The sequence below is a fragment of the Sorex araneus genome, chromosome 2 (genome assembly GCF_027595985.1).
Source record: "Sorex araneus isolate mSorAra2 chromosome 2, mSorAra2.pri, whole genome shotgun sequence".
NCBI classification, from domain to species: domain Eukaryota; kingdom Metazoa; phylum Chordata; class Mammalia; order Eulipotyphla; family Soricidae; genus Sorex; species Sorex araneus.
Window position 1 is genome coordinate 277,364,796 of NC_073303.1, and position 121,896 is coordinate 277,486,691.

General features: G+C 46.8%; 2 protein-coding genes across 4 annotated transcripts; one reads left to right on the top strand and one right to left on the bottom strand.

The window, feature by feature from the left end:
- Positions 1-5,103: 5,103 nt before the first annotated feature.
- On the top strand, positions 5,104-23,278 carry NME9 (NME/NM23 family member 9). The gene is made up of 12 exons (XM_004603219.2): positions 5,104-5,189; positions 5,487-5,577; positions 12,216-12,273; positions 12,710-12,813; positions 14,760-14,831; positions 15,326-15,442; positions 16,923-16,998; positions 18,461-18,543; positions 19,009-19,101; positions 20,182-20,336; positions 21,870-21,982; positions 23,085-23,278. Exons 2-12 carry the CDS (start codon positions 5,545-5,547, stop codon positions 23,147-23,149), a joined length of 969 nt encoding a protein of 322 aa, XP_004603276.2. The 5' UTR covers positions 5,104-5,189; positions 5,487-5,544; the 3' UTR covers positions 23,150-23,278.
- Positions 23,279-24,790: 1,512 nt separating this feature from the next.
- ARMC8 (armadillo repeat containing 8) lies at positions 24,791-119,804 on the bottom strand. 3 transcript variants are annotated; one of them, XM_055125186.1, is made up of 22 exons: positions 119,524-119,801; positions 94,961-95,037; positions 88,101-88,172; positions 86,328-86,470; positions 85,940-86,037; positions 82,354-82,446; positions 78,469-78,549; positions 76,795-76,870; positions 76,602-76,692; positions 74,504-74,564; positions 71,627-71,827; positions 68,933-69,028; positions 52,998-53,080; positions 52,609-52,690; positions 48,936-49,022; positions 45,334-45,426; positions 43,018-43,167; positions 42,030-42,125; positions 36,353-36,448; positions 32,331-32,403; positions 30,883-30,976; positions 24,791-27,143 (listed from the first exon to the last, which is right to left on the bottom strand). In XM_055125186.1, exons 1-22 carry the CDS (start codon positions 119,566-119,568, stop codon positions 27,110-27,112), a joined length of 2,022 nt encoding a protein of 673 aa, XP_054981161.1. In that variant the 5' UTR covers positions 119,569-119,801; the 3' UTR covers positions 24,791-27,109. The 3 variants fall into 3 exon arrangements, with proteins under 3 accessions (XP_054981161.1, XP_054981162.1, XP_054981163.1); XM_055125187.1 differs by lacking the exon at positions 88,101-88,172 and having other exon boundaries at positions 119,524-119,804; XM_055125188.1 differs by lacking the exon at positions 94,961-95,037 and having other exon boundaries at positions 119,524-119,609.
- Between the last annotated feature and the right edge of the window lie 2,092 nt (positions 119,805-121,896).

Below are 121,896 nucleotides of genomic sequence, written 5' to 3' on the forward strand. Positions count from 1 at the left end.
TTGGACTAGGGAGAGAGTTGGGAGGGCAGGGAAGCACTGAAGCTCAGGCCTTGCATGTTTGAGGCCTTGAGTTTGGTCCCTACCTTGGATGCTTGAACAACATCCAAGCACAACCAGATACTGTCCTGAGCACTGCCTGGTGTGAGCCTGGAGGCTCCCAGCATACCAGATCTGAGTAGTAGCAGCATCCATCAGTCCAAGCACAGCACACCGACACCAAGAACTACCTGGAGTGGCCCCCAGGTCCCCGAGCACCGCTAGGAAGACCCGTCACAGTCAGTCAGTCATAGTCATCCCATTGCTCATTGATTTGCTCGAGCAGGCACCAGTAACATTTCATTGTGAGACTTATTGTTACTGTTTTTGGCATATCGAATACACCACGGGTAGCTTGCCAGGCTCTGCCGTGTGGGCGCGATACTCTCGGTAGCTTGCCGGGCTCTCTGAGAGGGATGGAGGAATTGAACACGGGTCAGCTGCATGCAAGGCGAATGCCCTGCTGCTGTGCTATCGCTCCAGCCCAGGAAGACCTGTATTCAAAAGTATGTATAAGAATATATACGGTCACTTTTATTAACAGCCAAAAACAGGAGACCACCCAAATCTTTGGAGAACAAAGAGCTTGTGTTTTATTCATACAATGGAATATAATATTATAATACGTATAAATGAAATGCTAATACATAAACAACTCAAATGAATATCCAAGACACTATATTAAGTGAAAGGTCTCAGTTGCTAAAACAATATATATGAAGTCCGTAAAGAGAAAAATCAATTCACAGTAATAGATTTCAGGACAGTACAAATCTCCCGAGGAAAGTGATGTGATAACTGAACAAGAAAGAAATAGAAATGGTGTGTATCATGCTCTGGGTGCATGATATTAGTTATAGATATGAACTAATGTGGAAATTCATTATGCTGTGAAGTAATGTTCAGACATGTTACACATTTCATTCTATAAACAGTATACTTAAAAATTCAGAATATTACCACTTAAGAGTCATATGTTGAGGGGGCTGGAGCGATAGCACAGCGGGTAGGGCGTTTGCCTTGCACTCGGCCGACCCGGGTTCAAATCCCAGCATCCCATATGGTCCCCTGAGCACTGCGAGGAGTAATTCCTGAGTGTAGAGCCAGGAGTAACCCCTGTGCATCGCCGGGTGTGACCCAAAAAGCAAAAAAAAAAAAAGGGTCATATGTTGAGTAAAAATGAAGAAAAGGTTGATAAAAATATATAAAAGGGAAGAAAATGTCATCAGGTAACTAAGATTTCAGAAAAGATGATAAAATTAACGTTCTAGAACCTGTAAAGTATAACAACTGAAATCAGGAACTCATTGCTGGGGCCAGGAGAGATAGTTCAGGCGGTTAAAGCATTTGCCTTGCATTTGGCCATCCCACAGGGTCCCCAGAACGTTGCTAGGAGTTTGACCTGCAGCAACAGGCTGCTGAGAAAATGATGAACTCAGGGATGGGATTAGCCGAGATTTAATTTCTGCTACCAAGTGAAATTGTTATGGCAGAAGGAGAGGGAGCAAAAGGGAGTTTCAAACAATCTAGTCTAGTCAGTGGTCATTTTAAATTCTCATGTAGGGTCAACAGTGAGCTACACTCTTTTTTAGAGGGAGCACACCCTGTGACACTCAGGGGTTAGTCCTGGCTCTGCACTCAGGAATGACTCCTGGCAGTGCTCCGGATTCCAACGCGGGCCAGCTGTGTGTAAGGCAAGCTCCTATCTCTCCAGCTGCAGTTACTTTCTTTTAGATCCAAACCCAACAAACTTGCTGTCCACAGAGCTCCCCTGCCCCAGCTAGTCATGGCAGAGATGTGGTGACAATGGCCCTCCCTCGCTGCCGCCCCCCAGTGCGGCTCCATAACTGTAATGTGACATTCTACGAAATTAAGGGAAAATCAAGTGAAGAGCTAAGTTTTAAATAAATGTAGTACCATGGGTAGGGTGGTCACCTTGCATGCAGCCTACCTAAATTCAATCCCAGCATTCCATATGGTCCCCGAACCCGGCTAGGAGTGATCCCTGAGCGCAGGGCCAGAAGTAAGTCCTGAGTACCATCGAGCACCATGGAGTTTGGTCCAAAAACAGCAACAAATATACCTATGACGTCGAGAATTCCATGTGACAGGCCTTGGTTGGACCCTCTGCAACATAATTGTCCCTGGGAACTAGCAGAAATAATCCCTGGGAACCTCCAGCTGTGGCCCAAACACCCCCCAACCCTGAGCACAAAGCCCGAAGTAGCCCCCAAACACATCCATTGACTGTGGCTCAAAACCAAGCAATAAAGTAGCATAAATATGTCAAAACAGAAAAAAAGGGGGTGCTGGAGATACAGTGCTTGACTGACATGTGGCTGACCTGGGTTTGATCACCAGCATCCCATATCTTCCCCTGAGCAATGCCAGGAATAAGCCCTGATCACAGTGGGATGTGGCCCAGAACCAAAAATAAGCAAACAAAACCCACAAAAGTTACTCAGGGAGGAAAATAATCTGGAGGCAGAGAGATGCCGGGCTAGATGTATGCATGCATTCATTTCATCTGAGAACTATGGGGGAAGTCAGGTCCTGCTTTGGTGTGTGTTTCGATTTGCTCTTAAAGGGACAGGTTCATTCATGTTTGCAGCTGCCTCACATATCTGCAGTTATCACCTGAAGAAAATTCCTCATTTCCAATTTGGGTCACAAAAGGCTTTCTCTTGAGTAAACCACCACCTTGTGGCAATGGACATGACTTGCAGGAAAAACAATACATTGTTTTGGTTTTGCATCTTTCAGACTTTGAAATCTGGCAGGAACCCTTAAAGTTAGAAGTGTTTGCATTAAACAGAGCAAAAGTGAACCCCCCTCAAAGTAGCTTTCTTATGGTTTGTCTAATTAGATGACTCTGAAAAAGACATGTCACTAACTCATATCATGTCATAAAATATGAACAAGATGGAAGTTTCATTAAAACAAGAAATCAGAAGCTGAATGACCCAAAGTGATCCATTTGCAGGAAAACTGAGGAGTCTCCTGTTGACCAAACTACATGTATGAAAGTGAAAAGAATTGATATGAACAATGTATAATTTCACAAGACAGCAGGTCTAAAGTTGGAGTGTCCCAGGCAAACTGAGACATGTGATTCCTCTAAATTTGTTTCTGAGTTTCAGCTGGCCAAACCATGCAGAAAGCATTGGAGAAGAATCGAACCCTAAATGCTGACCCGTGTGCTGGCAGGAAACCTTTTGCATCGAACTTAAGTTTTACTTGGGAAAGTAAGTGCTCAGAGATTTCAAACGAGTCAAGAGCTGGAGTAACCACACTCAGGGCAACAAACACCACTTGTCTCTTGTAGTTCCAGCACGCCAGGCTGTGCTATAGGGACACCCCATGTATGAATGTGCCCATCTATTTATTCATTCTTCTGTTCAAGAGTTGTCTGGTTGCTTCCAACTTTTAGTGATTAGGAATAAAGCTTCTCTAAACATGTACATCCGTCTTCAAATCACTGGGTAAATGTAGATACTATTGTTGGATCAAAAGGTAAAAGTGTGCTTTGTAAGAAATGCTAAACTATCTTCCCCAGGGGTTGGACTATTTTGTATTCCCCAAGAGCATTCTATAGGCATGCCTGTTGCCTTGTATCTTTACTAACATTTTATATAGCCAGCCTTTTTGGACTTTAGCCATTCTAACAGGTATGTAGATATATCTCACGATAGTTTTACTTATGTCACTAGTGAAAAGGTAGAATATATTTTTATTTGACTTTTTTTCCATCCATGAATACAGATGAAGTCTTTAGTACAGGTTTTTGGTTCAGATCTTTTTTGTTTACTTGGTTTGGTTGTGGGGCCTCACATGTTTGGTGCTCAGGGCACCAAGTTGAATGCTGAAGATTCAACTTGTGGGGTCCTATATGCAAAAGAAATATTCTGCCCCTTTGAGGTATTTCCCTAGCCTGTATGCTCAGATATTGTCAAATTTTAGAAAATTATTTATTTTCTTATTAAATTTTGTAGTTTAGATAAAAATTCATTCATCAGGTATTTTTTACAAATATTTTCCTCCAATTCTGTAACTTGTCTTTTTTATTCTTTTAATAGTGTCCTGCAGGGCACACATTTTCATTTTGATAAGTTTCAACATAAAGCTTCTTTTGTGGATTATGTTTTTGGTATTGTGTCTAAAAGCACCTACCAAACCAGAAGTCAATTAGATTTTCTCTGTTTTCTTCTAGACGTTTCATAATTTGAATTTATATCTGAGATCTATTATGAGTTAATTTTTCTGCAAGATTTAAGTTCTGTGTCTAGATTCCTTTTTGTTGTTGTTGTTGTTGTTTTTTTGTTGTTTGCTCTTTGGGTCACACCTAGCGATGCACAGGGGTTACTCCTGGCTCTGCACTCAGGAATTATTCCTGGCGGTGCTCAGGGGACCATATGGGATGTTGGGAATGGAACCCGGGTTGGCCGGGTGCAAGGCAAATACCCTACCCGCTGTGCTATCGCTCCAGCCCCTAGATTCCTTTTTTATGGAGAGGAGAGACTGGCAAATGGACATCCGGTTATTCCAGTACCACTCATCTCTGTAACTTTTCTTTGCCACGTTGTCAACTGTCAGTTGTCTAAATTCATATAGATAAATTTCTGGATTCTCGATTCTGGTTCCTCCCTTCCTATCTTCCTTCCATCTCCTAACTCCTATAATTTTGTATTACTTGTCTTAAAATAATTTGACTTCAGATCTCTCAAAACTTGCAGCCCCTGCTGCGAAAATAGAAAAGCTTTTGCCCATTGGCTTCGCCAGGCAGAAAATTTGCCAGAATCCAAGGATGCAACAGTACAGGACAGAAATACACAGAATCTTCGCAGAGTGAATCCAAATTCTCCTACCCTCCTACACTGACAGAGGCTCCAGCCCACGAGAGCATTTCTATGGTCCAAATCAGAATTTAAAAGGCGGAACTGCTTGCCCTTGGTGTGGGAATCAGGACCTTCTCAAAAAGAACAGAGCGGCGTTGAGTGGGCGTGGCTTACGTGTATCCCCGCTTATTATTGGCCGGTTGGAAGCGGCGCTGTGTTGCCATGACGACGGTGTCCGGGTCGCTGCAAACTCAGCAGGAAACTCTCCCCGCGCGCCTGTAGAGTTCTCAGAGGCGAGAATTTTTCTGGACTACACTGGTACAGTAGGAATAATGGTTCTTTTCGCCCTAATGCCTCGGTGAACGTTCTGATGTCTCTTGCGGGGCATCGCCTGGGCCTGCTTTTAAGTGGGGGGTCTTTGCTCGCTCCTGGGCTGGAAAGGGGTTCGAAGATTTGCAGAAAACTATACCGGTGAACCACATACATGCAGGCTATCGGGTCCACTTCCCGATGGGGTGTTCATGTTGCAATTGTGCGTTTCTTTGCATCATCTGAAAGGGACGGGGGGGCTTGGTTTGAGGAGGCTAACTGATCCAAGCAGAGTTCTGTCCCCAGGCTGCACGCCAGCAAGGCGGGAGCCCGCAGCAAGGAGACTTGTAGCCTTTGCAGAACCATGGGCAGCAAGAAGAAGGAAACTGCCCTGCAGGTAAGACTTGAGGGACGCTTCTTTCAGCAGTTGTGGGAGCTGCGGCTCTAGGGGGTGGCATGGATAGTGTCAAAGTGATATTCTGTTTGACCAGTGTCCTCAAATTTGAACATCATACGCTTCCATGTTAAGGAGAGAAGACCTTAAAGTATGATAAGTATGATCATTCTTTCCTGCACTGAAATATAAATAAACATTACTGGGTATATGGTTTCTTTGTGCTTCTACAATAACAATATCCAAACGGATGCATACTAACCCACCACCGCACCTCTTGGCAGCCTATACTTTATCACTGGAAAAGTTTCTCTTTTTTTCTTTTTGGGTCACACCCGGCGATGCACAGGCGTTACTCCTGGCTTTGCACTCAGGAATTACTCCTGGCGGTGCTCAGAGGACCCTATGGGATGCTGGGAATCAAACCTGGGTGGCCACGTGCAAATGCCCCACCCGCTGTGCTATTGCTCTAGCCCCTGAAAAATCTCTTTTTGAGTGCATCAAGTTATTTTCTTCTCTTGTTCCTTTGTTTGTTTTAATCAACATTTATCTTTCATCCTCTTTCTTCTTTTATCTTGCTCTACTTATGTCTTAGGCTCTTTTATGTGTGTTTGTTTTAATTTTGGGGGCCATGCTCGAAGGTGCTCAGGGCTTACTCATGTCTCTGCACTCAGGAATCACTCCAGGAGGGCTCAGGGGACCATATAGGGTATAGAGAATTGAACCACGATTGGCGATTGGCCGCAGTCAAGGCAAACAAACACTGCCCGCTGTACTATTGTTCTAGTCCTTTTGTCTTAGTTTTAACATCCCCTGTTGTAGAAAGCTTTATGTACCACCCAGGATGATGTTACCTGAATATGAGCTCTATTTGTATCCTACTTTATTATCAACTTTTAAAAACATCTTATTATTTTTTAGCGTGGTTGGGGCAACATGGCTATAATAGTGTTAAAGTGTAAGGTATAGATGCACAAGGTTATTGCAACCCAGCACCACTAAAGCACCTTACACCTGAATTATCCCTGTGGAACCTCTTCATTCCATTTTCTTTAGGTAAGTGCTGGCTACTTGCACACTTATCTCTCAGATTGAAAGTCCCTGACTGCTTGTCAGAGGGTTAGTATGCATACTTAGCATGTGGGGGAACTGAGTTTGTTCTCTGGCACCACATGGTTCCCTGAGCACTTCCAGAACCCCAAGCATCAAGTCAGGAGGGATCCCCTGGGCACCGCTTGTGGTGCCCCCTCCAAAGTCGCTGACTTTAGACATCAGTATTTCATTGTTCATTACTTCTTGTTTAGTATCTAACTTCAATTTAGAAATATCAACCATCATAGTTAATAGTTTAACTGAAAAATCCTACAAATCCAAGAAAATATGAACCAGTGTAATTACAGACAATTTTTGCTGTTGAAATTGAGTGGTAGAGTTTGAGAGAACAGGCTCTGTGAGTTTGGGCCTGTGACTAACTCTGCCCTGTGAGATCCACTTCCCTACTGTACTCTTCAGTCATTCACTCTTGCAACTAATACATAGATATGTGACAAAATGTAGGGGAACAGAAACAACTTTAACTATCAATTACTCTTGATGATTGGGAGTTTGCATATTAATAACAGGTGTGCCAAATGTTAAGAGCTACAAAACATTACTAAAAAAAGAGAAGATGTAATTAATTATAAGAAACATCATGTTCATAGACTAGAAAACTCAATGTTAGTAAAATATCATTTCCCCATGCCATGCAAAATGATCCATAGATTTATTGCAATCCTAGTTAAAATATTTGCAACTGCCAGAGACTTAACTCAGCAGTAGAGTTGCATTGGCAACTCTACTTGCATTGGCATGTGTGAGGCCCTGGGTTCAATCCGTGGTACTGCAAACTAAATAGATGATGATGATGATGATAATAATAATAATAATAATAATAATAATAATAATCTCTGCAGAGGTTTTGCAGAATCTGGCAAACTTACAGGGAAGTATCTCAGGAAATGCAACAGAGTTAGAATAATCAAAACAATCTTGAAAAGGTAAATATGGAAACTCACAATATCAGATTCACTTCACTTACTACCTTGTCTACTGTTGGGTTCCCTCATCTTATTTTTTAGTTCCATTATTATTCTCTTTAGTTTTATGATTTCAACTATTATTCTCTTTAGTTTTATGATTTCTGTCTGGGACTTTCTCATATTTTTTGTAGCTCTCATTTTATTCATCCAATTTTCTCCTCAAATTTCAGTGAACATCATGACTTGTTTTGGGTAGTTTATGTAATTCTGTTGCATTAGGATACATACATACACATGCTTTTTTTCAAATCAGGGGTATATTCCTCCACTCATTTTGTTTGGCCCTCTTTACTTCTCCAAGTTGGGCTAAATACTGTTTAGCCCAACTCTCCTTCCCAACACTCTGGACTTGAGTTAGAATTGAAGACGCAGGTCATCGGCCTGGAGTGCTGGCCCGGATGGAGGCCTTTCCATTATACAGGCTGAGCGTCTTTATCCATCAGGATGATTGATGGTGTTCCAGAGCCAAGGCCCGGTGGCAGCCAAGAACCTAGCTCAGAGGGCCATGGGGCCAGAGGACAGGAAGCACACAAGTAACAGCAGCGGGAACGTGTCCAAGGCACCAGTTACTCCCTGGGGACAGGAGCTACTGGAGCTTGACTGGTTGCTCCAGGCTGAAACTCGCCCTTGCACTGCATGCAGCCTCTGCAGCCGGCTGTGGTCTGCAGATCCTATGCACTTCCCTCCGCTCCCCGCCCCACCCCCAACACCCCCTAGTCCGGAGGACAGTTTGAAAGCACCGGAGCCTCTGAAGCGAAGGTGGAGAGACTTTTGAATTGATTTCAGTCTGTAAAGCATGAGGGTCACCAGACACCAGAGCCTAGAGATGGCGCCTCCAGGAGAAGCTGTCCCAACGCCTTACTCCACCTTCTGAGCTTTCAGCGCCGGGGAACGTGAATCTTCCAGTTGGGTCCGTACCGTCTCCATCTCTCGGCTCCTCTGCGCTTCGTCCTGGATGTCTGGTCTCCAGATGCCTCCCACTCTGCAAAGGAGATCTGTGCGTCCCCTCGCCCTGCCGTCCCAGCTGCTGGGGCACCACACACAGCAGTCAGTCCCCTTCCCGGGGGAGACTCAGTGCAGTCGATGTCCCTCCCCAACGTCAGGTCACAGAGCCCTGCAAGCGTTTCCCGTGAGACTGTCCCCTCGGTGAGACTGTCCTCTTTCTATCACTTTTGGTCGTGGATTCGTGGATTCTCCAATCTTCGGCCACTCCCGGTCTTTTAACAAAGACGGCGGCTCCTGGGTAGACCAGGTTTGGGGAGGAGGAGAGATCAAGCCCTCCAGCATCCAGGACCCTGGTCCCCACTTCCTCGGCTGGGGACGGGCTGCCGCTTCGCTGCGTCGCTGGTGCCCCGTGCGCGTGCGCGGGTCGTGGCTTGACATGACCACGCCCCTCCCGGCCACGCCCCGTTCTGGAAAAGCGCTGGGAGAAGGAGCATCAGCATCCCGCTTCCTCTCATGCCCGCCTCGTCCGTCGTCTTCCTCATCGCTCGCCTCCCTAGTCGTCCCCTCCCCACCATCCCTCAGTGCTTAGGCTCCTCCCTTCCTCCCTCCTCCTTCCCAAAGCTCTCACGGCCGGAAAGGGAAAGTGGGCGAGCGTGCCCGCGCCCAGCCCTGCCACTCTTCCCTAGGAGGAAGGACCTGGAGCATCAGCGAGGCATCGGCGAGGCCGGCAGCGCGTAGGAGGGAGTCCGGACCCTGTTTGTCAGTGGTTTCCCCCTCGATATCCAACCGGGGGTGGGGGATGGGGGTGCTCGAGACCCGGCGAGCTAAGGCTGCGCGGCCCAGCTGCCGGTTCTATTTTTGACAGTCGCGCACAGGCAAGAACTACGAAGTAAGCTTTGAGTGGCAGCCCTGGGGATCCCAAAATCAGCCAACACTGCGACCAGAGCTTGCTAAGGCAAACACGAAGGTGGCCAAGAATTGCCTAGAATCGGGGCTGGAGAGATAGCACAGCGGGTAGGGAGTTTGCCTTGCACGCGGCCAACCCAAGTTCGATTCCCAGCATCCCATACGGTCACCCAAGCACCGCCAGGAGTAATTCCTGAGTGCATGAGCCAGAAGTAACCCCTGTGCATCGCTGGATGTGACCCAAAAAGGAAAAAAGAAATTGTCTAGAAGGGACTCTGCCCATCAGTATAGCTCAGTGCCCGCACCTTCTCTGATGACCAGAATGTGGGCGCCTGTTCTGTGACCCCTTAACCTTCACCTATCTGCGTCCAAGAAAACTGCGTGCCCGATTGCTCTCGGGAGGTTCAAGTCCAACTTCACTCTTTTGTTCACTTCTCCAGAGAAATTCAACTTATCTCTATCTGAGAATGTCAACCCACTGCAGAACCGGGGAAAATTACTTGTTAACCACTTTCCTCCTCTTTGCCAAAACCATTTCTTTGAAAAAGTAGTATTTGAGATATTTCCAAAGAATTCTGTAAAGCAAAACAAGAAAAACTTACATAAAGCTACAGTAATTATTCCCTCTTACATTGTCCATTGGCTTTCAAGATTGGTGCCAAAGCATTATGATAAGGAAATAAATTTTGTCACATTTTTTGCAACAACAACAATTGCAATCAACGCAGCCCTTACTATACAGTATAGAGAAAAATCAACTCCAGATGGATCACAGACTTAAAAGTAAGAGCTTAAATTATAGCATTTCTTGAAGGAGAAAAAGAGGATCTTTGTGACTCTAAGGAAATATTTCTTAGAACACACAAAATACTAACCATAACCTAACATTTGTTAATTAGACTTCAATATTAAAAACTTCTGCTCAACAGAAGACATTGTTAAGGAAATAGACAAAACCAGAGTTGGCAAAAATATTTACAATACATATTACAAAGACTCTTTCATTAGATTTTAGAGGAGGTATATCTTCACATACCCTTTACAGTCTAATAATAAAAGGCCAATCCAGCCAGGGGATGTAGCTCAGTGGGAGAGTGCGTGCTTGGTATGTTGAGGCCTTGGATTTAATTCCTACCACTGGATTTAATTCCTGCCAAGTGCACATGTGTCCACAGAGGCTAGCAATCCAACAACAACAAAATGGACAGGAGCTAGAGCCACAGTACAGTAAGTAGGGCATTTGCCTTGCATGCAGCTGATACTGTTTTTGATCCCTGGCATCCCATATGGTTTCCTGAGCACTACCAGGAGTGGTTCCTGAATGCAGAGCCAGGAGTAAGGTCCGACCTTGCTGGGTGTGGCTCCTCAAAACAAAAAAAAGTTTTTAAAAGAAAATGACCAGTTTGAGGGGCATGTCTCAAAGACACACTACCAACAGGTAAGCACATTAAATAAAGGAGCTAGCTAGAAACCATCAATTAGAAGTGGAATAAAATTAATGCTCAAAGAAATTTACCACACTATTTCCATTAGTTGGTTAGTAGTTAAAAGACTGACATCACCGAAGTTTGGTGACACTGTGCAAACTAACTTCCATTTGTTGAGGGACAGTTTAGACTGTCCCACACATTAAGAGAAGGACTGGCCATTTCCTACTCAATGAAGCATGCTCAAGCCCTGAGTTCCAGTAGCATCACTCCTCGTGATTTATTTACCAATGAAACACAAAAGCAAAAGGGTTCAAGTGTGATCACAGTCGTTATTCATAACCCCAAACTGGAAATAACTTGGGTACCTGTTAAGCCAATGGGATGGAATAGTTCACATTGGAATCTGATGAGGAATAAACATGAATACACCACTGACATCTAACTATACAGACAAATCCTGGGAATGAAGCCGGCACAGAATAAAGAGCAGATGTGATGTTGTAGATCAGACAGAATGAATCTGTGTGACAGAAAGCACAGAAGTGTTTTACTTCAGGTGAGAAGCAGGAAGTAACTGAAAAGAGATACAAGGGACTTTCTGGGGTGGCACTGCATTCTGTCCTGCACCAGTGATGCGGTACATACTGTATCCACGCATCTGTCCAACCCTATTGAACATAAAGAACTTTAGTGTATTTAAGAACTTTAATTTTAACAAATATCTTTCATTAAAGTATCAGTAATACTAAAACTTAATGTTGAGTGGAAATGCAAATTGCAAAAGAACATCAAAGCATGATAATATTTGGGCACGTTTTATAGGACACAAAATCATTCTATAAGTTGTTTTTGGATAAGCAACAGTTGCTTGTAAAAATATTTGTGATGTTAGGGTGATTTCTTCTGGGAATGAAGAAAGGAAGAGAAAGAAAGACAATAAGAGATCAGGGGCTGAGGTGTGACTAGAAGTCAGGCACTTCCCGTCCTGTGAGTTCTTGGATTCTCTCTCTGGTGCCAAAGGAGGGAGGGAAAAAGATGGGGAAGGAGGAAAGTATGAGCTTAGTCATTCCAGAGAGAGAGAGAGAGAGACAGAGCAGTGAGGAAGAGAGAGAGAGAGAGAGAGAGAGAGAGAGAGAGAGAGAGAGAGAGAGAGATCTGAGCTGTATCTGTAACCATTCCAGCATCAGATGGAATAGAGAGAAAGCTAGAAAGACCTGGTGCAAACACATCAAACTGCTTCCCCATCCGCATCCTTGGTAACACTGCTTCATTCTTTTAGGTCAACATCAGCACCCAGGAGCTGTGGGAAGAGATGCTCAGTTCCAAAGGACTAACTGGTGATTCATGTTAATTAAGGCTGACATCCACTAATTTATTTTTAATTTTATTTAAAAGTTTTTATGGGTTTATTTTTCGGTTTGGGGGCCACACCCAGTATTCAGAGATTACTCCTGGTTCTGCACTTAGGAATCACTTCTGGTGGTGGGCTCAGGGGACCATATGGGGATAATCCTGGGTGGTAAGTACCCTGCCCACTGACTGATCACTCTAGTTCCAAGATCCATCATTTTAAACCGTACTAAATGCTGCACAGAACCAACAAAGAGAAGGGTGATGGTGGGCCCCAGATGCTATAATCTGAGCTTCATCAGCACCTGGCCAGGCCCTGCTGGGCTCAGAAATGCGTTTCATGCTCCCCCTCCCAGAAGCACCTGGTGCCTGGCAGGTTGGGAGTGGGTACCACCCGCGGTGCCTCTTCTCCGTTCCATGCAGTGGTTGACGTCTACCAAGGCTGGTGTGGCCCCTGCAAACCTGTCGTGAGCCTGTTCCAGAAGCTGAGGCTCGAGCTGGGCATGGACCTCCTGCATTTTGCGCTAGTAAGAACCTCTCACGGCATGGGGGAGGTGTTGAACCCGGGCCAGAGCTGGGGGCTGCCTTAAAGATCGGGGAAGTCTGGGAGTTGGTTGGACCCTTTTTCATTCGATAGAGATGTAGACTGACATTTACCTCACCCCGTGCCAAGAGCCCCTCTCTGGGCTCCCCTAGGCCTTGTGCCCACTGACCAGGATTTCCAGGCCTCTGCTCCACAGAGGGGACACCTTATATGGGTGAGGACATGGAAAGAGCGTCAGTTTCAGGCACGTGTTCGAGAACTGCATGCTGCCACCTGGGTGTGAGATTCACAGGCAGAGAACACGGGAGAAAGTTCTGGAAGCTTTTCTCTCATGCACTCTGGCCTTGGGGGCTGCACTTCCTCCTTGGAGTGGGCCAGGGGTGTCCTGGTGCCCACTGCAGGGCTCTCAGAAAGGGAAGGGGGCCCTTGAGGGTGTTTCAGGCTGTCGCTGTGGTGACGGGTCCCTATGCCCGAGCAGCCACTGGAAAACGGTCTCTCGTTTTATTCTTCAAACTCTGTTTCTCAGCCGGGCCCCCAGCACATTCCAAGCAAAGGTCACATAAATGGGGGCCAGGGATGAGACTAGGGGGCGCACTGTTAGGTCAGAGGCCAGAGGCAGAAAGTGAGGTTTGAAGGTGGCCCAGAAGAGAAGCCGAGATAGGCTGCTGTGAAGACCTGCACTGTCGGCGGCGAGACCACTTTGTTCCCAGGACCAAGTTAAGATTCTGCGGAGATGGGGCTGGAGAGATAGCACAGTTGGTAGGGCGTTTGCCTTGCATGCGGTCGACCCAGGTTCAATTCCCAGCATCCCATTTGGTCCCCTGAGCATTGCCAGGGGTAATTTTTGAGTGCAGAGCCAGGAGTAACCCCTGTGCATCACCGGGTGTGACCCAAAAAGAAAAAGAAAAGATTCAGTGGAGAGAATGAGGAGGGGGGTAGGGAAGGGCTGGGTATAGGTGTGTATGCGGGGGCGGTGGCTGGGTGCGTGTGTGATTGTGGGGGATGTGAAGATGGGTGCATGTGGATGGTGTGTGTGAGGGTGTGTGTAGTAGAGTATGGGTAGTAGGTGGTATGTGTGTGTGTGGTAGTGTGTATACAGTGGGTGGTGTGGTGTGCGAGTGTGTGGTGGTAAGTAGTTACGTGGTATGTAGTGATAGATGGTGTTTGTGTGGTATGTGAATGTGGGTAGGTGATGTGGGAATGTGTGTGTGAGTGTGGTGGTAGGTGGTGTGTAGGTGGCATGTGTGTTGTGTGACCTTTATATTTTGTGTGTGGTAGGTGGTGTGGAATAAGTGGTAGGTGATGTGGGAGTGTGTGTGGGAGTGTGATATAGATGGTATGGCTGTGTGTGTATGTTGTACGTAGTATGTGTTGGATGAGTGTGTGAGGTATGGTAGATGGTGTGTGTGTGAGGTGTGAGGGTGTGATTGTGTGGCATGTGAGGTGTGTGTGAGTGTGAGGGTGTGATTGTGTGGTATGTGGGGGGTGTGTGAGTGTGAGGGTGTGATTGTGAGGTATGTGAGGTGTGTGTGAGTGTGAGGGTGTGATTGTGAGGTATGTGGGGTGTGGGGTGTGTGTGAGTGTGAGGGTGTGATTGTGAGGTATGTGAGGTGTGTGTGAGTGTGAGGGTGTGATTGTGAGGTATGTGAGGTGTGTGTGAGTGTGAGGGTGTGATTGTGAGGTATGTGGGGTGTGGGGTGTGTATGTGAGTGTGAGGGTGTGATTGTGAGGTATGTGAGGTGTGTGAGTGTGAGGGTGTAATTGGTATGCGAGCTGTGTGTGAGTGTGAGGGTGTGATTGTTGGTCTGTGGGGTATGAGGGTATGATTGTTGGTCTGTGGGGTGTGTGGGTGTGTGGAGGTCTGGCTGTGGACTATCCCTGTGACCCTGCCCCTGCCCCCCAAGCCCCGCCTATGGCTTGTTTCCTCAGGCTGAGGCCGACTGTCTCGATGTCCTTGAGCGGTACCGAGGGAGGTGTGAGCCCACCTTCCTGTTTTACGCGGTAAGCCCGTCTTCAGAGAGGCGTGTCCCTACCCTGAGTTCTCACTGGGTCCCCCAGAGGCCTCCCTGACCCTCAGATAGCTGCCAGGTTCTCGGGGGCTCTGCCCTTCATTTAGGGTGACCCTTCCCCTGCCTGAACGGGCAGCGGTGGGGAGGGGTGCTCCCTTCCGCGGGGTGCGTCTGGGTCTCATCACTTGGGGTGCCCCTTCCCCACTGTGCAGCCGTCCTGGCATCTGGGCCTTTCTCTGACAGAGCAGTGAAGGGCCGACAAACTGGGCTCCTGTCGCTGGCCACCACGGTGCTCAGAGTTCTTGGGAATAAGGCCCCAGAGGCCACTCCCCCCGCCCCCCCAGGAGACCATCTTCCTGTGCTGCCCGGGACCCCCGAGGGAACCTCTGGCACGGGTGGGACAGACCCCTGAGCCCGCTGGGGGGCAAAGCTCCAGAGACTTCTGCCCCGGGTCCGTGTCCTCTGACTCACCACCCCGCATTGCAGGGGGGCGAGCTGGTGGCTGTGGTGCGGGGAGCCAACGCCCCCCTCCTGGAGAAAACCATCCTGGACCAGCTGGAGGCCGAGAAGAAGGTTCTGGCTGAAGGCGGGGAGCGGCGAGCGGTGAGAGGGCCGAGGAGGTGGGGTCCCCCCAAACAGGCCCCCGAGAGCTCCAGGCCTGAGTGCCTTCCGGTGCCAGTCACACCTGGAGCCGCCCCTGCGGCTCCATAACCCCCCGCCCCCCAAAGCACCCACTCAGCAGGGACAACTGGTCACACTTCATGGAGTGGGTGACCAGCTCTCTGCATCTCCGGAAGGGTTTTGGGGGTGCCGGAGGTCTCCCTCCTTTCCAGCAGAAGTTGAGCTCCATGCATGCATTGGAGCACTTTCCTACAGAACCGGCCGCCTTTGGCAGGGGCTGGCCTGGACAAGGCTCTATCGGCCCGGCACCTGCCAATGAAGCGCACGCTGCCGCCCGCTGTTCACCTGTTCTCCTTCAACCCCAGACAACAAAGCCGTCCTCTGGGGTTGCGTACAGTGGGTGGACCATGCCCCGTGGTGTTTGGGGGTCGTCAGGGCTACTCCCCTCAGCTTGGTCATGCTCTGGCCCTGCTCTCCTCCAAGGTGCTCCAGGGGAAACCTTCACCCCTCCCCTAGCCCTCCCCGGCAGCCACGCCTCCCCGGCTTTTGGCCTTTCCTTCTCCATCCCTCTTCCTTTTACCTTTCTGGAAAGCAGGCAGAACTGCACTAAGAGATCAACCTGATTTCCCCACCCACATAACGGTTCCAGCCTGATTATCTTTTTATTATTTTTTTTTATGTAGGAGTACAGTTATTTATGCAGCCATTGATTAAGCTGATTGAATTGGGCATGAACTCCACATTACATTTTTTTATTCAGAATGTTAATTTTATTTTATTGTTTTAAAAAGTATTATTAGTTTTAATCACTGTGAGAGACAGTTACAAAGCTTTCCTATTTGAGCTTCAGTCATACAATGATCGATCACCCAACCCTCCACCAGTGCACATCTTCCACCACCAAGAACCCCAGTATCCCTCCCATCCCACCCCTCCCCCTGCCTCTATGGCAGACAATCTCCCCCATACTCTCTTTTGCATTGCTTGTTATGAATAGCATAAGATGTCACATGGCTGCAAGAGCAGCCGTGTGTTTCTGGAACTCCAAAATTCCAGATAATTAGGGTCCGGAGAAATCTCTGCAGTGAGCTGCTCGGTTTGGAGATTCTTTTCAGCATGATCATCTTAAAATGGCCCCATCGTGGGTTTGGAGAGAGAGAGAGCACAGTGGGGAGGGGGTTTGCCTGGCACACGGCCAACCCAGGTTTAATCTCCGGCATCCTGTGTGGTTCTCCAAGCACCACCAGGAATAATTCCTGAGCCCAGAAGCAGGAGTAACCCCTGAGCACTGCCAGGTGTGATCCTAAAATCCAAACAAACCAAAAACCTGTCCCATGCAGTGTTCCCTCTCCCCTCACCCCTTCCTCTATTAGGATTTGGCCTTTGTTTATTTTTCTGGAGGTTTGCAGGTCTTGGTGGTAATGTTAAGTAGCTAACTACTTTCTGTTCCTACTTGCTCCAGATTAAAGACGAAGTGCTCTGTGGGGCAGGGGGACGTTCTTCCCATGAGCAGGACGACGGTGACCCTGAGGATGTGGGTGAGTGAATGCAGGAGCAGCGTGCAGGAAAAGGCAAAGAAACATGTGGGGGTCCCATCACTAAGTTTTTCGGGGCGGCCTGGGGGTCCCTCCTGAGGATTCTCAGCCAACCAGGCCGGTGCTTCAAGGTAATGGTCAGAGGCCGCGGCCACTCAGGCTTGTGGTGCTGGGGAGTGCCGGCACTCTGGTGGCAGTGCTCAGGAGACTGTGTGATGCTGAGATGGAGCCTGGTTGACACACTAGACACACGCCTTAGCCCCTGTGATATCCCACAGGCCCCTTTCATTTTTGTTTCTGGGGCCACATCCCACAGTTCTCGGGGACTTACTCCTGGCTCTGTGCTCAGGGATCACTCCTGGTGGTGTCTGTGGGACCACATGGGGTGCTGAGGCTCAAACCAGAGTCAGCTGTGTGCAAGGCTAGGGCCTTAATCCCTGTACTAGCTCTCTGACCCAAGACGTGCTTTTAAAACATACTCCAGACATACTGAGCAACCTGAAATTAGGGACAGCCCATTGGATGCTTTGTCATGCCCGACCACAAGCCCGCAGTGTGCAGTGACCCGTCTGCCCCTGAGGAACATCTCAGCACCACTCGCAGTTCTGGCTACCCTCGGAGGTGTCTGGTGTCTGGTCATGTGTGTGTGAATGTCCTGTGCATTCCCGTGGCTCCGGGCCAGGGAGATGGCTCAAAGGCTGCGATGCTGAGAATGCAGGACACCCGGCCCACCCCTGGCACTGCAGGGTCTCCCAGCACTGGCAGAAGCAACCCCTGAGCACAGAGCTGGGAGTAGCTCCCAGCGGATCAAGACCCGAAACAGAAAGCACCAATGGAGCACGATGATGCAGCCATACAAAGTGGGGATGCTGCAGGGTCCTGACTCGACCCAGCCAAGAGCTCAGATCTCTTTCATTCCAAAGGACAGGAAGCTGCCCTGACCCCTCCCTGCCCCAAGGATCAGCCGAGCCGTCCTGGGCCCCGCTGCTTCCCAGCCACTCCTGGGAAACAGGACACTTGGGGTGTTGTGTGTGTATATTTGCATGCTCACATATGTGTACGTGTGTGCGTGCGTGTGTATGCATGTGTGTATGTGCATGTGTGTGTGTGTGTTCCCTGGGATGTGTGTTCTCATGGGCAGCTGTCGTCTTCCACACGGGGTTCTGGAACTGAACGTGGGGGGCACGAGGTGGGGTGTGAATTATTCAGCAACAGTTTGAACTTCTCAGCGTGCCAGGACCAAGAGTGGCATAAGGAGTTGGCTCCTGGGTGCTCACTGGGCGGTCTGTCTGCTCAGGTTCTTTTTGGCCATCAAGGGGTCATGAGTGGGAAAAGGTTAAGAAGACCGGACCTGGAGCCAGAAGAGGCCGGGCCACAGGGTGGGGGTGGGGTGGGCTGGGGGGCTCTGAGGGGCTGGGAGCCTGTGCAGAGGCTGGTGGTCTCGGCACCTGCTGGCTTCCTGCAGCCTCCTCAGGGAAGTCCTACACGGTGGCCATCATCAAGCCTGAGGCAGTGGCCCACGGCAAGACGGAGGAGATCATGATGAAGGTGAGCGCCCTGTTCCGGCCACTGCGGGTCCCAACTCCTCCTGCCATCGCTGGCACTGAACTAGGGGCGTGGGGGAGCACCGTACACTGAGCTTTTGACAGCCCCTTGCCCGGGGAGTGGAGAATGTTTTGTTCTTGTTTGGGAGCCATCCCCAGCATTGCTCAGAACTCTGCCCTCCGGGATCACTCCCAGTGGGGCTCAGGGGACCACACGGGATGCCAGGAACTGAACCGGGGTCAGCCACATGCAAGGCAAGTGCTGTATCCACTGTACTATTGCTCCACTCCCCCGTGGAAGGCGAAATCTAAGGCGGCTTCACTGCCATACATGGACTCAGTGAAGAACTGACTGAGGGTCCAGACAGCTGCCGTGGGGATGCGTGTCCGCGGTCTTGCAGTGGCGACATTCCCTGTGGCTCAGGCTGGCTTTGCCCTTCCCCGTCGTGTGTGTGCTTGTGACCTCCAGATCCAGGAGGCCGGCTTCAACATCGTCACACACGAGGAGAGAACCATGACGGAGGCGGAAGTGCGGCTTTTCTACCAACACCGAGCTGGCGAGGTTGGGCCCCCGCGTCCCAGGGCTGGCCCCTGCCCTGTCCTTCCCGCAGCCTTACAGTCCGGACAGGCTGGTTCCTAGGTGGGAGGAAACAGCGTGAGACGCACCAGCAGCCCTGATTTGCCTTCGGAATCACGGCTGCTGCTCGCAGTTTAAGGTCCCTTCATTGGAGGAGGAGGTTTTGACTTGGCTTTAGGCAAGGGAATAAAGAAGAGGTTGGAAGGACCCTCCCTAACTCCCAGAACTGAAGGAAGAGGAGGACAAGGGGGTCTTGGGGAAAAGGATCTCGGGAGCAAAAGGACACAGCTGGGGCTGGCGGTGGGATCAGGGAACCCGGCCGCTGTGCCCTCGGTGAGAGGGAGGCTCTGGTGTGGAGCAGCATCCTGGCTGTCAACCAGCCCAGGACAAGTGACATGGGAAGAGGTGTCCCCTAGGAAGACCAGAGTGCAGTTACTAGACGCAGGAAGAAGCCCCCACCCAATGCCACCTCCATTCCTCTCCGTGCCCCCAGCATCTCTGACCTCACAGTCTCTTTGGTGCCTTTACTATTGTAGCACTTTGGCACTGTCATCCCGTTGTTCATCAATTTGCTCGAGTGGGCCCCAGTAACGTCTCCATTGTGAGGCTTGTTGTTACTGTTTTTGGCATATCGAATATGCCACAGGTAGCTTGCCAGGTTCTGTCGTGCGGGTGGGATACTCTTGGTAGCTTGCTGGGCTCTCCGAGTGGGGCAGAGGAATCGAACCCGGGTCAGCCTCGTGCAAGGCAAACAAACACCCTACCCGCTATGCTATCGCTCCAGTCCTTTACTATTAAAAATTTATTTCTTTTGTTTGAGGTGGGGGGCACACCTGGTGGTGCTCAGGACTTAGTCCTGGCTCTGTGCTCAGGGATCATTCCCCTTGGGGGACCATCTGGGGTATCAAAAATGGAACCTGGGTCAGCTGCACGATCGCTCCAGCCTGACCCGGCAGCCCGGCCTCTCCTCTCTCAGCCTTTCACTTGCACCCGGGTCTCTGGGGGCGGCTGGCCCTCACCCCCCCGCCCTCCCCTCCTGGGCGCTGTCTCCCCTCCCCGTGCCAGGAGGCCTTTGAGAAGCTGGTGCATCACATGTCCGCCGGACGCAGCCACCTCCTGATCCTCACCAGCACCGAGGGCACCAAGGACGTGGTCAGCGCCTGGCGGACCCTCATGGGGCCCTGTGACCCTAACATGGCCAGGAGGGAGCAGCCTGACAGGTGACCTTGCCTCCTTTCATCCACCTTAAAAACTCACATCCAGGGGCGTGGTGAGCCCTGAATGGTCTCTGCTGGGCAGGCAGCCCTGGCTTTGTTATGGATTTGGGGAGACACTGACCCCCTCCAGCCCTGGCTGAGTGCCTCCTGCTGCCCCCTCCCCTCCCCCGCCTGATCCAGGCTGTCCCCCCAAACATTCTGCCCAATCCAGTCCTCTCTGCCTCGAGGGGCTCCCCTGGCTCCTGCGAGACTCACCCTGGAAACAGATCCAGACCCCAGACACTATGTGGGTGGGTGGGGCCTCCAGCCCCCAGTCCCTCCACGACAGCCCCTCCCGGCCCCCCAGCCCGTCTCTGCACACCGGATGCATGAGGTGGTCTGCTCCTCGGCTCCGGGCACCCAGCCTGGCACTGCCAAGGCAAGCCCACCATTTGGCCTCTGGAGCTGAGAGGCCCAGCAGACAGATAGATTGACCAGGGCCTTGGCTAACAGCTGCTCTTTTTTTTTTTTTTTTTGCTTTTTGGGTCACACCCGGCAATGCTCAGTGGTTATTCCTGGCCCTGCACTCAGGAATTACTCCTGGTGGTGCTCGGGGGACCATATGGGATGCTGGGATTCGAACCCGGGTTGGCCGTTACCCGCTGTGCTATGGCTCCAGCCCCGCAGCTCTTACTTTACCCGAGGTCATACTCTGGAATGGATGGGGCTGGGAGCACCTACGTGACACCTGAGTTAGCAGGGCAGTTAGGGGTCACCGCACCCCCTTAGGTCCATCCTAAGGGTCACCCTGCCTGGTGATGCGGGGTAAGCTCTGCCCTGAACACCCTGGGATGAGCACACACTGCAGCCTCCCTCTTTTGTGTGTCTTTATTTTGCTACACCCGGAGGTGCTTGGGGTTGCTTGCGGCAGGGCTTGGGGATGCCTGGTGCCAGGGATTGGACCTGGGGCTCCTTGTTGGATTTACTTGTTTTGGGGCCACACCTGGCTATGCTCAGAGCTTACTCCTGGCTCTGTGCTCAGGGGTCCCTCCCCTAGTGGGGCTCAGGGAACCATATGCGCTGCTAGTGACTGAACCCAGTTTGGCTGCATGAAGGGCAAGCGCCCCGCCCACTGTACTATCTCCCAGCCCCTAGGGCTCTGGCGTCTCCCTAGCCAAGAATCCCTCTCCTTATTGAGTGCAGCAGGGCCAGGCTTCAACTTCTCTGTGCTTCAACTTCCATATCTGAAAAATGGGAACTCCACCAAGACCCGCCCTTGGTTTTGAGAGAGCAGTGCCCGGCACCCAGCAAACCCAAGCAGTGTGGTGGTGGTGGGGGGGGGGGCGGGGCTGGGCCAGTGTGAGGTCCCCAGGTGCCAAGGAGGGAATGGGCTGTGAACAGCTGCCCCCGCTCAGAGCTGGTGCCCACCTGCCTCGCTGCCTTGCCGGCTGCTGTGAGGAGAGTGGGGCTGGTGGGTAGCAGGACCCCCAGGGCCAGCTGGCAACGCTTCACCTTTCCCTGACGCCGCTGTTCCCTGCCTTTATGCCTCACTCCCAGTCTGCGGGCGCAGTACGGCACCGAGCTGCCCTTCAATGCCGTCCACGGCAGCCAGGATAGCGAGGCTGCCCGACGGGAGCTGGGCCTGCTCTTCCCCGGCCAGCGGGAGTCGGGTGAGTGGGCAAGGGTGGGCAGTCTTCTGGAAACCGGAGCAGTGTTTGTGGGGCGTGTGTGTGTGTGTGTGTGTGTGTGTGTGTGTGTGTGAGTACACAAACCTTCAGCGAATCAGCCACCACCTTAGCGGCAGTCCCAGCTGGTTCTTCCCTCGTGTTGCCTTCTTGGCTCGCTGCCTGCTGCATTCTAACTTCGGGGTCACGTTCCCAGAGGTTTGGGGAACACTTAACCTTCTGCTTCTAAGGTCGAACCCCACTGCTCCCTCGTTAGGACCTTGGCTGGGGCCCGTTTCTTCTACCTCCCCGTGACAGGTCCGGCTCCCCAGGGGCGTAAAAGAAGGGGCAGAGGAGGCTTCCCTGAGGATGGCGTCTATGCCTCCCCCTCTACCTCAGGGTAGTGAACACCACCCTGGGTCCCATGTGCTCTGCCCGGTGACGCCGTCTGGCCTGTTCTGAGGCCTTCTCAGCCGTCAGGAGCGGGCACTCAGCCGGCCCAGGGCTGTCCACCAAGGGTAGAGGTCTACGACGTGGGTTTGAACTGTGGCTCCACTGTTCATCAGTTCAATAGGCCTGGGAAAGTTGCTTTTTTATTTTATTTTTTTGAGAGAGGTGCAAACTGCTTCATGTGTAAAAAAGGAGTTGTCGGCCCCTCATAATAACCCATTAATGATAATCCTCCCCATGGAGCTGAGGTGAAGATGGAAAGCAATGAGGCTCTCTGCCCATCCGGACACACAGACACAGACACAGAGAGACAGACACACCACACCCCTGCTGTCTCTCACTGACCCCGAGATCCCCTTTCCTCTACACACACACAGACACACAGACACACAGAGACACACACACACACACACACACACATACAGAGTCTCTCACTGACCCCAAGACCCCCTTTCCTCTACACACACACAGACACAGACACAGACACAGACACAGACACAGACACACACACACACACACACACACACACACACACACACACACACAGACTCTCTCACTGACCCCAGGACCCCCATTCCTCTACTCTCTGGGCTCCATGTGGGACAAACTGGGACAGGGCTGTGCCTCTGAGTCCCAGAGAGCCCCTGTCACCCCACAGGCCACACGGCTGAAGGAGCAGTGGCACCCCAGGAAGCGCCCGGCTGCCCTGAAGACAAGGCCTAAGCGTGGGAGCCAGGGTGAGGCTGCACACACGGAAAATTCTAGAACTCAAACTTCAGCACCTTCCGGAGTTAGCTGTCTTCCACAGACCATGAGAATCACAGTAGACACTTGCCTTATTAAATATATGGAATATCAACTTTTCTGTGCATGTTTCTGGGATTTTACCGTCAACACGGGCATCCTGGCCTCTGGGATGGGGGCACTCCGGGGGACTGTGAGCACATGTACCTTAGGAATGGAAGAATTTTAGAGCTTACATCGGTGTGAACTTGAACCCAGGGCCATGAGACTGGCTGTGGTCGGTCCAGGCAGGCTGGCCAGGGACGGGGCTGCCAGCGCCTCCTCACTTACAGCTTGGGGACCAGCCTGTGCTGAGACAGTGTCACCCCAGGGGCCCATCGAGCCTCTCACCTCACTTACCCGCTCTGCTGATTCTGGCCACATACTCAGTGCCGCAGGCGTGCCCCGGGAGAAGCACGGGCCTCAGGGAGAACTACTAGGACACTCCCTCGGGTGGCTCTTCCCTCCAGCCCTGACAAGGCCAGCTGTCTTCACCTGAGAGTCACTTGCATGGGACACGCCAGGCTGTGGGGCAGCTGGGGGCCGAGGCCTGTGACCGAGGTGGGAGGTTTCCTGGGGCCTGGCCCTGCAGGCAGGAAACGTGCTGCCCACTGAGCTTACCAGCTCCTGCTGGGCTCCCTGGGGGCCTGAGGGGCTGCATGGAGGCGTCACGGACACACCCTGTCTGGAAAGTTGACCCTCGGGCTCCGGATCTCAGGTATGGTCCCTGCGGGGCTACACTCGCTCTTCTCTGTGAGGGGCTCACGGGCATGTGCCCACCGTGGGCTGCCCAGTGCCCCGGAGCCCTTCACAGGGCCTGTGCGGCTGAGTGGGCGATGCAGGGGTGGACCCAGAGGCCTGGGTGACCAGAGAGAGGAAGAAGCGGCGAGAGGGTGTCTGCAGGTCTCTGTTCTCCTGGGACAGCGCTGGGGGCGAGAGGATGGAAGGGCACCAGTGCCAGGGTGACACATGTGTCCTCCAGGACACGGGTGGGTGTCCCTGCGTGGACTTCTGAAGGTTCATGACAGGATGGGGGCTCCTTCCTTGGGCTGTCTCTGGCCCGCCCCCTCGGAGCGCAGACAGGAAGGAAGGGCCGCCTGGCGGGGACTGGGGGCTTCCCTCGGTGGGGGCTGGCGCTCACCTGAGCTTCCTTCGTGCCGGGGCACAATCGAGAGTCAGGGCAAGGAGTGTGGCTCCGTGGCTCCTCGTGGGGACCTGGGGGAGGCCTCACCTCCCCTCGCCCCAGTCTCCGGGCAGAAGTACCTGGGGCTCCTCCTGGGGGAGGGGGAGCGGCCGCTCTAGGGCGGGATGGGAGGAACAGGGAGAGGGGCCGAGTTCGGGGGGAGGCAGGGCATGGGTGGAGAGGAGGGAGGGATGACACATGAGGACCTGCCAGCTGGGCTAAGGGGCTTCAGGGTCCCCATGCTGCTGCAGACCCCCCAGGGCCCCCCCATCCCCCATCTGAAACGCGAAGTCCCTTCCAGGTGTCAGTCACCAAGCAGCACGGGTGCGGGAGGGCGGATGCATCACCCGCCGCGTTTTCTAGACCTCCAGAAAACAGACTCCTTTGGTAGAAGTTGCCACGGTTTTTCTTGGCTTTTATTAGCATGTGTTAAAATCATATTATCCAAACACTACCAGGAGAACATGAACCGTTCTGCATAAAGTGCTTAAGGGGGGGGAAAATGCAACTTAGGAAATCAGACATTCTTGGCTAGTTCATAAATTTGGGGTTACAATCAGGGCACAAAAGGAGGAACAGAATGCAGGAGCAGAGGGAGCGAGAAGCTTGGTTAGAAGTTGGTGAGACGCAAGACCCCGTCCCTGCCTCCCCCGTCCGTGCTCGCAAGACCGAGCTGCGTCACAGCAGCCGAGAGCCCCGTTTTCATAATAAATACATTTTCCTTCATTCAAATCAGAAACGTGAGTTAAAGCACTTTTTTTTTGTTTCCCTTGAACTCTGTTCACAGGCCACACAGACGCTCAGACTGTGCGCGTCCAAGTGTCCTCTCATTGGGTTTCAGCTTCCTACTGCTAGCTTGGGTTCAAGATTGTCTCAGCAATTCATTACTGGCTTCCTTCTAGGTACCGGGGGTTCTACCGTGTTCTGTCAACCCCAAACAGTCTCTCAGTACTAGAAGTGTCAGTGAGTGAGTCTGAGTTAAGGTGTATTTGGAAGAAAATGAGATTTTCTTGAAACGGCTTTCTCACATTAGCACTCTGCCTGCACAAGACCCAGGTCCCTATTGAAAACTTAAGTGGGTGATGCTCTGGGGTGGGGGGCGGGGACAGTCACTTGGAAATCTCTCGTGTTTGAGTATTGGGCGGTCATGTTGAGAACAGGGAGAATTGCATTCAATACAATGAAAAACATTCATCTGCAATCAAACGTATTTCAGATCTTCCAAGGAAGGTGCAGTGTGGGGACACCGGGCGGGGCAGGTGGCCGGCCAGGCTTCTCCCTGGCTGCCGAGGGAAGGAGGCGGCAGGCCGGAGCGCCCGAGAGCGGCCCGAGGAGTTCACCCATCGGGCCCCCAGCTCGTCCAGGCCCTGCACAATGGCCAAGTGGCTCTGGCTGTGAGGAACAGGCCTGCCCGTGGTCCTGGGCGGGTCCTGGTCCTCCCCCATCTGCCTGTCTAGGAGAGCGCGCAGAGTGGCGTCCTGAGTGCCCGGGGGAAGCTCCTACACTGGCCTGTCCTGCGCGTCTGTCGGCGGGACACTCCCGAGTTTCACAGTGATCGATGCTGTTTCAGGAGGTCAAGGCGACCCACAGGGAGGCTCAGGGAGGCGACGACCTACCTACCTTTGAGCCAAAGGTTCTGCGCCCCACCTGCCAGGCCCAGGAGCCAGCGGCCCGGAGGCGGTGGGCACCACTTCCTGCCCGGGGAGCCCACCCAGGCCCAGCAGGCCTTCCCTATCAGTAGTTGTATTTCCCTTTGCTGCTGCAGAATAGCCCTGGGAAACGGGCGTCTCCATCCTCTCCACCCTCTCCTGCCTCGAAGCCTGAGAGCGGGACAGGCCCCCGCCTGCAGGTTCTGACGGCAGGAAGGTGTTCGCTGACGGTTTGCACAGCACCAGGGAATGCACCTGCTTCATGGCCGGCTAGAGCCAAACCTTTCCTCTCTTCTCTCTCTCTCTCTTTTTTTTTTTTTGTTTTTTTTTGTTTTATATATAAAGAAAATCTATGTAAGTTGAGGTTCAGAAATGCATATATTCTTTACTTACAAATATTCATCTGACCAAAATTCAACATAACCTTTATGGAACACTTAACAATTGTTTTGCTTTTAAAATAACATTTCATTCAAACTGTATATAATTCAGTAAAGTTTTTTTTTGTTTTTGTTTTATGTTTTTTGTTTTTTTTGCTTTTTGTTTTTATACAGCAAGCAATGCTTAAACCCTGGAAAATCTGTAGAAAAGAGATTTTCACACAAAATAAGAAAAGAAAAACTTGAGGTATCCCACACACACACACCCACACATGCACACTCACACACACACTCACTCTGACCCACGGGTGGGCACACACACAAACACACACACACACACACACACATCCCACAAACACATGAACACACTCATGTGTACAGACACATTCATCCTCCCTCACAAAGTGGCTGCAGCATAGGCAAAAAATTGTAGGTCCAAAGGAAAATGATTGATTGTTCTAATAAAGAGTCCAGGTAGCTCGGAAACGAAACGCAACGAAACACAACAGCCACCTCGAGAGCAACGTCCTCCGGATAAGGTGAGATCTAAGCCTACCAAATTGCTTTTGCAAAACAGCTCCCTGCAGTCCAAGGTGACTTGTGCAAATAGAAGGAATCAAATGAGGCTAGTTCCTGTACTTCCTGAAACCAGGAGGCGGGGTGCACGCCGGTGCCCTCGGTGCGCCCGTCACGCCAGGTACTGCTGCAGCGCCGTCTTGGCCCTGAAATCACAAAGCTCCAGTTAGTGGTCATCCCCTGTGGAGGTGCGGAGGCCAGAGTCTGGGGTTCACAGTGGGCGGCCAGGAGTCTGGACAGGAACCGGGATGGGGGCAACGGGGCCTCCTCCAGGGGCCGACACCTGGGGCCAGGCTGGCGCTGCTCTCCTGAGGTTCTTATTAAGTGGGGCTCTGGCAGTAACATGCCGAGGCCCGGGGTAGGGGTGGGGTGGGAATGCTGTACCTCCACACCCACTCACTGCCCTAGGACACTGGACACTGGGCAGCATGGGTGGGGACACTGAGGTACCTATGGGAGCTTCTGGGAAGCAGAGCGGAGCTGCGGTCCCGGAAGAGGTGTGTTTACATGCTGCTTAGAAGGTGCACCAAGGCGCCACACTAAGAGACTTGCTGGGGTTCAGATGCCTCACTTGCCGGCACCCCATATGGTCCCCCGAGCACTGCCAGGAGTAAATACAGAGCTCAGAGTCAGGACTGACCCCTGAGCATCACCGGGTGTGCCCTGCTCCCCAAAGAAGCTGGGAAGTTAAGTTTCATCTCGTTTCATCAGCTTCTGTTTGCTGACCCCGATCACCTGGGCTGTGGCTTGGCCTGGGTGGCTGAGGAATGAGAGGAAGGACCCCCTGAATCTTGCTAAGGCCCAGCCCAGGCAGGCAGCAGTCTCCACCGGGCCCGAGAGCCTGCAGCTCTCTGAAGTCTGGGAATTCTTTCCCTCCGAGTCACTGGAAGAAAAGGCCCGGCTTTCCGCTGCTCTTGCCAAGGAGACCGGGCCTGCAAGCCTCGGGACTCAGGCCGGCTCCTCCGGGAGCGCCGTGGCTGTAATTATTCTGCAGGTTTAATGCCGAAGAGAGCAGGGATATTCTTGCAGAGATGACCTAAGACAGTCACGAAGAGGGCTGCGGGCAAACCCAGCCGTCAGAGCCAAAGCGCCATCTGACTCCCAGCCATGAGTCGGGCTCTCCACGCTGACTTCCGGACAGAAACTAGCTGACGAGTGGCCGGTGGCCCAGCTACCTCTGCGGGAACCACCCCCGCAATGATCCCGAATGATCAAGGCTGTGAGCAGAACCTCATCTCTAAGTGGTTAAAAGCAAAGGGCTACAAAACTTTATTTATTTATTTGTTTAGGCAGCAGAGGGGTGGGAGTGGGGGCATGGGGGACCCGAGCCGCACCCAGAGATGCTCAGGGGTTACTCCTGGCTCTGTGCTCAGGAATTACTCCTGGCAGCGCTCAGGAGACCCTATGGGATGCCGGGGATCGAACCCAAGTCCACCACGTGCAAGGCCAGCTCCTACTGTCGGTACTATGGCTCTGGCCTCAGAGCACCACAAAGCTTTCGAGACGGGCGAGGAGAGAGGGTTCTCCGGACAACACATCCCTGAGCCCGGGCTGGGGTGTCCAGGCAGGCCTTGACAGCAATTCTACATTATTTTTCCAAACTGCCGGACTCCTCGGGGAGTTCTCTCAGGGTCCGGTTATGACCCTGTTCCTGTCACTGTCTGGGTTACTCCAGATAGTTCTGAAGGCAAGATGGCCTCTCCCTTGACGGGACACAGGCAGGACACTCAGACCTTGATTCTTCAGGGGGCCCAAGGCTAAGAGCAGCTGAAATGTCCACATGACACACAAATTTGAAGAGTCAGCAGCAGGTGGTCTAAACACTGGGGGCCGGGGCTCAAATCTGAACCCCTTCCTGCGGGCCTCCCTCCCGTATCTCAGCGCATCCCTGGGATCACTGATCTGACTTGTGAAGGAGGCACAGCCTTTTGCTGGCCTCTCCCCTTGCTTCTAGAACCTTCCATCCCCAAATCTTGGTCTGCCTTTTTCTGGCTGTTCCTTCTGTTCCTCAGCGGAATCTTCCAGAACCTGGTTCTCAGCCTTCCCTCTTCTCTTCACTTCTCCCTGAGTGACTTAATCCGGCTCCAAGGCTTTGAAGGGGAATCCCAGTTTACATCGTCAGTGCCATGAGTCTTGGATCTCTAAAATTACCCCGGGCAGACATGGCTGACGGAGAGCCTTGAGCCATCTTCACCCGCTGCTCTTGTATTCCCACCACCGTGGCATAAAGCAACACGAATCCCGCAGCTCAGGCTGAAACTCGTAGACATTCTCCTCTCCTCCCTTTGAACATGCTCCCTGTGCCCCGGGAGCAAACCCTATTTCCACTACCTTTTGGTGAAATCCTAAATCCACCTGTCAACACGTCTACTCCCACCAGCCCATCCCTCCCCAGAAGCAGCAAAGGGCTCTGACTCTCCTCCCTGCTTCCCTCCTGCCCTCGTCCACACGAGTCTCAACACAGTCACCAAGATGGGCTTTTTTTTTTTGCTTTTTGGGTCACACCCGGCGATGCACAGGGGTTACTCCTGGTTCTACACTCAGGAATTACTCCTGGCGGTGCTCAGGGGACCATATGGGATGCTGGGATTCGAACCCGGGTTGGCCACGTGCAAGGCAAACGCTCTACCTGCTGTGCTGTCGCTCCAGCCCCCCAGGGTGGGCTTCTGAAGGTCTCTTTGGCTCAAAACTTCTCTACAACTTCCTGCTAAACTCTGAATACATTTGAATATAAGCTAGCCCTTACTATGGTCTAGCAGCCTCTCTGGCCTTGTTTCTCACTGCCTCCGTGTGTGTGTGTGTGTGTGTGTGTGTGTGTGTGTGTGTGTGTGTGTGTGTGTGTGTGTGTGTGTGTGTGTGTGTGTGTGTGTGTGTGTGTGTGTGTGAGAGAGAGAGAGAGAGAGAGAGAGAGCACGCTCAGGGACTGTGCAGTGCCAGGGATGGAACTCAGGACCTCAGCAGGGAAGAGGTTTTTTTTTTTTTTTTTTTGCCTTTTGGGTCACACCCGGTGATGCACAGGGGTTACTCCTGGCTCATGCACTCAGGAATTACTACTGGAGGTACACGGGGGAACCATATGGGATGCTGGGAATAGAACCTGGGTCGCCCGAGTGCAAGGCAAACACCCTCCCCGCTATGCTATTGCTCCAGCCCCTTTTAATCTATTTTTTCTTTTTTTTAAGAGGGGGAGTGTTTAAGGCATGATTCTAAGTGGTTCTCAAGGTTCTCAAGGGGACAGTGAGAGCACAGTGAAGGCTCCACGTCACACGTCAAGACAGCCATACTGATGTGAAGAGGGCAAGCCAGCTTCCCTGGCCTGGGGAGGCCTGCAGGGAGGTGCCGCGAGGGCCGTGCTGTGAAGCAGCGCACAGAGACACCTCGGGGCTACCCCGGGCTGAGCGGACTCTGCTCACAACTCCTCGCAGTGACTGCGGCCCTCCGTGGACGCATCAGCCCGGCCAGGTGGCACTGTGCGCCTGGGGCTGGGCGACGGCCTCCGTGGCGGGTTTCCTCTCCTCTTCTTTCTCTTTCACCAAACCCACACAGAGAACTCGTCGATTCACAAAGGGACTGGACTGACCCCTGAGCTGGCCTGGATTCATGTCAATCCAGAGTGAGTTCCCAGAAGGGGAGGGGAAGGCCGCGTTAGGCAAGAGGGCTCCGAGGGCACGTGGGGACGCACATCTCTGCTGGCTGATTCGGGGGCCCGGATGCCTGAGGCCCAGAAGGTTCTAAGCCCAAGTTACTCTGTATAAAAGATGAAGTTAAATGTAAGTCAAGAGCAGGTTTCTCAGCCTGGCCACGGGAATGACTCAGCAATCCAGAGCCTTCCGTGAAAGCAGCCAAAGGACCCTACCGCAAGGCCCACTTCGTTCTGCTACTCACTTGTCACAGAGGTTCGAATCCGGGGACTGACTCAGCTTGTGTAGGATATCCACGATGCCCATGTCTCGTAATTTGTCCTGGCGCTCTTGGGAACCTACACAGGAGGAGCACAGGTTAGTGGCAAGGCGGCCAGGCACTGTCCCCAGACACGTCCACGGCCAAGAGCCTGACCGGCATGCTAGCTGCCCCGCGCTTCCTCCCGCGGCTCCCGCAATCCCCACGGCTGCCAGTCCCAGGGTCGTGGCCCCACAAAGTCCCTCCTTCCTGCAGCCCACCCTGGGCTCCGCAGCCCACAGGCCTGGGGGCGGATTCTTCCCCGACCTCCAGCCCGACCTTCACTTCTTTCTGGACACAGCGGCCAAACAGGTCCTGCTGCCCCTTCTCTGCCTGGCCTCGAACTTCCCAGCACCTTTTGCTGCCTCTCGGTTAGCTCGTGGCAGTTCTGACCTCAGAGCCCTCCATCCCACTGTCCAGCGACACTAGGCTGAGTCTCCCTGGCCCTAGGCGCTGCTCGGTCTTCTGGGCTTGTCACTGGATGAGATTTCTCCTCTTCCCACTCAACTCTAGACAGCTGCTGGCCAGAGTCACCCTCTTGAGAGGGTCTCCCTCTCAAGAGCCTGCCATGATCACTCCTATGTCCCTCTAGATCCTTCTGGGCCCTTTGCACCAGAGCCGTTGGGCTGGAGGCCAGGATTGTGCATTTCAGTGTTCCCCCGAGACCCGCACTCTCCAGCCCCCGCTTGTTGCCTCCTGGGCTGTACCCGAGATCACCGGGTGAGCTGCAAAGCCAGCTGAGACTCTGATTTCACTGGCGTCGCATAGTCCCGATGGTCCTAAGATGCAACCCGAGGAGAACCTTCGCTTTAAGGCTCTGCACTGGCCCGGCCTCACCAGCGGTGCCCTCTCCTCCTTGCCCATATTGAGTCTATCTGGTGGTGGGAGCTCCCTCTGCCACAGTCGGGGAGCCAGGCCTCTCGCCATCCTCTCCTCAGCCCCTCCAGAGCAGGGCTGTCACACCCCTTCACTAGTCCCCTAACCTGTGGCTTGTGTGGGGGTGGGGGCTCAGTTCCCCTGCCCATGGACTCAGGCCCAGAAGTCTGTGTTTCAAGGGGGTTCTGTTGGGTGCTGGCAGTCCAGTAGGTGGTGCTTCTCCCGAGTTAAGGGCACCTACCGCCCACCTGTGTGAGGCCTTCTTCCAGAATTCTTCAGTGAAACCTCACTCATCTCTCTCTGGTTTTTTGCTTGGTTTCATTTTAGTAGGGGAAGGAGGGTTGGCCCACAACTGGCAGTGCACATGGCTTACTCCTTGCTCTGCACTCAGGGATCACTCCCGGTGGTGCTCGGGGGAACCTTATGAGACGCCAGGGATTGAACCTGGGTTGGCCCCATTCAAGGCAAGTGCCCTCCCCACTGTGCTATGGGTCTGGCCCCCCTCACCCATCTCCTACCTTCCTCTTCATTCCATATGAGGTTTGATATACAAAACATAGCGGCAAGTTGCAGCTTGACATGCGAGTGGCCCTATGTGAAGCAAAAGAGGAATAAAAATGAAACAGAGGTAATCTGCTGAATGCAGACACTCATAACAAAGCAATGGGGGTGGATGTGATTATTCTCATGCCAGAGCCATATGGCCAGTCCCGGGCTGGCCCCACGATATTCTAAGGGGGCCCTAGCATGGGTGAGAACTGTGGGGAGGGGAAATGGCGTGAAACTGTGGGGTGAACTGGCAGGATGGGCAACCACGAAAGGAAACAAGAAAAGAAAGAGCAATGACCACACAAGGGCCGAGAAACAGTTTGAACTATTGGTTTTCGATCTGGCTGTACCAGGCACACACCCGACATAGTTCAAAATCCTGATATCCCTGGGGCCGAGAGGCAGAATGAGGGCATCAGCATGCGTGCGGCCTAGTAAGCTTTGATGCCCACCACCACTTAATGCCTCTGGCATCACTGGGTGAGTCTACTGCAAGTGACACGAGATGGAAGAGAAGAAGCCAAGGAAACTTTGGATTTGCCATCTCGGGGGTGACAGTGAGCTGGACCAGAACAGTGTCAGCTGAGAGATGGGACAGAGGCTGGAGGGGCAGGTCGGAGCAGATGGACAGGCGAGAGGGTGGTAAAACATGCAGAGGTAGCTTCTAAGAAGCCTGGTTTTGCCACGACAGGAAATAGCCCAAGTGCCTGACAAGTGAGAAACTGCTTGACACACAGAGCAGGAAACGACTCAGCTGTCAGTGAGAGCTGCTGCTACTGTGCTGCAACAGAGATAAAAACTCGGTGCCGTCCTGCTGTAAAACTAGGAGTCAGTGATACCAAGTCAGTCAGTAGAAGGACGGCAACAGCGAGCTGATGGCACTCATGAGTGGTATGTCAAGAAACAGAGCGAAGGAATAGATCATGGTCACCAGGAAGAAAACCTTAGACCCTGGCCAGGAAACTGAGGTTACCGAGAGCTGCCTGTGGGCGGAGGCGAGAGAGGGGCATTGTGGCGGGTGTGATTGGTCAAAGTGTGTCCCTAACATAGAGAAAAATTTACAACCTTATAAACCAATGTTGCTTCAACTAAAATCATCATCATCATCATCATCATCACCATCACCATCATCATCTTCCTTGGTCTGAATAGCAGCAGAAAAACAGGTATATTTCAAACGGTACAGAAGTCACGAAAAATGAGGGTGGGGGTGAGGAGGAGTTGTAATGAGGAAGCCTCGTTCAACAAATATTTACTGAATAGGTGTTAACAGCCGGGCTGATAGGAGGTGCGGGACATGCACGTGGTCAAGAACATGTCTTGCCACATGGAGTTACTCTGGAGAGGAGATGGTCAGTAGCTTCACAAACAGCTAAGTATCACCACAGTTGAGCCAGTGCTCTGAGGGGACAGAGGCAATGATGGAGAGACCCCCACAGGTAACGAAAGGGCCAGCAGACGGTGCTGGCGCAGCTGAGTTGTGGGAGGTGAGAGGAGCACCCTGAGCTGAGGAGTGTCCGAGCACGCTGGGTATTAACGCTTCAGCAGTGAACTGCTCCTTTTCTTCGCCTGAGAAGCTTACAGTGCTCTTACAATCACCCCTAGTCCTCCCGAGTTTACCTTTAACCTTTCCTTTGTTCTTTCTATTAGCTCATTCTTTTTTTTTTTTTTTAATTTTTTATTGTGGAAAGTTACAAAGTTACAAAGTTTTCAGGTTTAGATCTCAGTTATACAATGCTCGAATACCCATCCCTTCACCAGTGCTCATATTCCACCACCAAGAATCCCAGTATATCTGTTAGCTCATTCTGTCAGCTACTAAATTCCCCAGGTCAGGCTTGGTTACTTATAAAGTCAAACCTTCTGGTGACTCTGAACTTTGTATCTATGGTGAATCAGTTGCTTTTCTCTTTCCCCTGTGACCTTTTCAAATTTAACTACAGAATAATGTTCTTTACTTAAACACAGAAAGACCGTTAATGCTATGCTCCTAATATTTGGGAGTTAATAAACTCTGAAATATATTTACTCCCGGGCATCCATCATAATTACTTGACTCAGGCTTCAGTCGCCATAGCTCCTAACACCTCAAAAAGCTGGTCCCACTGAGGGAATCTCTGGATGGAACCAGGGCAAGCAGCAAAGCTACTCTGGCTTAGATGTCGTACAGTTTAGAAATCATAAAGCATGGTCTTGATACAAGCCATAATTACCTAAAACACAGGACTCCATGGGGTAGGAAAAGCTAAACCAGCCTGAGGACTTAGTCTGGGATTTACGGTAAAAGTCCAGTTGGCTTTTAACTTTAGCCCCTGAAGCCCAGAGAACTAAGTTTTGGAATCTATGTTTCTTACTGTGTTTATCCAAATAACTGCAAACATTAATAAGAAGTAAACTTAATTGTCAAATATGTACTAGTTGCAAGGGAAAGTAAAAAAGCAACAGATGAATTTCTCAGTATAGCCTCTTGATAGAGCATCTCCTTGAGTTAATTCCCTCAAAAGAACTGCCTCCGTTGAGAGGCTTTGCCTCTGTAAATGATCAATCACACCACATACAGTCGTATACTTTGAACCCCCTCAGATGTTCTATAAGTATGCTATTCAGTTCTGATTAAATGGTCACTGACCCTCAAGTCTGTGGTCTCCATCTCTTACTTCCTCCAGGGAGGCAGCTCTTGCTCACCAAACATGTCACACCAAGGGAGACCCTGACTCACTTTTCCTCACACAAGCAGAAAGCACACTAGGTACTTTCCTGAGGTGAAAAGCAAATGGACTTCCTGAAGCAACAAGAAACGACAGCACAGTGGGTAAAGAGGCAAGGGAAGGAGCTGAGGTGGGGGCCGAGGTGAGGCAGGCGGTGAAGGGCTTCCCAGGCCACCAGGAGAGGGCCATCTCATACAAATACAGCAGGAAGCCACAGACAGAGTTTGTCACTAGTTTCTTAAAACAATAGGTGACTGCTGAGTGGGAGGGGAGAGAAGAGAGGTTTGAGCACTGAGAAGGTCAGAACCTGTTCCTGTGGAGATGGTGGTGCTGCAGGAGGGCTGTGGGTGTGGAGCCGGGGACAGGGACACCACAGGAGGGCAGTGGGTGTGGAGCCGGGGACAGGGACACCACAGGAGGGCAGTGGGTGGAGCTGAGGGTCCACCTGGGTATTGTGAGTGTGAATGTCACATGAAACCAGTCAGCCTAGTTTGGTGCCTTTCTCTGCAGTGGTTAACTCTTTCTGTTTTAATATTTTCTTTATTTAAATTTAAATTTTATTTTTTGCTTTTTGGGCCACACCCGGCGATGCTCAGGAGTTACTCCTGGCTCTGCACTCAGGAATTACTCCTGGTGGTGCTTGGGGGACCATATGGGAATGCTGGGGATTGAACCCGGGTTGGCCACGTACAAGGCAAACGCCCTGCCCGCTGTGCTATCTCTCTGGCCCTGTAGTGGTTAACTCTTGACATGCTAAGATCAAGAGAAGAAGATCAAACCCTCACCTCCTGTATGGCGAGAGTTTCGCTAGGAGATAAAGGGAGTGTGAGCGAGGTCTGAGATCCGGATTTGGCCAATGGAAAGTGTCTGGCAATGAGGACAAACGGCCCGGCGGTGGGCAGCTGGGAGCACACACTCTCAAGTGCACAGCCTAACAACAGGCATTAGAAGCCCGAGAAAGCCACTGATGCAGCATTAATGCCTACAGAGATGACAAGGACTGGGGTGGGGGATGCTAAAAGAAAGTCAAGAGCCCAAATCTTCACTGACTGAGCAGACGGCCACCAGGCAGGGAGAGACGGTAACTTTGGGTAACCTTGCCAAATGACACAACTTCCAAGACTTGGTGGTGTTCCTTTTCCTCCAGGATGGAGAAGAGGGCCTCGAACCCTTGAGTGCTTACGGGCTCGCATCTGCAGTCTGTTGAGCCAACAGAGCTGCTGTCCCTTCTAATGCACAGCCAGTGCGGGGGGGGGGGGGGGGCGAGAGGGGCAGAGGCCTACCATGTAGTATTTGATTTTCTGCAGGATGTCATCATTGGTCATAATTAGCTCCTTGGCGGTTGTCCCGTCCGCGATGTTGGCGAGGATGCAGAGTGTCTGGAAAAGAACAAGGCCCGCGGTCAGGAAGGCTCGGCTGTCCCCCACTCGAGGCTGCTACGAAGCGGGGCAGTTTCTACCCGGGCACCTAATCTCAGAGGCTTCCCTCAAATGCCTTGATTACTCCCCGCCCAGCCTCACTGCCGACAAAAGTAACTGCACCTGAGCAAAGTCTACCTCAGGCAAAAAAAATCCCCAAATTTCAGTTGTTTCTGGACATCAGCTACGGCTGAGCAAGGGCAGTCAAGACTCACAGCTCAGAATACCGTAAAAATCAAAGGAAACACGGATTGCTCTTCTCTTAAAAGTTTGTTCCTAAGAGAAGCTCCCATTAACTCATTCTTCAAGGGGTCTTCAAACACGTCTTCCCTTTGGTGGAAGTTCCTGCATGCAACTCCCCTCCCAATGTTCGTTCCCCTCCCAAAGTTCCCAGGCTCATAATCCTGTGTGGGCCTGATCTTTGGAATCCTGTCAGAGGACAAGAAAGGGAAGCAAAAGGCCCGAGGGGATCTGTTTCAGGGTGGCCGACTCTGGCGGCGGGAGGGAGCTCGGAGGACAATCACCAGACTGACCGCTCCGTTTCATTCTGGTGGTCAGTCCAGCAGGAAGCAAGGCCTGCGGTGGCTCCGGAAAGGGCGGGCTACTGAGCCACGGCCAGCCTCGGCGACGCACAGACATCTGCTGAGCACCTGTAAGGCACTGGGCACTCCTCAGGGCGTCAGGTGGGACAGAGACGATACAGTCCCTGGCTGAGGAGCTGTGACACTGCATTTCATATGACCCATCCCCGTGGCAGGGCGGGGTCAGCTCAGACCCGAGGACGCGGGAAGTGAGTGAGTGTGCTGGCTGGACGCGGCCAGTCTGGGAGGAGGGTTTGTCGCGGCGAGACTAGAGCACCAACAGGACTGGCTGGAGCGATGAGCAGGGGGTGAGGCTGCAGTCGCACACCTCCCCCGGCTCTGGCCTCAGCTGCCTCAGTCTGCTGTCTACAGCCGAGCACGGCGCTTCCTCAACTCAGCCGTCTGTCTCCGAGACTAACACACCTCAGCTGGGTTATCAGGGAGTGAGCCCCGAACTCCCGGAAGGGATACTGCAGAGCTGGAAAATGCAGGGCCTCAAGAGGCACCAGGGCAGTTTTATTCCAGGGCGCTCAAGTCATGAGCAAAGCATGAACAGCCCAGAGGTGGGACAGCACCTGTCAAAGATGGCAGGTTCCAGTGACGGGAAAGTCAGGGGCTGGTCACGAGCCCTGGCAGGCAAAGCACTCTCAGATTCCCAAGATGAAAAGGACAGGGGGAATAGGGTTAGACTATTTTCTCTTTTTACTATTAAAAATATTATTAATTGGGCCGGAGCGACAGTACAGTGGGGAGGGTGTTTGCCTTGCACAAGTTCAATCCCCGCCATCACATATGATCCCTCAAGCACCGCCAGGAGTGATTCTTGAGTGCAGAGCCAAGAGTGACCCCTGAGCACTGCCAGGTGTGACCCAAAAAGAAAAAAATAAATAAAATATGGAAGCAATTGCTCCTAATTCTGTTTTCTTCTTTTTTGTTAGTTTTGGGGGAAGCTACATCTGGCGATGCCCAGGGCTCACTCCTGGAGGTGCTCAGAGGGCCAGGTGTGATGGCGGAGATCAAGCCAGGGCCAGCTGCTTGCACGGCAAGTGCCTTAGCCCATACTCTCTCTCCAGTCCCTCCTCCTTCCTCTGATGGTTAGAAAACGAAGACTCAGAGGGCAAGCTTTACAATGACCCCGTCCTCCGGGTGAAGTCAGCAAGACAACGCTCCCAGTGAGTGAGTCGATCCTTACCAGCTAGGCTCTACCAGTGGGGAGTGGAAACTAAGGCCAGAAGGATTTTCTTTAATTCTTTCTCTTCCTTTAAGCTGCAGAAGAGTCAGGCCAACTGATGGGAAAAGATTTCAAAGCTGGCTGTATGGGGGTGGGGCGGGGTGGCGGAGGGGGCAGGGACAACAGAACATTCGGGGAAGTTCCGGGCACACTTTCTCTCTTCCTGATGCCCATCCCGCACCATTTCCCCAGGAATTCCTACTTCTAGCTGGCTGGTGCCGTGAAAGAAAAGTGAAAATGGGGGCTGGGGCAATAGCACAGCAGGTAGGGCGCTTGCCTTGCACACAGCTGACCCGGGTTCGATTCCCAATATCCCATATGGTCCCCTGAGCACAGCCAGGAGTAATTCCTGAGTGCACAGCCAGGAGTAGCCCCTGTGCATCGCCAGGTGTGACCCAAAAAGCAAAAAAAAAAAAAAAAAGTGAAAATCTTTTGCAACCTCACTGCAACCGGTGAGAAGTTAAAATGCTTTATCCTAGGCATTCTGGGCAGAGGAAACACTGAGCATCTTTGGCTCCCCTAGAGATGAACCACCCTTTACGACCCATTAAGAATGTGAGGGAGACCTGAGGAAATGGATGAGGCCAGGCGAGAGGTCCCGTCCAGGACGCTGCACACACCCACGCATTCCCGGGACTGCACAGCAGACAGAGCCCGGCAGCTCTGCTCGGCAGCCCACACACCCCCACGGGGCGGCATTCCTTGAGGAGCAAGTAATTCATGGGTCATGCCAATCTACCAGGAGCTGGCGGGCAGGGATAAAGCTCTTTTTCTCTCCCACTGAGACCAGTGGTGCAGAGTAGGGATTGGCAAACTGCGGTCTGTAGGCTGCATCCAGCCAGAATGCTGTTTTGGTCAAGTTTAACAGAAAGACCCCCAAGGCTTACAGGCTCACTGTGACTTTCAGGGGCTGAGCAGTTTCTTTAGAGGCTGCTAGGATAGTTCTCGTACACTACTGTGCACTCTGCCGCCCCTTGAAACACACGGAATAGAAAAATAAAAAGTCATCCGTGAAACCAAATATGGTTGATGACTGATAAAATCAATAAATTCAAATCGACAAGGATAAAGGAATTAGTAAGATAAAATAAAAAAGTGGGGACTGTGCTAAGAATGTTAGACTTTTCTTTGTTTGGTTTTTATTTTGGGGGGTGGCGAGAGGGGATGCCACACCTGGTGGTACTCAGAGCTTACTCCTGGTTCTGTGATCAGGGGTGACTCCAGGCAGGCTTCAGGGACCATATGTGGTGCCTGGGATTGAACTTGGATCAGCTGCAAGGCATGCACAGGTCCACTGTGCTGTCACTCGTTCCCAGAATGTTAGTCATTTTGAAAATTATTTTTGTTTGTTTAGAAGTCACACCCAGCTGTGCACAGGGCTTGCTCATGGCTCTGCACTCCAAGAAATGCTTGGGAGACCATATGGGGTGCTGGGGGCTGAACCTACTTTTTTTTGGGTCACACCCCCCAATGCACAGGGGTTACTCCTGGTTCATGCACTCAGGAATTACTCCTGGCTGTGCTGGGGGGGGGGCATATGGGAAGCTAGGATTCAACCCAGGTCGGCCATGTGCAAGGCAAACGCCCTACCCGCTGTGCTGTTGCTCCAGCCCCTGAACTTATTTTGGACACACGCATTTACCTGCTGTGCTATCTAGACTCCAGTCCCCCCAGATTGTTAGACTTTTAGACAGAATATCATGAATACTTCTGTGTAACGAAATTGAAATTATGGATGAATTGGCCAAATTCATCGAAAGAAACAATATCAGAGCTCACTCAAGAACACATGGATAACCTCCATATGCCAATTTCCCAGAAAATGAAATTCATGGTTAAATGCCTTTCTATGAAAAAAACACCAAGTCCAAGTGGCTTTACTAGTACATTCTTCCAAAATTTAATACAGATGATCAACTCAGTTCTTCACAAATTTTCAGAAAGCTGGGAGGGAATAGTACTTCATTACCTGCGACCATCTCTAAATTACCCCATACAAAGAACTAAAACATCACATAAAAACCATACCATCCTCATGAATGTAGATGTAACACTTTCTTTACTAAACTTTGTACATGAAGTACAACATATGTAAGTGATAACAATAAGTGGAGTATAAAAAAAAAAAGGTTAAAAAGAAAAAGACAATGAAGGGGCCGGAGGGATGGCAGTGAGTAGGGCATTTGCCTTGCATGTGGCTGACCCAGGTCCAATTCCCGCCACCCTTCAATTCCTGGGTCCCTCAAACCCCATCAGAAGTGATCTTGGCACAGAGCCCAGAGTAAGCCTTGAGCACTGCCAGGTGGGGCCCCAAAACAAACCAAAATAGATAATGACTAATAGCAGTGAGAAAGCGCAGGGCCAGAGGAGTAGCGAGGAGAACACATGCCTTCCACGTGGCTGGCCAGGGACCGATCCCTGGCAGCCCACACCTCAAGCATCACCAGAAGTGACCCTTTAGCACAGGTGGGGATTTTCCTGCACTGATGACTGTGAGAGGATAGTTTTTCTGGGCTAATGTTTTGTTTATTCACAACCCCCCCCCCAAAAAAAAAATTTGCTATAACTGAAGTTAAGAGAAATCTCACTTAAGTAAGATATTTAGGTTAAAACCACTTTTGAAATCTCTCCCCCTGTTTGCTCACAAATTCAGGCACAGTTCCCAAGTCCTACCACTCTGACTCCCTGGGGTGCTGTTTGGGGCCTGCTGGGGGCTGCAGGGAAGACCCCAGTGATGACGCTGTGCGCGTTTCTTCTCTAATTAGATGCACACAAGCGCAGCGAACTGTCTAAGTCAAATGCCACGTAGCCACGCCAGAGCCAAACTTTCCCACTGTCTCAGATGTTGGGTTAGAAATGAAAGTTGTGAGGTGAGCTCCTTATTTATTTATTTTTTAAATAACAACACACAAAACAAAATCCTTTAATAAACCCTAAGAAATACAGGAAAAGAACTCCCAAACTGTCCCTGAATGAATGCACAGTCTGTATTCTTATGAGTATTGTCAACTTGTCCTACCGTCAGCTCAACGGTCGAGTAAGGGGATGGGAGAAGACCAAGGGCTGGAGATGTGGGTCAGTGACAGCATGCGCTGGCTTGTAAGGCACGCGCGCGCGCGCACGCACACACACACACACACACACACACACACACACACACACACACAGAGTTTCTAGCACAAGAGACTATCTTATCAAGGAGCTGCAGACATCTGAGACCAGATCTCAGAACAAACTTGCTCCTAGGATGATTAAAAGTGACTGCCTTGTAGAAACAGGGACAATGCACACAGCATATGGCACAGAGGGTGGCCCTGGACTCTGACCCTTCCGTCCTGGGGGAGGAATTCCTGAGTGAGCGGGAAGGGGGAAGGTGTGTATGGGTCGGGAAGCACCCACCACTGCAGACTTTGTCTTTTGCAGATTAAAACATTCATGAGTCTCCAGACCACAATTTTCCTTAAATCACTTAGAAGATATTTCTCGAAAGAAAGAGGAAGGAAGGAAGGAAGGAAGGAAGGAAAGAAGGAAGGAAGGAAGGAAGGAAGGAAGGAAGGAAGGAAGGGAAGAACAGAAAAGAAGAGAAGAGAAAAGAAGAGAAGAGAAGAGAAAAGAAAAGAAAAGAAAAGAAAAGGAAAGAAAAGAAAAGAAAAGAAAAGAAAAGAAAAGAAAAGAAAAGAAAAGAAAAGAAAAGAAAAGGGGGTGGGAAGGGCGGCATAGGGCCACATACCTGCTCTTTGACCTCGATGTTATGCTCCCCTTCCAGAATAAGGGTGACGGCTTGCATGATTTGCTTTCCATGAGTACTCATTATTTTATCTATATGCTGCAAAACAATGGGAAGCCTACCATTACCATCTGGAGAACAAGGGAAAGACCGTAGGAAAGAGAAGCCTCTTCAAACCCTGCAGTTCATTATGGCACTGCTTCAGAGAAATGAGGGCACGTGGTACTACACTGGCAGCGTGCTCACGTCCTATCCATGGGCACAGAATCTATGCAGGGACCATCCAGGAGTGCACGGCCTGGCCATGGGGCTTCAAGGGGCAGTACTGGGAGTTGCGACGGTGCACCCAGAGCCACAGGTTGGAGTGGGGGCCCGGGGTAACAGGCTGGGGATCTACGTGGGCAGCTGACGATGTTTTTAAGTCCCCTTTCGCCTTCCGTTTTTGAGTGTTGTTCTAATGAAAGGGTTTTGATGACCTACGATGAAGAGAGCGTAGACTGGCTGACAGAATTCTGAGCTGTCATCTCGAGGGATCCTCAGGTTCAAAGTCATTTAAGAAAAGGGAAACAGAGAAGGTGGACGTGAGGCCTGGGGCACGGTGGGCGATGGCAGGAGCCGGAGCGTGGGAAACCCTGGCGTCTCGGGACACCGACACTACCTATCCTCGACGTTTGGGCGTACCCGGCCTGAAAATGTCAGTGCGCCCCACATTTCTGTCTACCTGAAGGCCACGGCCACTGCCGTTAGGGACCATGAAAGAGAGAGGGACAAGCCCACCAGCAAGGCTCGGTGTCTCCTGCCCCGTGGCTGACATCGAGAGAGGACACCCCGGCCAGGGGCGGTTTCGGGGGTGGGGGCGCCTGCAGAGGGGCAGGAGGGGGCTCTCTGGAGCGGGAGCAAAAGCCCCAGAGCGCCAGGATTTAGACCCAGAGGAAGCAGGCGGGAGAGAGGAGCCGGGCTGGGCGGAGCTGTCCCCCGCGGGCTCACTTACAGGCCGGGTGGAGAGGAGGTTCCGCAGCAGCCCCAAAGTCTTCATCAGCACATTCAAATCTGAATCTGATAACAACCGGAAGAGCTGTTCAGTACTCAAGCTTCGTAAAATATCTGCTTTTATTTTTTGTTCAGCCTGAAATGCCATATTCTGAAAGGATTAAAGAGGTTTCAAGAATCATGTCTCCATTTGTTTGAGGAAATCGATATTTTAACAGTCACTGGTCGTTTTTTTCAAAGTACACAGAAAACCTGCGGAAAAACCTCTAGGCACGTCACATTAATTTTTCGATCTGTTAATCACGTGTAATTCTGTTTGGAGAATGAGAACCACCTCGCCTGCATATGCTCCAAGATGAGGGACACAGACTTTCTGACATGGACCCTTGAGATCCTCAAACTTCTCAAGTAAACAGGAAGTTTGCTACTCTGGGAGGAATCTTGTGGTTGCGAGCTGCCTCTGTCCCTTTAGTAACCAAATGGCCATTGGCGGTTATATTGTGCCAAGGCTTTGCCAGCGACCTTAAGGTTCTCTCTTTTCAATGAGAATAACAGAGGGCCTTGTACACATACTGGCAGTAAACTCCGAGTGTGTTCAGAATCCGTGCTGGGCACGGATCTGGCAGGTCACACCCTCTCCACGGACAGGATGGACGCATCTGCACACACAGACAACCCCAGATGGCCAGGAGTTATTTTGCAAAAGAGAAACTTCTTGTAACACGTGGCTAATGGAACTGTTTTGGCTTCTTGTTCTTTTGGAGCACACCCAGCTGCATTCAGGGATCTCTCGGGTGTGGCTGGAGATACTAAACCCAGGCCAGCCGTGCGTGGCAAGTACTCTGCATCTTACCTGCTGTAGAATCGCTCACGACCCTGGTACTTCCTTTTTAACTGAGGTGCTAAGAGCATAGGAAAGATCAAATTTCCTAAAGCCGCAGGGCAACAGGGCAGAGAGAGGAGAAGGCTGGTGGGAAGTGACCCCCCGCCCACGGTGACTCCATTGTGGACACAGAACACAGCCACGGATGATATGGAGACTGACGAGGTCACTAACGAGGGTTTGAGAAGTGGGAAGGTTAAGTTCAATTTTCCACCTTCAGATGGTATGTGAGACTAGAACCTGGCAAATCTCCCATGGAAAAAGGGAGAAACTAGGTCGAAAGCAAGGTTTAAAAAGAAAAAAGGGATTATAAAGTCCCGGGAAAGAGACTTCAAGAAAGAGAAGTGTGAAAAGTTGGTGCAAGGTTAAGGAGAAAAAGCACTGCAGAAGTACTGGGCTCGTTTCCTGTAAGATGATGGCTGCCACCCCACAGCTGGTGGCACGGGAGTCCCTGACCGCCAACCAGCGAGTGGCGGGGAGGAACCATTTCCACCGCTCACTGGCCGGGTGAGTCATTTCTCCACCCGGCTTCAGCTTCCCAACTGTGAGGCTGGAAGAAGTAGAGGTGACAGGGGTAAGATGCCGAGCTTAGTGTCCAGCACAGAGTAACTAGTCTGTTACTCATAGTCGCATCGTGACTATGATTAGTATGCTTTAAAAACCATGCAGAACGACTTCGCTTTCCATTTCAATCACTTACTTTGAATAAACCTTAAGGAAAGAAACAGTTCTCTGGCTTTATGAAAAGCTTCAGAATTTAATTATCGTCAATACGAGAAGTGGGGAAGAAATGATTCAGTATGAAATGCAGCGAATCTGCTGCTTTGGACAAAGCATTTAGTCACTCTGAACCTTAGTGGGACTCTCATAAACTGTTACTGCTCCCTGGCCTAGTTCCGAGAGTTGCTCGGGAGAGCAAAGGAGACACAGCTCTGTAAAGCAGGCACCTCTGCACAGCATCATCACCAGGGTTATGAGGAGACGTTGCCCTTGCAGGCCAGTTTACTCAGTTTATTTCATAATACACAGGAGAACTGAGACATGTAGTGGCCAATCAGTTTGCTTAATTATTATTTTTTTTGGGGGTCACACCCGGCAATGCTCAGGGGTTACTCCTGACTCTGCACTCAGGAATTACTCCTGGTGATGCTCGGGGGACCCTATGGGATGCTGGGACTTGAACCCAGGTCAGCCGCATGCAAAGCAAACACCCTTCCCTCTGTGCAATCGCTCCAGTCCCAGTTTCCTTAAATTTGAACTGAAAAGGTGAACAACTGAGCCTTCGACCAAACAGATCATTGCAAAACTGTGCCCCGACAGCCACGTTCAGAAACCAGAAGACCCCATTCCTTTCAAATACCACCCTGTGGCCGCTCCCCCAGCGACAACATGCTCCCCTTTGTCAGCACTGTCACCGGTCCGCACAAGACGTACCATTAACGCCCAGATGCCATTCACTCGTAGCGCAGGGTTTTCACTTTGGGTTAGTCCACAAAGCAGCTCTACCGCTCCGGATTCTAAAATGGGCTGTGATGGTGAAATTAAAATAATAATAATAATAAACAAACAGCTTCAAAGTCAGGGTTGTAAATAAAGCGTGTGTGTTTCCTGCCACGGATTCCCACCACTTCAATTCTAGGCGGCTTTCACCAAGCGAGGGGTGAGGCAGCTGAGACAGCGTCTCTGGGCGGGCAAGACCAAGGACCCTGTGCTCCCACGAATCTGAGTCTCCCCAGTCCCTGGTCACTCCTCCTCTTGGTCCCAAGAGTCTCGGGATATGGCCTCATTCACGGCTCGTTCTCCCCAACACCTGCTCGGCAGGTGCGCACACCTGGGGTCTCAGCCCAGAGGGCCACGCAGGCTTCTCAGCGTGGAGAACCCAAGCAGCTTCCCCAGGGCCGGCCTGCGTGCAACCAACCGCAGTCTTCTCGCAGAGCCACTTTCAAAACGGACACACCAGCCACACGGTCCCAAAAGCCTCAGAGCTTTATGACTGTGTTTTGCCTACGCATGACACTGTAGCCTGGAGCACTTCACTTCGTGAGGCTTGGAAAAAAGTATTTTGGGGGGTAAATTGTAAACCACTCGAACATTAAGAGGATAGATTTTACCATCAAATGTTCAAAAGGTCATCTATTGAGTGGATTCTAGAAATGTCTTAAGCTATTTGGGAATATTTACTGGGGAAAAAGGCCAGAGCCTTTCTAGATGACGTTTTAAGGAAGGGCACACAATCCTTTATTTGCACAAATTGTGGGTACTTTCTTGTACTTTTTAAATAAAAGGTGGACATGGGGGAGGGGTCTCTCAAGTGGTACAGGAGACTCTCGTGATGTTAGGCCAACTGGGCACGCCCTAAGGTGCAGGGGGTAACCTGGGTCACCCTGGTGTGTAATGGAGGTGCTAGGGATTGAACCAAGGTCAGCTGTAGGCAACGCATGTGCCTTCATCCCTGTACTATCTCCCCATGCGCCTCACCCCTATACTGTGTCTCTTTGTGCCTTCATCCCTGTAATATCTTTTCTTCTTTTTTTAATTTTTTTTTTTTTTTGATTTTTGGGTCACACCTGGCAATACACAAGGGTTACTCCTAGCTTTGCACTCAGGAATTACTCCTGGGTGTAAAAAAAAAAAACCACTTGGTGGTGCTCGGGGGACCATATGGGATGCTGGGAATCGAACCCGGGTCGGCTGCGTGCAAAGCAAACGCCCTATTCTGTGCTATTGCTCCAGACCCCTGTTTTGTTGTTTTTAAAAATTATTTATTATTTTACTTGTTTAGGTTTCACTGACCCTGGCAGTGCTCAGGGGCTACTCCCAGCTCAGTGCTCAGGGAACCAAGCAAGCAACGCTGAGCACCAAGCCCAGGATTCCTGCGTGCAAAGCACGTGCTCTGCTCACAGAGCTCTCCCGTGCCCGGGCAGTGCTGCCTCTGCGAGCCGCCTCCTCAAGCAGAGGTCTTGCTATGCCACCAGCCCTCGGTGTAGGAAGGTTGAAAGATCACTGGTCAGCCACCTGGGTTCTAACTGCCCGTCTGCGGACCAGCAGGACAGGGCCAGTCAGCAGGGCTAAGATGGCCGAAGATTGAACCATTTAAGGCAAGACAGGTGAAATAGCAAAATGGACTCAATTCCCCCGCCCCACAAAAAAAATTTAAAAAGGGGCTGGAGTGATAGCACAGCAGGTAGGGCGTTTGCCTTGTATGTGGCTGATCCGGGTTCGATTCCCAGAATCCTATATGGTCCTTCAAGCACCGCCAGGAGTAATTCCTGAGTGCATGACCAGGAGTTACCCCTGTGCATTGCCAGGTGTGAACCCCCCCCCCAAAAAAAAAAAAGAAATTGAGTCCATTTTATCAAACTACTTCACAACTCAAAAAATATTAAAAAATCATATGAATGGTCTTCTACCTGAGTTCGTCTCCTCTACCCCGTGGATAGTGCACGGACCCCAACCTGATCATCATCAGGCTGAGGCCCCGCCGAGGCCTGACATCGAGTCTACACTCCCTCTGCCTACAGAAATACTCGTAGTCCCGGGACTGGAGAGAACGCTCAGGGCCTGAGGTGCTTGCTCTGCATGTGGCCAACACAGGTTCAATCCTCGGCACCGTAAGGTCTCCTGAGCAGGCCACGAGTGATGTCTGAGCACAAAGTCAGGAATACATCCTGAGCACCCCCAAACCAAACAAAAACCAAAACCACCCTCCTCAAAAACAACAAAACGACGGTCTCTCACTTGTGCCCCCAAATGTCTGCTTATGAGTAACCGTATCTGAGCGTGCACAAAGACATTCCAAGTTACCAAAACCTGCTGGTGTTTGGCCTCGGAGCGCGCATAAAGGGCCAGAGAGCAAGTGCCTGGCAAGGGAGGCACTGAGGACCTTCCCAGCACCACACCCCCCTGGACCACTGGGTGTGAGCCTGGTAGCCCGAAGCACCACTGGGTCCAAGCACTGACCCTTCCAGCCCCGGGCACCCCCTGGGAAACTTCCTCCCAAGCGCCAAGTGTTCTAACGCAGAAAAGAGTCTAGAGAAGCTGGACCACCTTAGCAGACACAAGGATTGTGCTGGAACATCAGCTCACTAGTAGGTGGAGCAGAGTTATTCTATCAGGAAAAATCCAACTCGGAAGGGCTCCCCCTTACTTTATTGAAGTTTATTTTTGCCCTCCTAATAAAGTAATTTATAAATAAAAGTAATTTACAAATAACTTATAAAACACACAAAAGGAGAAAGTATCACTATATAATCCCTCCCCAAACAACTGCCATTGTTATTTAAAAAGGGAAATTTTTTTTTAATGTCAAGAGTAATTGCCTTGAAATGACTTGTAATCCTGGCTTACAAAACTGAGTTTTAATTTATTCTTTAGTAAAAAGCGTCTAATAATAATTCTATCATTATCTCTTACACTGCAGCTGCAGGCGCTTTAGACTGAATTCAAGCTGCAGTGTTCTATTAAATAAGTTGGATATAAGGCTGGAGTGATAGTACAGCGGGTAGGGCATTTGCCTTGCACGCGGCCGACCTGGGTTCAATTCACAGCATCCCATATGGTTCCCTGAGCACTTCCAGGAGTTAATTCCTGAGTGCAGAACCAGGAGTAACCCCTGAGAATCACCGGGTGTGACCCAAAATGCAAAAAGTAAATAAATAAACAAATAAATAAAAATAACAGACGTTAAGTCTTTAAAAAAAAATAGTAAGTTGGATATGTGAGCGACCTAAGGTGAAAAACCTTCAATCTGTCCACTTTCCCCCAAACAATTACAAAGCAGGTTTTATTTATTGGGGGTAGGAGGGTTAGGTTACACACAGCGGTGCCAGGGATCAACCCGGGGCTGGTTGCATGCTAGGGAAACTCTTTAGAGCCTGGGCCATCTCCCTGATCCCTGCCCCCCTCCCCCCTAGACCCACACCAAGCATAGTCAAAGCCCAATTCTCAAACTTTGGTGTCAACTCCTATGAAAACTGTCCGCCTAAGCTCTAGGTAAAGCTCTGTGTAAAGTCTAGAAAGGGAAAAGCAATACTGACCTCTTTGCTTGGAGAAAATTCAAGGAGGAGATTGCATAGCATGGATGACGCTACTACTAGGATTTCATCTGGTGCATTTTGTAAAACCTATAGGACATTAAAGGAAAACAAAGAAAGGGATACTATTAATGACTCTGAGCCAGGGAGGGGAGACCCTAAGACTCTGTGAGAAGACACCAGTTCTCTTCCAGCTGGATTTCTATACTCACGAGAGTTAGGGAAGGTCCATGCGCTGCTACCAGCGTAACATGTACCCAGTGCTCTAACATTACTTAGGCCCCACACACATCCTGCCAGAGAAATTACAGTACTAGTGCCAACATGGGGGTTGTGGCCGGAAAAGGAATATAAGACAAGTCGGAAGTGTCTGATGTGCCATTTGAGGACCTTGGAAGAGAGCAAATGAGCTTACTTGACTTTCTCACATCAGGCTTCTTATGAAAAGACAGGCATGCCCGAGAGGTTCTGAGGCTTCCTGGGGTGTCTCTGGAAGGACTGGCTTGGCCAGCAGCACGGATGGCTCATTTCCTCCGGCTGCTAAGCAAGGCAACATGGGGCACTGGCTCTCGGGAGTGGAATCCCAGTCCTGGTTCCAAACCTCCTTCTTACTAGACGTGTGTGCTTAGGCAAATTTCTTAACGTCTTTGAACACTGGAGTTGAGGAACTGTGGAAACCACCAATCCCTGCCAGGTGGACGTGGGATTACGAGCCACGTGGTGGAGAGCAAGGAAAGCAGCGCGGCACGGCGGCTAGGCATGCAATTGCAGTTTCGGCTCAAACACAGAAGAGGAATGTGAACTCCTGGGCTGGGGAGTGGGGTTAAGAACAGCTCCTGTTTCGTGGGGCTGCTGTCGGAGCACATGGAAAGATTTCAGAACAGTAATGGCACACAGTAATGACCATGGAATTAGGAGTCTTAAAAAGTCATTTATTGCCATTGTTGTTATCAGGCACAGAGATAACAGGTACATAAAAAAAAAAAAACTCATTGCCATGCACACTTGCTCTAAAGACAACACGGCATTACGGTAAATGTTAGTCACCGTCACCAGAACCAGTTCTTTCTGGATTCTCAGAGAAGTCTCACAGATGCCACTTATCTGCAATGTGACCTTCAACTAGGCTAGACTGTTTGTATTTGAAATCAGACAAGATCAGGGGCTGGAGAGATAGCACAGCGGGTAGGGCGTTTGCCTTGCACGCGGCCGACCCAGGTTCAAATCCCAGCATCCCATATGGTCCCCTGAGCACAGCCAGGGGTAATTCCTGAGTGAAAAGCCAGGAGTAACCCCTGTGCATCGCCAGGTGTGACCCAAAAAGCAAAAAAAAAAAAAAAAAAAAAAAAAGAAATCAGACAAGATCAGACTCATGATCCCCAAAGGAATCCAAGGAGCTTTTAGAAATGGACGCACCACACACACACACACACTACACACACACCACACTACACACACACACACACACACACACACACACACACACACACACACACACACACACACACACTATGTTACTGGCCTTCTTCACTATCTTCACTAAATCAAGTCTTACGTTTCCAAGTTAAGAATAAGCAAGAATTACAGAACAGATGTTCTCTTACGTAATGTACTTAAGTCTTTTCTGAACTGTCGGCTAGCTGATGAGAACCATCAGCTGACCCATTCCAGAAGCAGCTCCCGGGAGCACTTCTGTCCGACATTCATTCTGTCCTTCTGAGAGTAACGGTGGCCACTATCTATGATCTCTCAAAGATCCTGACTACATTTTTAGGCTTTAAAGAAATCATCTAGGTACCTACAGTCTCAATGAAACCAAACTGCACTGCACAATATTCATGAAATGTCTGTGAATTAAGAAGAAGAATCATCTTCTAAAATTATACTGCTTAGTATCACTGGCTGACATGAAGAAATGCCTATCAAGACTTTAAAAAGCTGCTACACATGATAATATGGATTATAGAAAATCTGCTTTATAGATTAATATGCTTTTGCTGAGTTTTATTTTTGAATTAAGTAACATTTAATGAGCAACTAAAATAAGAGATTTTTTGACATATTTTAAGCATTTATTTACTCAAATGTGAGGAAAGATAGTATATGAAATTCAGTAGTTGACATCTAGCACTGATATGCCCTCAGATATTCACCAAGACAACAAAAAAAACTATAAGTAAAAATTTTAAATAAACCAACTGCCATTAACAGTTAAAACTATAAAAAATATTAAAATGGGGAAATGAGTAGTAGTCATGCCAACAGACTTTGAACGAAGAGGAAACCTAGACGTAACTGAAATAAATATTGATTTACTACTAAGCTTTTAAAACTAATATACTTTAAATCCTTTTCGATTTCTCCCCCAATTTTTCCTGGTAGAACTAGCTAGACACCACATACCACACTATTCCTGACTCCGACTCATAGGACACAGAATTGAAAATGGCTCCGAAAAAAACATCTGGAAATTTTGGGGTGGGGGGAATAAAGGAAAGCACATGAAAAATCATGCGTAGACAGAATTGATAAATCAAGATAAAATTGCTATGAAAAAGGTCCAAGCTCCGAATAAGCAAGAAAAGTGACAGTAAGATCGCTCAACTGAGAAAACTGTCCTGGGCTCGTCCCACGACCCCTGCTAGGATATGGTCCAGCTCTCCCTGGGCCATCCTCTGGCCCCCTCTAGGATATCGTCCAGCTCTCCCTGGGCCCATCCTCTGGCCCCCACTAGTACATGGTTCAGCTGTCCTCAGGCTCGTCCTGACACACAGCAGGAGCCTCTGTCACTTTTCCTGCCTTCCCCTGCCCCCAAATCCCACTTTTTATACTTCCTAGCAGAAGCCCCTCTGACTTTCTATCACATCACTGTGAACCTGCAGATGGCTGGGGCCAAGAGCTCTAGACTTGAAAAGGAAAAATATCCAGTAACTCTACTGTGCTCAGAGGTCTTCAGAGGAGATATGAGATACAGCAACAAAAAACATACTGGAAGTACTACTGATTAAATGACAGATTGAAGGTCACTTAAAGAAAAAGATGATCTGGTTTGGGGGGTAGAGCGACTGCCCAGAAGGGTGAGGTTCTGGGTTTGATCCCTGGCACTGCAAAGTGGGAGGGGGAGAATGGAAAAAAAAGAAAAGAAAAAGACCAGATTGACCTATAATCATGAAGTACATAGCATTACTAGCAGCAAACATGACACATTCCATATATATTCAGGCTAGATATACTCATACTATCTATATTGAGGTTTACTTCACCCGAGATCCCCACTCCTCTCGCCCAGCTGACCCTCAAGACCTAAGACCAAAGAAGATACTTTACAGTAGAGAAGCAGAAGGAAACAACTGTATTTTAAAATGCCCAGGGACTGATTGCCAAAGGGTTTAGAACAAGTTATGTCTACAAACGGTGGGTTCCTTTCCTTTCGGTAGCTAGAGTATTTATCTGTATCTAAGTCTAACGTGTAATACTAAACAGAGGGACTGGATGGTTGACGTTTTACTTAGTGAAAGAAATCACCCAGTACTTCCGGGTCCACCAGAGGTGCTGGGCTGGGCAGCGAATGACCCATGGACCGGACACCCTGGGAAGGGAGGGAGGGCTGTCGGGTCCTGGCCTCCCGCAGGGCTGAGCGCGGGGACGGGCGAGCCTAGAGACCATGTCCTCTTACCTTCATCAAAGGTTTCCACACAGCGTGATCCTGGAAACTGGTGCGGAGCTGCTGCACAGATCTAGATAAACTGTGCAAACATCTATAAAGAACAATCAAAATTAGCTTCACGGGAAGCCGACACGGCGACTTTTCAATGACACTGCTTGGCATTTCACAATGGCTAATCTACACTTCAGAAATATCGACAGACACGGTTAATGCAACAACTTCAGGGGGCTCTCGGGCTAGTGTCTGGGTAGATAATGTTACACACAGTATGAATTCCACCTGGGCGGATTTCCAAGGAACACTTGGGTTCTGCGCTTACTCAGAGAAGGTCCAGGAAGGCAAGAGGTTAAACACATGGCAAAGGATGTTTATTTATTCAGACCATTGAAGGCTCATACCTGACGGCTGCTAACCGCACCTTGACACTAGACTCAGACAAGCCAGTCACAATTCGGTCCATCATATTCTCAGTCTCAATGATCTGGAGAAAAAGGTTAATGCTGCATAAATAACAACACGAAGAAGACAAACTTCACTGCTTGTAAATGCAAGTATGTTAATGGCCATCAAAATTTTTAATGACTGTTTTTTGTTTTATTTTTAGCAAGCTTTCACTTCTGGACTCATTATTTTGTATAAGTGTGGGGCAATCATCAGAGAGACAGAGTCACCCCCCCATCCCCTACCTCAGAACCGGGCATCTCAACGACAGACACTGGAGATTATAGTTATATATTGTTTACTTAAAACAGTAATTACTGGTGTAAGTGTAGCATAGTCTTGAGAAAAAGTCAAAGCTCTAGCTGAGTTCTCTGTGGGCAGATACCAGAGGGTCCCAGTCCATTCCTCAGCCCTTGGGAAACGGCCTTCGGGTCGCTCACACAGCCAGCCTGTGGCGGCTTTCTTACCAAGCGAACTGAAAGGAATGCAAGTGTTTCACTGCTGCACCGTGGGGAAGTGGTGATGCATGAACCAGCAATACGAGTAACCAGGAGGCTTGAAGAACACTCAGAAAACAAGAGAGCCTTGAGTCAGGGATGGAAACCAAATAAACAGCGTGCAGGGGAAATTCAGTCCCGCCATCCTGGGGATAAGCAGTGCCCTGGAGTAACGCGTGGGGTGTCAGGATGGCAGAGCGGTGTAAGGTGCCAGACTCAAGCTCTCTGCCTTCTGCCGATGCAACTGCCACGTTATTCGCAAAAACAGTTCCGATCTGCCGAGTGACTTCCATGCGCCAGGCGCTGTGGTAGGCGTGTTACCATCTAATTCGACCCTCAGTCTTGCGCTCGTGTTACTCTTCTTCCCAGTGCCATACAAGGAAATTGAAGATTCCAAGGCTAGAACCACTTTGGGCCTGCTGGGGTCACGAACTGAACCAGGCATCTGACACTGGTGCCTAGCTCTTGGAGAAGCCCCCAAGCACTCGAGACGGTCAGTTCCTGCTACATGCGGGGCCAATGTCCTGACTGGGAGAATACTTGGGCTGGCGGGGGGGCGGAGGGGACATGTGGGGGGAACTTGAAAAACAAACCAAACTACAACACAGGAAACCCAGGCGCACGAAATGAAGGGTGTCTGGTGTCTGTATTTTCAGAAGGGCCATGGCTGGGTCAGTGTACAGCAGGCGAGGACCCGGACTCAGAACCGGCGGGGCTGGGCCATCTCAGGATGTTTACGCCAAACAGGGAGAGAAAAGAAACCAAAATTGACAGTGATGAGGAGGCGACTGAGGAAGAGTGTACAGCTGTGGCGGGCAGGGGTGCTAATTTGCAGGTTCGAAAGTGGCTGAAGAAAACTTCCAGTCTAATTCTTCCTCCCCGGGACCAAAGTTATTTTCGTGCTCACTTTTACAAACAACAACCCTATCTGCCTTCTCACCCCTCTCCTGTGCCCACCTACCCTTCTGACCGCCTATACCACGCTGGGAGACAGAGTCCCCTGCACCTTTTCACCACCTCTCATCCCTCCTTCCTGCTTCGGGTCTCCTGAGGTGTGCCCTCTGGCCTCAGTGGTACGCCACCCTCCCCCTCACTCCCCCAGTTTCTCCATGTCACTTTATTTTTGCAGGAACACTATTTGCTGTCTGGCAAAGGAGCAGCAGTTTCTTTTTTTTTTTTTCTTTTTGGGTCACACCCGGTGATGCACAGGGGTTATGACTGGCTTTGCACTCAGGAATTACTCCTGGCGGTGCTCAGGGGACCATATGGGATTCTGGGAATTGAACCCGGGTCGGCCACATGCAAGGCAAATGCCCTACCCGCTGTGCTATCACTCCAGCCCCTCCCCTCGCATCTTTCTAAATAAGTTTCAATAAAACTTTATTGCTTTACCAAAAACAAAACAAAACTACCTGATACAGGTAACTCCCTAAGCCCAAACCCTCAAATTCTTTCCTACTCTTAACCTAAAAACACAGGGAACTCCAACCTTACACTCATCAGTGTATCTTCCTCTTCAAAGTGCTTTCCTCCGAATCGTTTGACTGCACTGGGGAGGTCCTGGTAAGTCAGGTACTAAGTTTGTGTTAATTTTTCACTCCACTTCTTCCTCAGTCTCCAGTCATGTGATTTTGCATTATATTTGTTCCATTACCATGTTGATTCCATTAAATTAAAACATTACTGCTATTTCTTTGGGGCAACAGTAACGTGCTTTCCAAGTTATATAATCTTTTGTGCTAAAAACTCTTGTCATAGCCTGGCTGGTCGCTAATCAAACAGTCATTGTTCACCGAAGAACAGACAGGCCGAATCAAGATTGGCAGCAGGGAAGGAAAGAATTCTCAGGCACTTGATGGCCATGGCTCAATACTGGTATCAAAAAGCTCCTTTCGAGTGCGTGGGAAATTATTTTCACTTAGAACTGAGCAGAGATAACGGGAGAAACAACGGCTTATTGTGGATACAGTAGCTGCATTACTGGGGAATGAGGTGGCGGTGGCCGGGACAGGACACCGGATTTCTCTTCAAGAAGATCTGAGAAATATGATCGACTGGCTCCAGGAGCTTCAGAAACATGCTGTGGACAAGCGAGTGAAGAAGCTTCTAGAGACATTTATCGGCCACATTCAACTAGTGCAGCAAGTCTGCAGAGGGACAGGACGGCGCAGAGACCGCGCAGCACACGGACTTGCTCTGTAATCTTAAACAACTCACCTTATCTCCCCGGGTCTTCAGTGAAATGGGCGAGTTTTTTAATGAGTGAAAGGAAAACCTTTGCCATCAGTGGATGAGTCAGTCATGTTAGTACACCTGGGCAAGACTGTGACTTTCCAGAAAAGCGTGGGAAGCAAGGTATATCAGACAGTGGGGTCTGGGGGTGGGGGTATTGTCCAATCAGAAACCCAAGGAGAGGAGACGGGGAAGTAAACTGGTGGTCAGGGGCATGTGCTCTGCATGTTGCCAGGACCCGAGCTCAAATCCTGGCAACGCATGGACCCCTCACCTCCTCCCTGCACCGGTACCAGCAGATACAGCCCTGGATGCTCCCCGTGCCACGCTGGTGGTTCCGATGGTCCCTGGCACTGAGGCCCAGCAGCTGAGCATCCTCATGCCCGAGCCTCAAACCACCCAGCTCAGTTGGCCAAGTATCCCTGGGAACGGTCCCCGGGCCCCTTTAGCACTGCTTGGGAGACTCCCTCCACCAAACATCTGCCCCCCGTCCCAAAGAAAACTTGAGATGGAACCTGAGAGTTGCAGGGGCAGCCAGTGTCTGCGTGCCCACTTTTATGGACTCAGCCAGGATTTGGGTCCCTGCTGAGTACTGAGCTTGGTTTTACACCTGAAGACACAATGACGAGGGTTAGACAGCTCTTGCTCCCACTGAACTTCCAGTATCGACAACGGAAGTGTGATGAACAGAGGAAGGAGTGGGAGGCACAGACCCTGTGGGCGGGGACACTTCGGCAGGGACAGGGACAGGGTGTAACAAGAATTTGAGGAAGGCTAAGCAGGAAGAGCAGCCATTCTCAAGAACGGGATTTTTACCATCAAGTGGAAAGTGGTCACTGATGGTTTCAACAGAACATACTCGGGCTCAGGCTGTGTAGAAGCCCCTACTGGCCAAGTACTTCGAGAAACGTGCACATAGCCTTGGGCTTGCTTTCAGAAGATAGGTGTGCTATGTCCAGCCTTGGGGATGGACATAGCTATAAGGTGGCAGGCAAACCCTTTCCCTGAGTTAAATATAAAATAGATCCTTTTAGGGATCATTTTCAGACCTTCCCTTATGGCACAAGCTGACTTTTTGAGTTATAAAAATTCCGCAGTAGGAGGCCTGGTTTGCCATGGCACTTGTTAGGGTGGGATTCTAGCAATGACTGTGCCATTAAACCCAAGAAACAGAGAAGACTTGGAAATGAACTGTGCTCATCAAAAGAGGTGACCATCTAAGTTCTAAGTGGATGAGGCATGAAATCCTGAAAGGAGAGTTAAAGCAGCAGGGATGAGGGGGCTGAGCAGGGTGCGGTACCAGGATGCCAGGAAGAAAGGGCAGGTCTGGCCTGGAGAAAACATCTACAGCAGAGACTGATAGGCCCCTGTGGGATGTGGATGACAGTGAGGAAATCTTGTGTCAGTGCACACGGGTGCCATGCACACGCCTGGACTTTTCCTACTAGGAAGGAACCCATGAACACAAAGTCTGATGTCGATGAAATCAAGAGACTGGTTTTGGAGAAGGCTGAGGAAGAGAGGGTTTTCATGTAACAACGCATATACTAAAGTGAAAGAAGCAAATACGACCAGCGTAGCTGATGGAAGAAGTGGGATCAACAGCCTGGGAGTGAATCCATTCTAAAATACAGAAAACTAACTTCCCAGATTTTAGAATCAGTGACCACACTGATTTTGCCATGGAATCTTTTACAAAAGAAAAGCATGCCAACTAGATTGTGGGAATGCTTCTAAGGATACTTCTAATTTCTGAGCATATTCTTATACCCCTTCCCCTGAGTTAAAGGGACTAAAATGAAACGATCAATCAAAACCCCCAACTACTTGAATCCAGCAGAGTGGCTCCAGTGCTTGCTCCGTGCAGGATCAAGCGGGACCCCAGTTTTCTTACTACAATCTACGGAACGGCGTTAACGGCAGCAGGCGGAGACACTGGAGAAGAACTAAACTCATCTGCAGTGTTTGACTTCGACTGAACAATGGTGAAATCTGAGGGGGCCTTAGAAATAAATTCTCCTAACTTCTTTAGCTGATCAATGAGGCCCCTGCAGTTCAGAAAGATCGAGTCCAGGTTCTCTAGGTAAAGTGGGGCAGAGCTGGGGCTCCAGCATGTTTTGGTAACCCCATTTGTGGAGTCTTCTGTCTGTCTATACTCACTGTGCGTAAGGATGAAATCTGGGCTTACACTTACTAACTAAACTTTGAAAACAGGAGAAAAAGAGACTCTGAGAAAGTTACCTGACTCCATCTGGGTCCAAAAAAGGTCAGGGTAGAGCATGAGCTAAAGACCACTCATTAAGTGAACTGACAAGGCGAGGAGACAGAATTCACGTCTTGAGAGAGAAACCGAAGAACCAATTACTCTGAGGTGATGGGTGGGAGCACACAGATGCCAGAGGATGCAGATCAGTAAAGATATAGGTACGTCAAGAAAAAACTGAAGATACCACACCAGCAGGTTCTGCAGGTGTTCTCAATCACATGACCCGACTCCTGCGCCTGAGCAGAGACTCGGGTGGAGTGACATCTCACTGTCCTCGGCCACAAGTCCCATCCGCTCTGGAGAAGAAAGGCTGCTTCTCCGGTTCTCCGAGCCAGAGTGAATCGTACGTAATAGGCTACTAGTGCAAGGTTTTCTGGCACTTTCCTTTACTTTCAAAATACAGGACAATTTTTACCATGGGGGGTGGAGCTCTTCTTACTAAAATACAGTTTCTTCTAGAAACAGTCACTGATCAACAAATATCATATGCAGGAAGTCTCAGATACATTTTATGAAGTTTTTCTTTCCTTCTCTCATTCGACCATAGCTATCCCTGCTGACATTTGGACCAAATTCTCAACCTCACCACCCCGAGAGGCAGAGCTTGAAGGAAACAAATGTCAGAACAAAACATCACAGTTGATCTGCAAGGTCCCCCTCTGGTCCTGCCCCTTAGAGACTCCCACGCAGACTCAGCACCAACCTCTTCACAGCAGGGATGGAGGAGAAAAAAAAAAAGAGGGTTTCTGGGCAGGTCCCATCTCGAGCTTCTTTATCTAATTCTTGCTTTCATGCCTCTGTAAGTATTTTGTACTTTCTACCTCAGGATTCTTTTACCTTCTTGGAAAAGTTTTCACGAAAAACTTTCACTTCTGTTTAATGTTTAGAGGAAAACACTCAAAATTCTAAGCTTTTCTACATTTCGAGAAACAGGAATGTTTTTGTCTTGGCTCTCTTCTCCCCCTATAACCCAAGACTATCAACACTCAGAAATACTTACAATGTCTAAAAATAGAGCAACACTTCTGCTATTAAAAACATTTATCTGTCTAAAGGAATCAAATTTTTAAGTTAAAAGGGCGGAGTGGAGCATAAATGAAGAATGATTTTAACACAAAAATTAAAATTCTTATTTGTTACTATTCAGACAGCAGAACTAGGAACCGCACCACCGTTTTTTACTATTTTCCACTGTGGGAATCTAAACCAGGCAGTACCCAGGAATTTTGCAACCCAATAATTTTTGCAGCACTCTATAGACAAGGCGTGCCCACGAGTCTGAGCTGTCGGGTTGCCTGGCTGCATTTTAATGTCCAAACATAGAGTCCACCCAGTGAACATAAGCAGGGCATCTATTACTATATGCCAGATACCTCTTTTATAGAGCTTGCACTTAAGTTATGAATATTATAGCTTGATGAAAGAATAGCTGTTAAAAGACGATCCAAGCTTTTCAAACTGTTATTCAAGTTGAAATTGGTATCTTAGGGAAGCTGTCTACCAAAAAACATGCCAAATACACACCTCTATGATAGCATTACCTCTGGAGGTCTCCTTTCTAGAACGTTCATTTATCATACAATCCATGCTCTTAGAATAACATTTTCAGGGCTGGGAGACAGCAGAGCAGTTAAGATAAATGTTGATCCAGGTCTGATCGCTGGCACCACATGCCCTCCCAAGCTCAGTGGGTGTAACTCTGGAGTTCTTAAGAATCACTGGATGTGACCCTGGACCACTTTGCATTGCTGAGGTGGCCCTGGTGGTTCCATGGCACTACTGACCATGACTGCATCCATTGGCCCTAGTGTTGAAACCCCTGGCCAGTGGGCCAAGTATAGCCAGGAGTGGCCCCCGGACCCTTGAGCACTGCTTGGAACACACCTCCTCCAAATTTTTTTTTTTTCAAATGCAGAAGGAAGACAGTCTTGGAGACCCCTTATCCACGAACACTTCTGAAATGACTGATGTTAGTATTATGGAAGAAGGTGGAAAGCTTTCAAATACACATCATAGGAGATGGATTTTTCTAGACTCATCTACTTTCTAGACTCATCTAGGATATTTCAGATGCAGTCAAAAGTTAATCTTATGAGAGGGTACATAAATTATGGCAAACTGGTTTCCAATGTAAATCAACTTTCGTATTCACTTATGAGGTCCTGAAATAATTACATAGCAATGGATTGTCTCATCTTTATATTCCCTTTAAATTGTAAGCTCCCCGAAAGTACACAAGAGTCCTCTGCTTTTTTCCTGGACACACAGGACTAGATCATCAAAACCAATTAGAGTATCTCATTGCCCACTGTTCTGCCAACAACTATAAAGAAGCCCCCCCACCCCCTCTTTTTTGTTGTTGTTGTTGTTGTTTTGCTTTTTGGGCCACACTCAGCAATGCTCAAGGGTTACTCCTGGTTCTGCACTCAGGAATTACTCCTGGCGGTGCTTGGGGGACCATATGGGATGCTGGGGATTGAACAGTCGGCGAAGTGCAAGGCAAATGCCCTATCCGCTGTACTATCTCCCCAGCCCCAAGAAAAAACTCTTTTTTATCTGAATCTGATGCTCTGGAACTAATAAATACCAATGATTAAGTTCTATCAATTTATAACACTTCCCTCTGTAACCATTTCAGACTATAATAAAACTTCCTGTCATTCCAGATCAGAATCTGGCTCTAGCACTGAACTTTACCTAAGTTACTTGATAGTTAAGGGTATAGTCCTGAGTCAGAGAAGCTAGAAACGATTAGGTGCTGCCACTCACTAGGCTGAGAAGTTTTGCTTATTTCCTCACCTGCAACATCAGACTTCAAACTCAAGAGTCAACTAATGATTAGGACTGTTCCCTACACATAACAACTGCTAAATAAGTGGCAGCAGCTGGGTTAAATTCAGTTTCCCAAACAGATGATCATGTATTATATGCTTTTTGCATGCTTCTCTTCCAATATATGTGGCAAAAATGAATAAGTATTTGCTTGGTAAATAAACAATCTTCATTTTTCCTCTTTGGCATGGTGGAAGATTTATTCAAGAAACTCTGCTAAGCAATACACAGAGTCTAATAACATTTTCTACCATAACCAAAAACCACAGTTATTATCCAATTAGTGTCAGGCCTGTGACAAGTCCAAATCATTCCAGCAAAGGAACTGATGTGTAGGAAAATATCGAGCTGACAATGTTACAGTGTCACTTGGTAATGCTGCTCTTTTGGGAGGTGAGACATCTGGCTTTCTCTCTCCAAGCTTTACTATGATTCTATTTCTTTCTACAATCCAGTACAAAGCGGCAGATGGCAATGTAACTTTTCACCACACTAGTTTATAATAGCTTCTACTTAGTTATGCAGTATTAATACAGGGAGAACAAAATTCTCCTGGTAACGGTCAGCCAATAGATATTTTAGGCTTACTGCATCAAAATGAATGTCTGTCACCAACTAGTCATTCACTGTTAAGTGTTTTATTTCAACAAACCTTTATGGAGAGTTTGTCAATGAAACCTTAATAAAGCTGGCAAAAATGAGAAAAAAGAATCCGTAAGGACACAAATTTGAATTTAATTTACTTTTCAAATTTTAAAAAGCACTCTTTCTTTTTTGGCATTATTTCTTATTCCTAGCCAATTAATATGCAAAGTACATTCTTAGTTCACAGCATTACCATGTGGGTATTAAGTTCCCAGAAGAGGTATTTTCCAGCAGGAAAGAGCGCAGCAAAGGGTCTGCTTTTTCATCACAAAATATTTTTTCAGTTCCGCTTCTCAACAAAAACCCTGTCCTAAACATTTCATTATTCAATAAAAAATTCAACTAACTAATCTTAACTCTACAGATCTAATAAGTATTTTAGTTCATTTCTCTGCCTATATCTATCTTTATCAGATGATAAACTAACAAAATAGCCAACCTGTACACAGTACTTAAAACAATACAATTCGAACCATAGGAGCTGATTTTCACAAACACCCCCGTGATGTGCTGCGCTTTAGCACTCCCAAGTCTGCTTCTTTTGGAATGTGGAAGGGCAAAGGTCTCAGCCCTGTAGACAAGTGGAGGAACCTGGTCCTGTCATCATTAGCTCTTTGAAAATACTTACCATCATGAGCAGATGCTGCAGAGTTCACAAAAAATTCTTTGTAGCGTAGCTTATTGAGCTATAGATTAGGTCAAGGAATTCTTAGTTTTCAAGGAGTTTGTTCTTACTCAGTATCGGAGCCAAGTCCTAAAGACCACGCAAGTCCATTATAGACCTTGTAAATATTCAACGGCATCTGTTTCAACACGCAGGATAAGGCCTAGAAACAGTTCCTGCATCTGCCTGATTCTCTGGCAGAGACAAGTACAGAATTGCAAACACTTTGCCTTTTAAAATGTCCACTTAGAATGAATGAACTTTGGAAAGTACTTAAAAATATAAATTCATGCTGTAATAGACTGTTATACAGAAGACCAACCAATAACAAAACTGAGCTATGAGACGGGGTGAAAATTTTCATAGTGAAATGCACATTTTTGAGAAAGCAAAAAGATGAAAAATGTATCTAAATTTATAAAGATGGTTTATGTTCTTAAAATATGCAAGAACTTGTTCAAATTTGAACACAAATTTGGAATACGGTTTCATATAAGCCATTATTCTTTTAAAAACAACATCCAAGACAATCATAAACTAAGATAGCAAAAGTTCTCAGCAACTCTATTTTCTGTGATTTTAACCAGTTATAGATTTATATTATATATTCTTTAAGTCTAAGACAAAATTATATTTGATGTTTCAGAGGGCAAATTAGGTACCAAAAGGTTTTGAAAATCAGTATATTAAAACTTCCAAAATATAAGAATAACATCTTGAATAAAAGACTAAAGATACATATTTCTGAAGTGCAAATGTCCGGCTACTAGATATATAAATAACATGCATTTGTTTTATGTCTTCCAGTAAAGTCACTTAAGGTATTCCAATAAATTCATCAATCTATTGAGCAACTTCAGGCAAAGGCTCAATATGTAAACACTTTATATCTCACTGTCCTAGTATCCCTACAGCTACAATTTCCTTTGCTTAAAAAAAAAATGAGGAATGCCCTGCTGCAGAGGCAGGGTGGGGTGGTGGGGGATGGTGGGGTGGTGGAAAGGATACTGGGAACATTGGTGGAGAATGGGCACTGGTGGAGGGATGGGTAAATGATCACTGTATGACTGAAACACAAACACGAAAGTTCATAAGTTTCTGTACCTCATGGTGATTCACTAATAAAAAAAATTAAAATAAAAAAAGGTGGGTAGGGGCTGGAGCAATAGCACAGTGGGTAGGGCGTTTGCCTTGCACGCGGCCGACCTGGGTTCAATTCCCAGCATCCCATATGGTCCCCTGAGCACAGCCACGAGTAACTCCTGAGTGCAAAGCCAGGAGGTAAGCCCTGTGCATTGCTGGGTGTGACCCAAAAAGCAAAAAAAAAAAAAAAGGTGGGTAAAGACAAAAATACGCTCTTTTAAAATTCCCTCTTCTTTTTTCTCTGCATTTATTTTTCAAAAAATAAAAATATCAATTTAGTTTTTGAAAAAGGTGTCATCCTTGGCTATGTTCCTTAAATACATGATCTAAAGCATTTGTAATTGGATGATTTATTGCCTCAAAGGACCAAAGACTCAAGATTTCAAGATTTCAAGTTTTCAACTTTTATGAGTATAAAAAGCATTTACAAGACATTCTAAACAACAACAACAAAAAAAGGAAGACAGTACAGGGCAGCAGGTAAAGGTGCTTGCTTGCCATGCATGCAGCTGAGCTGGTTTATTTACGGCACTCCTACCAGGAGTGAGCCTGAGCATTTCTGGCTGAGGCTCCTCCCCACCTCCCAGTGCTCAAAATATTACATTATTAGCTTCCAAGCAGATTGAATGAAACAATCATTAAGTATCTAAATCTATTTTATTTTGTTCCAAATAATTGAGTCCCCAGCAAACTCTAACTGTCCATTTATTACTTGCTGAGATTCTATTATAAATTACAAAGCTTTATTGGTTTGGGGATTTTGGGGGGGGGGCATGGTAGGGGCTTAAAATACTTCACTGGATTCTTTTGAATATAACAAAGTGAAAGTCTAACTTATATATGTGTCCCAAAACTTCCAAGTTGATTATTCTTGAAGTAAGTTGATGGCTTATAGTAAACGTTGAGGTTTTAGGCTATATCCTGTTGCTATTAATCTCCCTTCTATTCTTCCCCCGCTGTACTTACTGAATAATATTTACATGATGTTAGGCAGTTCAGTTAATCTATGGAGAAATCACTGAGTATCTGACATTAATTGGGAAGATTATAGATTATACTTTATGCAGTGTCTATTGCTTTATAAAAGAGAATTTTATCATGACAGTAAGGCTACTTTCTATAAAACATGATTTTGTCCTTAAAAAACTGATCCAAATTCACATTTATGAATGCCTGACATTTTAAAAACCACATATTTAGTAGGACAAGAAACCCCTATAGTTTGCTAATTAGATAAGTCAGAACTGTGTCAAAATTAACCAAGTACCAAAAAACTTATTTTCTTTGACCTCTATCTGCGTGAGTAGAAGACAAGCCCTCAGAATTACCTGCCTCTTGGAAAACGGACATTTTCCACGTTGCTCTATGGTAGTATAAGAAAGGCTCTTGCCTTTTCCATATTTTAAACTTTCTCTCCTACTTTAGAATTTGATAGTAAAGGCATGGATGTAGGTCCATGTACATGTGATTTTACAGTATGTTCCTTACTTCATTTGCTCATTCATTCTTAACTGTTACTGCACACCTGCAGTGATGCAGAGAGTGAAATATAGCCATGAACAAAACAAACACAATCCCTGCCCTCATGGAGCTTACATTCTAGTTCCTCAGAAAGAGATCTCCAGCTGAAATAAGTATAAGGACTTATTCTGAAAGGATCCATTAGCCAATACCTCAAAGGAGCTAATGCTCCTTAAGTAAGTGTATAGTAAGTACTACATTTAATATTTGTAGCAAGGTTTACTTTTTTGTTTTGATTTTGGATCACACTCGGCGATGCTCAGGGTTTACTCCTGGCTCTGCACTCAGGAATTACTCCTCGAGGGGCTCAGGGGACCATATGGGATGCAGAGGATTGAACCAGAGAGGCGTGGGCAAGGCAAGTGTCTTACCCACTGTACTATCGCTCCAGCCCCCACAGTTTACTTTTATAAAACATAAGCGTAGTATTCCATTAAGCACATTAATTTCACTGAATCTTAATTTATATTTGTTCTTCAATTTATACTTTAAATGTTGGGATACATAAGAGTTCCTTGCATAAAGGACAACCCTTTAAAATTTTTGATCGAATTGCCAGTCAGTAGGTGCCGTCAAGTGGCGGTCCTTCAGAAGAGCGATTCTTTGCTATAAAAGCACTGGCTTTGCAACCCCAGAACCGTCAGCCCCTTCTGCTCTCTACCTAACTGCGAAGCTCCAGCTGTGATGAACTGACACCTTTCGGTCAGCACCAGTATGTGATAAAGGCAGTGACAGGAAGCCACCCGTCCTTATGGCAGAGATCACGACTAATTTTTACCTGACACAGCTGTGAACTCAATGACCGCTCCAGGACTCTGGACTCTTCCTTCACGGGACCCCCAGTTCCTGCCTCTTGCTGTGCTTTCCCTGACCTAAATCCTTGACTTCTGCTCCCTTTAATATGGATAGGCTACAACTACTGCCAAGCTTTTCGGTACTTCCTCTTTTCTGGAGCTTCTTCTCCCCCTTCATGTCACAGCCAACGGTAATGTTTCCAACTCTTTCCACCCTCCTTCACTCCCACAGACTGCCACAGGCGAGAAGAAAATGTCCTGGTCCTCCACCACGCTAGGAATTAGGATACCAACTTTACTCTGCGCGGAAGGATACAGAAAGACTCAAGCATTGTAAGGAAGCTGTCACTGTGTGTATGGCTTCTGTATTTTCATGTCTCTGACAAATATTTATTGAGTGTTTGTTGGATTCATGGGGCTGTTACATAGCTGGTTTCTTTACATGGGAATATGCCAACAACGCTCCAAAATAGGAGTGATGAATTTCTAGCCTCCATGACAGAGTCAGTCTTCAGTTTAGTTTTTTCTGGTCCAAAAAGAAGGTATCAAGAAATGATTATCTTCTAAGGCAGGTCTTTAGAAACCTTTAGAAACCTCTAAGCGGGTAGGGAGCAAAATTCTATGGAAAGGTCTGTGTCTTTCTCCTTTCCAGCTGTGTATTACACCTCTCACTGTCTCTGCCTCTGTTCTTGCTTTCTCTTCTTCATTCTGCCTCCTTTCTCTTACTGGCACATATAAAGTAGGGGCTATGTTATTTCCTGTATTATTGAACTGCATTCCCATTTTCATTAAAAAGGCATATCAACTGAAAAAAATCACAGTTTATTACTGAAACACACGAAAGCCTTTTGCTCCTCTTGCCTTATTTTTTTTTTTGTGGGGGGAGGGAGTGGTGGAGAGGTGGGTCTACAGCCCTTTACAGTTTTAAGTGGCTCCACTCATTAAGCGATCCATTTTAGCAAATACAAATGTTGTATTAAAGTGTAAAATAATAGTGTATGTACTTCAAGAATCTACAACCAAAAAGTGAAATACAATCTAGAGCTATAAAGTTTAAGTGTAAAAGAAAATAAATATTTAATGTGGAAAAGTAAATCAAAAAATCTACCCAGTAATAGCAAGGAAAAAAAATGAAAAGAAATTCATTCAAAGGAAAAGGTTTATCATTTATCATTTTATACATCAAAAATAAGCACTCTCCACACCTAAGAACTGTTTTCATGCAGTTTATCACAAAATTACTTTATACTTTCCATTTTACAATTTCTCTCTTCAATAGTTGCTATAAACTATAAATGATTCAAACACTGAATTTCCCCAAATTAAATATCTTCCTAAAAATACCATTACATAAATGTCACAGTATCTTTACTTCCCCACACAAAAATACTATAAATGATAATATTTTTATTTGTCATCCTTCTACAGAAATCAGGATTTAGCCTTACCAAAAAGTTACACACATTATAAATACAAATTTTAATAGACTACTGATCACCAGACTATTCTATTTCAAGTATTTCTAGAACATGGTATCACAAGTAATTATTTCAAAAACAATCATTTGTTAACAAAAAAGTACAAAGAAGTGCAAACAAACACCCTTAGCCCCATTATGCCCTATCTATGTCCCTTTCTGTCTAGGGCATGACCTTGAGCAAAATGAATGGTGACAATACTCTTCTTTCCAGTAAGTTCTAATAACCACCCCCAAATAAAACATTATTTTTTTTGGGGGGTGCTGGGCCACACCCAGAGGCGCTCAGGAAATACTGCCGACTCTGTGCTCAGGGGTCACTCCTGGCAGTGCTTGGGGGACCATATATGGTGCAGGAGATCGAAATGGAGTCGGCTGCATGCAAGGCAAATGCCTTATCCCCTGTACAATCTCTCCAGCCCTGAATCATTATGCATTTAAGTTATCCAGTCCATATCAATTAAAAATGTAATCTGTGAGTAGCCATAAGCCTCCTTCCTTGCAACACACCATGTACCTAAGATATAAGCATTGACATCTAGAAATCATGTTTGGACACAAGAAGTCCCTATCATTAGTATGTTTGTCTTGAGTCAGCAGCTTACAAAAGAACACTTTAGAGGTGTCAAAAAGGACCATCACATACATTTACTAAAAACCCTCCAAGTCCAAACATCTCTGAGCTGAACTAAACTGGGGAATATGGAAGACAACTGGAGTAATGATGCTCTTAGCTCTGACTTGAAATCAAAGCTACTCACATGTCTATTCGTACTGCTATTCAATTTTCTCAAGAATGGTTCCTTGAATGGTTCTACGTATTCCAATGGTTCCAAGAATGGTTCTATGTATTCCAATAAACCTACATTTACACCATTCTTTTCTCTCTGCAAGTTTAAAGTAATTTTTCTGAATCATGGTTAATTCCTAATATGCTGTGATTTCTTTCACAGGGTTCCTTAAAATACCAACATAAATAAGAATATTTGGTACGTGGTCAAGTATCTGATGCTCACTTTGCGCTTTCTGTCATGGCTTATCAAGACAGAACATGTGGATTCATTTATCAATGTTCCTAAAAACCTTGTGTGACTGTTATGGATGGTAAGTTCTAGCTTCTTGATTTGTGAAGGGAGTCTTGTCAGGTATTACAACTCTCTCTGGTCTCTCCCCTTATGAGTAGCATTAGTTCTACTGTCATAAAGAATATGAACTCGGGGTTATGCTAGGCTGGAGTAACATAAGGGTACAACAGCAGTGACTCATTTATTGGGAGCTGAAAAATTCAGATGACCAATCACTAAACATAAAATCATTATTCCACAAAGATTTTATTCACATCAAACTTGCACAGTAGCAAAAGAAAATAATAATAAAAAAAATCAAAACATAACTAAGCCACATATCAAAGAACAATATACAATAGAGATTTGAGTTTCTCAATGGCATAGGAAGAAATTTCATAAATAACATTTACATTCTAGTGGTATTTCTTTCCAGATATCTAAAGCTTCACAGTGCTAGAAGTGATTTTTTATCAGAAAACATGCAAAGAATGTGCAACATAATAATTCATATTAATGACACAAAAAGCACGCCAGTAATTTGTCATTCCAGCACGGCCATGCCACTCTATGTTCTAAAGACAAACAAAGAACCCCCAAATCCGGGTCCCATTCATTCTTCAATTCTGCCTTTAGTCACTCTGCTTTATTCTACGCAAGCAGTCACTGTTAGTGCTCTTCACCACGACTTTCAGGTGGACGTGACTCCCTGCCTGCTGGCTGTCAGGACTGGGGGACGCCCCTCTCCCAGACTCACCTTCTTCCGGATGTCTTCGTCGTTGGCTCCGAGAGAGGCGTAGAGCTTGAATGCAGCCTGTCGTAGTTCGTGAGCGTGTTTTAAGTCATGATCAAGCTACGGGAGGAAAGAAAGACGGATTCCAACTCACTTCATAAGTTAAACCTTAAGAGTAAAGAACTGGTAATGGCGGAAGAATGTTCGGTAATGATTGATGTATCAGTGTTACTGCCAAATTCCTCATTACTTGGGGCTTTTGCTCACAAACTAAACTTTCTGTTAACTGTGTGCTGTGTTTATGTTAGCAAAAATGCTTTCAGCCTACATTGTCTATACGTGAACACAACATTGGATCCTGGTATATGAAAATCCTTTGTGAACCTCAGACTTTAAAATCCCAGTTCCTAGATGGGGCCTGCAGCAGAACTGAGGAAGCAGCTACCTAAAATGTGGTCTTAAGAGAAAACAGGGCACACCCAGACCTTTGTGGTTCAGAACACAGCTGATGTGAGTGCTGCTGCAACAGTATCTTTAGAAGGTTTTCACAAACATTTAGCTTAATCTGAGCACAAGTTTTGAAAAACATGGAGACTTTTGTGAAAATTCTCAATAGACAAAACATAGAGCATGACAATCGATAATCAATACTCTGTCTTTTACATTTATCCAAAATGATGTTCAGGGTTTCGATAGTATTGGATAAAACTATTCAAATCACTTGCTACTATGAAGCAATGCGACCTTTCCAGACACATTAATGGATTTCCAGGTTACTGAGTCTTCCATACACCAAGCTTAACACCAAGCTAGCAGGAAATACAGCCCACGTGTGTTCCTAGGACACTGCCAGTGACTGGAGATGGAGCAGTCAATGTGTGAGGCACACCAATACTATGATGAGTTTATAGCAGAGGGCGGCAACTATCTGTCTATGCTAGTATCACTCTCTCCTACTGAGTCGCCTTGGAACACTGTTCTGATGCAATGGTGTAGTTGTGGGTTTTGAATATAGTTGCTGAATATTTTGAAGCATCCCCCAAAGTAGCCATTAGCTAGAAAATGGCGACAGTGGTTCTCTTCATCCACTAACAGAGTTTTCAAGTTAACTGTGACTGACAGGGGGTTGTAAAGTTGGAGAAAGGGGTCAGAGCCACAGTACAGCAGGAAGGGAGTTTGCCTTGAATGCAGCTGGTTCGATGCCGGCAACCCATATGGTCACCCGAGCACTGCCAGGAGTAATCCCTGAGCACTGCCAGGTACACTCCCCGTCCCCACCATCCCCTTCCTCCCCCACTTCCCACCCACCTCCCAAAAAGAGTGGGTGCATCCAAGTAACAAACACATCCAAAATACCATGGTGGGGATGGGGGCACCAAGAGACAGTACTGGGGTTAACATGCCTTGTTTGCAGCCACCCCCAGTGTGGTCCCTGACACTGAGGGTCCCCAGCCCCAAGCACCATACTGCAGGGCAGCCTGGGTAACCCCTGGCACCACATGCCCTGCGATTTCCTGGGGCAAGGAGAGGGAGGGAGGGAGGAAGGGGGGGGAGAGAGAGAGAGAGAGAGCAGGGAGTGGGGAGGGGGAAGAGAGAGATGAAGGAGAGAGAGGGAGGAGAGGAAGAGGGGAGAGGGGAGGATGAGAGGAAGGAAGGGAAGGAAGGGAAAGGAAGGGTAGGAGATGGGAGGGGAAGAGAAGGAGGGGTGGGAGGGATTTGGCTTGGACTTGATGGAGATTCTGTGACAGTAGTCACAAAACTGTCTTGGTCAAAGCAGGTACTGACAGATCATAGGCAGAACTTTCCGATACAAGACAATCATTTTGATGTGCAAGTTCTTCCACATACTAGTTAGAAGGTTTGCACATGCATATGTCAGGCGTTCTTATCACTATGCTGCCTTCCTCTCGTGGCTGCAGTGTTCCAGCTGTCATGCCAGGTGTGGGGTCAGGGTGCTGGTGAGGCTACAGTTAGGACTTGCTCCTGTATTCTGACACCAGTGAGGGCAGTGTCAGTGCAAGCAGGAGGCCAGCCAACGCTCAGAGAAGACTTGCTTCAACGTAAGCCATCACCTCGAGCGCAGAAGAGTTGTGAAGGAAGAGCAGACACACTGCTTAATCCACAGTGTGGTTATTAATACACAAGTCAAGGAGGGTTATTAAAGAGAAAAGCTATTACCTTAACAATCTGTTCTGTATTTAATGGAAAATGATAAATTGACAGCTGTCTTTTTACGTTTTGTTTTGCTTGGGTCCACAAGCAAAGGCTCAAGGGACCATATGGGATGCTGGGGACTGAGCCCTTCAGCCGAGTGCAGAGCAAGCACCCTCCCTGCTACACCATCACCTTTTTAGAACTGGGGTATGTGGGAGAGGTCAGGAAAAAGTTTGTAAGAAGTTATCACTGATATAGCCAGGCCACTGGACTCCGAGCCAGGCTGTTTCACTCAGGACGCCCCAGACAGGGGGAGGGGGGATAGGCCTGGGGGGGAGGGGGCCCTGGGAACAGGCAGGTGTGGCTCAAGAACCAAAATGAATCAATGAAGTTAAAAAAAAAGTCAAAAACCCATAGGCCAATGTTCATGTCGCCGAAGGGAAGAGATGCCTTTATTTCAGAGGGCTCTGCTCTCAGCGTGGTCGGTGGGCTGCGAGCTGGGAGCAGCTGGGAGATGTGCGTCCAGCCCCCTGTCTCGGGCTGCCGGGGAGGAAGAGGACGTACCCTTTTAATGTCAGTGATGGCGCTCACTGAGCTGGGGTACTTGAAGTAGTCTGCAAGCATGGCGATGAGGTGGTCGGTGATGCTGGCGATTCTCTGCAGCTCCACATCCGGCTCGATGAGGTAGGCGAGCGTCTCGGCCCCCTCCACCCGCTCCTCCAGCAGCCGCTCCTTACTGCACATCCGGACCAAGCACGGCAGAGTCTGCGGGCAGAGACAAGCATCACTTGCCTGGGGAACAAATCGTGACCGAGCCAGTTTGAAGGTTTTCACTGGGAGTCATGTTTGTGATCAGTGTTTCAACAAAGATGTTCGGAGAATAAAAAGTTGGTTTCTTTTTTTCTCTTTTAAGTGTGAAAACAAAACCTAGTACTTATTAATTATCTGTCCTGGAACACAAGACTCCTATCAACAAGGCACATTCTTATTAGGTTTAATGCCGCTAAGATGGAAGCTTTACTATACAACTTTATAAAAGACACTTAAGAATCCCGAATAAATCCCACCTGATGCTCTTGTGCCCCATCTATGTACTTGTTTGTCTGAAAGAGTTCCAGTATTTTAATTAGAAATTTAATTCCCTTAGAATAATGTCTTTCCCTTAGTGAGTAGTGTACATGGGATAACTCTGATTTTGTTTGAGGTTTAAAATCTACAGTTGCAAAAATAAATAAACAAATAACCCAAGACTTTAGAAAATTCAGTGACTGTGCAGTTACTTGGATTCCACTCGTCTGAAATCTGAGTGACATGCATCCATCACAGTCCCCAGGGTTTCCAAAGAAATCCTAGAATGACTGCAGCAGCATCAACAAGGCCTATGTTTCTTTTCCTAGGTTTATTTTGAAGTCTTTTTTCTTAATCTCATAATTAGTGGTAACATACCTATATCAAGTTCCCAGTGAAAATATTCCCTATATTTATTGTTTCAAGGTGATGAATCTACTTTAAAGGTTAATGTGGAAGTAGAAAATGAAACGTTATAGTTATAGAAAAGTTCTGCATAAAAATAAAAATTATATAAAAGAAAAATTATATATCATGGTTAACTATGATATGCTTTTTTATTCTTCTGTTCCTGGTTTATCTTTATTAGACTGTAGCACTGGGCCTGGAGCGATAGCACAGCAGCAGGGCATTTGCCTTGCACACAGCCAACCCAGGTTCGAGTTCTCCGCCGCTCTCGGAGAGCCCGGCAAGCTACCAAGGGTATCTTGCCCGCACAGCAGAGCCTGGCAAGCTCCCCATGTCATATTCAATATGCCAAAAACAGTAACAAGTCTCAAAATGGAGCCATTACTGGTGCCTGCTCAAGCAAATCAATGAGCAACTGGATGACAGTGACAGTGACAGACTGCAGCACTCCAAGCTTCCCCATTAGGATAGTTCAGACTTTAAAAACACCTCTAGGGACCCTCTGCTCCTAAAGACTATGATCCGAGAGGTCTTCTAACCCATTCTGGCACCCAGAGCGGCTTCTTACAGAAATGCATCTAGACTGAACTGTGCTACAACCTTGTGGCACCCGGGGAGGGATTTTCCCTCTCTACCCTGTCTTTCTGCGTGGAAGATGGCGGCTGCAACAACACCCACGTGGCGAGAGCCACCGTCTAAGACTCCCAAACCAGAGGTATGAGTTTGCAGTGACGTGGCTCGTAGGCGATCATGGGATGGGGGCAACACTGGCACGCTCTCCACCCAGATAAGATCCGGCGCGAAACGGACCCTCTGCTCCTAAAGACTATGATCCTGGAGGTCTTCTAACCCATTTTTGGCACCCAGAGCGGCTTCTTATAGAAATGCATCTAGACTGTGAACTGAGCTAAAATATCAGAAATCCAAAACCGCGCGGCTGCGATAGCTCATAGAGTCTTCATTCTCAGCAATGGAAAACAAATTATTAAATGATGCCTTTTCAGCACGCCTGATTGTTGGGGGGAAATTCCAAACAATAACAGTAAGTTCTCTATTGAAACATTGAATGTATCCAAAGTATAGAGAGAATAAAGTGAAGATCATTAGCTACGGGGGAGGGGGGGTGGTGGATGGAAGGGGAGTATATTTAGGTTCTTGGTGGTAGAACATGTGCACTGGTGAAGGGGTAGGGGTTTAATCATTACATGACTGAGACTTAACCCTTAAAGCTTTGCATTTTTTTTCACAGTGATTCAATAAAAAAAAAACACCTCTAGGCTTCCAAGAGGAAAGCCCTATTATTATTTTCCTTTGAGCACCTACTATCAATGCTTTAAATATCCTGTGACTATTATAATATGAGCAGAGCTACTGCTTTCATTTTCATAATTAGGCATCTGAGCTAGAAAAATAAGGGATTCCTTGGTTACCAAAGCCAGTTTCTGGTGGAAATGCTCAATTCCTTTCCAGCCCTTTTCTCCCCTGTGGATTTTTCAGTTGCTTTTGATATCACAAGATGCTGACTATGTATATCATTTATTCTTTCCTATTCATTTTTTTATTAATACTAATTTCTATCTTTTGATTATATGCCTCAGAATGACAAAATATTATTTATCCACAGAGCAAGTAAACCACCTAACTATAAAACTAACTACAGTCTATCATAAGTATTAAGAATCCTACCTATGTTTATAATGCTTTTATCATTCTAATTATCATAAAATTTAAAAAGATGTGACAAGATAAGAATTACCTCATTTTGACTTTTAAAATACATCTAAATCTACTTTTTTAAAACTACAATGTAACCAACACTTTAAAAAGATAAGCACGGTGTTTTACTCAGGCTACGACACATATCCTAGTGACGAACATGTGACAGACACAGGTATGCCACTATGGACATCCGACACTTCCACGACTAGATAGCTTTCAGAGTTCAGAGAGAATCAATCAGCTCACCTTTAATACAATACAGTTGTCATCTGTCCGAATAGCCCCAGCTCTGCACATGTAAGTTAAACTGGAATAAGATGAAAGAAAGTGTTTCCTGGTGTTTTACATCTTCAAAAGAAAAAGTATTTGCCTTAATGATGGGGATTGGGGGAGGAAGACCAGAACTTTCATTTATCTTTAGGGAGGAAGATTCTGATAGTCCTATGCCTTAACAGCTAAAAATGAACTTCATAGAGACAATATGCAAACATTTTTATTCTGTTTGCGATTTTCCATAACAAAAAGGAAATATTCATTAAAAATCAAAATATTTAGAAAGTAGAGTAAATTTAAGCTTAAAGGAAGTCTTTTTTTCTTTCTTTTTTTTTTGCTCGGGGGACCATATGGGATGCTGGGAATCAAACCCGGGTCGGCTGCATGCAAGGCAAACGCCCTACCCGCTGTGCTATCACTCCAGCCCCAAAGGAAGTCTTGATATATCCCAACACCAACAGCAATCACAACAAAATGACCAAGAAATTTAAACTATAAAACTTGCAGATTTGAAATCAACTACGCTGTTACCAGTAGTGGCTCTGAGAATTAGTCAAAGGCGCTACTTTATTCTACTAACAGATTTGTTTCACTGAAAAACAAATTACCTACACAACTACATTTGGCTTTAAGTAATAATAAAGTTCATTTGTACTCCTTAAGCAGGTATTGAACGTTATGCACTTCAGAAACGTAATGAATTTCCTCTTGAAATAAATTCCTTTACTAAGCTGGGGGGAAACATCACCACCCATATTCTGGCTTTTACAGAAAGCCAAAACAAACCAGGAAGATTCGTTATTTATATTTTAAGGGCTAAGTTCTTGTTTCATTTTTATTTTGGGGCCACACCCAGGATGCTCAGGGCTTAGTCCTGGCTCTGCACTGAGAAGTCACTCCTGGTGGTGCTCGGGGATCGAACCCGGGTTGGCGGCGCGCAAGGCAAGCGCCTTACCTGCTGTACTATTTGCTCCGGGCTCAGGGCTGAGTTCTCTGCAGCTGTTTTCATTACCTTTTGGGGGTTGGGGAGAGGCGGGAGAGGGAGTTGGGGCTACACCACGCACAGTGCTGGGGATCTGGCTGGAGCCTCAGCGTGCCAGGCAGCACCCCCGGCACTGCCCTCCAGCTCTTTGTCACCGTAAGCCTGGGGGCATGCTGTGTTTGAATATCAGTGTCATGAGGATATTACCTTACAACAAACAGGTCAATGTGAGTTTGAAGGTAAGGTCAGAAGCAAACAAACTGGCCTTGCATGTGGCTCCCCCTAGTTTGATCCAGGCACCACAGGGGTCCCCCAAGCATCTGCAGGAGTGGCCCCGAGCAGGGCCCCAAAACAATGACAGGAAAAGCAAACGTACAAAACAAAATACAAATGCAATAAAATTAGTACTTCTCCAATCTTCTTTAGACGGCTGGGGAGCGCCCACACCTGACAATACTGGGGGTTACTCCTAGTTTAGGGCTGGGGCACTACTGAGGTGCCATGGACTCAACTTGGGGTGCCAGCATGCACAGAACAGGCTCCAGTCCTATGAGCTACCTCCTGGGCCCCCAAATTCCTCATCCTGGAATACCAAATACTAATACCAAAGTATTAGTCACAGCTTCTTAAATAAATAGTAAATTAAATTTATTTAGCACAGACCCTATGTAAGAGGTGTGCAACCTACCCGTTAATATAGTAATAGTCAGAGAACATGTATAAATGCTCTTTATGAGACAGGAACTATGCTAATAAGAATGTTATATAACTATCTCACTAAACTGTCACACGTCTGTGATCTTTGCTCTAAGAAACCACATTCTCTGAAATCATGCCTTGCTTATTAACTTTAACTCTCATTCTATACTTCTATATCTTTGTAATTATAATACAGTTCCTCCTGTTTGGCAGGCTACTAAGTAAACTGAGGGGGAAAAAAATCACTTTCATTTAAGAAAAATGTGATAACCAACAATTTCATAAAATTTTAAAATCCCAGAACACAGGGAAAGGAATGAGTTAATCAGGCTGTTCAAAAATAATCTAAGATATTAATAAACCACCTTCCCACATTGTCTCAGTTTTTACCATTTTGCTGATGTGAGCTGCATCTCGATGGGTTTATCCCTTTGCAACATCTTCACAAAAATTTGTGGTAACAACTCTCCATCAACCAAAACTAAGAACAAAACAAAAGAAAATCATTAAGGAAATTCTTTAAGTCCAGAAATTAAAGGTCAGAAATTAAATCATGTAAGTACCACTGAAAGATCCAGCCTACCATTTACCAGGGTCATCGATACCTGGGGATTTTCAAAAGCTAAAACTGAGAAGCATTTCAGTGCTTGCATTCGAACCTGCAAAAATAGACAAACAAAACCCATGTATTTTAATTCTGCAAATACAACTTTTAATACGTTCTGAAAAAAGTTATTTGTTTAATGGCATCAAGGGAATAAATAAAAGAACTAAGTATTTGAAGAGTAAAAAGTTAAAATTATAAAAGTCAAAATTATGAAGTAACAGATAAAAAAATCTGCAATTAGGATTGGAGTTGGCAAATCTCCAATCAAATTTAAAAGACCACAGTAAAATAGTTTTGGTAAAGAAAAGTAAAGTTAAAAAAAAAAAAACAACAACCCAAAAAGCACTAATCATCATTGCCTAGCAAGTGGGAAAATTCTTCTCCCCAAACTACTATAAACCAGACAACAGAGAGAGAGAGAGAGAGAGAGAGAGAGAGAAAATACACAGCAGCAGCAGCTTGTTGATAGCTGGGATGGGGTAGGGATGGGAATAAAGCAAAGTTACAAGGAAAGTACGAAAAAGACCAAACTGATGCCATTTTTAGTAACTTTCAATACACCTAGGAACTGGGCTACTCCCCCAAGCTCAGCTACTAGTCTAGGTGGTAAAGGGGGCCAACCACATACATTTTACAGCTTGCAGGCTTTGTAAGGGAGCTGCTCTTTTTCACTGTTTCTGTTCAGCTCTGTTTTTCACCGGCTTAGCAAATCCCTACTTCCCAGCCTGAATCTGCGTATATACTCCTGGGAAGTGGCCTTCACAGGACAGGCAGCCGGGGAGGGCCAACACTCACGGAAGTCTCCTGCCCTATGGGCCGCATCAATATAAAGAAGCACAGTCACAAGAAGAAGAGTGGGGAGGGCTGGGGGATGAACGACGCTCGGGAAAAAGAAAAAGGACAGGAAACTGCGATCCCAGAGACTGTTTCCAGGGCCTGAGTGCCGACTCGACATCAGCCCCTGCCTGGCAAGGGCAGAGGACGCAGCTCTCATCTAGGGGCTGCTTTTTCCCTGCCTCTGGCTAGTGTCGGGCGGGCTCCACTCCCTGCTCCTCCCCGGGAGCTTGCAGCAGATGGAGCTCAGGTGTCTGGGGAAGAGAAAGTCCAGAACTGCAGGCTCTACCTGTGATCAAGCTAGGGGCTGAGAGCACAGAGCAGGATGGATGGGCCTGCTGGACACGACACGCGGCGCCCTCGGGGGACGCAGGAAGGACAGCGGCCCAGCGTCACCGTTTTAACTACACGGCTGATAGTACATCACGAGGCTGCCTTCCTCTATCTAAGAGACATTTGAAAAAATTTAATTTGCAGTCTGAAAACCCTTGACCTTTTCACTAAAAATACAGATGTTTGTGTCACTGTGGTCAAATAAAATTTGTCAAATACAAAATCTAAATGCAAGGCATTGCCGGCTTTGGCGCCGACACCTAACCAGAGGCCTGATAGTGACCACAGAGGAATGACGCGGCGCCTTGAAAAGAGCATTCTCCAAGTCAAACAATGCCTTGTACCAGTCTACTGACTATGAAATAGTACCTTTCGTCACAGTATTTATCAAAGCAGTAGCAAAATGTGCAGAGGATTTTCTAAGGCAAAACTCTAGAAACCAAAGATAAAACGAAACTCTGGCCATAATTTTTAAGATCTTACTTTGTAAGATACTGAGGTTAGTAGGTGAGCAATATTCTGAACTGCACCGTGGTTAAATAAGATTGTTTGATGATCTGGACCCTGTAAGAAAAGAGAATATAATAATAGATTAAGAAGAGCAACTACTCATTCCAATAAAACATTAAGTGCAGAAAAACTATATTCAGCATAATATGGAATTCTCAGTTCATCTTTTCTGGCCCCCCTATCCTCCCCGCAAAAGCAAGGTAGATACCATTTTCCGTCTGTCAGACAAGGGACTATCTCACCCCAGTAGGCAGAGCTAATGTCTCCTCAGTCCCCCAAATAAGGAAGGGGGCTCTGAAGCCACCCTGACAGGCATGCACCACCTAGCACAGCGCCACACCAACAGTGGTGCCCCGGCTCTGACACGTCCCTGTGCTCCCCGAGACTTGGGATCGCTCTTACACCTTACACCGATATGCTCCATCTCCCAGGGGATCCTACAGCGAATCCATCGCAAGAGAAACCAGGCTAGAGTCTCATCTAAAGTCTGACTCAGAGACGACAGGAAACACATTTCGTTACCAAGCACGTTGTATGTTTTTGGTTTCTGTTCCTGACAGGTCTTTTCCTAAAATCATCAATTTCTAGAGCAGAAGGACAAAGAATTGGGAAAATAAAAGTATCCAATCAACTCTTTTTCTCTGTATCACTGTGCTGAAGATTTTCTGCAGCAGCCATAAAAGGTTAATGAGGCATTTGAATTTGACACTGTCCTTTGTTCATTAACATACTATGCATCTACTCAACTGATAAAAGACAAAGTCAAGACAATCCCAGTATTTCATATTTATCATTATCCCAAAGAGATAAACAGCACTGAAAGGCAAGTTACCTGTCTGGGAAAAACAGTTATTAGCCTCCAAGAGCTCACAAGCCAATTTCTCCAACCCACTATACTTAGGCAAGTAACAACTTATCTTGCAGAGGCGCATTCTTTCTTGGCCCCAAATACCCACTGTTTGATGAGTCTGCTGAGATTAGCATTCATGCTTCTGAGTAAGAAGACATCCCATATTCTATTTTATAAGCAGTGATTCTAAAAACATTTTAGTAACAAAACTTTAAAGTTTTTTTATTGAAGTTACATTGCGCTCTATAAGCTTCAGAAGTGCATCATTATAAATCAGTATTTGTATTAAATATATTAAATATATAAATAAATTAGGACTGCAGAGATAGCACAGCAGGTAGGGTGTTTGCCTTGCACATGGCTGACCCAGGTTTGATTCCTCGGTCCCTCTTGGAGAGCCTGGCAAGCTACCGAGAGTATCCTGTCTGTACGACAGAGCCTGGTAAGCTACCCGTAGTGTATTCGATATGCCAAAAACAGTAACAAGTCTCACTATGGAGATGTTACTGCCGCCTGCTCGAGCAAATAGATGAATAACGGGATGACACTGCTATAGTGCTATAAATAAATCCAATATGTTAAATTCTCCAAAAAGATACTTCTCTTTTAATTTCTATGAGTTTTCTAACTGTGATCATTTTAAATCACTTTATAATAATCCCATCATTTATCCAGGCAAATCCCCTTAAATATAGTTTAAGGTCGTTCCTAACATGCTGGTATTATAAATTATAAACACTGTTGAACATTACTAGAGGTTCTGGGTTATAGGGTTTAAGGATACAATCGTGTAACATATTTATCAGAGTAGGGTTTAAGAATACAATCGTGTAACATATGTATAGGGTTTATTTTCAGAGTTATAGGGTTTAAGGATACAATCGTGTAACATATTTATCAACAAGTATCCATTCAAACTTGTTTTTAATAATAACTGAAAGACCAACATTCTTAGGGCAGAGGCTCAGAGTACGTTCCCTGTCTTCCCTCCTCATCCTTCCACAAGCATCTCCAGTCATAACTGCGAGCACAGCTTTGGGGTACTCGCTGTGTGCCAGAAATTGCCCTAAGGGTTTCATTTGAATGGACTCATCTCTGACTTACCAATTACAAAGAGAATGAAAAGAAGCCATGGGGAAGGAATTGAAGGGGAAGAAAGGATCTGACCAGACCTGTTCTGTCTTATCTAGTAACAAGTAGAGAACTAGAAGAAGTCATGCAGACAAGGCCAAATCAGAGTAGGTTCACATGTGAACACAGTAAGGTTTGTTTGGCAATTTGTGGCCTTGCATATTGTTCCAGCACCCCAGCTGAAATACGGCAGCGTTCACTGAACAGGGACGCAACAGGCCGCTTCCCCATGGGCCTCGCTGTCTGTTCTGGCCGACCCCTCCCTGCGAGGCGACCCAATAAATCACTCATCACCTTCAAAGCATTTTATAAAATAAATGCAAACAGAGAAATAGATTCTCTCCCACTTACTATTTTAGCAGAGATGACAGAAACTTCTTTTACCGGTACAAAGGCATATCAATCATAAAAATGTCCTATGCTCGAACAAGTTCCTGATAATCAGACATCAGGCCCATTCTAGTCCTTTACTATTATAAATTTCATTTTAATGAATGGCTATGTGCATGTGTCAGTGTTTTAAGAGTTGGGATACTTATGGAGTGAACCCTGAGTGCAGAGCCAGAACTAAGTCCTGAGCACTGCCTGGGTAGCCCGAAAACAAACAAACAAAACTAAAAAAAAAAAAAAAAAGAAAAAGAAAGAGAGAGAGACAGAGAGAGAGAGACAGAGAGGGAGAGATATCATATACCCAACTGGGGTCAATCCTGCAAAGGAAGTGAATTTCTCTCCTGAACTCTCTCTCTGGCCAATTTATTTTTTTATCAAGTCTTTCTTAGTCCCTCTCCAAATGAATCTGTTTAGAGTAATAGCAAGATGCACCATCCATCCACAGAATGGGAAACACTTAAGTTCTCAGTACCTTAAACTTCTACAGATAGGTCTCAAGGCTGGGCACCTAGCTCAGTGAAGTACTTCCTTCCTTCGTGTATGAGATGCCCTAGGTTTGCTCTCTAGCACCACAAAATAAAGATCTCAGAGATATGAGTAACTGCTGGAGAAGTGGCAACACTTTGGAAATTAGAAATTCAATTAATATTGCTAGTCTTTTTTTTCTTTTGCTTCTTAATAAATCACAGAGAGAGTTTTAAGAATGTAATTAGCTTTAAAGGTATCACAATTAAAATTTTATTTTACTATTGTCATTAAGGGTTTTTTTTTAATGCTATAGTGTTTTTCAAGATCTAACTATCTCAAAACTCTTTATTTTGGTTATTCAATTATTATGGCATATGCTTATTATCCGGTGAGTTGCAACAATTTTCTCTTAATACATTATTGGTTCTATCAGCAGCATAAAGGTTCCTGCTCTTTGGTTTTAACGAAATTTGCTCAATGTTATCTCATCTCTCCAGCAAAAAAATAAATAATTTAAGGGGGCCAGAGTGATAGTACAGTGCGTTAGGGCACTTGCTATACATATGGTCAAGTCCAGTTCCATCCCTGGCATCCCAGACGGTCTCCAAGTACTGTCAGGAGTAACTGTGTAATGCCAGAGTGCAGAGCTTAGAGTAAGCACTAAATATTGCTGGGTGTGGCCAAAAACTCAAAAAACAAAAAGAAAAGAATGAGTGCTTTAGCACTATGTCTATGTCTATGATTCAGCTAAAATAGCACTGAGAATTTTCAGATGTATGAGTCTAAAAGTATCAAGAAGTCTCTGATGAAGAATTCCAAAAGTTATTTGGGTAACTTAAGGAATAAGATCATTCAAACTTCTCACAATTCAATAATTAGACACACCCCCAGGTCTGCTCTGGAGATTACAACCTGCTTCTACACACACAATTATCTCTGGGGGGTTACACAAGAGGACATGTCTCCTGAGAGCAGCACAAAAGCTTAGGCGGGATGGAGCATATTGACTCTGTTCTTACTTTACAGCAGTGTGAGAAGATCTGACAGATGTACTCTTGCGTGTAGCGGGACCTGCTAAGCAGCGCCATGAGATGGGGGATCACCGTTGCATCCTGGAGAGGAAGGAGAGAAAGGCACAACAACGGACTTAGGTACCAGGAATACACCGAGAAAACTATTTCCAGGAGCCAGTACCAATTCTAACCTCTTTAACGACAGTCTCGTAAAGGAACACAGCAAACAAAAGTAACATGGACATCAAGACAAGGGCTAACTGTTGAAGGAATAGTGATTAGGAAGAAACACCGCCCCCCCCCATGCTCTTCCCTATAAACAAGGCAACCTTACAATGAAATGCCTTTAAAAATCATTTCAGTGAAATAAATCTTTTCTGAAACCACATGTAAGTAAAAATATAGGCTATGATAAAGAGGTTATAGGGAAAATGATGCGTTAAAACAAAGCGGACGGTTCTGATCTCCAAGATGTTATGGTGTCAGCACCTGCTCTCCAGGGACGGCAGCCGGCGAGCTCAGTGTCCAGCTTCTCTGCCCCGCCGACACTAGCGACAGCGTCAAGGTGAGAGAATGCAGCCCCCTGATGCGGGGCCAACAAACTCCCTTTTTCAGAATGCACGAGAAACGGGTGAACGTAGGTTTAGCCAGAGTCACAGAATGGAAAGGATACTTCGCCAAGTGTGTAGAGAACGCGGTCCTGAGTCTCAGAGTAACGCATCTCTGGTGTGAGGGGCGTACCACCTGGGCATGGTCTTTATGCAGAGAGTCTTTACGGTTAGAGCAAAACCTAAGAGTCTAACTTCCTAAATGAAGATGATATTGCTGGTCCTGAAGGCCATACTTTGACAAATGACAAAAGGCAAGGAAGGGAATTCAAAAGGATTTTTAAATTGAATTTAAGTCAATCACTTGGATGAACAACACTACAGAACAGAGAATGCCCAAGATAACTACAAGCAGAATGGGACAATAAAAGGCTGCTGACTTCCTACCAGTAGATTCTTGCCCCTTTGCTTGTTATTGTAACACTGTTGTCACTGTTTGAAAAAAAAAAAAAACTTAGAAGCCTCAAAGCAAGCTAGGCACTAAGTGCATAGCAAGAGAGAAGATAAAAATATCAAGTATAGCAGATAAAATGTTTGCCTTGTACATGCCGCGGGTTCGATACCCGACACTGCATGTGTTCCCTGCATCCCTCCAAGAGTGATCCCGAGTACAGAGGCAGCAACTAAGAGGTAGTGCTTTCACCTCCATCCTTTCCTTGATGCTCTCTTATCCAGTGGCTTTCTTTTTTTTCTCATTTTTTGGTTTTCTTATTGGGCCACAGGTGGCAATGCTCAGAGTTATTACTCCTGAATCTGCAGTGGGGACCCTATGGGATGCGCCCTACCTGCTGTGCTACCTCTCTGGTCGAGTTTTTCTGTGATGACAATCCCTGTCCTAGTTCTTCACATTTGCTTTTTGCCAAGTGTGGTGCAGAACAGTTATCAAATCTGCCCAAAGCCATCTATGGTATAAACAGACATTCAAAGCATCCACTTGCCTTCTTCCAACTGGACAGCTCTTTCCTCAGCTTAGCCTGGCCTGCTGTAGCAACTGGTCATTATACAATCCAACTAACAGCTGTCAGTCAATTATAATGAAACGCTACTGTCATTAGCCCCTCCAACACTTTTCATGAATTCCTTGTTGTCTGAAGTATAAAGCTGAGATGCTGCATAATGAAGGTTATTTCATGTCCCTGGGTCTTCATTTACTTCATGTAAAAAATAGTAAGCTATCCTAGACCAGAATTTTCAAATTCTGAGCTATGATCCTATTAACAGGTCAAGGAACCCGTTGAGAGTGCAGAGCAAGCTATGATCAATTTATCCCCTTACTTATTGAGGGATACAAGAGAAACTTCTAAAGAAAACAGTGTCCATCAAGAAAGATTCTGGGTAAAATCTTCTATTTGCATGTGTCCAATGTTTCAAAATGAGAAAAGAAAGAAGAGAAATGGAGGGCATGACATTTAGAAACTGTTTGCAAAGAAAATATTTCCTTCTCACACATGTGTACATGCACAGGCATGCAAACACATGATGTGCTAATGAAACATGTATTTCTTACTGTGGATATTGGGGAAGTTTCTGAAAAGTATTGGTAAGATAATTTTCACTAGGAGACTGAAGAGGGGCCACATGCCCTGTGCGCAGCAGACACCAGTTCCATCCCTGGCACCACATGGTCCCCCAAGGTCTGCTGGGTACATTCCTGGAGGCCCCGAGCACCCCAGGGTGGCCTGGGTAATCCCTAGCACCTTGTGACACATTCCAGGGCTCTTCCATGTAGCCAGCAACCTAGCTGGAGGACAGTGGCCAGGACAGTCCCCGGGCCTCCTGAGCAACGCTTAGGGGACCCCCTCCCCCTTCAAAAAAGAAGGGGGCGGGGACAGGCAGCCAGAGAGAAAGAACTCAAAGGGTTCTGAGGCATGCAGCTGGGTACTTGCTTTGCAAGTGAGAGGCATGACAGACTCCTGCCAGGCACCACGTGCTCCACAGCCTGGAGCAGCCCCCAGCACGGCCAAGAATGGACTTAAAACCAAAATCATTTTTTTCAGTCAGAAAGTCCCATGTGGGGTTGGAGTAGGCAGGACTCTTGCCTTGCATGTGGCCAATCTGAGCTGGATCCCCAGAGTCCCATCTGGTCCCCAAGCCCTGCCGGGAGTGACCCTGGAGCACAGAGCCAGGTGTAGGCCCTGAGCATACTGGGTGTATGGCCCAAGCCCTCTAAGAGAAATAAAGGAAGTCTCATGCACAGGGGTCAGGGCACACGCCTGGCATGAGCCCACCCAGTCTGAACCCCAACACCACATGGTCTCTTACATCCCAGGGATGTGCTCAGGAGACCCCAGAGCACAGCTGCAGGGCCCAGGGCTCAGAGCACCCCTCCCTCAGACCCTCAAGCAGAAACACCCAGGCGGTTAACGGAGCAGAAGATTCCTAACAATTCCCGAGGTTCTGAGAGTCACTGAATGGCCTGGGGAGAACACAACTGTCCCACATACAATCTCTGGTTCTGGCCTGGCCAAGGGCTCCTCGCAAGCTAGTTGTGGCTCAGCGTTCCCACAGAACTAACACCGCCACGGCTCTTCCCAGATTAGGCGATTCTGCCCGTGGGCCTCCTCTATTCTTTCTCACAGTCTCCGCCTTTCCGAGAAGGGCCGGTTTTCTCTCCACTTCTCCAAATGTTATCCATTATTCAGAACTCAGCTTCTCAACAAAGCAAATCCTGTTGGACTTTAACCTACAGTAAGGTCAACTTAAGTAGCATTAAATATAGTTTCAAGTCATAAGGAGATCAAAATGAGCCTAAAATAAAAACAACAATAAATGCCTTAAGGTCAAAATGAGCCTAAAATAAAAACAACAATAAATGCCTTAAGGTCTTAAGGTCTTCTACTTATCTACAAAGCTTAGATCACTGGGTATTCACAAATGCCTCCCGCGCCTTTCCTGTATCGTCACATAGCTGAAGTGCGTTCTGAGGTGCTGAGTGAGTGAGAGGTGCCGTTAGTGACTGCAGCCACGAGAGCGCTGGGACTCACTGTATACAGTAGTTCCTCTGGAGTGACAGGACTGGTGAATATTGTCCGCAGGCAGCGGAGACAGGCTTCAATGAACTTCAGGTCTGGGGACAGCAACCCTATTAATAGAGAACAGATTTGGGGACTCATCCTCCAACCTATGCTTGAAGGACTCTAAATTGAGTCTAATCTTTACTTGTCCAAAAATGACTTCTGGGGCCAGAGAGCTAGAACAGGGTTAGGAGCTTGCCTTGCAATGTGGCCACCTCAGCTAGAGCCCTGGGACTGTGCACGATCCTTTGAACACTCAAGGCGTCGCCCCAGAGATAGCCAGGTAGGGGCATCGTGGCCTCGACGGTTCCCCAGCACCCAGCCCCAGGACGCATGTGCCCTTCCCGCCCCCGTGTACCTTGCAGTAAGGCAGGAATGATGTGACAGTCCAGCAGAGATTTGACATTGTTTTCGGTGCCCATGGCCAGACTCCCCAGCACCACTGCACACTCCGTCTTCAGCTCTGTGCTTGAAGTTTCTTGCTGAAGCAAGTACAACAATCTAAAAAGAAGGAACTTGATAAACAGAAGAGACTAAAAGTCTTAAAAAGTAAGCAGGCTGAAAGTGGTGTTAATCGACAAAGGCTAATCACACATGCCGGGCACTAAAACGTGCTGGGGGAACGTTGAGAGGGCTATGCAGGAAACAGCCTTTTGTTTTAATCACCTACTAATTTGATGTTATGTTTTTGGCATATCGAATACGCCATGGGTAGCTTGCCAGGCTCTGCTATGCGGGTGGATACTTTCAGTAGCTTGCTGGGCTCTCTGAGAGGGGCGGAGGAATAGAACCTGGGTTGGCTGTGTGCAAGGCAAATGCCCTACCCGCTGTGCTATCGCCCCAGTAATACCAAGTCTCACAATGGAGATGTTACTGGTGCCTCTCAAGCAAATCGATGAGCAACGGGACAACAGTGCTACTAATTTGATAAAGAAGTTTTGAGAGCAGGGTAGGAACAAGAAGAAATTATCTTCATATTGAACAAAAGTACTGCCCTACAACTTCAGAGGGTTTATCAAAACTGTCCATCTGACCACTGTCCAACGGTCTCTGAAGAATGTGCCACTTTCTGATATGAAGATGCCCAGTGCCACGGCTGAACTGGCACTAACCAGCACAGCGGATCCTAAATGACTTTAGCACCATTATTGTGAGATACAGTAACTATCACAAACTGACTCTTCTATCTAGGACCTGAGAATTCCATTTGCCTAAGTTGTAACAAACTATATGAAGTAAATTTGACTGTCTGCGAGGGGGCAGGCAGGTTGGGGTAGTGGCTGGGAAACTGAAGTCAGTGGTGGAGGGAAGGCACACTGGTGGTGGGATACGTGTTGGGACTTTTAATGCCTGAAACAATTATGAACAGTATGGTAAATCAGAGTTATGATAAAGCATTTAAATTTTAAAAATTAAACTAAAACACATTTTTTTAAATCCTGAATGAGGGTCACAGGAGAGCTCAATCAGCTGAATAGAGTGCTTGTTTTGCATGCAGGAGACCCAGGTTCCAGGCGCAGCACTGCCTGGTTCCCAAGCACCGCCAGGAGGACCAGTAAGCATCGCCAAGGTGTGGCTCAGCACCCACCCAGCACAGAAAGAATTTTGAATGAAAAACTAGAGCAGCGTTCTTAGGGCACATTCCAGTAACTCACACTGTCTGAACTGTTTTATGGGTAACTGTTACATCCTGGATATACTTGATTGGACAATTAAAAATATACAAGGAATTTTTTTATAAGGTATGCCATATATTTTAAAGTCATTATTTTATTTATTTACTTTTTTTTTTCCTTTTTGGGTCATACCTGGCAAGGCACAGGGGTTACTCTTGGCTCTGCACTCAGGAATTACCCCTGGCGGTGCTCAGGGGACCATATGGGATACTGGGAATCGAACCTGGGTCGGCCGCGTGCAAGGCAAACGCCCTACCCACTGTGCCATCACTCCAGCTCCCTAAAGTCATCATTTTAAAAATAAAACCAACGTTTGGGGCTGAGGAGATCATACACAGGTAAGACACACACAAAATTACATTTTAAAAATATGACAGACAATACAGAAAAAAAGGTGGATCTTAGGTGAAGGATGGAAAGACTTCCATCAGAAAAGGCAAAGAGGACAAACATACCGGGGAACAGCTCCTAGGACAATGAGGTTGGCCTTCTGCTTGTTGTTCCCAATGACAGCGTTTTTCATGTCTCTGAATTGAGGGGAAGAGAAGAGGACACGTCTGGTGAGACGTCACCTTGGATGTGCAAATGCAAAAGCTAGCAACTAAGTCAGAGCACTGAACCTTTTTCATGTGAGGTGCCAAAAGGAAAGACAAAAATAGGTGCTGGATGCCTGGGGGCATTTAAAAGGTGTCTGAAAATTTCTGGCCATAGTTTTCACAAAACAAGACAGAAAATAGAGTTTTGCAGTTTTAAAGACAACTGCATTTTTCAGCATTACATCTATACTGTAAATAATGGAAGATCATACCCTCTAGTTAGCTCATTTTAGCAAATTCCATACCAGCACACTTGGTATTTAAGTCATCAATATATATCCACCTTAGTTCACTTGCTGTTCAAGCATTCACACTATTTCACTGTTTTATATATCAGTCACACCTAGCATTAACATCTTGAAACACTACAAGTTATAATTTTAAATTCCTCTTTTATAACCAACTATTATACTATTTTTAGACTTATAGGTGTAAGTTATATTAAGGATTAAACTTCAGAATATACAAAATAAGGGAGGGCAGATCTGAGAGTGTCAAAACTACGGCTACTCAAAGTCTCAGTTCATCCATTTTCTTCATATCCCAAAATAAGTTCAGCTCCTCCAGTATCAAATTCTGACTTTCCCTCTTTCACAAGGCAGAACTCTACAGTACTCAGAAACTTCCGCCTTGAAACTGACAATCCTGAAAAAAGGTCCTATAGTTTGCAAATTGTGGTCTTGTAGAACAAAGTAGAACATGGGGGGTGGACAGGGGCATATTGTTTTAAAAATTGGGAGACTATAGCAGGTGGGACACTTGGATTCCACATGTCTAACCTGGGTTCAATCCCCAGCATCCCATATGGTCCCTGAGCACCGCCAGGAGGAAGTCCTGAGTGCATGAGTAACACCTGAGCACACTGGGCGGGTGACATTGAAATAAATAAAAATCAGCAGTCAAAGCCAAAGAGACACAAAAGGTGGTTACAGCATTTACCTCGCATCCTGCAAACCCAGGACTGTGTAAGGGGGACCCCCATGCACATCCAGGGGTCACTCCCAAGCACAGAACTAGGAACAGCACCCTGAACTCTGCCAGGCACGGCTCCAGAACAAAACTAATGGACAAAAAGGAGCTGGCTAGGGCTCAAGACACAGACAGAAGCCCAGCAAGTGCAAAACCCTGAACTGGATCCGCAGCACTGGAGAGGCCCCAGTCAGCCGGGCAGGGGCCACTCTGCTGTGCTGGGCCTCGGCTCCGAGACAGCAGGCCCATGTCACACAGTCGAGCAGGGCAGGGTGCCCCTGCCCATAAAGCAAAAAATCAACCCAAATGCTACCACCAAACATCCCCCTGTCGACCAAGTGAAGAGCCATAGAAACCCCTGGTGACAACAGCAGTACCTCCTCAGCGGCATTGTCACGGCCGGAGCACACCTCTCGGACACAGTGATGTGCTGAACCATTCTCCCCCCGATTCTGAACAGCTTTCTGTACAGCGCTTGAGCAGAAACACTCTATCCACCTGTTAGCTCAGTGCTGAAAGACGACTAATTCTCAGAGTCTAATCTCTCTGGAAATTTTCCCTCAGATCTTCCAATGGCTAACAGGATTTAAAAAAAAAAAAAGGCAGGGTTTTGCTTGCTTTTGTGTTTAAGTTATGTGGATTAAACTGAATGAAACTCACTGGGTAGCTGGAGCAATAGTACAGCGGGTAGGGCGTTTGCCTTGCACGCGGCCGACCCGGGTTCAATTCCCAGCATCCCATATGGTCCTCTGAGGAGTTCCAGGGGTGATTCCTGAGTGCAGAGCCAGAAGTAACCCCTGTGCATTGCCAAGTGTGACCCAAAAAGCAAAAAAAAGAAAAAAAAGAAAAGAAAAGAAACTCACTGGGATGGCTAGAGACTCCCGTTCCCGTCAGGCCGAGGACTCTAGCCAAACACGGCCCCTTGCCTCTGCCCTCCTCTTCTCCTCAGTGAGTTCTGCCTAAATTAATGTTTGGCAGCAATCATCCAGAGATTATTTTGTGCCAGAAGCCTCTGGATTCTCTACTTTAGAATTCTCAGCCTGAGTACTTCCCCAGATTTCTCCCAATTCTTCCGAAACTACGGAGAAATGGGGTGTCCCCCACACCACCTTACAAACACATATTCCAAACATCCAAAATCATGCCAAATAAAAATTTTACAGGGGAAAAAAGCAAACAGAAAAATTTTCAATGCCATTTTTTTTTAAAGTTCTCTTAATAGTTCGTGATGAGAATATGAAAGAGGTACTCGGAAGTTACATGACTAAAGCAGACTAGTATCTCAAAGCTGTCTGTGCTCTGGTTCTGATCCGTAAAACCCGTGCTACAGAAGGAAGAAAATGTTCAAGGCCAGCAAAGTGTTCTATCTGGCCATTATTATAAGGGGATATCACAGCCCTGATGAAGAGTCAGAGCTGAGGCTAAAGGAGGTGACCATCGCCGTCATGCGGAGCTGGTGCGGGGAGGCGCCATCCCGAGTCTGTCGGCTGAGGCTGCGTTTCTCCCCAGCGCGCACACACACACCTGCTCTCCCATGCCAAGGGCCCCTCCCACCTTCCCCTGCTGCTTTCACTGTTGGCCGGGCCTGGGCCGTAGAGATCAGTGTCCCTTCCCCACGAGCACACCGAGTCAACCCCAGTCTGAATCAGGTGTCCCCAACAGGCCCCTTCGACCAAACTGTCCTCGTCACCTCCTCCTCTCGGACAGTGGGTGAGGGGCTTGCCTTGCACGCAGCTGCCCCGCCAGACCCTGGCACCACAGACGGTGCCCTAATAGTGCCCGGACTGATCCCCGAGTACAGAGCCAGGGGTAAGCCCTGCGCAATGCTGGCTATGACTCCCAAATAAATAGGATGAATTTTTAAAAAACATTTATTTTTATAAAGTAGTTCACAGTAATTGATCACATTCAATATTTCAACACTAATCCCATCACCATTACACCTTCCCACCACCATTATTTCGAGTTTTCCCACCACCACCCAAGCCTGCCCCAAAGGCAGATGCTAAATAGCTTACTTTGTATTGCTTGTTATCAATAATTGACTAAAAATGATCCCAAAAGGTTTCTGAGGAAACTTTCCACACTTAAAGGAAAGTGTGTGAAAATTGTTGTATCTCATCTCGGAGCCAGTAAGCCCCTGTATCACTAACATGTTGTAAGAGTTTGAGCCTTGTGTGCTTACATATAGATAGATATACACACAAATATATATTAAAATATATATATTTTAATCAAGATTGGTCAAAACAAAATTTTAAAACCCCACCTCCCAAAAAAGGCAAGAAAGTCAGCATGACCTGAAAATATCTATCTAGACGGAGAAGTTACCACCAGTGGATCATAAAATGGACCATAGAAAAATCCATTTTTGTAAGACACAAACTCAGAACTATCACCCAAGATAGAAGCGCAACAAAACCAAGCAAGAGTTAGAAGAGAACTGAACGCTGCGTTGTTTGAATGTTCCTCGCAGCCAGAGCAGCGGCTATCCCGTCTTACAGACACTCGAGACCCAAGTGCCTCCCTCAGAGCGCCACACTCGGTGGCGGGGCCGGTCCCGAGTCTGTCCTCTCCCCTCGCCCTTCAAGCCAAGCAGTTTCCTGCAGTGCCCACCATGTATCAGAAAGTCAGAATAAACTCACAGGTGCACTTCCCTTTTTACTATATTTCAATTTTACATTTATACATATAAAAACATTGCCAATCTTTAGTAAAATGGCATCCTTTCCCAGCAGATTGAAGAAATATAGTCTTTTAATTTTTAAACAATTATTATTTCTTGGTTTAGAGGCCATACCTGGCAAAGCTCAGGGGACCATAAGGGGTACCAGGAATTGAACCTGGGTCAGCGGTGGGCAAGGAAGGTGCCTTACCTGCTGTAATATCTTGCCAGTCCCATAATCTTATGTCTACCAACTTGTAATGTTGGAGGGCATATTCTATTTACATAATACTAAAACCCAACAATGCGCAACTTGGCACTATTCCAGGCTCTATGAAGAAGCTCCAAAGGCAACACCTACCAGGATGCCTGATCTGAAGAGTTTATAGCTTCCTCACAGAAAGAAAGATAACACAAGCAATTTATAATTTACATTATAAATTGAATGCTTAGAGGGTCTTGAGGCAATGATAAGAACTAATGTAATCCCTAGAAAATGGCAGGATTTGGATAAGTGGATGCAAGGACAAAAGGAAAAGCCATTTGTAGATGATACTGGAAACACATGGCATGTTTCTGGGGCAGCACCAGGAGCAAAGATTAAAAATTCCCAGGCCAGAGAGACAGTACAGCGCCCGACCCAGGCTGGAGCCCTGGCCTCCCACATGGCCCCCCAAACACCAGTAGAAGTAATCTGAGTGCAGAGCCAGGAGAAAAGCCTGAGCACCACGAGTTATAGCCCAAAAACCAAAAAAGAAAGAAGAAAAAGTTCTCTTTAGGGGGGAACTTCGAGTCAGAAAAGTGACAGGGAGGCAAGATAAACTAAAGGGAGATCAATTACGAAGCAATCATGTTTCTGACTCAAGAAAGGACATGAAAAAAACATCGACTCAGTAAGGAAGATCAACTCAACACCAATGGGTGGAAGCAGAAGCCCAGGGAGGAGAGTAACTCTGAATGACTGGCGCTCTCCTTTGGACTCAAGACACCCTATGCTTACGACATTTTGAACTCAAACTTCAGAGAGCTGTTCTTTCAGTTACTGGACTCCTCTGTTAGAGTTCTGGGTCCTCCAGAGCTATGACCCCTTGATTCATCCTCACAGACCCCCTTACTACCACAGGACCTAAAATCTAACTCATTGGATGTTTGTTGAAGAAATCAATCAATTCAACTAGAAGTCCAGTCATGAAAGATTAAATCGGGCAGAATGAACAGGAATCATTACTACAAAGAACATTCTCAAGAAATGGTTAGCAAAACGCTCTGAGACACAGGAAATATGTAAGTTCAAGTCTAATTGAGGACAGTTGGGTGTTTGAAGCGTAAGTCCTCTCGCAAAACAAGCCCTATCTTGGTATCAGACACACTGAATCATCTTTGAATTGATATAAGAATACGAGACAGTAAAGCTAAAAACATAGCCTAGAGGACATCTAAGCCTTTAAGCATGAGAGATATTAAGATGCGACAAATATATTTGCCTTAAATTTTCCTGCTAATCAATGGATTCAGTAGATATCTACTTTTACATGAAAACTAACCTACTACTTTCATTCTTTGCTCTGTGAGAGGCTACATTTTTTCAGTGTGGTAGAGAAATTGAACTCAAATATTAAAACAAAATGTATAGTACATATCTAGAGTATTCTTTTTTTTTTTCCTTTTTGGGTCACACCTGGCAATGCACAGGGGTTACTCCTGGCTTTGCACTCAGGAATTACTCCTGGCGGTGCTCAGGGGACCATATGGGATGCTGGGGATCGAACCCGGGTCGGCCGCTTGCAAGGCAAATGCCCTACCCGCTGTGCTGTCGCTCCAGCCCCAATCTAGAGTATTCTTAAGGCAATCACAGCTGAGAGAAAGTAAACATTTTGCCACTAAAACTGAAAGGGTGAAAAAGGAAATGGGAGAAATAATTTTAGCCAATTAAATATGAACATTTATTCCTAAACAGAACACTGAAACCTAACATTATGGAAAACCAAAAACTTATCTTCAAAATTAGTTAAGACAGGAACTTCAAGAATAAATGAAGTTCATTTCTACTTCAAACCAGTATTACTCTTTACTTACCTGAAGCTGCTGTTTGGGGCAGAGAGATAGCCTGTGCTTCTAACTTGGAGGGTGCCATGTACTATCCTTAAAACGCCCCCACCCACAGCACTGCCAGAACAGCCTGGCCCCCTTCAGCATGGCCTGGCCAAAGCGCGAAAGCCACACCGCCTGCACCGCCAAGCTCAGCTATCTCTGGGAATACTTCCCAAGCCCCAGTGCACTGGAGAGGCTCCCCAACCCCCGTCTCCACTAAAAAACAAAACAAAACAAAAAACCCAGAAGTAGTTCTTGTGTGAAATACTACTACATCCTTAATCTAGTTGGTATGAAGTGGCCCCAAACTAAGGCACATCCTGAATAAAAAGAATCTGAGTTTAAAGCTTGGCCTACAGGGGGCTGGAGTGATAGTACAGCAGGCAGGGCGCTTGCCTGGCACACAGCTGACCCTGGAATCCCATATGGTTCCCCGTGCACCACCAGGAGAGTAATTCCTGAGTGCAGAGCCAGGATTAACACCTGAGCACTGCTGGGTGTGGCCAAAAAGCAAAATGAATAAAAGTTATGCATTGCCGGGTGTGACCCAAAAAAGAAAAAAAAAATCAAGATTGGTTTACTTATAAAAAAAACTCACTGTTCATTAACATATACACTAGAGGATTAAAATCTTTCCGTTAATAAGTTAATCAAAAATGAAAACAGCCTACTGACTTTTCTATTACAAAATATTATTTAAAAATTATCAATTTTATTCAGTAACTTTTGCTGGATATTAAAGTCATTAAATTATTCAATAAAGGAAACATATTTTATGAAAAAAGATTCTACAAAAAACAAGCTAACCATGCCAATTAACAGTTATCCAAAAGACAGTTACAGTATAATATTCAAGTTATAAAGGTCAAGGAGTCTTTGTGAACTGAAAGAGAAAAGCTGTAGCTGCATGTTCAAAAGTATATACAGATTGGGCAGATTCAACATGAAAACAAACAAGACGTTTTGGATAAACTCTTAAATACATACTACTTACATGACACCTTGGAGAACTTTCTGGGGATCAGGGTCAAATAGCCTGTCAACATAGTGGCGACTGCTAGCTGTTACTTCCTAGAAAGTGGGGGGAAAAATGATGACATCTGAAGCCATGTACATCACAAAGTTTACAGTAACACTCACAACAGCAAATAGCTACATATCTTAAGACAGCTGCACTGACTTTCATAAAATACTTTTATTAAGTCATTTTGAGAAAAGCTTGTGATAAGGTAGTAAGATGGGGAAGGAGATACCCCGTTCTCACTAAAAATGTATCTAGACAGCAGAGCTTCCAGTGAACTCGGCTAAGCCCTGCCAACAATAAGAAACGGGCAGAAACATTAAGAAGCAAGCCAAGTCTCTTAAATGACGGCTAGATGTCACCCGCAAACAAACACAAGATAAGAGTGTTACTTCTGCTTAGTACTACTGAGGGGAAAGAATAACCTGTTGCTCAATCTTCCAGGCAAGGAAAAAGAGTGAGAGCTTCTCAGTCAAGGCCAGGCAACAGAGAGGTGGGGAGGGAGCCCACAGAATGCGGTGATTCAGCTGAGCAGTGAAGGGGGAGGGGCTCAGCTGGTATGCAAGACCCCTAGCGTGGTCCTCGGCCTCACAGAGCTGCCACCCCCCAGCCTTCTTGGCTTGTGGCCCCTATTTAAAAAAAAAAAAAATGAAAAATGACAAAAAGTGTGAAAATTGCCACACTTTCTGTGAGGGAAAAACAATTAAAATTTGAGGCAATTTCTAGATCCAACCATTGCCTAGTATGAATTGATTATCAAGGCAGAGTGAAAAGGGGAGAATCAGAGCAAGGGACACTTACCTTTTTTATTTGTGTTGTGGGGTGTGCCCTACTGCTTTATGTCTTAAAATAGCAGGAATCTATTATTTATTTCATCTAATACACTGGGAGTGCAATACTTAATTTTTATATTTAACTTTCTGTATTTCACATTATTTAAAACAAAAATATGTGTTTAAGAGGAAGAGAAAAGAAGTTTTGCTCCTTGCTGTTTCTTCCTAATTCCTGCCGAAAAATATTCATATACCACCACCCATTAACAATTATGACAGAATGGAAAAAAAATTTACCCTGAAGCCCTCATCAGAAAAGAATCCATAGTCGAGACTCAGTGACACTGTAAGTATCGATTCCCCAAGAATACATGAGAGGAAAAATAACTGCGTGACCTCTCACTTCATGCCAACAAGGAAAATTTTAAATTCAAAAAATATTTTTCTACTATCAGTCAACTACCAAGATATTATCATACATGACTCAAAAACCACTTTTAGTGTGTATTCCATGTTTAAAGAACAAACTGTGTAAAATACGCAAACTGAGGATAGTGCTTATGTCCACCAGGGTATCACTGAAGTATGTGGCAACAGAACTTAAAACAACAGAAAAGAGAGAGAAGAATTGGGGGGAAGGGGAAAGGGGCCAAACCCGACATGAGCTCGGTCCTTCTAGTGGTGTGGGGAGTCAACTGCTCACACCTTTAACCTGGAACTGTCTCTCTGATCCCAGAGGAGTTTTACTGGTAAATATTCACCCCAACCCTTTGGTTAACAAATAAGGGAATGATCTAGCCAGATGTCAGACTGTCCTGGGTTAAGAAGGGACACAACAGCTGTATACGTGTATCAAGGGGGCTGGAGTGGTGGCAGGGAAGTCACGGGCTCTGCACTATGCTGGTGGTGCGAACCCTGCGCCACGGGCCCTGAGGAGCACCACAACCCTCCCCACCTCCAAAACAGAAGTTATTTTAGAGCAAAACCCTGGATAAAGCATGGAAACAGCATTCCTGTAGGTAAACCAGCGAGCTGTGCCAGGCCACCTCCACACCTGTGCTCTCCCGGTTTCCCAACACGGAAACTTCTTCACCTAGACAGGCACTGATTTGCTTTTATGGTTCTTCTCCATACACTCTCCCGCTATTTTTTTAACACACACACACACACACACACACACACACACACACACACACACACACACACACACACACACACACACACACACACACACACACACACACACACCCGGGGTACCATGTGCAGTACCAGGGACTGAACCAGGCCTGGCCAGTTCAGTCAAAGGCAAGGCAACCACAGCTGGAAGCCTGCTTCACGAGCGGAGGGGAGAAGGCAGATGGAATAGAGAAGGGATCACTAAGAAAAGTATGGCTGCAGGAATCAGTCAGGATGGGAGATGCATGCCGAAAGTAGATAATGGACCAAACATGATGACCTCTCAGTGTCTGTGTTGCAAGCTGTAATGCCCAAAAGTAGAGAGAGAGTATGGGGGATATTGTCTGCCATGGAGGCGGGGGAGGGTGGGAAACGGGGGATATACCGGGGATATTGGTGGTGGGGAATGTGCACTGGTAGAGGGATGGGTGCTTGATCACTGTGAGATTGTAACCCAAACATGAAAGCTTGTAACGATCTCACAATGATTCAAATAAAAAAAAAAAAAAAAAAAAACAAAAGCAAAGGCAAGGCAAGTGCCTGAGACCGGGACCATCTCTCCGGCCTCGGCTCTACATCTATGAATGTAGTTTGAAAAAAGGCATTTCAGTTTAAGACCTGACTCTTAAACGACAAAGTCTTGCTCATTAATAAAAATCCTCTTTATTGCTCTCTTCCAGATTAATCCAATTCAGTAAGTATTGAAAATCTACTATGTCTGATTACTTTGATTTAACAAGGTACTGAGACTGCGAAAAGCATTAAAGTTTTCGTTTTTTTGGGTCACACCCAGCTATGCTCAGGTTACTCTTGACTCTGTGCTCAGGAATTACTCCTGACAATGGCTGGGGGACCAGACAGGATACTAGGGATCAATCAAACCAGGGTCAGCTGCATACAAGGCTAACGCTCTACCCGCTATACTATCTCTCTGGCCCTAAATTCTTTCTTTCTTCTTCTTTTTTTTTCCCCCTTTTTTTGCTTTTTGGGTCACACTGGGCAATACATAGGGGTTACTCCTGGTTTTGCAATCAGGAATTACTCCTGCCAGTGCTCGGGCCATATGAGATGCTGGGAATTGACCCTGGACTGTTGCATGCAAGGCAAATGCCCTACTCGCTGTGATATTGCTCCAGCCCCAATTATTTGTTTTCTTAATGTAGTAATAAGGCATAGCCTCTTACACATCTTAATTCATGTTCTATTGCAACTGTGTTCAAATGTTTATATTTCCTGCTACAAAATAAAACAGAACTCTACAAACATAAAGGCAACATGAGGAGGGAGATATACTGGAAGAATCAGCAAAGGCTCTTTGAGGAGTTGGTTCTAGAAACTGGAAAGAGAAGACAGATGAGGAAAGAATCACAAGCACAAGCAGAGCCCTACGGGAACATGAACACTACCCCTCAGAGAGTGCCCCAACCGCGGGGCACTGAGAAAAGGAAGGCAGAACGGCAATGCAGGACACACCACAGCAAACTAACCAACAGGGGCCCATAATGGACAAAGTTCTATGCCAGGTGGAGCCGGAGTGAAAGGACTTGCATGGAGTCGACCCAGAGTCAATCCTCAGCACCACATATGGTCCCCCGAGCCTCACCAGGTGTGACCCTTGAGTGCAGAGCCAGGAGTAAGCCCTGATCACCCGTGGGTGTGCTCCCCACCCCCAACAAAGTTCTGTGCTAGGTCCCAAAGAAGGCTCAAGAAAGTGTAAGAGGGGACTGGAGCGATAGCATAGCAAGGTAGGGAGTTTGCCTTGCACACGGCCAACCCAGGTTCGAATCCCAGCATCCTATATGGTCCCCTGAGCACCGCCAGGAGTAATTCCTGAGTGCAGAGCCAGGTGTGACCCAAAAAGCAAAAAAAAAAAAAAAAAAAAAGGTGTAAGAGCCTTTCACATTTAAGAGCTTGCAATTTGTGGTCCAGAGAGTTAGTCCCGGGATTAGGGGACTAAGGCTATTGCCTTGCATCCTGCCAAGCCTGGTTCAATTCCTGGCACTTCATATGGTTCCTCAAGCACCGCCAAGAGTAATTTCTGAGCACAGAGCCGAGAACAGCCCTGAGCAGTGCCAGAGATGTGCCCTCCCCACATCAAATAAAACAACAGGGGTCAGAGTGATAGCACAGCGGGTAGGGCGTTTGCCTAGCACGCGGCCGACCCGGGTGCAATGCCCGGCATCCCATATGGTCTCCCAAGCACCACCAGGAGTAATTCCTGAGTGCAAAGCCAGAAGTAACCCCTGAGCATCGCTGGGTGTGACCCAAAAAGAAAAAAAAAAAAAAAAAAAAAGATCTTATAATATGTAAGAGGCTCAGTGATGGAGACAAAAAAAAAATGATCCTCTCAGGTGCCTCTGTAATAACAAGCTGAGGGGCTACAGTTACTTACTCAGTCTTATTTACTCTTTGCTTTGCCTCACCAATTCTCCTATTTCACTCTTATCCTTCTGTAGGACAGATGACCTCCGCCCTCCGGCTCTCCTTTCAAAAGGCAGCTGCAATGTAAGAACTTGGGAGCCAAGGCGCCTGGTACCAAGCAGGCTGACCAAGGAGAGCTTCACTAAGAAGGTGGCATCTGAGCAGAGACCTGACAAGGTGAAGGAGACAATCAGCTCTCCGGGAACAGAGGTCCTGGGCCAGAGGAGGCGGAAACGCAATGGCTGTGAAGGCAGCAGCGTCTGCGGGGGCAGCAGAGCAGGAGGTTGCTGCGGCTGCCGCTGCCAGAGGGGCAGAGGGAAGCAGCGGGAGGGCAGGACGGAGCGGGGCCCGGACGCAATGGGTGGGGCAATGAGCCGTGCTGGCCAACAGGACGGCCACCGGCCCACATGGCTCCTGGCCCTGGAATGTGAGCTGAATGCGATTAATATTTTTTCACCATAGTTAAAATGTTTACACCAATACTAAATTTGATTATTAGGAAATGTTCAGAGCCACGTGAATACATGAATCTACTTTGAGAACTAAAATTTACTTAAACCTATGCAAATCAAATATTTCTAATCTAAACAAAGCATCCAAATAACATAAAATGTACGTCTATTTTAAAGACTTAATATGAAAAAGAAAACCAGGGGTCAGAGCAATCATACAACAGGCAGGGCACTTGCCTTGCATGCAGCCAACCTGGGTATTACCCTTGGCACGAGGTCCATCACAGCACTCAGAACAATGGCCAGAATATGGGTGCTGAAACACTGTATGATTAAAATCCTATCATGAACAGCTTTGTGACTTTGTATCTCACAGTCACTTAATAAAAATAATAAGAAAATAAATGCCGTGATTTACAAAGTTGCTTGTAACAGTTGTTTCAGGTATCCTGTCTTCCAACACTGTGATGACTGGCCGTTTGCTGTTACCTGAGTAAGTGTCATTTTTCATCCTACATATGGGAGAGAACTTTTCTATAAATTGTGGATGTGGTGACATATATACAAGAATAGAGCTGAGCTGAAATTCCACAAAATTCAATAAGCAAATAAGTTAATGAAGTAAATCTTTTTCAAAACTGTTCATTTTCTATTTACAAGCATATAAATTAAAAAATTTAATGGTATGACTAATTCTTTGGTAATAGATTTTTTTAATTACATGAAATAGATAAATCCTACAAATGTGAAATTTAGTAAGAGTGAAGAAAATTAAGAAAATTTTAATGAGAAAATATGGATAGGCTGGTAAAAGTTAAAAAAAAGTCTTTTTTATCCTAAGAAAGGGAACAATTCATCAGGGGCTCTTCATTCTTGCCACTGTGGGTGACCTGAGTAACCTGTGTTTCTCTGCTCCAGAAACACAAGAAGCACGGGGGCTCCTGATTCCACCGGTTTGATATAAAGATGGGAAGGTCTGATGTTCTGTCCTTTCAATAAGTAGCTTCGTTCTTATTTCAAAACATGGTCAGCCTTTTACATTACTTTCTGGAGCATCTAGTAGCCAGAAGGGAAAGTACACTTTCCTCCTTTCTCCCAGCCTCAAGAGCAACCACACCAGGCAACCAGCTCCTGTGCGAGGCTGGCCAGGCTGGAACCATGAATCCCACCAGTTTTATGCTTTCTCTTTATTTGGGGTCACACCCGGCAATGTACAGGGGTTACTCCTAGGTCCGCATGCAGAAATCACTCCTGGCGGGCTCAGGGGGACAGGGGGGATGCCAGGGATTGCACCCAGATTGGCCATGTGCAATGCAAGCGCCCTACCCACTGCTCCTATAGCTCCACTTTCTGACACAGGCCTTAATGAAATGCAGTCATACACCTTCAAAGCCTCATTTTAAATATCTGAAGCCTTTTTTAAAAAAGCCACTGCAAAAGTATAGTTTATGCTTAGTACCATCCTGCAAAATTATATTAACAAAAATGTACATGGATTCCCTTCATCAGAAATTTGCAAATTAGAATGAATTCTAAAAAAAGAGTTAAATCTCCAGCATGGATGAGGAGTAAATTAGGAGGAAGAGGGCTTCAAGCAAATTTCTTCCTTGAGAAAACAAAACAGAAATAGGCAGTTAGTTGCACTCCATAGTGGTGAAGTATTATGTAGAAGCAATTTCTCTTTGATTGGGTGACTTCCTGTGACAGCCAGAATATGCACCGCCCACCACAGCCCTGCACTGATCTCCACCTCCTGTATTCATGCCTCTCTGGGCAATGTCTGACTCTGAGTGAGGACTAAGCACAGAGACTTGATCCTAGCCAACAGAATGCGAGAGAGGTGATGGGCATGAAGTCTGAGTTTCCTTGTGAGTTGCCCACACGGTATGGAAGTGAGGAGGACCCTGGCCAGAGGGAGGACAAGGCCCTCGGTTTCACAGACCACATGGCACTCCATCCTGCCAATAACTGCCGAGCTGAGCTTGGACATGGGTCTCCTGCTGACCCCCTGACTGCAGCCTAGGAGCCTTGGATAGCCACACCTGACTTACAGAAACACTAACAACACTGGAGTAATTTATCAGAATATCGAGGATAACTAAGAGACCTATCAGACGAACACAAATTCATTATCCACGATAGTTTTAAGAAGAAAAAGGTACTACAAAGGATTGTCACAGAGTCATATCCATAAACCAAGAGCGTCGGAGACAAAACTGGCCTCTAAGGTTACTCTGTTTTTATCCTTCCTTAATAACATGAAAGAAAGAGGGAAAACTTAGAGATAATTCATGTTTGGACAGACATCCTGAAAACTCAAAACTGAATCAGCCTGTCTTCTAAATAATCTAGCCCTGATTGGGGAGAATTAGAGTCTTGCCTAAAAGAAAAAAATTCTTAAGGGAGTTATAAAAACACAAATTATTAAATCCCAGACTTGCAATAAATGGAATTTAACCCCAAATAAAGAGAAATAAACGTGTCTGACTGAAGTTTTGGAGTAAAATCATGAATTTATAAGCAGATTAAAATGTTTAAAGATTGATAAATAATAAAATGTATTTCATTTAAGTCTTCCTCTCTATATACTTCATTACTTTTTTTTAATTTCTAAAATACTCAGGCACTGTGTACTAGAAATAATAAATTGACTTGGCACTGTAAGACTTCAGCTGTAACTCGAGGCAAAAAAAAAATGACTTTTCAATTATGAAATAGTGTTATTACCACATAGCTCAGAGCTGAGATCAAATGAAATAAAAAAAACAGAAAAATTGTAAATACAGCATATAAATACTGATTTCAAAAAAATTCTCTACCTTTGTACAAAAAGCAACTGCAAAAAAGTAATTGCTTTACCAATAAGTATTCATATTTTCTTTGTTATTAATATTTAAACCTCATTACTCAAAGATATCTTCTTCACAATAGCAGTTTTCTCCCAAATTAAGACTGCTGAACCTCTACAACTACATGTGGCCGGAGACAGTCCAGGGGTTACGAAGCTGCCTCCACGCGGCCAAGCCTGGCTCAGTCCTGCCACGGACTGTGGTCCTCTAACCACCACCTGGGGGACCCTAAGCACAGAGCCAGGAGCAGCCCCTGAGCACCATCCCAGAGGCCCAAACTGCCCCTTCAACCTGCCCCTCCAGAAAACCCCTAACTGTGGGGCCAGAGCTAGCTCAATGGCTGGCGTACGAGCTCTGCCTACAGAAGCCCCAGGTTCGACCCTGGCACTGCAGGGTCCCTCTCCTGAACAGCGTCAGGAGCAAGCCCAGAGCCCACAGCTGGGAGTAGCTCCTGAGCACCACCGGCTGTGGCTCCCCCTTAAACTTTGCTGATGCATGCACTGAGTCCCCCCAGCCCCCCACGCCCCACACAGAAGCTACTTCTGCAATCCTAGAATACTGCAAACCTTCCATCAATTGAGTTTTTTTTTTTAAAAAAGAGCTTTATCAAAGACTTCCATTATAGCTGGAGTTAACTGAGGTTGTTAGCAGAGTAAATTCAGTGAAGACCATCAAGCCAGGAGTGATTGATCTACAGTGTTCTCTCTTATACAATCAATCCAGGAAAAAAAAAAAGGAAGACATGATATTTTTGTAATACTGACATTTATTTAACATGTTGCAGTTGACAAAGAACATTCAATACAAGGGAACCTTATTCTGCCAAGGGCCATTTGGATATTTCTAACATCGTTGGCAGGCAGTACAATACAGGCAGATGGGACACGGGCAGCTGACAAGAAGCATATGTGTCTGTCCCATCATGGACCAGGGCCAGAACACATGATTTCATGGGCCTTGACAGCCGTGACCTGGTGGTACCTCACCCCTCCTGCCATCAGCATTTATTTCATAAGTCTATTATTCCATGAACTACCTGAACTTCACCATAAAGCTTCATGATGTTTAGGAGAGAGATGAAAGAAACAAAAAGCTAAGTAGGATGTTTGAATTTCGACGCTGGCACATAGCACTGGTGGTTCACACTTGGATGTGGCTTAATTAAATTCTGCAGCATCGCATCAACATATTAAAGCCTATTTCAGGCTGAAATCCAACATGTGAACATCTTTACCCTGCCGAGTACTGTGTGAGGCGAGGGAAGTAGATAAGGCAAGTGTCCCTTATTTTCAAGGGTCCAGAGTACAGAAAGATAATAGATAAGCAAGTAAGTTGGAGTAACCTGCAGCACATAAGCAAGGGAACATTAAAAATGGTCACAAGAGAAAAAAATAAATACAAGGGGCAGGTCAGCACATGCTTTGTAGCACAAGAGGCCCAGTCCCACATATAGTCCTCTGAACGCCACCAGGAGCAAGCCACCAGCACAGAGCCATGAGGAGCTCCAGAGCACCGCCAGGCAGGGCCCTAAAAAGATATGCAGGAGGCTGAAGAGATAGCAAAAAGGGCTGGACAAAGGCATGCCAGAGGCCCCCGGGGCTTCATTTTTCCCTCCCTTGTGACCATTTTTAATGTTACCTTTCTTATGTGCCGCAGGTTACTCTAACTTATTTGCCTCCCCAACACTAAATGGTCCCCTCCCCCCCAAAATACAGCCAGGGGTGCAAAGGAAATCCCTGCGCCTGGCAGTGTATACTCCTAAAACACCATAAAAAAAAAAAAAAAAAAAAAACAGATACAAGAGGGGCCGGAACAATAGTGTCGACCCTTCACATCCCATATGGCTCCCCAAGCACCATCAGGAGTGATTCCTGGGTGCAAAGCAAGGAGTAACCCCTGAGCATCGCCAGTGTGCCCCCCCAACCACCACAAAAAAACAGATACAAGAAAAAGATTACCTAAGATACTGAAATACAGAAGGGGTTATTGAGTGTTAGTTCTATGGAAACAGTAAGAAGAGTTCATCTGAAAGTGCTAGTTTGCACTAATTCCCCCAAATGAAAAGCGAAGGGACAAAACAAGGACATCAGGCAGACAACACAACGGTTTGGGAAATGAAAAAACTACTGCAATGATACTGATAACATTTTGGGAACTGCAATGATACTGATAACATTTGGGAACTGGACACAAAGGTCAAACTGTCAATATATAAATATTTAAGCAAAAGTGAAAAATGAAAATAAGAAAATCCAAGTCACATGTGTAGAATTTACATTTCAAAGGTGGGAGAATGATGAGAAATTGTTAGACACACTATGTAAGCAATACAGAAACACACTGAAGGACTCTACATCCTACGAAGCAAAGTGTCTGCAAGCACAGTTTCCACCCAGCACACCACTGCAGGCGCCAGGAAATGGGAGGGAAACTCAGACCCAGTCTCCTGAACTATGCGCATGACCTGAGCGCAGAAGTCAGGAAAACGCTTCTGGAGGGGTGGGTAAACGATCACTGTATGAGTGAAATGCAAACACAAAAGTTCATAAGTCTGTAACTGTACATCACAGTGAAGCTCTAATAATTTTTTTTTTTTAAAAAAGCAAACAGGGGCCGGAGCGATAGCACAGCGGGTAGGGTGTTTGCCTTGCATGCGGCCGACCCGGGTTTGGTCCCCGGCATCCCATATGGTCCCCCAAGCACCGCCAGGAGTAATTTCTGAGTGCAAAGCCAGGAGTAACCCTTGAGCATTGCTGGGTGTGACCCAAAAAGCAAAAAAAAAAAAAAAAAAGCAAACAAACAAAACACCAAAACTCCAACCACTCAGAATTCCTTTCTTTATATTATCCAAAAAAAGCTACGGATAAATTAAGGCTTTTATCCCGTGAAATTAAAATCATTAAAATAACAGAAAGTAAAAAAAGGAAAACGCTTCTGAACATGAAACAACTAAAAATTAATTTGAATTGAAATGTGTAATGAGCCGAGCTGTTTCTGGGAACAATCACGCATGTTGCAGTTCTGAGATACACATGCCTCGAGGTGCCTGGCTGGACTGCTGAGTGCCTGGGACTGTCGGGGAACCGAGGAGCCTGCAAGGGTGCCTACAGGGCAGCGGCAAGAATTTCCACCGTCCCAGTGACAACAGGTGCTGCCGCTCCCAAGTGGGCAAGGAGCAAAGGTGGGAGAGGGTCCTTAAGCAGGGCCCATCTCCCCAGAAGACAAAAGCTGTCATGTCTGCCAAAAATCCACTTTTAAATGATCAGAGACTAGTATATGATTCCATGTTATAAATATATACAAAAAATGTATCGTGCCACTTCATTATAAAAACAGGTTTCTAAGACTCTCAAATGCGTTCTTTTAAAAAGGACTGTGCTCAGTGGCCACTCAACACCTTTATTGCAAACCTCAATAGCTAATTAGAGATAGAGAATGAAGGGGATGCCCTGCCACAGTGGCAGGGTGGGGTGGGGGGAGATGGGATTGGGGAGGGTGGGAGGGATGCTGGGTTTACTGGTGGTGGAGAATGGGCACTGGTGAAGGGATGGGGTCCCGAACTTTGTATGAGGGAAGCATAAGCACAAAAGTGTATAAATCTGTAACTGTACCCTCACGGTGATTCACTAATTAAAAATAAATTAATTAATTAAAAAAATAAATAAAAAAAAATAAAAAGGACTGTGCTCTTGCAAACCACAACACCTAATCAGAGAGAGAGAACAAAAGAGAATACCCTGCCACAGTGGCAGTGTGGGGTGGGGGGAGACGGGACTGGGGAGGGTGGGAGGGATGCTGGGTTTACTGGTGGTGGAGAATGGGCACTTTGTATGGGGGAAACATGAGCACAAAAAATGTACAAATCTGTAACTGTACCCTCACGTTGACTCACTAATTAAAAATAAACTATTAAAAAAATAAAATAAAAAATAAAAAGGACTGTGCTCTGCCTTGTGGGGAACTCTGCAGGGATAAAAAGGTGCTCAACTCAGAAAGTCGCAACAAAAACCATGCCGCTTCAGTGGCCTGAACTCAGCTACCTGTCTAAGGGAGAAGTAACATTGCTGTCAAACATGTACACTAGCAAACACGCCGCTGCGTGAGGACTTCTCCGCTAGCAGGATGAAGTGTACCCCTTCAACGACATCACTAGGACTCAACTCCTTCTCCTCTGACAAAGGCCAACTCCACAACGAGCAACGCTGCCCACGCCCCGAAGTGCCAGGGACAGCCAGGTCACTGCTATCGTGCTCACACTGTGTTTTCCAGCTGGGTGCTAGCTGGGAGCCATGCCCTTGTGGCGCGCACACCCCCGTGGCTGTAGCAGGGCCAGAAATCCTGGGGTGCCAGGGTCTGCAGGCAGCAGAGCTACAGGGACATGGCGTGTGTGTCCACACCAAGGATTTGAGCAAGGCAGGTGTCTAACCACTGAACGACTGCCCCCAACCCCAAACAGCTCAAAGCCAGAGGGAGCCCCAGAACCTCTTCCCCATTCCCAAATCAAAATTTGATTTTCTGATGCCTCCAAATTTTTCCTGTTCAAAATACAAACACTTCCTTCCATCACATTGGCAATTTTATGAAATGTCAACTGAACATACTATTTGTATCAGTATAAGTGCCAATTATTCACTTTAAAGCCCAGAGACAATGTGTTTATATTTCTCCTCCAGAAACAAGGGCTAGCACAATCCAGAATATCAGAAATCTATTTTACTAAAACTGAAAAATCCACTGTACTTTAAAGTCAGCATTTTACATAACTGTGCCTTAATTTTAAATCACAGGTCACCACAAAAGTCTTAAGTACTGTCTCACTGTTGTCTGAAGACTTTTGGTGTCATATAGAATTTCTGTGTCAAAGAGTTCACTTCACTATTGAACAAATCTAACTATTAACAATTCCTTCCTAATTTTGAGGGGAAATATCCATATCCCCATGGAACCACAGATACATATACATATATATGTTTAATACACATGTCATTAACACGTTGAACTTTTCCTTGCAGACAGCGATCATGACCCTTCTCGATATTCCAAAGTTTTCACTATCTCCCAAAGAAAGGTTAGAAGAAAGTACTTAAGAGTGTGGTTCCTGAGTGCAGAGCCAGGACTAACCCCTGAGCACCAGTGGGTGTGGCCCCCAATCAAAAAAATAAAACCACCCCTCCCAAAATTAATAGATGAATTAAAGATTACTTGGAGAGTTATTCCAGTCAGAACTTCACAGTTTTACACTTGCATGGAGGGCTATTTCTAGTCCTTCGTGTGTGTGTGTATATATATATATATATATATATATATATATATATGTATATATATATATATATAAGCAGGGGAGTTAAGTAAAAGGGAAACAAAGAAAAGCCTTTTAACTTCTCTGCAGTGAGTTTCCAATGCAATAGCCCTTGCGATAGCCCTTGGATATTATCAACAGTTGCCATAAACATGCTTTGGCCATCGCAGGATTGGAAAGAGTTTAGCATTCATGCTTGCAATGAGGTACTGCAATGCTTCTGCTCTGAAATCAGGAAAAGCAATCTGAGCTGGCCAGTTCCCCCAAAGTGGGCGATTCTGCCCTCCCATCCCAACCGTGCTAAACAAGTCAAGGGGTGACAGTATCCTCAGGTCCAATAGAAAGGAACTTTTCTGTCGTAGGTGTATTTCTGGAGTGGGGAGTGGGGTGCTGAGTGATTTCTTTCTGACAAGGGGGCATGTGGTAAACCAAATACAGAAGCTCTGTTTTGGAGAAACTTTGAAGTTCCTTCTTCTGATCAAATTCTAGCCATTTACTTTCCACTGAAGTAGAAAATGTCTAAAGGCTGAAGGCAGGAAGAGTGAGCAAATGAACTAAAGATCTGTGGCACTGAGGTGTCTAATCGGGGAAGCCCGGGAGACAGAAATAATTTCTGGGGCATACGTGAGGTGCTGAGGAATGTGAGGAGTTTGACAATAATTAAAATAGTCTGTGGTTTGGCTAGGGTTTATTCAAATGTCTCCCAAGATGACAGGGTAGTACAGGAAATGTACTAGGATGATTCCAAGGCCTCTTTAATCAGGTCTGACAGCAGTGAAGCTACAGTTTACATCTTAAATTGTCATTCCAGATTGCAACCATGTAATGCCTTAGAAATGCAGGGTACCAATTTTCACGGTACACCTCAGCAATGGTATTATCCAGACAGACCAGCTGTCTCCTGATCTGAAGCGGGGCAGGGGGGGATTTGCTTTAGACTCTTAAGGGGCAAGGAAAGCCTTTGCCTTGGAGCTATCCATGGTGCTTGGCTCTCACTCACCCAGGGCGTAGCTAGTTTTCCTAGGATGGCTGAGATCTATCTGATCATCACCCCCACCAGGGCCTGTAACAATCCCTCTAACTTTATGCACCACTTCCATTCTGTCTGTTCCATGCTGCCTGTGCCAAGTTCCCCAAATGGCTTACTCTGTCCCTACCTTGGCTCTCCAGCTTACCTCGAACTAAGTCCCAAGTCAGCTGTACCACCAACTATACAAAGGCCTCTTTGTTGGGTTTAGGTTTTGGTTTTGGGCCACATCCGGTTCTGGTGGCCATAACTCACCAGGGTCAAACTCCAGCAGGGCACAACTGCATCTCTCTAGTCCTTAAGCTATTTCCTTGGCCCCACAAAGGCCTTTCTGTAGATGAGAACATGTTGTGGAAAGATCACGTATGCTCTGGGCAAAGATCATGACAGATCACAGTCAAGAGGCCCTTCCACAGTATATGAGTTTTTACTAACTAGTTGTTACAAATTTTACCAATTTTACCATTTGGTAAAACAGCAGTCAATGGTAAAACATCAGTTCCCAACTGATTCTTCATGACTTTGGATTGTTTTGCTTTTGGGGTCACACCTGGCGATGCACAGGGGACCATATGGGATGCTGGGACTCGAACCTGGGTCAGCTGCGTGCAAGGCAAACGCCCTACCCGCTGTGCTATGACTCCAGCCCCATTTGCTGTATATTTTTGTGGCTGACATTAGGATGAAATGTTAGCTCCAGACTGTTATGTGGGTATCAGAGAATCCATGAAGTCCTTGAAATTATGGGATATTTCAGGCAGATGCTTGTTCTGGAGGGAAAGGGCATTGGGACTCTTGTCCTTAAAGGGTTACACAGTGCTCCTCAGAGGCCAGGGCTGCAGTTCAGAGGCTGAGCCCACACCTCACAGCTGAAGGCGCAGGGTTTGAGCCCCAGTGCCCCAGATCAGCCGCTAACAGACTGGCCCTCTATTTCTGTCCTGTGATGTTACTTGGTTTGGGTTTGACTCCTGGTGCAGAGTTCCCAGACCCCTGGGAAGTCATGAGTGATTAGAGCATGTGATTATTCATGACGAGTCCCCTGAGCACACCTGAATTTTTGCTAATGGATTTGGCCGCAGCCCCGAGAGGGTCTCAGGAGGGAGCCCAAAAAGACGAAGAATTGGATGGTTTCAACTTTCAGTCCCAACCGACTGAAAAGAAAGCTGGTGAAAAGTGAAACAAACACTCCTGAATAAAGTCTGGGGAGTTTCTGGGTTAATGAATGCAGCTGTGTGCCATGATGGTGGCACCCAGTCCCACAGGGACATACATCTCTTCACTTGTGACCCTTCTCCATCTTGCCTTGTGTAACTTCATCTGGTTCCTGTGCAATAACCTCACAGGTGAGCTTAAAACACCATCTGGGCTTTGTGAACAAGTCTAGCAAACCGGCCAACCAGATTCATTGGCACCTCTGCTTTACCAACCTCAGGCTGGTAACCTGGTCTTGTAACTGGCATCTATCATAGGGGCATTCACAGAACCAGGGAATCTTCAAAACCCAGTCTTGTAAAACCCAGGAATTAGGTGCCTCAGAGAATTAGAAAAGTACTTGGTGTTATGGAAAACCTTCCAGAATATCCAACTGCTTACAAGACACCTCTAAATGGATGTCCAGAAAACACCTCAAGCCCAGCATATCCAAAATGGAATTGTTTTCCTTTTTACCCGTCTTACTCTTCATCACCCTTCTCAGTGAATGCTATCAACCTCATTGTAAAGGTAAAAATCCTGTGCATCATGCCTAATCATGCCTCTTCCCTTTTTCCTAGTCCCCTTATGCAATTTTTCAAACCATTACATAAGCCTAAAAAGTTCTTAAAAACACACCAGGAGGAAAAGAATCCCGTTCTCCTTAATAATTTTCCAGATGATTAAAATAAAGATTTCTTCCCACTGGGTCTTATCTTTTCAATCATAATAGCCAGTAGAACACTGTTTTGCCATCCTGCTGACCCCATGTCTGTCTTGTGAATATACAGGCTTGTACTAAACTTTTTCTGACTTTATAAAAATAAATCAAAACAGTTCTCTTTTATCAAAGTGACAAGTAGGGACAATTTCTGCAAAACACCTCTTATCTAAAATACTTTTCATGCCTACCTAAACTGCTACAGGGATCATTGTACCCACTGCACTATGATGGCCATCAGCCTCCAGTTTCCAAAAAAAAAAAAAAAAAAAATCACAGGAATTTTGCTTTGTCCAAAAAGGAAAAAAAAAAAAAAAGACGGGGCCAGAGAACTAGTACAGTGGGAAAGACACTGTCCTCACACATCATGGCCAACCCAGGCTCAATTCCCAGCAACACATTTGGTCCCCCGAGCACTGCCAGGAGTGATTCCTGAGTGCAGAGCCAAGAGTAATCACGGCACTGCCAGGTGTGCCCCCCGCCTCCCCAAAAAAAGTCCTACCTTACCAGAAGCCAACCTGACAGATGACACTGCAAAACAAATGCCAAATCAGAAATTGAAAGTATACAAGCAACACTAAAATTTCTGGCACTATTTTGTAAATTCATACTGAGAATGGGAGATCAGAAAAGATACTCGGACAAGTGAGATCCTTTTATTTTGGCGGGGTGTGGGGCAGGGGGGGAGTGTCACACTCTGCAATGCTCAGGAGTAACTTCCGGCTTTGTGCTCTGAGGACCACATGGGATGTCAGGAATCAAACCCAGGTCAGCACTTTTTTTTTTTTTTTTTGCTTTCGGGGTCACACCTGGTGATGCACTCCTTGCTCTTGTACTCAGGAATCACTCCTGGAGGTGCTCAGGGGACACATGGAATGCTGAGCATCAAACCCCAGTCGGCCGTGTGCAAGGCAAACGCAATACCCACTGTACTATCAACCCCACCCACTGTGCTATTGCCCCAGCCCGTCCCAGCCTCAGGTCAGCTTTGGGCAAGACAAATGTCTTACTGCGCTACTGCTCCAGTCTCCAACAACTGAAATCTGAACCCTCCTCAGGAATTTTAGGGATTTTTTTTTTGCTTTCTTTTTCTTTGTTGCTTTCTCTCTTTCATTTGTTTTGTTTTTTGTCTGGGGCCACACCCAGCAGTGTTCAGGGCTCACTCCTGGCAGTGCTTGGGAAATCATATGGGGTGCTGGGAATTGAACCCAGGTCAGCCACATGCAAGACAAACACCATGTCCACTGTATTCTCTTTGATCCTTGAAGGTTTCCAATCTTAGTAAAGTTTCAAAGGCTTTTTGAACTCTCATGTCTGAATCCAGGGAGCAATCCTTCTCTAAAGACAGTAAGTTTAGTATCTTCCATTAGTTACATGTTGCAACTGAAGAACAGGAAGTTGAAACTAATTGATTTCTTTTAGAAGCAGTTCCTTAGGAATCTATATTTATTGGCATTTTTGAGAACAATGGCAAACTTAAAAAATGTGCTGATCAGGGATACGCATGTGGCTCAGTGATAAAGCACTTGCCTTTCATATATGAGGTCCTGCAGTCACTTCTCAGAGCACCCCCTGCTCCACACACAGAGAGCTGACCAGATTTTGCTTTGCATTTATTGCTCAAAACCAAGAGGCCACTTCATGCTTATAGAATACTTGGATTAAATTTCACTTAAATTTTTTTCTGTCGGGTACCCATGAAAGAGAGAAAATCAATATGCAGCTCAACAAAAACTTACAATCACCATAAACAGAATAAAATCAAGGAATATCCCGACTTGGGATATTCAATATAGCTTCTCCAAAAGACATGATGGCACTGGGAAGACTGTAAAGAAGGCAATAAAAAATAATCAGGCAGTAACTGTCCATACCAGCCAATATGATTCAAAGACATTTTATTATCTTTCTCAAATCATTACAGAGAGATCAGTAAAATGCAATCATTCTCTCAACACGATTCCTCATAGAGCATAAACTTGCATGTTGATTAAGTATCATTATCAATTTTTTAAAACACACACTTTGGGTATTATGCCTAAGAAATCTTCAAACAGTTCCAAGGTTCTGTGGATTTCCTCCTGTCTTTTCTAAAAGCTTTATTTTAATGCTTAAACTTTAACCTATGATTTATTTCAAATTACTTTTTGTATAAGACGTGAAGTTAGAGCAAGTAAACAAGGATTACCTGGGGAGGGGGACACTTAGGGCTTACTCCTGGCTCTGTGCTCAGGGGTCACTCCTAAGCAGTGCTTCAGTGCCAGGGATCAAAACAGGGTCCATGCCTGAGCCCCTGCCTGCACTCTCTATCTGGTCCAAGGTTCTCATTTGGTTTCTGGAGGCCACACCCAGCAGAGCTTACTCATGGCTCAGTGCTCGGGGATCACTCCTAGTAGGCTCAGGGGACCAAATGGGGTGCCGGTAATTGAACCCAGGCTGCTGCATGCCAGGCAAGCGCCCTGTCAGCTACACTATACCTCTTCGCCCCAGCCACAAGGTTCATGTTTTAACCTATTGTGAAGGGAGTAAGAACCATTGGCTAGGAGAAAACGTACAAAGTGCCAACTGACAAAGGCTCACACCTATAGAAGCTTTCAAAACTCACCCTGCTTTTGTTTTTGGTTCTGAGCCACACCTGACAATGCTCAGAGACTATTCCGGGCATGGGGTGGGGTGGTATCACTTATGGCAGTGTGCAGGAAGATGCGTGGAGCCGGGGCTTCAAGCCTGGCCTCCGCACTCACAGCAGCGCCAGCCCACGGAGCTCTCTCCGCGCTCCACAGACTCCTTATTAAGTGCACCAGAACACTGTTAACCACTCCTGAATATAAATGGAAGCTTGCTTTCTGAAAGAATAAAGCAGTCTGGTAAAACACAAAACAAACATCCACCACACACACACACACATACACCCTCAGTAGTCAAATTAGAAAGTAGGCAAAGACACATGAAGAACTGTTTCATTGAAGAGGCTATATGGACAGCAAATAATTTGGCATTATTAATCATTAGAGAAATGCATGATATCACAATGATAAGCTACCACTTCACATCTCTTAGAACTGTTAAAATAAAAAGCAAGTACAATACCAAACATTGGAAACTGGATCTCATATACATTACTGGGAGGAATATGAAATGGTCACCATTCAGTTTCTTTTAGAAGTCAACATACTAGGTCAGGGGAAAGACTCAAAGGGCTCGAGCACATTCTTTGCATGCAGGAGGTTGAAGTTCAGCCCTCAGCGCCACCAGGGGCAACCCCAAGCAGAGAGCCAGAAACTGCTTAAAAACAACCAGTCAAAATCTAAACACCCTGCACAACCTCAGAGTTGCACTAGGAGGTCCACAAAAATATCTGTAAATAGGTTATAATAGGCAAGAACTGGAAACAACCAAAACGTCTAATAGGCAAATGGTAAAACAAAATATGACACCACAAAATATGACTTCATAATATGGCTACACACAAAGGAATTCAATGGGCTTCCGGCATGTTTACAGAGAATGACAAAATCAAATCCCAAGAAGTGACATACTATATGACTGCACTTATGTCACATTACAGAAAATGTCAGAATTATAGTGATGGAGAGGAGATTAGTAGCTATGGTTAGAGCAGGGTGGGAGGGAGTTTAAGGGAGCCACAGAGATAGAATGGCAGGGATCACAAAAGTCCCTGGAGATGTCCAAAATGATCCCTGAGCTCAAAACCAGGAATAAACCCTAAGCAACTCTGGGTATGGCCCCAAAACAAAAAACAAACAAAAAAAGAGACAGAAGAAGAAGAAAAAAGGAGGTTAAGGTTTATGATTAATTCATTCTGTATCTTTACTATATGGTGGTTACACAATATACAAAAACCTATACAAATTTTACCAATATCAATCTACTGATTTTGATATTACAGTATAGTAATATAAAGTCTAGCCAACAGAGAAACTGGGTGACTGGTACAGGGGAATCTCTCTGTATTATCTTTATAACTTTCCCATGAATCTACAATTATGTAATTATTTCAAAATAAAGTTTTTAAAAATGCAATCAATGTAAAAACATCTAGACGTGTGGGAATCATGGTAAAATGTATGTTTATGAATGTATAAATTTGTAAATTTTACAGTCACATTGAAATGCTAGGCACAAATAATAGAGAAATTAGAGGGTCATGGTGCAGTAAGGAAAAGTGCTTTCCAATTCCCCCAAATAATTCAATCGACATTTCATGAAAACGCAGTATAAGCAAAATGTCTTAGTATCAAAAGGAGTTAAAGAAAAAAATCAAACATTGTAGCACTGTCGTCCCATTGTTTATCAATTTGCTCGAGCGGGCACCAGTAACATCTCCATTGTGAGACTTGTTACTGTTTTTGGCATATCGAATACACCACGGGTAGCTTGTCAGGCTGCCGTGTGGGTGGGATACTCTCAGTAGCTTGCCAAGCTCTCTGAGAGGGACGGAGGAATCGAACCCGGGTCGGCCACGTGCAAGGCAAATGCCCTACCCGCTGTGCTATTGCTCCAGTCCACACCTGGAAATTCATTTACTACAGGTATAGAGTAATTATTAAGGGTCTCAGAGCCTCTGTAGCTGTTCCTAGGACCGGAGATATAGCACATGGGTAGGCTGTGGCTGACCTGGCTCGGATCCCTGGCAGGTTCCATCCCCAGCACCCCATATGTTCTCCTGAGCACCACCTGGAGTAACTCCTGAGCCTCACCGGGTGTGCTCCCTCATAAAACACAACAAAACTGCTCCCTCCATTGGATGCTCTCCTGTTTTTCATGGTATTTCTCGGCTCACTTTGGTATCATTTCTCTCCTTAACTACTACTGCCCACATAGAATAGGGTCCTCGACTACGTGCCCAACACTAACACTAATCACCGTTCACACACACACACACACACAGAAAAAACCTGCATGACAATTTAGTATCTATTTCCCCTACTAAACAAACAACTCCAGAAGAGACAGGTCCGTGTAGCTATTTACAGACCCAATGCTATGTCTTGCAAATAAAAGAAACTCAAAACATGGACAAATCCATACCAAACTGTGATTCCTACGTACAAATGAACAAACAGTGAGAGTTACTGGGTTTTAAAAAAGATCATTTCAACTTGAACTTTTGGTTTTGTTTTGGTTTGGTTAAGTTGAAGCCCCTCACTTCAACTTGAGAAGTTTATATGGAATAGAAGGTTTATGCAGATGGTAAATAAAGCTTATACCCAAGGTCAAAGAGATGGTATACAGATAAGGCTCTTGCCTTGAGTGTCGTGAGTGTGGGGGAGCTGAGTTGCTCCCCAGCACCCCTCAGGGTGTTCAAGTCCACCAAGAGTGATGATCCCTGAGCACTGCTAGGTGTGGTCCAAGAACAACAATAACAAATACAAACAAAGCTGAATACAAACATGAGTCTTTTGGCAATAGGAACACACTAAATAATTGGAAGTGTGTGCTCACAGTATAGAGAATGGACGTGAACAGAGAGGGTGAGAAACAGTCGTGAAAACTGTGAGGACATTGTGGTAATGCAGGTATCAAATGATACAGCTCAGATTAAGAGGGTGGCCCTTGGGAAGAGAAAGATGTGAAAAATCTCAAGAATGAAGAGTCATCAGAATGAAAGGGCTGATTAGCTTGACAGGCAGGGAAGGGGGGAAAAAGGCAGTCATTTCCAGAGGTTTGACAATAAGTGATCAGTGAAAATAATACCATTCGCAACAATGAACGGTCAAGCTGTCTTAGGGAACTTTGCACTCTAGGAAGAAATCCACAGGCTTGAAGATCCAAGTGTCCTCACTTAGGGAGAGTTCAGCCCGGCAATGCAGTTGGTCACGGTTAAGGTTATGAGGGTGAACAAGCTCTCTCAGACTGAGAAGGTACAAAGAGTCTTAATTGGAAATTCTTTCAAACCACTTGGGTGGATGAGTCAGGTTTATTAAACTATAAGACCATTGGGGTGGAGAGTGCCCGGAGGGCATGGTGGCTTGCCCCTGGGTACACATTATAGGCTCCATATATAACTGGCACATAAGAAGTAGCCCATAAAAGGAATTTAAGACAATTTCTAATTAATATTTCCTGTTGCACCTGCACTTCCAAAACATGTCCTAGGTAAGTCTTTAAACAGCAGAGTCTGGGGCCAGAGAGACAGGACAGCACCGAAGGTGGTCAGTCGCCTTGCATGCAGCCCACCAGGGTGAGGTCCTTAGGACTACAAATGCTCCTCTGAGGACGCCGGGAGAAAGCCCTGAGCAGGCTGGAAGGACCCCCAAACACAACAAGCAGTCCTGGTTAAGAGGAAACTCAGAGCAGGAGCACTAACTAGCTCTACGTCAGACGGCAGGTTGGAGCCGCAGCATCACCTTTGCCCCTGGGATCCCCAGATGCAACCAACTATCAGCACTCTCCTGGGAACAGCCCCACCAGCTGTGACCCAGAAACCAGAAAATAAAATAAAATTAAAGGTACAGTCTTCCCTTAAAATTAGTATAATCTAAAAAAAAATTTTGTGTAATCCACTAATTTGGGCAGTTTGGTTTTTTAAAAATTTTTATTGAAAAATTTGGGCAGTTTAACTTATTTAACCAACACTTTCAGTTCCCAGGGTTCTAGTACTGAGGGACAGAGAGGTCTTGGGGGCACTAACCCATGGGCAGCCTCTACTGAAAACATGTTTTATAACAAGTCTCCAATGACTAAAGCAACTCTTCATAAAAAGCAGTTACTGAAATTAAAAACTAATCAGGAAATACTATTTACTGAGTGCTATCACATGCACTTATTTAAGTTTTCTGACAATGTACCAAAAAAAGCTTCGGGCTAAATAAAAGTTCATCATCATCATCATCATCATCCCGTTGATGTCGATTTTCTCCAGCGGTCTCAGTAACACCTCCATTCGTCCTAGCCCTGAGATTTTATTTTATTTTATTTTATTTTTGCTTTTTGGGTCACACCCGACGATGCTCAGGGGTTACTCCTGGCTCTGCACTCAGAAATCACCCCTGGCGGTGCTCGGGGGACCATATGGGATGCTGGGAATCGAACCCGGGTCGGCCGCGTGCAAGGCAAACGCCCTACCCGCTGTGCTATGCTCCAGCCCCTAGCCCTGAGATTTTAGAAGCCTCTCTTTACTCGTCCTTCCCAAGCGTGAAATAAAGGTTACGGGAGAAAAATTAACAGGGATTTGAGAACCATCAAGATGCATACTTTAAAAAAAAAAAACAGTAACAACAGCAACAAAAAAACACAATGGCCTGTTCTCCCACAGGGTATTACAGTTAAAAGATTGGAGAAACAGGTTAATGTGATCCAATACTTAGGTGAGTAGTAACACCCTCCCCATTTACGATTTTAAAATAAGAAAAAGCACTGCCGAAATAGATCAAAAATAAATTTGTTGACCACACCCCCATACACAATAAAATCATCGAATTTGCAGAATATCATAGCGCCCTAACCCTGAACCATAAGTAAATGGTCCTAGGTGCCCTCGGATAGGTGTGTTTGTAAAGGCCGCCAAGGAAGAGAAAAGAAACAGGTGAGGTCATGCTCGAGAAACTCGACAAGACATTTATGACTGTTACTCTCTCCGTAGTGGACCAATTTCCACAAAGTCTTAAGAACAGGTTTAGGACAGACTTTGCCTGCGCGTTTCCAACAATCGCTAACAGACCGTAGGCAAACAGCCGAGCAAGACATCTCTTTCCAATCTGTTGCAAAATGTTTCAAAGAGCTCTCCCAGCAACTTTCACCCGGGTCTAGGGGCGCCAGAGCGAAGGGAAGAAAGTCGCCTTGCTGAGATAAAGAAATTAGCACAATCCCCATCACACTCCCAGGTTTGTCTTTTAGGCGTTATCAACACGGTCCTTTCTTTTGCTTAAGAAAAGAGAAATTAGCAAAATGTCTTGAGCAAAATTAGCAAAAGAAGGAGGAGGGGTGGTTGAAGCTAACGGAAAATGGAAAAATGGAAAACCAGCCACGTTTTCCCGGTGCCTAGAGCTCCGACCCCTGGGGCACCGCAGAGAAAAGGGCCTGAAATAACTGGACCCGCCGGGAGCCGTTGCAACTGATGCGAAATTCCCGTTGCCAAGACGCAGCCGGTCCAGCCCGCGCCCGGGGTGGGTGGGGGGTGGAGGCGGGTGCTAGGGGAGCCGGGACCCGATCTGCAAAAGCCCCGCCGCTCCGGCCCGGCCACTCGGAGGCGGTGCTGGGGGGCCACGGACCTGCGCCCCACTCGGGCCAGAGCCGCGCGCGCGGGGGGCGCGGAGCCGAGTGGACGCTTCGCGCCCAGGCCGGCGGCCACCCCGCTGCCCCTCGGGGCGGAGGGGGGCGCCGAGAGCTCCCCGCTCGGGAGAAGCGGGATCGCGGGGCTCGGGAGCGGGGGGGAAGCTGCTCCGGGCCAAAGTCCAGCGCGTCGGCCGCACGCCCACCGTCCCCGCCTCGCCGGACGCGGCGCCCAGCACCCCGCATCCGCGGGAGCGCCGGCGGCGCGGAGTCCCCGTCTACGCCGCCCGCCTCCCCCCCCCCCCCGCCCCGCAGCCGCCCGCTCCCGCCCGGGCCGCGAGCCGAGCCGGGGGCGCCCCCGGAGGGCCGGGGCGGCCGGGGCGCGCGCTCACCGAGAGGACGCTCATGCGGATTGGGGTCTCCAGCAGGCACGCCATCTTGCGCCTCCCCACCCCGCTGCAGCGGGCGCCCGCGCGGGGGCCGGCACTTTCGCCAGCGCGCCCCGGGGGGGACCCGCGACGGGCGCGTCCGCGGGGCCACACGCCCGCCCAGGCGAGGCCGCGCCGCGCGCGAGACGCCGCCGAAGCGCGGCCGGGGCCTGCGGCACGGACGGCGCACCAAGAGCCCCGGAGGGGCGCCGCTCGCGAATCGTCGGCGAGGAAACGCCAGCTACTCCCGGCCTGGCGGCGAGGCGGGGAGGGCGGCGGGGTGCGGGGAGAGGGGGCGGGGCGAGGGCGGGGCGAGGGCTGGTCCGCGCATGCGCAGACGCGGCCCGGCAGCCCCACCTGCGGCGCGCGGCAGGCGGAGCCTTGCTCGGCCGCTTCGGGCTTCGCCGGGTGTATCCCGGAGTCTTTGCGGCTGGAACCTGTGCGTTTTGGTCTTAGGAGAAAAAAATAAAAAACGACTAGGGCGTGCATCTGCACACCAAATTGAAAGTTCACGGTCTTTACTCCTTATTTGCACCGAATGGAAAGCACTTAGAGTCGCTGTAATTCCTTTTTTTTTTTCTATGCGATCTTCTGCCATCAATAAAAAGGGTTTCGCCATCCAGCAATGCTTTATCTGCCCAACCCATTGATTCTAGTGTAGTATTTAAAAAAATAGAGATGCTCACGCATAGGCTTCATCCTTGTTATTTCGCTTTTTTCTTGCTTTTTCCTTTCTTTCCCTCTGACGAGTTTCTGAATCTCGTTATGGTTCCATTTTTCTCCTCTGGAATAAGGCTTATGGGAATTGAGGCGGGTTGGGACTGGGGTGGGGGGGGAGAATAAGACTCTTAGAATATGCCTGACATGTGGGAAGTGTTTTCATATGGGCCAGCATTTCTCCAGCCTCTGAATCAAGTAGAAAAATATGGGGACAAATATCTGAATAATTCACGCCCAAATGTGCTCAAAATGTGCTCATAACTGAAGCCAAATAGACATAGCTCTGTTTTGTTTTGTTTCCTGATTTCATTTCATTCTCCTATTCTACTTTATGATGTGTGTGTGGGTGAGGGGGTGTACATGAAACTGACTTGGCCCGACAGGTTTCACCTTCCTGCTGCTGGTGATCATTGAGATTTTACAGTAACTGTTGCAATGAGCAAGAGTTAACTTGTCTCCTTTTCATTTCTGTAGCCCCTTCTCACTTGCCTGGTTAGTTCCTCTCCCAGTAGCATGGCCCTTCCCAGCTGGCTCATAGCATGGAGCCTCTCCTACACTTGGTTCTCCTCTGCCTTCTTTTCTTCACCCTCTGATGGATTTCTACATCTGTCACTGTATCACTGCTATCCCATTGCTCATGGATTTGCTCAAGCAGGCACCAGTAACGTCTCCATTGTGAGACTTGTTATTGTTTTTGGCATATCCAATACTCCATGGTTAGCTTTCCAGCTTTGCCGTGTGGGTGGGATACTCTCTGTAGCTTGCCAGGCTGTCGGAGAGGGACTGGATGGAGGAATTGAACCTGGGTTGGCCACGTGCGCTCCAGCACATTAAAAAAATAAAAATCAAAAATAAAGACTATTAAAAATTTTTTAAAAAGAAGTAGAGCACTTCCCCTGCATGTGGCTACAGAAGTTGCAATTCTAGTTCAAATGTCCAGCATTATGTATGGCCCCTCGAGCATCACCCAGAGTCACTCCTGAGCACAGAGCAATAGCTCTTGAGCACTGCTATGTGACCCAAATTCCCCTGCCAAAAAAAAAAAAGAAAAAAGAAATGGATTTTAATGTTTATCACCCAAAAAGAAAAAATATGCAAATTCAGCAACAATATAGAATATAGAAAGACAAAGCAAAAAATTATATAAGTACATGACAAACTTAATAATTCTTAGATATAAGACTGCATTTTTTCCAGTAAGCAAAATATTTTTATATAAAGATATGCAAGATCCAAGGTAAGGAAGATAGCTCAGTGGGCAAAAGGACTCTTTTTTTTTGCTTTTTGCTTTTTGGGTCACACCTGGCAATGCACAGGGGTTACTCCTGGCTTTGCACTCAGGAATTACTCCTGGCGGTGCTCATGGGACCATATGGGATGCTGGGAATTGAAACCCAGTTGGCCGTGTGTAAGGCAAACACCCTACCCACTGTGCTATTGCTCCAGCCCCACAAGAGGACTATTTTTTTAAAATGTGTTTTAATTTATTTAATCACCATGAATTACCAAGTTACAAAGTTATTCATGATTGACTTTTGGGCACACAATCATCAGCACCAATTCCTTCACCAGCATCCTCTTTCCTTCCCCAGTGTCTCCAATTCCCACCCGCACCCC

Coding starts and splice junctions, on each gene's coding strand:
- NME9 (XM_004603219.2), top strand. CDS start 5,545: ATGGGCAGCAAGAAGAAGGAAACTGCCCTGCAG. Junction 5,578..12,215: donor AGAAGGAAACTGCCCTGCAG/GTAAGACTTGAG, acceptor TCATTCTTTTAG/GTCAACATCAGCACCCAGGA. Junction 20,337..21,869: donor AGGAGGGAGCAGCCTGACAG/GTGACCTTGCCT, acceptor CCTCACTCCCAG/TCTGCGGGCGCAGTACGGCA.
- ARMC8 (XM_055125186.1), bottom strand. CDS start 119,568: ATGGCGTGCCTGCTGGAGACCCCAATCCGCATGAGCGTCCTCTCG. Junction 95,038..119,523: donor TCCGCATGAGCGTCCTCTCG/GTGAGCGCGCGC, acceptor CCCACTTTCTAG/GAAGTAACAGCTAGCAGTCG. Junction 86,471..88,100: donor GTCCTAGGAGCTGTTCCCCG/GTATGTTTGTCC, acceptor CCTTCTTTTTAG/ATTGTTGTACTTGCTTCAGC.